Below are 144,179 nucleotides of genomic sequence, written 5' to 3'. Positions count from 1 at the left end.
AATTTACTTGGTCACAATTCAGTATAAAAATACATAAATAATGTTCCTAGTGTTAATTATGGCTTCATTTTCTGGGTGAGTATGGTAGATTCTGCTTATTAGCAACCCCTCTCTTGCTAGTAAAAAGTTGCCATTATCCAGCAGTTACTAATAAGAAGAAGGCAGGTTTGCAGCACTGCAGCCAGATGCTGGGGCTTTCTACAGGGAGCTGAAGTACTGGGGACCAATGGAACTGCACAGGACCTCTCCCTGGGAGGTGGAAGGGTCCCAGAGCTCAGGCTGCAGCCCAAGTCAAAACATCTATACTGCAATTAAACTGCTCTGCAGCCCAAGCCTGAATCAACTGGCACAGGCCAGCCACGAGTGTCTAATTGCACTGTAGACATACCATGACAGGCTCAGCTGCACTTGCCCTGGAACTGCCTGATTAATTACTGTACCTGATTGGCTGCAGGACCAGCAGCCTGATTTATAAGCCCAGCAGCAACAGCAGAACAGGGCTGGACTTGGGGTGGCTGAGGCTGGCAGTTAGGGGCTGGGCAAGGCAAGGCAGAATTTTCTGATCTCAAATGAAACTGAAGAGTCTATTAGAGAGAATCTATGGATACAAATGGAGGGGGAGTAGAATCAGATGATGATGATATCAGCAAAAAAGCAAAGCCGAGGAAGGAAATAAACCAAAAGGTTATAATTGTAAGATTCCTAACCAAAGAAATAAGATCCGGCGATATTAGCCCTGTGGAAGTAGTTAACTGCACTGATAAATGTAGAGGGGCTATTGTAAGAGTTAGGCTGTGGTCTTTTAGTTGAACATGAAAACAAAGAGTAGGCTGATAAACTGCCAAAACCTAGAATGCCAGGGAAAGTTAAAATACTTTGCTAAACTATTTGACTGAAATAAAGGGGCAATATATGAAGTGCCATTAGAGCGGACCAGTGATGAGACAACAAAACATGTGTTGGAAGATGGAAGTAGCAAAGAAATATGAGGATTGTTGGGAATTCAATAGGCAAACTGTAGCACATGATGTTAGAACTCCGTGTGCCGTTCATGTTAAAATGTGGGTGCAGGAGTTGAAAGACAAGGAAAAGATGAATGAAGTCAAAAAATTAGTTATGGATGGAAAGTAACATGTCCAAATGTGGATTTAGATTTATTTTATAAACTTAGGGGTAAAAGAGACAGTGGGTATGAAAAATGAAGTGTACCAGCATATAGATGAAAAATGGAGTTGGTTTTGTTAAATATATACCAATGGATCCAAATAAGAAAAAACAGGAAGAATAGGGACAGCATACTGTATTCCAAAATTGGGAATTAGTATATCTAAAATAATATCTGATTATTTAGCTGTCATGACAGTCGAACTAGTAGCAATAACACTAGCATTAAATTGGATCTGGGATGTGTGCCCAGCAGCAGCAGTCATTTTTTTTCAGATTCAATCTCATGCCTTATGGTGATAAAAAAAAAAGTGTCTCAGAATACAGAACTAATTTAATCAATGACATTATAGCTAGCAGATGGGGATACATATAGCATTAGCTTGGATCCCAGTGCATATTGGGATAACAGAGAATGGACTGGTGGATAAAGCAGATAAAAAACACTAAGAAATGGAAGGGTTGATAAAGAAATACCCTTGAACAAACAGGAATTCAAAAGTCTATTATAGAAAAATTTAAAAGAATGGCAAAAAAATGGATTAATGAAAAAAGAAGAGGAAGATTTTTTGAACTGTGCTCTAGAGTTGACAATAATTATATACATCAAGGCCCGAAGAGGATTAATGTGCTTTTCTTTAGAGTACTAACTGGCCAGTGTGGCTTAAACAAACATCTTTTTTGACTAAATAGACACAAAGATGGACTATGTATTCTCTGTAAGGTGGAAGAAACAACTGATCACCTTTTATGAGTATTTGAGGGCTTTGAAAAAAGGGGAATTCAAACATCTTAAGGTTTTTTTTTTAAAAGTTACATTATGTTGTTTAGTAACGATCCTGGGGAAATGGAATCTTCTTTAAAAGGCATTGTTGTGTTACCTGAAAGACACTGGGCAGAGCTATGTACTGAGGAATTCTAGTTGGTAGCGGTTGTAGTTTATGCAGTCAAGTCTGTTTTGCCATAAAAAGAGAGAAAATAAGAGAGAGAAAACCAAGAGCATAGGCTGCTCACTGCACATGCCTGTGGAGTCTGTCATTCTGTAGAAGCAGCAAAGAATCCTGTGGCACCTTATAGACTAACAGAAGTTTTGTCATTCTGTGCTTGCCTCACTTCTAGCCCTGCTGCAGCCTAAACCCTGCCTTGCACCCGGCCTTATTCCTGCCTTGCTTGACTCCAGGTAACCCAGTTCTGACCCTCAGCTCTGATCTCTGGCTTTGGCTTCACCCTTGGCTCTGGCATTTGGACTCCTGCTCCAACCACTAGGCCAGCCTCCTGCTCTGACTAGCCAGCCTGCCTACGGCCCCCTGATGGCTTCAGGCTATTAACTGGAAGTTGTCAACACCCAGGTTGCTATTAAGCAGAATCTACTGTAATTCAATTTTGACTTCAGTTCAGATCTTGGCTCCTGGTAAGACCCAATGACATTTTCGGTAGGCCCAAAATAAACAAACAATATGTTAGCCATATGATCATTTTTTGTACAAAGTCACTTGTCTCCTTTCAGAATAATGTAGTTTGAGAACTATTTTGTGTCTGTTGTATCAGGATCATGCCACTCAACAGTAAGACCCAGTTATCAAACCTCTACAGAATGGTTTATATATAAAACAGGTAATTAAAGGAAAGTAGCATCAGGACTACAAATATGCATGCGAAGATGGTTCAGAATATCCCCAGTTAAAATGCAAAAATTATAGGACATATTAATTAATGAAAGCTGTATTACATGTTATGAAAATGTTCAATAGCCAAGAAATTCTAGGGAAGGAGAGGATGATTGCATGTTCCATTTCTCCTCCATAAGATATGAATTCATGGTGAATGCTATCATTTAAGAGAGCAATTATTTCGAGCTATAGAACTTTTTGAATGAGTCTAGTGAGATGCCAGTATCAATGAAAATTTAATGGCTTTCCACCTGCAGCAGCTGTGCAGCTGAAGAGCCTCAGACAGCTGTAAATATAATAGTTGATCCAGTCATGTCCATTTGCAGAATGGCTTCCATCATGCTTATTAGAGCCATAAGGGTGTGTGTTTAGTTTTCTGCAAGAAACTGGTATTAACTATATAAACGTATTGGGAATGTTTGTTCTCCTAACTGTTGTAAATGATGGAAAAGAAAAGCAACTTCTCATAATCATGTCTGATATCCTATGCTGTATGCGCATCCACGGGGAGTGACAGCTTTCTGAAATGACACAGCAACTGTCTTTAACTGCTAGCTGGAAATGTTGAACAAGAGGTGGCATGGAACCAAACTAATTTAACCACCACCACTATGCTCTGAATAAAATGAACCCACTGGCTGTCCAGGATATATTTTGATTTTTCTCTGCTAATAGGTTCCAGTACGTGTACTCTTTTATGCCATGAGAAATTGATTATTGTACTTTGTACAAACACGATTGACTGAGGTATTATTCTAAAATCACAAAATAAGAATATATGGCTGGGGGGGACCCAGAAAAAGTATCCTGTAGTGTGAGAGGCTGAATGTTAAAGAATCCCAATGGAGTACCAAAAAAAGTCAAGGGCTGTGGCTTTTTTTTTTTTTATATATTACCTGAGTTCGTTTTGAGCAGCTCGCTTAATTCAGTATGGTTCTAGTTTAGATGCATCCTAAATACCACACTAAATTCCACTGAAGATGCTTTTAAATACTTTCAGTTTCTAATAACACCTGTCCTTTTGTTTTTTAAACAATTGCCATTGCCTCTGCACTGCTTCACAAGATTTTAACATTCTTAAATATTTTTAACAGAGTTGCAGATTATGTGAGATAAGTGGCCAGTCTCATCCTGTGCAATGTCTTCATCCTTTGACATGCACTCTGTAATCATAAAAATGTATTTCATTATATTATCATTAGGGCTGTCAAGCGATTAAAAAAATTAATCACGATTAATCGCACTGTTAAATATTTATTTAAATATTTTTGGATGTTTTCTAAATTTTCAAATAGATTGATTTCAGTTACAACACAGAATACGTGTACGGTGCTCACTTTATATTTATATTTGATTACAAATATTTGCACTGTTAAAAACAAAAGAAATAGTACTTTTCAATTCACCTAATACAAGTACTGTAGTGCAATCTCTTCATTGTGAGAGTTTAACTTACAAATGTAGAATTATATACAAAAAACCTGCATTCAAAAATTAAAAAACAAAAAATTTTAGAGCCTGCAAGTCAAATCTGCAGTGAAAATGTTCTTAAAATGAACAACCTGCTGGGTCATCATCATCCGAGACTGCTATAACATGAAATATATAGCAGAATGCATGTAAAACAGAGCAGGGGACATACAATTCTCCCCCAAGGAGTTCAGTCACAAATTTAATTAACAGCTTATTTTTTTAACTAACATCATCAGCATGGAATGGTGGCCAAAGCATGAAGGGGCATACAAATGTTTAGCATGTCTGGCATGTAAATACCTTGCAATGCCGGTGACAAAAGCGCCATGCAAATGCCTGCTCTCACTTTCTGGTGACATTGTAAATAAGAAGTGGGCAGCATTATCTCCTGCAAATGTAAACAAACTTGTTTGTCTTAGCGATTGGCTGAACAAGAAGTAGGACCGAGTGGGCTTGTAGGCTCTGAAGTTTTACGTTGTCTTGTTTTTGAGTGCAGGTATGTAACAAAAAATAAAATAAAAAAAAATTGCACTTTCACAACAGATTGCACTACAGTACTTGTATGAGGTGAACTGAAAAATACTATTTCTTGTATCATTTTTACAGTGCAAATATTTGTAATGGAAAATACACTTTGATTTCAGTAATAACAGACTACAATATATATGAACATGAAGAAAATTATCCAAAATATTTAATAAATTTAAATTGGTATTCTATGGTTTAACAGTGCAATTAAAACTGCAATTAATTGTGATTAATTTTTTTGAGTTAATCGCGTGAGTTAACTGCAATTAATCAACAGCCCTAATTATCATTTAACATTTATGTTGTGATAGAGCCTAAATTGTTCCAGCACCCCTTGACTTCTCCATAGTTAGGCATGTATTGGTGGATCACCAGGAATGTTTCACTGAAATTAACATTGGCTGGTCAGAGGTACATGATGGTCCCCTCAGAAATATTGGACTTGTCCAAAAAAGACACTGTGGAATGTTTTTCCTAGACTGGCACATTCACATTGATGGCATTGAAATGCCAATAAAGATTCTGGGGGTCTCAGCCTTCCCTTTGTTTTCCTGGTTCATGAAGCCATACAGGAAAGATTTTACTACAGCCTGAGTAGGTGCAGGATGACTGCTGTGTGCATTTGGTAGATTGAAAGGATGCTGGCAGTGCTTCAGGACTAGGCTGGATCTCAGTAAGGTAAATATTCCTGTTGCTACTGTGTTTTCATAATATTTGTGAGACAAAGGAGAAAATGTTCCTGGCAGAGTGAAGAGGTCAGACTGTCTGCTGCTTTCGAACAGCCAGACACAAAGGCAATTACAGGAGCCCATCAAGAAGCTAAGAAAGGCTTAAAAGGACTACTTGAACACTGTGCCATAATAGTGCAGTATCTTGCTTTTGTGTACTTCTTTGGGAATTTGACTTGAATATGGATTTTAGCTCCTTTTATGAATTTGGTGGGAGGAGTGATGATTTGGGCTGCGACATTTCTGTTTTGTTAGACCCAGTAAATATATCTTGATTTTTTTGAAAACATAATTTTGAGTGGTAATGAAAAACAAACTAATGAACCACAAACAGACTTATCAGCGTTTATTAAACCTTACCAAAAAAAACAACAACAAAGAGCAATGTACTTGCTGATTGATCCTGCATAAATCACAGGTCAGTGAATGCTTAGTCATAACAGTTCTTGTTTTTCACTGGCATGGGGTGGTAAGGATAAGACTGAAGACTATACTTACCCCTTGAGGGAGAGAGGAGTGCTGTACGTTCCTGTGAACACTGAATAGTCAATGAAGCGCAATGGCTGCTGGGAGGAGGTTTGGGGCACTTTGCTCCATAATACTATGCAAAATCTATTTGTATTGCTTGAAGAGCTGCATAATGTCTTCGTGCACATCTCAGTGCACTTGCGTCCTTCTGCCTTTCCATCAGCATGTGGTCCTTCCAATCCTGGTCACTCAACCTTGTCTCCAGCATGAGGTCCCTCCATGCTGGCCTATTCTCCAGGTCAGCAGTCTCTGAGGACTGGAGAAGCTCTGAAAATGTGCCTTTCTTCTCCTGATGAAGGTTAGTCTTTCAGCGGGTGTTGAGGGGGCACCTCTCTAGGATCGCCCACCTAAGGACACGGATAAACAAAAGGACAGAGATATTGGAAAGGAAAATGAAAATATAAGTCTCAAAACTCTCTAAATTTTTTCTCATAAAGATCTTTCTAAAAATATGCACAGAGTCAGACTTACTTTGGGACAGCTTGCTTTGGGACCACTCTACAGCTCCAGATATGGTGAATAGCGTGGGGGTGCTGCTGAAATCGTTTAGCCATGGGGGTAGGGTTGCCAACTTTCAACCCTGGGTTTGCCAACTCACACAAAACCGAACACCCTTGCCCTGCCCCTTGCCCCTTCTCTGAGGCCTCTCCCCCTGCTCACTCCATCCCCCCGTTCCTCTGTCACTCACTCTCCCCCTTCTCACCCACTGGGCCGGTTCAGGGGGCTGGAATGTGGGAGGGCAGGAGGGCTTTGGGTGCGGGGGCAGGCTCCAGGGTGGGGCCAGAAATTAGGAGTTCAGGGTGCGGGAGGGGGCTCTGGGCTGGGGCAGGGAGTTGGGGTGCAGACTCTGATGTGGGGCCAGGGATGAGGGATTTGGGGTGCAGAAGGGAGCTCCGGGATAGAGCTGAGGTGTTTGGAGTGTGGGAAGGGGCTGGGGAAAGGGCTGGGGCAGAGGCATGGGGAAGTGTGATGGCTCTGTCTGGGGGTGCAGACTCTGGGGTGGGGCTGGGGATGAGGGGGTTGCGGTGCAAGAGGGTGCTCTGGGGGGGACTGAGGGGTTTGGAGGGCAGGAGGGGTATTAGGGATGGGGGAGGGGATTGGAGCACTGGGGGGAGTGAGGGATCTGGCTGGGATTACAGGGCTTGGGGTGCAGAAGGGTGCTCTGTGCTGGGATCAAGGGGTTCAGAGGGCAGGACAGGGATCAGTGCTGGGGCAGAAGGTTGGGGCACAGGAGGGGGTCAGGAGTACAGGCTTCAGGTGGCACTTATCTCAAGCAGCTCCCAGAAGCAGCGGCATGTCCCCACTCTGGCTTCTACACAGACAGGGGCGGCTCCAGGCCCCAGCACGCCAAGCGCGTGCTTGAGGCGGCATGCTGCAGGGGGCACTCTGCCGGTCGCCGGGAGGGCGGCAGGCGGCTCCGGTGGACCTCCCGCAGGCGTGCCTGCGGAGGGACCGCTGGTCCCGCGGCTCCGGTGGACCTCCCGCAGGTGTCCCTGCGGAGGGTCCGCTGGTCCCGCGGCTCCGGTGGACCTCCCGCAGGCACGCTTGCGGGAGGTCCACCAGAGCCGCGGGACCAGCGGACCCTCCGCAGGCACGTCTGTGGGAGGTTCACCAGCACCGTGGGACCGGCAACCGCCAGAGCACCCGCCGCGGTGTGCCGCTGTGCTTGGGGCGGCGAAATGGCTAGAGGCGTGGCCAGACAGCTCTGCATGCTGTCCCATCCACAGGCATTGACCCCGCAGCTCCCATTGGCTGCGATTCCGGGCCAATGGAAGCTGTGGGGGTGGCACTTGGGGCAGGGGAAGTGTGTGGAGCCCCGACTGCTCCTATGTGTAGGAGCTGGAGGGGGAACATGCCGGCTGCTTCCCAGGAGCCATGCAGCACAGAGGCTAGCAGGGAGCCTGCCAGCCCCGCAGCGTCGCCAACTGGACAGTCAACAGCCAGGTCAGTGGTGCTGACTGGAGCCCACCAGGGTCCCTTTTTGACCGAGTATTCTGGTCGAAAAGCGGACACCGGTCACCCTACGTGGGGGGCTGGTGGGTGTGCCGGTGAGTAAGGACAATGCAGTAAATAGTGCTAGAATTGTTACAGACAGTGGTGATCATGGCTGATAATGGCTCTTGAGGGTGACAAAGGCCCAGAGAGAACAGCTGCTCCAGGCAGCTTGAGGTCTCCCTGATCCATATGATGCCAGACTGTTCACAGTGATGGTGCCAACGGAGCTCATCGCAGAGTGAGGTATCATGGGGGAAGAAACTGGCCATGCTTCCTAGAAATGTCTGGGAAAGGATCAAAAAGTATCTACTAGAAAATGTTATGAAGGTCATTCCAGAGGACAAAAAGGGACAACCATAAAAAAATTCACAAATGAAGAAGGTTTGTCACTGCTGCCTAGCACAAGTCCAGAAAAATGAACCTGCTGAGCTAATGTCACCGCCTCTACCTCAACTATACATGCAAAGTAATGAGTATGACAACTGGACTTGACAATCAAAGCACTGTCTCTTGTAATGTTTACATTATATGGTTACTTTACAAGTTTAATCTTAAAAATCAGAAAAACTTTGATTAGCCAGTCCCTGGATTGCTTGCAAGGAATATCTTAAATTTCTTGTGTACTTTATTTTTATACTCTGGTATCAGTGTCAACACATTATCTTTCTGTTTCTTTGAAATGAATTGAATCGCTAGTACGTTAGTGTCGTGTGAGAGCAGGAATTCTATCTGGATGCCAAAATATGTTGGCTGCTAAATGAACTCAATATTTTGTTTATTGGCAGTTCATAGTTTTAAAATAAACTGGCTACTTTGAAAGTCAATTCCTTTGTTCTCTTATCACATGTGAATGGTCACCATTTGGAAAAGGGACAGGGAGAGGGACAGAGTGGGAGAAGGTTTTAAGCACTGCAAAGATAAACTAATCATGCAGCCAAAAATAATGCTGTAATATGCCTACCTGAACTTCCTTCCCTTTCCTCAGTGGGACTGTTGCCAACCCTCCAGGATTGGGCTGGTGTCTCCAGGAATTAAAGATTAATCTTGTGATGAAATCTCCAGGAATACATCGAACCAAAATTGGCAACCCTACTCAATTAGCTTGTCTCTAGGCTCATCTGGGTCTTGGTTAGGTACATCCAGTATTGAAGAGCTCCTGGCTCTCCAGGGTCTATATCCCCCTCCTTAATAAGCTCATTGTTGCTGCAGCATGCGAGTTTCTTTCCATCCATCCTGTGAGTCTTGATGGGGGACACCACTGCCACCTCAAATGTGACAGTGGGCACATCACAAGTATGGTATGGAACTCACCATAAAAACAACAGGTCTGTGGGGTGGTCAGATTTTCTGTCAATGTCCCTCACCTTCTGTAATGACTACTGCAGCTCCTCCCCCTTCGCCCAGTATTGCTTCTAGTCCCCGTCATAGCCCAGCTCTTACACCCTCCTCTATACGGACACTTTTGTTCCTATGGTTGTCTCACAGGCAGGCTTGCCCTGCCCTTCTCCCCGACAGGCCAAAAAATCCAGGACTTTTTTTCCTGGTCCAGACAAACACACGAGGTTTAGCTGCAGCTTTATTTTGCATTGAGCCATTCCTCTCAGCTCACAATGGAAGGTTAATAGGTGTGCTCGCCAAGTCAGGCTCCCAGGAGAAAGGACATTTTCAAAACATTGGGGATTTTACAGTGGGGCAAGCTTCCAGTCATGGTTATCCCTGTAGTGGAGTTTAAAATTGTAACCTGAGTGGATGCTGTTGTCGGCACAGGGTATTGTGGGCCTGATGCTGGAGGAGTGTTTTTCCCAGCACAGATAATGCAGCACCTACACTTGCATTTTGCTAGCAGAAATATGTTGGCCCAGGACTTACAGCATTCAGGGAGGTGGTTTTATTTTGGTGACAGACATTCTGGATTTTACCTGCTGGAATCAAATTTGGATGTGAACACATGCAAATCTGTGCCACTCAGAGGCAAATTTTGCTGGCAAAACCTAGTCACATAGACAGGGGCGGCTCTAGGATTTCCGCTGCCCCAAGGAGGGCGGCACGCCGCGGGGGGTGCTCTGGAGGTCGCTGGTCCCGCGGCGCCGGTGGACCTCTCGCAGACGTGCTGCGGAGGGTCCGCTGGTCCTGCAGCTCTGGTGGACCTCCCGCAGGCGTGCCTGCGGATGCTCCACCGGCGCCGCGGGACCAGCGGACCTTCCGCAGGCATGCCTGCGGGAGGTCAGCCGCAGCCGCCTGCCACCCTCCCGCGGGACGCCACCCCAAGCGCGCGCTTGGCGCGCTAGGGTCTGGAGCCAGCCCTGCACATAGACCAGGCCTAAGACATTTCTCAAGACCTACAGCAAAGCAGCAAGCTCTGAAGAAATAAGCACAGGCTTGGAAAGAAGGAAGTCCTGAGTTCTACTTCAAGCCCTGCAACTATCTCTGGGTGACCTTGAGCAAAGCCACTTTACTACTTTGCCTCAGTTTACTCTTCTGCTACCTCACAAGGATTGTATGGTTTAATTAGCTAATATTTGTACATAAACTATAAAATGCTTATTATTACTGCTGCTACATGAAACACTAATTATTTCCACCTCATGAGAAGATAATTACTTGTTTTAGTACAAAGCAAATTGGCACATACACACAATGCATTCATATTCTGAGATGATCTTATTACATAGCTCCAATCTACAATTAGACTGACTTTGTGTGAATAACATTTGTACTGCCAACTCTTAAACAGAGATAAGAGACTACAGGATTGCCACTATATTCTTTAGTGACGTGGACCAATCTGAATAATATTCAATAGGCATAATTAATAAAATGACCAATGCTGGACTAGGTGTTATGCTTGACCTGCATGCTCTAAATGATTTAAGTTATAGTTACGTGTTCCAGAGTATTATGCCAGAGCTAACTGTTTTTCCCCATCACTGCTTAATCATATTTCACTGTTATACCTCCATAAGACTCAAATCAGTGGCAGTGATGGTGGAATGCTTTTCTACCACTGATTTTTAACAACTGCTATTTTCATCTCTATTTCATCACTATTCAAATCTATTAATAGATTTTTTTAAGACCAGAAGGGACCATTGTGATCATCTAAGTTGACCTCTAGTGTAACAAAGGCTGGAAACAATGGGTCATTCCAGCCAGTGAATGAGTCAGCAGAAAACAAGTCCATCAGCAAAGGTTTCTTCCTCAACTGTTCATATTTCATAGGAAAATAAAGGATGTTACTGTGACCTTACAGGCCCGCTGCCTTTGTGGGTGGATTCTAATTTCCCTAAGTCATTTTCACCCTTCTACTTCCCAAATAGCCACCTGTGCACTGGGAGCTAACCCTTTGTTTACCAGGGACCAGACCGTAGCCCTTTACTGTGTCACAGACAGGTTTACTTGGTCCTGTCTCAGCGCGGGGAACTGGATTTGATGACCTCTTGAAGTCCCTTTCAGTCCTACATTTCTATGATTCCATTATTTTTCAAACAAATAAATGACATCACTATGGTACGTTAATACTGAAGTTGTGATTTCTGTGCTGAAACAGGAGCAGAGAAATATTGGCTACTTCACAACACTTGCAGAGGTGGGTCTACACACCTCTGAATGGTCAGACTCCGCAAATAAAGCTTGCAAATCTTGTCATCTCTGCATTGGTATGCACAGAAGAATGTCTATATGGTTTACAGAGTCATTTTGTAAGTTTGGTAGACAATGCTTGTAGACTAAGATTCATAGCATTCAGCACAGAAAAAACAATATCTATAAATATAAAATTACAGAATATTAACATGGAATTTAGAAGCTCTAAAACAGTTAACACAAAGCTTACGAAGGTCCAGCAAATATCAAGTGGTTATTAAATTCATAGGGAACATACTAAGAATTGTGGCAAAAAAGGTTAAACAAGGCAGATGCACCAGCTTTCATTTGGAATCAGTGTGTGAAACAAGTCTGAAGTATTTATCCCAAGTCATATTTGAGATAGGTGTGAGCAAAAACCTTTCCAACTATGGAGCTGCTCCATAACAGCATGGTAACATTAGGAGAGAGATATTAAGACGTAGAGATGGAAGAAAAGATATATCTTCAGATTAGATTTAAGCACATTGTTGATGCAGTGGAGAGATATAGGAAAGCTGTTGGGAAAGCTGTTCTGTCAGGCACTACAGAGGAAAAGAGGGTGGTTACAAAAATGTTAAGACTTGGAGAAGGGACAGAGAAGAGGACAATCTCTGTGATGGAGGATCATAGAGAGACAAAGTCCATGAGGTAGACTGGTTTTAAAACAAAGGGCAGTTTTGCAGTGGATCCTGAAATAAATGGCCTAAATGAAAGCACAAAGCAAATATCAGGTATAGAATGTTCTAACAGGCCTCTCACCTCACCAAATGCCATTGGAAATCAGCCTCCATCAGATGAGGTCATCATGGTTCAGGGCTTCCTCTCACTTTGCAGAGAGAATTACACATTAAAAGGTGAAGTGAATGGATGCGTGTAAAATACTGTGTTTTTTCTTATCTGAATTTAATTACACTATCCATAGACCCATGGGCCCAGAGAATTTAATAAAACTGAAGGAGGAAGGAAAGCTTGCTGAGCAGAGAGGCTTACATTGCCCTGTTTGGCACACTGATGGCCAAGAACTTCATTTTGCCTCACTTCTGATTTCCATTGGGATTAAAAACACTAATCTGGTTTTAAAATATTATCCTGTGACTAAAAAGATAATGCACTTTTGCTGTTTTTGATTTTCTCTTTTATATAAAAGGAATGTAAATACATTAATAAAGTGCTAACAGAGTAGTTGACAATCCAAACCTATATGCAAATCAGATTCATAACCAAGATTAACATGACAAAGAAAGATGCGGCCCTAGTGGTTTCTAAAATATTCACTTGAAATGAGGCAGGGACATGAAAAATAACTGCATTGCCTTCTGAAATGATTCAGCTTCTTTCAGGATTTGGATGCAGTGCTTTATTAGAAAAAAAATCCCTTGGTTGAGTATGAAAAGGCTGCCACACAAAAGTTATAAAAAGAATATATCAAACTGTAAAAAATCTGTGCCTATCTGATAAATTTATTGTTACTATTGTGCATGAAAATGCTTTGTAACTACCTTCAAAAGACAGATGGCAAAACTTAACTGTTTGTTTTATCCCCCAATTCTGCTATATGATTAGCTATGGAAATTGTAGTCTTCTTAGTAACAGTGATTATAGCAAAAGAGAAGTAGATAACTGTACAATATTTTAAACTACTTTTGACTGTTTCGATTTGCTCAGTTTCCTCAGTTAATTAAAAGTGTGTAACAGTAGCTGCAGTAACCAGTGACTATTAACTTTGTCACATGATAGGACAGGATTATAAAACACAGATACCCTCTGTGTCATGACTGTGCCAGAAAATAAAGATCATTCTTGCCACCGTTCATGTGCATCGTACCATTATTAAAGTATGTTTTAAGTATACGATCCCTATGATTTTTTCATCTTTTTCATTTAAATGTAAATTTTGGCTACCAAAATAAGATGTAACACATGTGAGATTAAAGATGCTTATTCCAGACTTTTGGAGGCAATGCACTTTCAATGACTTTAAAAGCAGTTGTGTATTTCTTGGATTTTGCTCCTTATCATGATTAGAGGGAAAAAATGCATCAAAATGCATCAAGGAGATAGGTCATTATTTAAAAGGTTGCATCCAGCTTCACAGCTGATCCAAGACTAACACACACAGACTTTGAGCTGAAAATACTCCAGCACATCAAAATGGTGCATCATTAGCTCCTACTAGCCAAAGAAAGAAATGTTTTTAAAGGGCAATGTTAAATGCTCACATCACTCCTTCAGAGGTTACTGGCCTAGCGCCTTTGAAACAAGTAAAGAATGGGAATGCAATATTTGCAGTGTTCAATTTAGGAGTGGTGAAATGAGTACTTATGCCATACACCCTTTTTTCACTGCTCCTGCTTCAAAAATACAGAAAAAAGGGAGATAAAGCTCAAACATACTCTGGAGATTAGAGGTTGATGGGAGATAGTCCGACATACCTATAATTAGATATTTCTTATACCTTAATATCAAGGAGTTTTGTTCAAAACAAAGACAGAGATCGAATATTTGGGCAAAACTCTTTCAACACAAGCTTTTCATTCCGTTGAGGAACATGGTTTATTCATGCCTTAGAACAGCTTTTTCCTCACTTCCACTCATAGTGCAACAACTCACTGCTATCTCTACAGGATGGTTATTTTCCAAAAGACTTTCCCTTTTGGAGAGAAAAAACCCTACACTGAATGATATTAACTAGGTGAGAAAGGGGCCTTGAATGGAGGGAATGAAAACTCTGCTGCCTCTAAGATAAGTTTTACCTACAAGTTCTCCCTTTCATTTTATGTTTAAAAGAAAATGGGGGGGCACCTACACGCTGACACTGTATCCAGGCTACAAAAAGAGAGAAATAATAGCACTTCCGTATTTTTTTTTTCAATCTTACACTTAGGAATTTCTTGTCAAAAGGACTGACCTATAGATCAGTTGAATTCAATGGGAGCTGTGGGTGCCCAACATTTTACTATGTAAGAGATCGTATGGGACTTCACTTCTAAGTGAGGCAAATGAATGCTGAGAATTGTCTAGCGCGGTTAGTATAAGGTATCCTGTAATGCATTTTTGCAACTTGGTCTACCATATAATATTTTTGCTAATTGTTTACACTGATATGATCAAACCTCTTATGATGTTAAACGATAGTGAAATAAATATTGGGCTCTTTAAAGCCACCAACAAAATAGAAATTATCTTTATTTTCTAAATAAATACTAGAGTATAAGTAGGCAATTTAGCACCTAATATTTAGACAAAATTCATAGGTAAGTAGTAATATGAAAAAAAAATGTCAGTGAGATTTCACTAGGGTTGCCAGGCATCTGGATTTTGACCGGAATGCCTGGTCGAAAAGGGACCTTGGCACCTCTGGTCATCACTGCCAACCAGGCCATTAAAAGTACAGTTGGTAGCGCAGCAGGGCTAAGGCAGGCTGCCTGCCTGCCCTGGCTCTGTGCGACTTCCAGTGGCTGCCGGGTCCCTGTGGTCCTTAGTGCATGGGTGGCCAGAGAGGTTCCACACACAGCCCCTGCCCCAAGAGCCGGCTCCACAGCTCCCATTGGCCAGGAACCGTAACCAACGGGAGCTGCGGAGGCAGCACCTGTGGGCACGAGGGCAGCGTGCAGAGCCTCCCTGATTGCCCATGCGCCTATGGGCTTCAGGGACCTGGTGGACACTTCCTGGGAGCTGTGGTAAGCGCCGCTGGGACCCTGCACCCCTTCCCGCACCCCAACCCCCTGTCCCAGCCTGAAGTTCCCCCCCATTCCCATACTCCCTCCTGGACCCCGCACCCTCACACACACACAAAACCCCTGCTCCTGCCCTGAGCCCTCTCTTGCACCCCAAACCCCTCATCCCCAGCCCCACCCAGAGCCCAAACCCCCAGCCCAGAGCCTATACGCCCCCCGCACCTTAACACCCTGCCATGGCCCGGAGCCCTCTCCCACACCCCAAACGCCTCCTTTCTGGCCCCACACCCCCATCCACAGCCCTAATCCCCTGCCCCAGCCCAGTGAAAGTGAGAGAGTGGAGGAGAGTGAACAACAGAGGGAGGGGGGATGGAGTGAGCGGGGGGCGGGGCCTCGGAGAAGGGGCAGGGCGGGCAATCCTAGATTTCCCATGTCTATTTCTGAATGCTCTTTGCCACTGTTAATTCTTTTCTGATATATAAGGCTGTTTTTTAAAAGATGTGTGTATGCAGAAGGGCTGTTCTCAGCATGCTGGAAAAACAGTTACAATATTTGAGCAAGCTTGATTGTAGAATAAATTCATGGAGGTTAAGTCCATTAATGGCTATTAGCCAGGATGGGTAAGGAATGGTGTCCCTAGCCTCTGTTGTCAGAGGGTGGAGACGGATGGCAAGCCAGCCCAAATCCCCAGAGCCACCCACCATTGAACTTTCAAAAGGTAGGAATCCACATTGAGTTCTGATTTTTGCATGGTCAGTTTCTTACTCTCCAAAGGGGAAGGATGTCCAATGGTTAGGGCAATAGTCTAGGACTTGGGAGACCTAGTCCAATTCCCTTCTCCACCAGACTTCACATGTGACCTTGGATAAGTCACATAGTCTCTCTGTGCCTCAGTTCTCCATCTGTAAAATGGGAATAATAATCCTTCTCTAAATGTGATGATAAATATATTAAAGATTGCAAAGTGTTCAGATATTATGATAATGGGAACCACATAAAAGTTAGCTTTCTATCTACATTAAGACTTATTCAAAGAATGAATTAGCTGTAAAGTAGCAGCATTTTCAAATTACAAGGAAGAAATGCCCACAGTTGGTGAGTGTTATTGTGAGAAATTATCACCACCTGTTGGTGAAATCATAGAACTAAAAATGACTTGCTAATTTAAACAGTACCAAAAAAGAGCATGATGGGAGTGACTAAATAATGTTCTCTTTTTAATCATTCCAAGCTAAGGTGTGTGTACTTGTGAATTTTTGGTTAAATTTTCTTATTTTTTGCTGGGTTTTTAAATTTAAAAAAATAGTATGTAAAATACTGGGAAAAGCTAGGTGTTTTCATATATGGACCAGGTTATGCTCCAGGAGACAGTGATTCTGCTATGGTATTAATCTTAACCTTCTGAAGTGATCATGGTGAATCAATCTGTGGTTCTGCTTGATTATTTCACTATTTGATTCTGTCTGAATTTTTAGTTCAATAAAAACTTTGAAGACGCTCATGATCAGGGCTCCATGAAATGACTAGTGAGGATTACTTCAGTTATTTTGTAACAGTACTGGAGATCAAGGAAAGTAATTGCATTCATAACAGAATACCCAGACAGAAAAAAAACAAGATTTGATGAACAAAGGTCACACCTTTAAAAATGTTTCGTTTCCCTTGTAGCTAAATAATATTGCTAAAGCATTCTATCTTAGTGATTTGTACTGCTGCCTATGCCTATATCTGAACATTTTCCATATTAATTAGATTGGCAGTCTAGTAGGTTTCTAGGAGCTTCACAAGTCTGTGGGTCCGCTCTCATTTTGGATTCTAAAATGCTGTTTGTGATAAGGTTTTTTGGGGAAATAAGGGGAATAGTTAGTGAGAATGTAGGTTTTTATTAACAGGGTGATGAACTGGGGCTCTGTCTGTACACCTTTTGAACTGTGGTAGACATTGTGAAGTTGTATATAAAAAACTGCTGTATCATGAATTCCTAAGTGTATGTGGCTCCACCATTGCTGACAGGTCCTGTAGCAAGGACACATCAGAGAGAGACAATGGAGAATATTTAAAGTTAACGACAATACTTTAACCACAATAAAGTTATGCTAAAAAACATTTGCACCCTTGGAAACTAATATTATCTTACCCCTGTGGAGAAAGGTGGGAGCAGTGGAAAGTCACCCAAAGGAGAGAACAAAGGAAGCCAGGGAGCCACACAGGAAGAGAGGGAGAGGGAGACAGAAAGAGAGAGCATGGGGCAGAAAGATAAAGGTCACAGAAGCTGGGAAAGGAGCTCCATGAGGGAGAAACCACACAACATGTAACAACCCATAGAAGGCAGGGGACACCATGCCTGCCTGCCATCCATGACACAGATGGACCCTAGGGACTGTCAGGGAAGGTGAACTAGAGAGGTGAATTCTATGTAGTATTTATTGTTTTATATGATCTGTATTCTCCTCTGCTTTACATGATTAAGTAAAAGAGCAAATTGTGTTGGACTCTGGGCAAAGTCTCTCACTCTATATGTATTAATTGCTTCCCAGCTACTGCAAGAGAGAGTTAAACAATTAAACCAGAAGCTTCATACCTTTGGTACAGAGGTCCAGGACAAGGTCTGTTTAACTAACCAGGGTATCTTGGGGGTAAGTGCTGGTTGTGGGTATCTAAGGAAATTAGGTTGAGAAGCTACATTTCTGATTCAGTGCCCAGAAAATGTGCCAAAGACGCAAAGGGAAGAAAACAGTGCTACAGCTTGGTGAGGCTTCAGAAACGTCCCCTCACAGCAGTCTGGTAAGTGGCTAAAAAGAGAGACCCTGGCCAAATCTGAGAGGCAGAGCAAATTGGCATGCCCTATGCACTCTTTACATTAAGTACAGGGTAGCATAGGACCATGGTTCCCAAATTTTTTAGTACTGAAGCTCCCTTAAAGATTTTAAAACTGTGTGGCTTCCCACAACCAAATATTTACTGACTCAGAACATTGGTAGTTTCAAGAGTTCAGGCCCTAGTGTTTGCATGGTATCACAACTTTATTCAATTACATACATTTTTAAAAGTATATAATCTGATCTAATCTGGGTTTTTAAAACTATAATATGAAAATATGGAATTTTTGGGGGGTGTTCAGCCAGATTTTGGTGAGAAGAATAAGCCTGTTTTGAACTGCATAGGTACACAATGTTTGGCTGAATGTGCGATAGGGCCAGTTGTAAGTTATTTTCCATGATTAAATCATTTCTATGTGGTGTTTTTACAGAAATCATTCCTGAAAACTGCACTCTCAGAGATAAGTGGAAGCAAATGGAAGCAGCACTTTCATAGCTTCATCCATGAGTGCTTCATACTCTCCTTTCACAATAATTCAAAATTCCTAGTTTATTAGAAACCTGGTTTTCAGCATGTGATCACATCTGAGGCGAGATACGTATAGTTGGAACGAAGTCAGCTGTTACCAAGAATAGGCTTTGAATCCAATCGATTGGATTCATTAATGTTCAACTCCAGGAAAATACTAAGAAAAATGGAAATACAATCCAGACAAATGAGTTAATATTTGCTTTTTAATAGTATTTTGATTGCTTTAACTCTGTTTTTAAAAAGTCTGATAACACTGGAAACAACTCGGTAACTCCCTTTTCAATGTATTATCTCCAAAGACAAAGTTTCTTCATGAATTCCCCCCGTTTCTCTTTTATATCTAGCATATTTGTATTCCTACCTTAAAGTGTTCAGTGCATTCAATTTGCCAAATATATTTACCAGGTAGCTAATGTAGTGAAGATTTAAATTTCAGAAAGTGATTATATACTGTATTGTATTAAGATATATTTTCATATTAAAGATTATAAAGATTAGCCCTAGGGATTCTGATTTTTTATTTTAAACAATAAGCACTTGGAAAACACCTCTGGATAAAAAAAAATCAGTATTTATCCAATAAACACCAGAAATAGTTAGTTGTATATATGGTTATGTTTACACAGGGATTAAAAAAAAAAAAAAAGTTAGCCCAGGTCAGTTGACTCAGGCTTCGGGACTGAAAAATTGCTATGTAGACATTCAGGCATGGCCTGGAACCTGACCCCCTGGGACCCTCCAAGGGTGCGCTGGAACCTAAGCCAGAACATCTACTGAGCAATTTTTAGCCTTACAGCCCAAGCCCCATGAGTCCAAGTCAGTTGACTCAGGGCAGCTGCGGTTGTGCCGCAGGGCTTTTATCCCCATGTAGACGTACTCTGAGCTTATCTGCACAGAGCACACTACGGGAGTGGGATTTCTAAAGCTCAGTAACATGTTGCAAATTAATTGGTCCATGTAGACCCTGAGGGTGTGCACTAAGGTTCCCTAGTGCACTGTAACATAGTTCTATTTGAAACAGTACACATTAAAGCACACTAGGGAACATTACAAAGAGAGTGCTCATTAAATCTTGATTTTGGGGCATCTACATAGAACTCAAAAATTGCTAAGAATAATACTCTCCTCCCGCAGACACACAAAATGAAATTAATAACCCTGGAAAACAGAAGACCTAGTTATACTCAGTTTCCTGGATACCACTTGTCATTTATAGATCCCCAAACTTACATTTTTTCTTTTTAAATATGTAATGATATATTCACTTCCATTCCACACACGGGGAAATCTGAGGAAGCAAGAGGTAAAATAAGTTATCCAGAGTCTCACAAGTCAGTGACTGAGCCAGGAATAGAACCCTGGGTACCTGATCCTACCCACTGGGCTAGCTTCCCTACCACAGCCAGATATTTATCAGGGATTAGCTCCCATACTGCTACATGGAAGAGCTGGGGTTATTTAATTTGACTGTCTCACCAGCACACCATTCTCTCAGACTATCACATCTCTTTGTGTAAATGTGTATGCCGTTTCCTCTCCATTAATCATCGAAGGAGGAATCTACAGTCTCAAGGCATACAGTATGCACAAAGTTAATTTAGTGTTTAATTAATTCCTCTTTACATAACAATGCTTGTTAATCTAGTTAGAATTTCAAACTATGTATATATTTGCATATTTATTCATGATCAAAAAGAAACAATATAATAGGAGGTTTTTAGGTACATCATTTCTTGGACTCAATTAAAAAGTGAAGATACAGTTGTTGTAATGCTGAACATACTGAACCTTATTTATCACACTGAATATATTAATTACTGATCATTTTCATGTCCCATCTTTATGTGAGTAGAATTTAACTACAAACTAGTTACCTTGTAGTATAAACTCTAAACATCTTCACATTTCTTATTTTAACAGTTCTCAAACAGCGGTCTGTAGAGCACTGATGAGTTCATACAGCTGGCTGGTCTCACGGCATTGCCTCTCCTTCTGGTCTCCAGATGGTAAATCATCTTAAAAGAAGCTAAAAATACATTAACTTTACTCATTTTATTTTTCCATATAAGCAAGTATTGTGGTTTCCCCAGGGAATCATTTATCTTCTTGGAGATTCCACATGCAACAGAAGTCAGAAAATATTGGAAGTGAACCCAGGCGTATGTGGCTGGTGTGAAGCTGAAGGTTTTGGTTTTGTAGAACATTGAGCCATATTCCAGTAGGAGAAGGGGCTGTACAAATGGGATGACCTGCATCTCATATGGAGGTGGACTTATCTTCTTGGATGAAGACTATCTAGAATCATAGAACCATAGGGGTGGGAAGGGTCATCTAGCCTGACCCCCTGCCAAGATGCAGGATTTTTTGTGTCTAAACCATCCAAGATAGATGGCTATCCAGCCTCCTTTTGAAAACCTCCGTTTTTTTGCACATGGGTGGTGGCAGCATCTACCCATCCAAGGTCAGAGAGAGAAGCTGTAACCTTGGGAGCTTAATACAAGCCTGTAGTGGCCAGTATTAGTATTTAGAATCCTTGGGGGCCCCCACCTTCTGCACTCGGAGTGCCAGAGTGGGGAATCAGCCTTGATAGATGCCAATTGTGGAGACTTTTGCAACCTGCACACAATTCTAATAAGAACTGAATTGAAAGTATTAGGTAAAATGTGAAGCAGTTATCCACATGTCGCCCATATCAAATACCCTGAATAACCCATTTCCTGTTATCATAAAATCATACTTAAATGCCAGTATAAAGATGAATACAAGAGAGGACAGTTTAGGGCTTGTAGCAATATTAGATCACCCATGAGAAATTCTGAAAATAGACTAGTTTGTAGGGTATGGGAGTAATTAGTAATTCATAACAGATTGTTACTCAAAATACACAAACAGAAAGAAACAATGTGATAAATTCTACAAAACTCATCCTACTGAGGCTGAAGAGATCAAGATAGAAAATTAATGAATTTATCAGTAAGGAGGAGATAAAGGCTTTCACAAGATTGGAATATCAACTACAATGCTAAATACAGCCTGGTCACTCCATGAATCATTTAGAAATGAAAGGCCATGATGTAGGCAGCTCTTTTGGCTATTTATCTGTCAATCAATCACCATAAGTGTGACACAAAGTGCTTCATTAAATATGCATGTTAAAAAAAGATGGAGCCCAGGGACTAATAAGATGTTTAAGGCCACATTCTGCCTTCATGATGGCAATAATCATGCAACAGAGCAGAATTTGCCCTAGCACACCCAGGAACTCTCTAACACATCAAGCTCTAATGTCACTTTCATTTTTCTATGCCAGTTATGTTACTGCCAAGGTGTATTCATAATGCTAATCCTGAAATGAATTGCTTGGTAATGCCAAACTCAATAGCCATGGAGTCAGATACTTCACTGTCTTCCATTTGTTTTTAATAAATCCCAAAGCTGGATAATTTCATGCCAAAATGAATAGATTATTTAATCTTAGTCTAACTCCAAAGACTTCAAAACAGTCTCAAAAGCTTCTTCAAGACCTTGATTCATCAAGGAGTAGCTCACTTATCTGAGCACACTTTTATAACTGGTGGCATAGCACACTATTCTTTCAAAGCTTCCCAAACAGAAAGAAGCTCTGGAAATCTAGCTATAAATTTTATTAGAACATTCTGATTCTGAAGCAATCTGATGGCACACTGCTTTACGATGGCTATTAAGTGTCAGCTGAGTTGTACCTTTACAACCATTAAAAAAATTGCGCTAAATTTTGTTGTCTTTCCAACCTTCACTAAAAGGTATTCCTTGGAATATTTTGAGCACTGCACTATTAAGAATCTTGGAGCCTAACTTGCTAAAAATGTTTGTACTGACACTGACTAGGAATTCCCGTAAATTACATTGAAAATTCTTGTAATAATCTCAGCCATGGTTGAGAAACATCAGAACACCAGAATCTGACCACTGTGTTCATAATTAATTAGGCACTTACCAAAGGACACCAGAACTTTCAATGCAGGTTAAATGACCAATCACCTTAGCTGCTTTCGGAAACCAATGTAGAAAATTAAATAAAAATATTTGGGGTTTTAAATTGACAAGAGCTAGGATTAAAATAATAAGCAATGTTGCATTGAAATATGGGACTGGAAGTTGGTGGGACCATGCAGACTCAGCTGGATGTGTTGGCAGGCTACCACAGCTTCCTAGAAAGTGCCATGGGATGGACACTCAAGTTTTCCCAAAGTGCACCACAAATAAAGGGCTAGAGCATCTACAGCTAGGAAGGGTGCTCGGAAGCCTGAAATAGGTTAGTTTGACTTGGGTCTGCATAGTGCAGTGCCAACACCTGAGTGGGAGTGTGATACCTGGGTCCATAAATTCTAAATCTAGGGTCAATATTCAGTGTGGAGGCTCAAGCATGGGCATCCGAACATTAAGCCTGTGGGACTCAAGTCCCACAGTCCCAAGCTTACAGTGCAGTGTAGACATACTCTGAGACCAATACTCTTATTTTGGAAATAATGTAAACTTTAATGGCCACAAGTGGACAGGGGCTTGAGTTTACATCTCAGCATTCCTCAGCAGTGTTTCTATCAAATTGGGGTTTGATCCAGTGCTAACTGAGAAGACTACCACCCTCTAAATTATTAGCACAATTTCTGACAGCAACTAGGTACTCTTTGAAGGTCTTCCTTCCAAATAGTGATGCAGGCTGGTCCTGCTTAGTTTGAGTGATCTGATAGGGTCACATAACAAGGCAAAGCTACACCAGGCAAATCTTTCTTCTTGTTCTGAAATGTATTTTTGTTTGAAACAAATGGGAAACAATTCACACAATGGTCATCTGATTCTTAGAGGTTTTTCTTTTCTTTTCTAGTTTTATAAATCTTTCTCCTCTGCCCCAGATACATGAAAAATGACACTCAGAGCTGAAGTAGTAATAAATTCATTTTGACTCTGATTCGAGTTGGGAGGTTTATATTCTCTCTGACACAGCATCCAGGTGGCCTAATTTCATGTTAAAAAAAACCCCACATTGCATTCAACTCTTCTTAAACTCTGCCACCTTTTATCATCAGTTTCTAACAGTATTACTGCAGCGCTCAGCACTACAGCCTTCACTGACTGATTAGGTTACAGTAGACATTCACAACTGCACTGGTCAATGTTCCTACAAATCAAATTGCACTACATGCAACCAAAAGTGCATTGTGCAGAACATAGAGCAATTTAGACCCAAAAAAAGGAGGAAAGGGAGATTGTGGGGAACACAAAGATCATGGTACTTTAACACATAAGCCTCACGCACTTCATCTAGTGAAAACAAAATGCTGGGAAGAAATCATAATATCCAGAACAGAGGAGGGAGGGATAGCTCAGTGGTTTGAGCATTGGCCTGCTAAACCCAGGGTTGTAAGTTCAATCCTTGAGGGGGCCACTTAGGGATCTAGGGCAAAATCAGTACTTGGTCCTGCTAGTGAAGGCAGGGGGCTGGACTCGATGACCTTTCATGGCCCCTTCCAGTTGTATGAGATAGGTATATCTTAAACATAAAAGGAAATACTTGTGTGCAGTTTTGAGATTAAACTTACTCAGAAACACTGAGTGACAGCAGCAGCAATTAAATGACTACATCACACAATACCAAGTTTAAACCAGCTTGGTGTGCCCCACCACAGACAAGTTGCTGCCTGCAGTAGCATTCAGGAAATGCTAAGGAAATTGTAGACCCAGGTGTAAAATAAAACACTCGTGTCACTTCAAAGCCTGGGTGAACCTTTTTGAATAAAATAAAAACAAACCCAAGTTCATCTATTTACTGACACTGTTTTTTAAGCATTAGGCTCATCTGTGATTCCTCATTGGGGCTGAGAGTAGAAACACAGTACCACAGGAAGAGCCTCTCACTGTATTTCTGACTCAGTCCAAAACTGGGAATCCCACAAGCAAGATCTGGCAATATTTCTATCACCACCCATGGTTCAGAGAAGTCTGAATGACGTTTAGAGGAAACATTTCAATGCTTATTCCAACCAAACCTACAGGTCTTCCAAAGTCCCCCTGCCATCACTAGTCTAACATGTGAATATACCTTCATCTGAGGAGACCTGACACAAACTCAGATTAATCCAGATCAACTTTATATATGTTTGAAAAATTTGGTTCAATGTATCAGAGTATTATGCAGAATTTTATCATCCCTCTTCCTTAGAACTCACACAATCTCCCCTTTTGATTATTTAGGACTTTGTAGCAGTGTTAATGCTGATCAATAAAAAGCCCATCAACTTTCTACCATCATGATGCTTGTAGTTTGGAAAAATGTGGGAGTGGGAATATTGTAAAGTGCCTTGTGCTCAATCAATGTCATACAATTTAGAAATCTTTTCTACACGTTGTCCCACCTTGTTTGGTTATGCTTTTCATAGATGTGGGGCCTCAAAGCATTTGATTAAGCATTCAATCTATTGGTTTTGAGACAGAACTGAACCACACTGAAAAAGAGCCACCAACTACAGAACACAGAAAAGAACCTTCAGAATAGCTACTTACTCAAGCATGCCAAACTGCTTCACTGCACCAATTTCTGCATATGTGAAACACCTAGGAGTGTGCCTAGTATATAGACAGGGAGTTAGACATGCATAATCATATTCATCCCAAAACAACAGTGCTTTCAGTGTTGACAGAGCATACTGATAGGGTTACCAGGTGTCCGGTTTTCGATTGGAAAGTCTGCTCAAAAGGGGGCACCTGACAGTGTCTGGTCAGAAACACTGATTGGACACTGAAAGTCCAGTTAGGCACTCCATCAGGGGTGGGGAGGCATGTGGGGTTATGCTGCCCCTCCTCCCGCCAGCAGCTGGCCCAGGCGGGAAGTGGACAGGGCAGGACCAGAGCCTCTTCAGACCACTAGGACAGCTGCCTGGGAGAGAGCCTGGCTTAGGAGAGGTGGCAGCAGCGGGTTTCCCCCGTCCCATCCCCCAGGCTCGGCTTTCAGTGACAGCAACTGAGTGAGTTGGAGCTCCCCCTTCCCCCCAGCATGCTCGGCCCCCTGTCCCCGGAAGCTGAGCCCAGATAGGGAGCGGGCTGCTGCTGCCCCCTACCCCACCAGGCTCTCTCCCAGGCAGCTGCACAGAACAGCAACTGGGAGCAACTGCATCCCACTCCCTGCCCAGGCCTGGCTGCCAGGGAGGGCAGCTGAAAGTGTCAGGGGGGAGCCGGTGCACCTCCTTGCAGGTAACATGGGGTGGTGAGGAGGGGCAGGGAGAGCACGGGGGCCCTGGGCTGGGAGGGAGGGAGAGGTTCCGACACTCCTGCTGGAGTGCCCGGTTTTTAAATATTACGAAGTTGGCAACCCTAGCATACTGAAGGGACTGGGTATTCACATGGGGAGAAGGAATGTGTCAACAGAAGGAGGAGGAGTCAAGGACATTGCAAGAATGTCAAGATTTAATGGTGTACCAACCATTCCTTCCTCTTACCCTTCCCAAGATCATGATCAGAAAAGATTGCTTCACCAGCACTTACCCCTTTCTCTGTATGGGTCCTTATTCACTCCACAAGAAGTTAACCTTGTGGGTCCCTGTGAGCAGTCCAGGCCCTACGTCCTTCTTTCAGAGCAGGTGATCCCAACTGAGCCAATTAAAAGAAGGACTACCTTCTCCCTCACAACAGAGGAGACACTGACAGGAGAAGGAAGCCAGAAAGAGCGGAGACTGGTGGCTTTGGGTGGAGCAGACCAAACAGAGGAAGAGCGCCATGTGGGACAATGAATCAAGGCTGAGTGTGAACTTGTATGTCATTGCTAGAGACTTTAATTTTGGAGATTCTGAGGTTGGTTTCAACCTTTACTGTTATTAAACCGGTCCTCGGTGTGTGCGCTTCTAGCCACAAGAGAGATTGCGGTATGCTTAAGGAGCCCACAAGAGGAGCTCAACGGAGCAGGGTGCCTGCAATGTAACCTTTGGCCACAAGGGGATGCTCAGGTGCTGACCACTATATTACAGGGAGAATTAGGTATATTTAAGTAAGTCAGTTCCTCCAAGGCATGATATTTCAGACTTTTTTTTAAAAATGATCCCTTATTTAAAAAAACACCATGTCTAAAATTAGGTCATTGAAATTTTAAATGCTGTTTCTGGGCTTGTCTACAAAGGGATACTCAGGAAAATTAATCCAAATTAACTAACGGTGTGAATTTAAAGTGGATTAGTAAAATTGAATTTAATCCCTGTGTGCATTCAGAATTTAAGTGACCTTAATTGGGTTTAGTTTAAGAGTCTTGACTGACAGATGGCATTTTTGTTTCTTCTACAGGAAGCATGGCATGATGGCTTGGCCTATAAAAAAATTTGAGAAAAGGAGAGCAGGGTAGATTTTATTTGGGGGTTTAAATTCCCCTTTTATTCTGAGGTTGCCACTTTTCAAATTGGTAGGCTTTACGTCTCATTCTTTTTTACCTCGTTAATTTTAAAGCAATTCTGACTATGAATGCACTTGTCAACATCTAAGTGCAGTTATCACTAACTCCTGATGATAACTGGTAAATGTAGTGAAATGCTCTGGAATAACCTAATTAAGAACAATTCCAGTGATTTGAGGCATAACAATCAGCACAGGGCCAAACTGAGGCTAGTACACCACAAAATCCTGCATGGTCTTATTCTCATTTCACATCCATTTCCCCCTGTTTTATTTAAAGGTCATTTAAAAGGTGACAAGAGAATGCAAATCTGCAGGATTTCTATTTGTTTTCTGGAAAGTGAGATGAATTGCAAACCGGAAATAAGACCACGATGCAAGAAGCAGGAAAAGGCAAAATAAAATGTAAACAGCTCAGATAGAGAGCATGCAGATTTTAATCTGACATGTTCAACACAGATTCAAGTACTCCTTAAAGAGAACAACTGAATTGCCATCTACAGACCATGTTAGATCACTATTTATATGGGGATTACTTACTTCTGCCATCTCCCCATCCCAATCATGGGTCTAAAAAAGCAAGTACATTAGCAGCTATACACACAGTGAGCAGTATGCAATAATTTGTGCTTTTGCCTATACATCACCTTCCAATTTACATAGTTGAAGCGTTCTAAAAGTACCATACAATAAATAAACCAGACAGGAAATTTCACACTCACTCAAGCAAACTCACACTCACATTCACTGGTGGTTGACAGGCCATCATGAAAAAGTTTCCAACAAGCATGATTTTTAAACCTGTTTCACTCATATCATGGAAATTCCAGCAGTACTAGTCAAAAGAAAATTGAAATGCTTCATTGCTAGTGGACAAGATGGTTGTGTACTTCAGGGCAATGCCACACAGGGCTAGCAAAGAATGAAGTGATCAGCGGAGAAACTGCCTTGGAGGGAAAAGCTGCTTAAGGAGACTAGCTGTAATATATCCCCTCCTTCCCTAGATGGATGCTACAAGACACTGGTAGATGTTAGTGCTGAATGCCCAGAAGGGATGTAAAAAGCCAGCCTAGATGAAAGAGTGAACAGAAAGATGTGAAACATGACATCTCACCATAGACTAATATTTTTTTCTGAATAGAAGAATAAGAATCATTTTCCCCACCAGCATTGGAGCCTACACAAACAAAAACAAAATAACCCCATGTCCAAGGATTATTCTAAATGTCTTTTCTTTACGATATTTTGTTGTATTTAACAAACTTAAAGTCATAAAACTGATAGTCTTAACAAAAACCTCTGTGAGGTATTACCTTCATCATCACACAGAAGAAAATACATCACTATAGCTTTATATTTGATGTGTCAAAATATTACTTTCAGAAATAGCAGGGCATACAACACACGTAACAAAATGAGAATGAAGGAAAATTGACGGTGTTATAGTCAAAAACATATTTAAAGTAGCTTAACCCTCCTGGACTACAAAAAGATACAAACGTTAAAAATAGACATATTCTACCCCAGAAATGCAGTCATGAATAGCTCCCATCGATATCACAACAACAGTTTTCCTTCATGTAACCTGCCTGTAACACTATGGCAGACTATGAATCTATATAGGGATGCAGGGTTTTTCTGTGGGGGCATTTGGTTACCAGGTGCTTCTACCTAGCATGAAAGTACAGTAGATTTACTGCTGAGTCATACTAACAGGTGGATTCAGTTAGCCTCAATCAAGATATAAAAGGAGGAGCAATGGGAACTAGCCAACGGGACAAAGTTTTTGCCTGCAGAACCTAGGAACAAACGAAGCAGGAGGAGAAAGCTAAAAATGAGGCTTATGTCAGGATTTTGTTTCAGATGTCAATAAAGCTGAACCCCAGGACAGGAGTTAACTATAAACAGTGTGTGTTTATTAAGAGCAGTGTGGGAAATCCAACCACTTATGCAGTTTGAATTTTGAAGTTCATTTGAGAAGAATTTAGCCCAAAATAACTAGAACAGCCCATGATGCCAGCCTCCATTGCCCACTTGTTAAATTTTCAAATAAGCTCTTTCATATTTTCTCCCAGGCCACTCCTCATACCTGGAGAAGCTCCCTGTAAACATCCACAAAACAAACTCATTATCCACTGCCTATCATGTTTACCAATAGTGTCTGTCTCACTGTTCCTTTGTACTACCCCATTTGTCTATATCTATCTCACCTCTTTTCATATCCTAAGATGGAGTCTGGAATCATTTTTGTTCAATGTTTGTGCGGCACCTAGCACAACAGGGTTGTGGTCCATGACAAGGCTCCTAGGGGCTATGATAATACAAATAATAAACATTTAGAGGTTTATACAGTGATGTAAACATTAAGTTCTACATAAAATACATAGCCTACTGAATGCCCATTTACTTTGACTATACCAGCTATTCTTTACCTATAAGCCTGCCTATCTTCTTGAGTGCCTTGAAAATATCCATGGGAGGTATTTTAATGAATTTGGGGAAGTGAATTTTAATATAGATAGTACATTTGGCCATTGGCAAACACCTACTTTAGAATATACCTGGGTATGGCTGTGTACCTGCATATAGGCGTTGCATAATGGACCTTGTTATGCACAGGAGAAATCTTACTATTTTTCCAAAACTAATAATATGGCTAGTTTGTTAATGTAAGAGAGACCCTGCAGTATTTGCCATGAAGACCACTTGTAAAAAGAAGCTGTGCAGTATTTTTAGAGCTTCAGCCCTAATGATATCTGGCAATTATTTAGCTGGAGAAAAGGTCATATAGAGTGCTTTAAGGGCACACTTTTCACTCATCAGCATTAGATGGTCTTCTTAGTACGTCTGACAGTATACTTGTTCTCCTATTTTCCATCTATTCACTGCGTTGGCATATTTCAGCTCTCTCAATGGCTAGTAGAAACCAGCCCTTAGATATAGCTGAACCCAGGTAAGACTGGAGTATTGCTGCTCAGAAGAGAGGAACACTTAGAAGCATGCGATTCCTCTGTAATATTCCCCATAACAGAGGGCATCTACTCTCAGATTGTTAAACTGGTCTACAGCTTTGGATCACCTTTGAACTCCTTAATGCTATGGTCTGCTTAAATAGCCACAGCAGCAAAATATCCCCATTTCTATCTGTGGCTGGCCAGAACTTTGCAACCCATCCTGTAGGACACAGCAAATCTCACACACACACACTCATGATTATGATGGTTCAAATCTAGGAATCAAGCCTCATATGCTGAAAAAACTAAACAGGTACAAAACATAGCAGCCCATCTGCTTAGCAATGTAGGTCACTGGGAAGAGATTACCACAGTTTCTCTCTCCCTGCATTGCTCCCTCGCGCACACACTGAAGAGACCCCAGTTCAAGGTGTTTGTCCCTATAATGAAAGCTGTCCATTAAACTGGCAGATCCTCTCACAACAGCTGCACTGGAACAATTACATTGTAGACCATTAGACAGGGCTCATGAGTACAGAACTTTCAAAGGCACTTGACTTACACTATTGAACTCACTTCACAAAGATACAAGATTGACCATGGACCTTACTCATAGGCACCGGCTCTTTGGGTGCTCCAGGGCCCAAGCGCCCACCAAAGAAAATAGGGAGTGCTCAGGACCCACAAGCCACAGTCATAGGCAGCACATGACTCTTGCGTTTGGGGAGGCTGGGCGTGAGTGCTGGAAGCTCCCTAGAAGTGTGGGGGGGATGCACCAGAGCTCAGACCACGACCTTGCCCCACACTCAGCCCCACCGCCCCACCCCTGCCCGGTCTCCTCCCAAGGCCCCAACCCCACTCCACCTCTTCCCCTGAGCAGAGCCGTCCCTTGGGTACAGCGAATTGGGGTGACTGCCCCCGGCCTCACAGGCAGCAAAGTGAGGGAGGAGGGGTGAGAAGGCGAACGGGGAGGTGAGCGGCAGGCAGACAGGGGGGAGGCGAGGAATCCCCCTACCAGAACCTCCCCCTCCCTCTCAGCGCCTACTGCCTGCCACAGATCAGATGTTTCGCAGCATCAGGAGGTACTGGGGGGAGAGGGATGGAGCTAGGTGCAGCATGCTCAGGGGCGGAACTGGGTGGGGGACAGGCAGGGCAGGGGCAGAAGAAGCAGGGTGGGGATGGGGCAGATAGGCACTGAATTTCTAATGTCCCGGGCCCCACACCTCCCTAGGGAAAGTCCTGCCCGAGACCCCCATGGTACCCCCCACCCGCTCCTCTTCACCCCCTAAGACAGACACATATTCAATAACTAGAATAAGTGTTTAAATATGCTGAAAATAGCCTCCCCCCCCCAAACACACGCCTCTTCAAAGCACCCACTTGCCAAAAAAAAAAAAAAAGTCAGTGCCTGTGACCTCACTCCTAAGAAGCTAAATACAAAATTAAATTCTTCAACTTCTTTCCCCCTCAGTAGGCACATAAGCACAACACAAAGGATATATCCAATACCTATAATAAGAACCAATGGCTGGAAGTTGAAGCTAGACAAATTCAGTCTGAAAATATGGTGTAAATTAACTACTGGAATAGTTTACCAAGGCTGACAATTTTAAAATCAAGGTTGGATGTTTTTCTAAAAGACATGCTTTAGTTCAATCAGGAATTAACTCAGGGAAGTTGTATAGCCTCTATTTTGCAGCTCAGACTAGATAATCACAGTGGTTCCTTCTAGCCGTAAAAACTATAAAATCTATAACTAGAGAAAAATCAATGTGTTGTGTGTGTCTAACAGTTTAAATACACACCAACTGAGCATTCTAGACCAAAGGTTTATCATACAGCAGACAAAGACGCATCCTTTGCAATCAATATTTAGGTACATTATTAAATATATCATTTTCTTGTATACACTTTCATCCCTTTGTGACATGTTTGCCTCACTATTTGTACAATAATTACTAGCACTCAATACTTTGATATGTTCTCTGGTTATTTTATCTCTGAAGTAGTTTGAGACCTTTTTATGAAAGATGCTGGAGAACAATGATCGTTCTAAATGTCTCACTGAGTGTGATTTGTACTATGCAACAAAAAACCACTGATAGTACTAAGCCATTTATACACAGACAGTGTCATGTACAGGAAACAAATATAAGCAACTGATAGATTTTACCTCATTTAGTACAGATTTCACTGTTTCATCTGTTGATGTATGGACTTATATTGGCTTCTCCTGTTATTTCCTAGTTTTAAGCCTTTCGGGTATATGATGCCCTTTCTCAAGTCATGAAGGGATCTGTCCTCTTTACATAAGAAAGCTAGCTGAAATTTCTGTATTATAAGCTTAAATTGGAATTGGGATATTTGATATTTTGTGTATTAACATCCTTTGAAATGTGCTTGAACAAGTTTTTTTGAGATTATAATCTGTATGTTTGTGCTTTTTAGTACAGATCAGATGCCAAGGATAAGGTACAAATACACATCGCAAAGACTTTAATGTAGTTTGTGATCACAAGAATTTTATGCTCCTTGAAAAATAAGCATTCAAAACAAAGGCATCAGTTTTAAAACTCAAATGGAAATGGACTTGACATTCAAAGTTGGGGGAGGGGAATCAGCATTAGCATAAACTGGCTAAGAGCTTTGCAGACTTCCACATCCCAGTGCACTGTTAATGACTTGCATGCACCATCTCTGCTCTTCATTCCTGAGTGGCTGTGGAGCAGAGGCTGCTCTCATTATGTCTAGCTCAAGCCAATGTCACTTAAAAAGAATCCAAATCTGAACTGCCTCATGGACACTACATAGCTGCCCTTAGGATAGGTTCTAAAGAATATTAGCATGTATAATTAACTGCTATACACAAACCATTGTACCCCAGCAGCCATTCTCTAATATGAGGGGTTTCAGTTTCTGACACTGAGAAAATCATATCATTAATTCAGCCAAAGTTGCTTAACTAATGCTAAATAGAAGACAACCTTGTAAAACAAAATGTCAGCCTCAGACATCTTCAGCAATTTGACTATGGTCCATGCACCTGTCTTCTTCTGCCCCCATCTTTGCTGCAATAGTAACTGTGGATTAAGGAAGGGAAAAAAAAACACTTCCCACATAATGATTCAAGAGTCTTACGGTATATAAGGGAGCAAAAAATACTTCCTGGGAAAAATTTTTTCATCTGTTTATTGCAATGAGAAAGGTCAATCATTGTATAATTAAAGCTGCGGCCTAATCGGAAAGAATCCTCTCTATTTTCATCCAGTGATGCCACTGTAATACAAAAGAAGAGCCTACAAACGTAGCAGGTAGGTTGGCCGACTCTCGCAATATTTTTGTACGTTTGGTGTTCCTGAACCAGACTACTGAATTGAATGTGACATACTAGCTGAGACCATCTCTCTCAAGTTAGAAATATGGATCAGGAACACTTTAGATTTCTTATTTGTGGGTGTGTTTGTCTATAAAATGGACAAACACAGATTCCCCTCCATCCCCATCCTAAGTTATTAATGTTATGGAATACTCTGAGTCTCTTTCTTTCTTTCCCCACCCTTGCTGCTCTTTCTGCTACTGGTTCTCTTTCCTCTATGATGCCTTCCTATCATGGTATTTTACTGTACTTCATTCACAGCACAGAGGATAACTAGTTTCCTGTTAATTTCACTGTTTTATTGATTAGGTTGGGAAAAGATAGTCTAAGTATTGTATCTGGCACCTCCACAGCAACTCCAGATTGTTCTTCTGGATTCATCTCTATCCCATTTTGTAATATACCTAGCTTTCAGCAGAAAGCAGGAACTTCTCACTTAGCAACTACTTCTTGTTCTACCATTATGCTGGCCCTCAAAAGAATGATTTCACAAAGGGGAGGTTGACTACTGTGAAGCCTTTGGTGTTGTGAGATAGACATTTTCAGCACTCAACTCATGCAGCATTAATTATAACCATGTAGCTTCATCTGACCCAATCAGCAGATTGCTGCAGCTACTGAGCAAAAGTCATTGCAGAGTTGGAGAGGGAACGCAAAAGACTAAACATTTAACTTTGATTTGTAAAGTGACTCAAAGCAAATGATATATAAAGAAATTCCAAATCAATGTGAAATACAGGGCTCTCATTTCCTCTACCTAATGGCAAGCTCTTGTAGCAGCAGGTGTTAGTGGTATTGACAACAGTACAGAAGCATGCCTACATACTATTTAAATATGAGACACATGTCCCTGTGGTACAAGGTAACTCACTTAACCCCTTGATTTCTACCTTTTATTGTAAAAGCAGTTGCTGAGAGGAAGGCATTATCCTCCTTATGTGTTATGATTACTATACGGTTGCAAGTCTTGACTTAACTTGCAAAGCAAGTTAATAAAAGTAATCTTTCAAGAACACCAAGGAAATTAAACAGTTGATCAACTTTCTTTCTTGCAATGCCCTTCCTGGTTCAGGACTTGAACCAGGTCTTTTTCCAACACTGCATATTTAAACATTCTGTTATCTTTAACACATCTATAAACCTTTCAAACCCGCAGCATGAACACCACCTAATTAATATAATAAATGGCCTGTACTGAAAGACACTGAGAATTTGCATTTAATTGGCACAATGGTAATTAATAGTAAATTTCTCTAAATGGCAGACAACCTGAATGTGGTGATGTGCTGCAAAGTTCAAAGAGCTTTCTTGGCTACAAAAGATATGCAGACTATATGTAATAAATAAAACCGACTTCAGGTTAACTGCTTCTTTAAGACATTTACAGGAGGCCATAATAAACCACCAAATACACCAATTGCAAAAACAAAACCTTCAGATTCTTCTGCATTTTAAACATCAGACTTAAGCAGTATGAAAGGATTACAGACAATGGAAAACAATGATGCAGGAAGGAGGTATCAAAGCATTTTAATGATTTAATTTTCTTTATAACTGATATAGAAATATGTATTTTGTAAGAACTATGCAAGTTTTATTTAAATGAAGTTACAATATGAGAAAATTATGATTCAAACTTTTACTGAGGAACAGAGAAAATGAGTGTGTTAAACAGATTTATATCAGGTTTTTGTATCTGCAACAATCAAGGAAACATATTAGCAATAAAGTGAATCAGAACATAGACAACAAGAAATGTGCATAAAGATTCAAGGCCCGTTTCTGAAATGACAGCCATTCCTGTTCTTCTTAGGGGACTATTGAAGTGGGCCATCTAGCAGTTCAGAGTTTGGCATAGTCTTTAAGAATCATCTCCAGCTTCTGGCTCAGCATGATGTTACCTTTCACTTTTAGTTTACCAGAAAAAAATGCCTATAGGAAGCAGAGGGGGAAAAAAAAAATAATTTTCTTCAATTGTTTGCCTACTTCTCAAAGGTCTGTTTTTAAAAAAAATGAACTACAGTAGTAGAGTGAAGTTTACTTTAGACAAGTCTTACAGGACAAACCTCACCAGGAATGTCCATTAGCTATGAACAGAAGACATTTTAAACCTCATTGTATAACACCACGAATCACAAACACCAAGCTTCTTGAAGCGTACAGGGATGGAGAAGGGTAGTGGTAAATGGAGAAGTGGCGGTGGTTGAGCCATTTCTGAGGGCTCAGCAACATGGGGAGCATGCTGGTAAAAGCTGAGCTTCTCCAGTCTCCAATGTCAAAAGTTAACAACTACACAGAGGCAAGGCCCCAATCCCGTCTTACCAGACCCTCTTGAGTTCAGTGAGTGCTATCACCACCCCACTGCTGCAGGTGAGGAGGATAGGAAAAGGAGGACTGAACCCTACTCAAATTTACACACGGTCAGCCAGGGTCTCCATTTTTAAATGGGTTAAAAAAAATCAGTTGGTTGACTTTTTTCTTAACACATTCACAATATGCAGTATGCAGAGGAGCACTCACTCGTGCAACCAGAATATCAGTCTTCGAGCGTTTTCACTGAAATTCCAATATTGCATATTTTTAGTTCTGCTCCTGATTTGAGACTCTTCATAGCCAGTTTAAATGTGGTTCATAATTTTTATGACATTTTAAAATGTGTTTATTTAATCAATATTGCTGTATTTTGGTTTTGCAATTTGAAGGTTATATGAAAGCAAACAAAATTCTGGAATAGCACACTTCTCCATATTCCCATTAACGTACAGATGAATTCAAATAAGAAATTGATGGAGCCAGTAGTCCAAAATATAAATTGGTATTGTGAACGTCTTCAGGTGGAAAGCCCCTTCTCTCCACAGAAACTCACAGGTGATACTGATGTCTAACAGCAAATATTGTGCATGAAATGCAATCACTTTAATCCTTAGAATACAGAAATGCATAGATTGTCATAATCTTGTTTGTTTAGACCTTGTGCCTGCTATATATAAAGGTCACAAAATATTTGTACTGTATATTCCTACTGCTCATGCAGTATATAGGAATTATATACTAGTCAACATTGTTAGCTCCAAATTTTAAATTCAAAATCCTTGTTAATTTCAGTCCTGTTGACTGGGATCAAAGGAGAGCTCTCAATATATTATGATGAGCTAATTAAGAATATCCATTTATCTAGGCTATAAACTGAATTATGTTAAATTCGAGACACTTAACTTGTATAACATTTGTTTTTAATAACAAATGAGTAGTTTTAAGCACTTAAGGAGGAACATTTGCAGATGCTCAAATACAGACTCCTTATTATGTCCCTTTTTTAATCTCCTCCCCTAAGTGATTTGCCTTATTTAGGAAGATTTATGCCTAATTTTAATAGATTTGTGTCTCATTATAATGCAACAGAAATCCACAGGCCCATGACAACAGTAATAGGCCTTTCTTCTTTATTACAGTCTTAATGTACAAACCGTGGGTATTAATCTTGCAAGTCAGAATATTATTACATGCACAAGGTTGATACAAGTTGCTCAGCTAAGATTTGCACATTGGTATGTGAGATCTCTCTCTTCACTTGCAATAGAGAGGCGTAGCATCTCATACACCAGTGTGTGCCATTTTACGAGTGAGCACTGTACTCTATACAGCAGCACCTTTCACAGACACACAGTATTTCAGTCAAGACTGGTTTGTAGGTCAGTAATCTTTCTTCTACATTAGCTGCACACTAGAAATTGTGCTACTTCAAGAATGTCTCCGAGTTAAATGAGTAACATTTCACCATGAGACTGAACATCTCTACTTCACAATGCCTTTACCTTTTGTGGATTAATCTTGCCTAGGACCACCTCCATGAAGTCTTGATCCGAAAGGGTGAAAGTGGTGTCAGCAGAACCCTGTGCTGGCCCCTGATACACCTCACCAGAACCATTCTTTAAGTCAATAGCTGAGGAAAGGAAGTAAAGTTAGTTTTGTTTTTAAAAAAAGGCAATAGAAAGAGCCATGTACTGTAATTGATTCAGATTCCAAGACCAAAAGAAACCACTGTAATCATCTAGTCTGACCTCCTTTAGAACATGGGCCATGGAACTTCCCCCAAATGAAGTAGAGTATATCTTTTCAGAAAAAAATCCAATCTTGATTTAAATATAGCCACCTTATTTCCAGTCTCAATTTGTCTAGCTTCATCTTCCAGCCATTGGATCATGTTATATCTTTCTCTGCTAGACTGAAGAGCCCATTTTCAAATATTAGTTCCCCATGTATGTACTTTTAGACTGGGATCAAGTTATCCCTTGATGTGCTCTTTGTTAAGCTAAATAGATTGAGCAATTGGAGTCTATCACTAAAAGGCATGTTTTCTACTCCTTTAAGCATTCTCCTAGCTCTTCTCTGAACCCTCTCCAGTTTATCAATATCCTTCTTGAATTGTGGGCACCAGAACTGGATCCAGTATTCAAGGTTACGCTCAGCTTACCAGGTGATCCAGATGGCTCTGAATCAGTGACCTGTTCTACCGTTTACCAATCCTTTAATTTTTTTGTCATCTGCAAACTTTATCAGTGATGATTTTGTTTACTTGCAGGTAATTGATAAAAATGTTAAATAGCTTAGGGCCAAGAACCAACCCCCGAGAGACCCCACTGGAAACACACACACACTGAATGATGATTTCCTGTTTCCATTTTGAGATACATCAGTTAGCCAGGTTTTAATCCATTTAATTTTTAATAAAAATGATTAATTACTATTACATGCCTATGTCTGTGTCTAACTTTTGTGTTACCAGCCTTTTGGGAAATCTGTTTCTTTAAAACCAAACAGAATATAAAGGAAACTCAAATGACATGCCCTTCCGGTAAAAATATCTTACAATGAAAGATTGTGTTAGATGTGTGCTAAACTTGGTATTATAAACACTCAGGAGTAAGACTAGCAATGAATTTTAAACTGCACTTTGCAAAAACTAATAATTTTTTAACAATTTTTGGAAGGTGGGGAAAGGATGAGAGGGGGACTTGAAAGATACATTTCCTGATAAATACATACCTGGATTACCAGCTACAAAGCGGAGTGATTTTATTCTGATGAATTAATAAGAACATAAGAAAGGCCGTACCGGGTCAGACCAAGGTCCATCTAGCCCAGTATCTGTCTACCGACAGTGGCCAATGCCAGGTGCCCCAGAGGGAGTGAACCTAACCGGCAATGATCAAGTGATCTCTCTCCTGCCATCCATCTCCATCCTCTGACGAACAGAGACTAGGGACACCATTCTTACCCATCCTGGCTAATAGCCATTTATGGACTTAGCCACCATGAATTTATCCAGTCCCCTTTTAAACATTGTTATAGTCCTAGCCTTCACAACCTCCTCAGGTAAGGAGTTCCACAAGTTGACTGTGCGCTGTGTGAAGAAGAACTTCCTTTTATTTGTTTTAAACCTGCTGCCTATTAATTTCATTTGGTGACCCCTAGTTCTTGTATTATGGGAATAAGTAAATAACTTTTCCTTATCCACTTTCTCATCATCACTCATGATTTTATATACCTCTATCATGTCCCCCCTTAGTCTTCTCTTTTCCAAGCTGAAGAGTCCTAGCCTCTTTAATCTTTCCTCGTATGGGACCCTCTCTAAACCCCTAATCATTTTAGTTCCCCTTTTCTGAACCTTTTCTAGTGCTAGAATATCTTTTTTGAGGTGAGGAGACCACATCTGTACACAGTATTCGAGATGTGGGCGTACCATGGATTTATATAAGGGCAATAATATATTCTCAGTCTTATTCTCTATCCCCTTTTTAATGATTCCTAACATCCTGTTTGCTTTTTTGACCGCCTCTGCACACTGCGTGGACATCTTCAGAGAACTAGCCACGATGACGCCAAGATCTTTTTCCTGACTTGTTGTAGCTAAATTAGCCCCCACCATGTTGTATGTATAGTTGGGGTTATTTTTTCAAATGTGCATTACTTTACATTTATCCACATTAAATTTCATTTGCCATTTTGTTGCCCAATCACTTAGTTTTGTGAGATCTTTTTGAAGTTCTTCACAATCTGCTTTGGTCTTAACTATCTTGAGCAGTTTAGTATCATCTGCAAACTTTGCCACCTCACTGTTTACCCCTTTCTCCAGATCATTTATGAATAAATTGAATAGGATTGGTCCGAGGACTGACCCTTGGGGAACACCACTAGTGGCCCCCTCTCCATTCTGAGAATTTACCATTAATTCCTATCCTTTGTTCCCTGTCCTTTAACCAGTTCTCAGTCCATGAAAGGACCTTCCCTTTTATCCCATGACAGCTTAATTTACGTAAGAGCCTTTGGTGAGGGACCTTGTCAAAGGCTTTCTGGAAATCTAAGTACACTATGTCCACCGGATCCCCCTTGTCCATGTTTGTTGACCCCTTCAAAGAACTCTAATAGATTAGTAAGACACGATTTCCCTTTACAGAAACCATGTTGACTATTGCTCAAGAGTTTATGTTTTTCTATGTGTCTGACAATTTTATTCTTTACTATTGTTTCAACTAATTTGCCCGCTACCAACGTTAGACTTACTGGTCTGTAATTGCCGGGATCACCCCTAGAGCCCTTTTTAAATATTGGCGTTACATTAGCTAACTTCCAGTCATTGGGTACCGAAGCCGATTTAAAGGACAGGTTACAAACCTTAGTTAATAGTTCCGCAACTTCACATTTGAGTTCTTTCAGAACTCTTGGGTGAATGCCATCTGGTCCCGGTGACTTGTTAATGTTGAGTTTATCAATTAATTCCAAAACCTCCTCTAGTGACACTTCAATCTGTGACAGTTCCTCAGATTTGTCACCTACAAAAGCCAGCTCAGGTTTGGGAATCTCCCTAACATCCTCAGCCGTGAAGACTGAAGCAAAGAATCCATTTAGTTTCTCCGCAATGACTTTATCGTCTTTAAGCGCTCCTTTTGTATTTTGATCATCAAGGGGCCCCACTGGTTGTTTAGCAGGCTTCCTGCTTCTGATGTACTTAAAAAACATTTTGTTATTACCTTTGGAGTTTTTGGCTAGCCGTTCTTCAAACTCCTCTTTGGCTTTTCTTATTACACTCTTGCACTTAAGTTGGCAGTGTTTGTGCTCCTTTCTATTTGCCTCTCTAGGATTTGACTTCCACTTTTTAAAGGAAGTCTTTATCTCTCACTGCTTCTTTTACATGGTTGTTAAGCCACGGTGGCTCTTTTTTAGTTCTTTTACTGTTTTTCTTAATTGGGGTATACATTGAAGTTGGGCCTCTATTATGGTGTCTTTAAAAAGGGCCCATGCAACTTGCAGGGATTTCACTTTAGTCACTGTACCTTTTAACTTTTGTCTAACTAACCCCCTCATTTTTGTATAGTTCCCCCTTTTGAAATTAAATGCCACAGTGTTGGGCAGTTGAGGTGTTCTTCCCACCACAGGGATGTTGAATGCTATTGTATTATGGTCACTATTTCCAAGCGGTCCTGCTATAGTTACCTCTTGGACCAGCTCCTGCGCTCCACTCAGGATTAAATCTAGAGTTGCCTCTCCCCTTGTGTGTTCCCGTACCAGCTGCTCCACGAAGCAGTCATTTAAAGTATCGAGAAATTTTATCTCTGCATTTCGTCCTGAAGTGAAATGTTCCCAGTCAATATGGGGATAATTGAAATCCCCCACTATTATTGGGTTCTTAATTTTGATAGCCTCTCTAATTTCCCTTAGCATTTCATCATCACTATTACTGTCCTGGTCAGGTGGTCGATAATAGATCCCTAATGTTATATTTTTACTAGAGCATGAAATTTCTATCCATAGAGACTCTATGGAACATGTGGATTCGCTTAAGATTTTTACTTCATTTGAATCTACACTTCCTTTCACATATAGTGCCACTCCTCCCCCTGCACGACCTGTTCTGTCCTTCCGATATATTTTGTACCCTGGAATGATTGTGTCCCATTGGTTGCTCTCAGTCCACCAGGTTTCTGTGATGCCTATTATATCTATATCCTCCTTTATCACAAGGCACTCTAGTTCACCCATCTTATTATTTAGACTTCTGGCATTTGTGTACAAGCACTTTAAAAACTTGTCCCTGTTTATTAGCCTGCCTTTTTCTGATGTGCCAGATTCTTTTTTATGTGACTGTTTATCATCTGATCTGGCCCTTACATTATACTTTTCAGTCCTCTGCTCCTGACTATAACCTGGAGATTCTCTATCATCAGACTCTCCCCTAAGAGAAGTCTGTGTCCGATCCACACGCCCCTCTGCAGCAGTCGGCTTTCCCCCATCTCCTAGTTTAAAAACTGCTCTACAACCTTTTTAATGTTTAGTGCCAGCAGTCTGGTTCCACTTTGGTTTAGGTGGAGCCCATCTCTCCTGTATAGGCTCCTTCCATCCCAAAAGTTTCCCCAGTTCCTAATGAACGTGAACCCCTCCTCTCTACACCATCGTCTCATCCACGCACTGAGACTCTGAAGCTCTGCCTGCCTACCTGGCCCTGCGCGTGGAACTGGGAGCATTCCTGAAAATGCCACCATAGAGGTCCTGGATTTCAGTCTCTTCCCTAGCAGCCTAAATCTGGCTTCCAGGACATCTCTCCTACCCTTCCCTATGTCATTGGTACCTACATGTACCACGACCACCGGCTCCTCCCCAGCACTACACATAAGTCTATCTAGATGCCTCGAGAGATCCGCAACCTTCGCACCAGGCAGGCAAGTCACCATACGGTTCTTCCGGTCATCACAGACCCAGCTATCTACATTTCTAATAATCGAATCTCCCATTACTAACACCTGCCTTTTCCTAATAAAAAGCTAATCATAAAACCTCCATAATTATGCTATTCTTCTCTAATAACTACTGTTACCTGCCATGATAAACAAAGATCTACCAAGCATGAGTTGATAGGTTTGAGGCAAATAAATTATTCTGCCTGATTAATCAGTGTTTTCCTACTGTGGGCATTGAGATTTTTTGATCTTCAGGTAACAGTCTAATTTCATAGTTTGACAAAGCTTTTCAGATTTCTGCAGAATTCTGTGATCTTCACTTGGTTAAATGTCTAAGCCAGCAGACTGTATGTTTAATATTCAGATAGCAAATGACATACAGCTGTTCTCATAAAAATCTACAGTTTAGATGAGTTTAGCAACTGTGGTCCAGAAAGATTAAATGTGATGTACATGTACAATACAATAAATCCTATTACTGATTAGCCACTACTCTTTTCTAGAACTTTTTGTTCTGGCCAGCCCCATCCACCCAAAAGATGACAGTGAGATCATGATCATGCACAAGTACATGTACAGTATAGTTAGTACTGGAAATCCTTATTACAATTTTGAAAGGGAAATAATCTTTAGCAAGGGAAGAGATTAAACTGCTCCATGCCAAGAAAGCAAAACACATCTGTTTATGGAGGAGCAGGTGGGCAGACTTTGCTAAAGACTGAGCTATCTCATGTTGGAAAAAACAAAACCACAGTTTTCAGAAAGTTTCCAATTCAAGTCTCAAGTTTCTGTTCTAAGTGCTTCAAAAAAAGTCTAGATTCAATTTTTTTTAATACATGGTTTTTAAGGAAAAGGAATCGCCAATAGTTTAAAAAAGCTTCATATTAATTTTCTTACACAACAATTGCAAAAAATAAATGTAAACAATAACAAAGGCAATATCCACACAACATTTTTTTAAGGTTTTGCAAGGTACTGTATATTACAACTGCAGCAACTCATATTTTTGTAATAAAGTTCTACATATTTTTAGCACATGGGCTTGTGCCCTTTTCATTAACGACAGCATTATTAAATCTGTGTTTGCTAATTTTGACCACTTTATAGAAAGTTTTCCTTGATTTAAAGAGTATATTAAACTTTGCAAAATCTCTCTCCTTCTGTTACAGAAAGCCAGAAATTCCTCAAAGTGTCTGTAGCTTGAGAGGCCTACTTCCCCAGACAAAATGCCCTGCCAAAATAATCTACTAGAAGACACAAAGGTACTATTTTGCTTGGTTAGAACATTATGACGACAGGATGTGCTTTGCCAATTCATTTTCACAGTTTGCAAATTCCCATCCAATCCCCTTGCATCCCCAGCAGTGTAAAAATAAAATAATTGTCAAGTTGAAGTTTGACATTTTTAATTACAGAGTCCCAGCAGTTTCACTCTTGTGAAGACTTTGACAGTTTTCATTATTGACCTGATGTTAACCCCCTACTAAGTTTCTGGAAACTGCTTTCTGAATAAACCGGATCATGTGTAGCCTCACCCCAAAGGAGAGCTGCTTTAAAAGTTTGAGGCAAATCCAACAGACTGTTTGAGGGATGATAATATTTTTAGAAAGTGATGATTTTTTCATTTTTTGGAAACTGTTCTAACATCTGTATGTCCACTCATAACTACAAGCAAAATAAAAATATCAAGTTTGTCATTTACATTAATGCTGAGTGGGAAACGGGCACATGGGACAATTACTACCCACTTGGAACATACAATTTAGTTATCCATGCATGTTACGACTTAAACAGATCTGGTGAATATCACCAATTCTGCAGGGTAAAAAAAAAGGGGGGGGGAGAGAGGAGAAGGCTCATGCATCACAAATGGAAAAAATCAGAGACTCCTTGATTAAGCATCAAGATAAAACTTATTTCCCTGTATGTCTCCAAACAGTAGGGAACAAAACTAAAAAGAGGAGTACTAGTATCCGCAGTAAATCTTAGGCAGCTGGGTGCCAATTTGCTTCAAATTAGATGAGCAGAGTGGTCAGATTTTGTTGCCTTGGGTCAACCCTTCGCAATCGTTTGTAGACCTGCAGACAGTGGTCAGATACACTTAGATCTAATATGAACATAATAGGCCAGGTTAAAACCAAGTTTCATCACCATGTTACAAATATATCTGATTAACAAAAAGTGTTTATTTTTTCATTTTCATTATTTGTTCTATTTGTTTGCTTTTTGCATTTAACTCCATTTGGATAACAAAACTAGAGGGGAAACTAAGCTAGACTAGCTTCACTTTTTCTATGTCTATCTATGTCAATTTTACCTTTGGGTTTTTCATGAACTAGCAAAAATGCTGCAATGTTTTGGTTACAAATGCAGCAAGGGAATGTTTCTTAAAAGACTATTGACATTAGAATACAAGTGTAAGAAACATTAACATTGTTTTGTTGGGCTGTAGAAGCTTCCCTCACATCTCTTTGGATCTTGGCTTCAAACACTGCAAAGGCCTTTTTGATCCACAACCTCTGCTGAAAAATTATAAGCACCATAAGGAAGCCAACTACTGACCGCATAGGCTGTGTAGGTGGAACATACAAAATTCCAGTGAGCCAGGAAATGTGGATTTCACAGGTGTTACAAACTCCTCAGGTTATGCTGACAAAGCTTAACTTTCATGCATTCTTGAATACGGTTCTGCTCATGCCCCAGAGAAGTTAAGGAAATTATGAACATTACCAAAATAGCAAAACTAATGGAGTTTGTAAGACACAAGGCTTTTTTCTCTTAAGTCTCAAAACTTGGGGGGAAAAAGATATGACAACTAAAAATTCTTAACTTTCTAATGTTTTTCTTTACCTTCTCAATTAAATTATGAAGGGCCAGCTTATTTGTCAATAGATTTTTTCTGAACAGATCTAATGTCTTCTGCTGAGACTGGAAGTTACTTAACTGATTAGGTAATAAACGTCTCTCTTTTTTGTCAATTCTATGTCTTGAATAACCCATGTTTATGTGTGTGTTTTAGTATGATCTTATTTTTAAAAGAAAAAAAAAACCTGAACTTCCATGGCCTGAATTTAAGACCATCTATTCCACACAGCTTTGGGATTTATAGTCTACATGCTGAATTAAAATGAATGAAGTTGTAAAGGTTATTGCTAGTTAAATAGACTGGTGCGACTAACATTGGAGTTGCCACTGAGAATTCCTGCTGCAATGAGAAATACTAGTGTCCACATGCTCCATCCACTTAATGAGTGATGCCCAAACAGAAACCTTGCCCTGATGTGTAGTGATAAAATGCACAGGTCATTTAAATACAGAAATAAAAATAAGTAAATTGGTGCTTATAAGTTTAAGGAAGAATAAAATTATTGGCTGTGTCAGAACAGAATTTCAGATAATTCTTCCCAAAGCCACTGATTTCTTTCATTTTCCCCGACACTAGGCTCAAGGACATTCGCTGGAGATGCTGGAGCCATAGTATCACCCAAGACAGCAATAAGCTGCAGGGCCCAGATTGTTTCTTGCGCTGTCAACTGCTGCAGATTGCACAACAGCACAAAGCAATGCAAAAGTGACAAGTCAAAAGATTAAAAGACAAGGCAGCACAGCTGAGTAACAAACTTAATAATGGAAGGAAGCCCAGCGGCAGGCCAGGAGAATAGTAAACGCTGTCAGTAAAGGCCCGGGAGACTTAATTTGATTGTGGGCTTTGGCAACAGAAGCCTGAAGAAAAGCTAATGAAACAATCAGGACCCCCAACATCATCGGTGTAAACTAAAGGCTTGTGACAAAGATGAGACTATTTCTGTTGTCTCAGTGAAAATATGTCAACAATTTTAAATGTAATTGAGACAAAAAGTATGCAATATTAATTCATAAGAACCAACTTCTAAATCAAGTTATTTCCCTGACAATTTCCTATCTCCTCATTTCATAGCCAAGTTACTGTAGCCACTTATTAAAAAGGCAATTATAGGATGATGCTAAAGGGGAGGCAAAGAGGATTCTTACCAACTTATATTAAATTAGCACATTATAATTGCAAAATCTTAAGATTAGTTAAATGCAGCAGGTCGTCATTAAATATTTATTGTGAAAAACACTGGGCCAAATTCAGACCTAAGGTAGTGTGCAAATGCACTGACTTCAATGGTCTTGTGCACTTTTATAGGAGGTCTGAATTTGGTCAACAGTATTGAGATACAACAATTAAATCAAGTTACGCCAAGGGCATTGGGATAGAAGTTGAACATTATGCTCTTCATTACATACAAAAAAACCTCTGTTACAGGAACATTAGGTTGCAGGAAATGCCAGAATTAAGATTACTTATGCAACTATACTTTGGCCTCTTTGCTCATATGTATTATAACAGTCTTGCCTGTCATCATAAGGAATGCCACAAACAGGAACAGAACCAAGCTTTCCTGGCTCCCAGTCCAGTTCTTAATCATGAGAACATTCTCTCTCTCTTTTAAAAAAAAAGGAAAGAAAACAACAAACTCTCTGCCTGCTTCACTTTCACTTTGTGAAATGAATTAGGCAAGGATCCTGTAGAACAACTGGCATATGATAATGTACTTGCAGACTATATCAATGAATATGAACAAGCAGGCAGAAGATGGCATGGGCTATGTAACTTTTGAGCGCTTGACTTTGTTACCTTGAGCCTCTTAATTTTTAACCAATGTAATATACCATTTAAAAAAAACCCTCAACAAAGAAACCCCACCATGCATACCCATACTGCCCCGGTCATCAATTTTAAATATTATATTATAAACAAAAAGGATGACCTCCAGAGGTTCCTTCCAATCCTGACATGTTTCTATGATCCTGACAATGGTATTGATCCATTACTAGATGGAAATGGTAACATGATCAATAATAATGCAGAAAAGGCAGAAGCATTCAATAAATATTTCTGCTCTGTATTATGGGGAAAAACAGATGATATAGTCTCATCATATGGTGACAACACACTTTCCATTCCACTAGTATCCCTGGAGCGTGTTAAACAGAAGCTACTAAAACTAGACATTTTTAAGTCAGCAGGATGTATGCAAGAGTTTTAAAAGAGCTGGGTGAGGAGTTTGCTGGACCATTAATGTTGATTATTGATAACTCTTGGAACACTGGGGAAGTTCCAGACAACTGGAAGAAAGCTAATGTTATGCCAATTTCTAAAAAGGGTAAACAGGATGACCCGGGTAATTATATGTCTATCAGCCTGACATTAATCCCAGGCAACATAAAGCACCAGCTGATAAGGGACTCAATTAACGAAAAATTAGAGAAGGTTAATGCAATTAATACAAAATCAGCATGGGTTTATGGAAAATAGATCCTGTCAAACTCACTTGAGATCTTACTTTATTCAGATTATAAATTTGGCCAATAAAGGTTTTAGCATTGATGTAATATATTTAGATTTCTGTAAGGCATTTGACTTGGTGCCACACAACATTTTGATTAAACTAGAACAAAATAAAATGAACATGGCACACATTAAATGGATTAAAAACTCCCTCGCTGATAGATCTTGTTCAGCCCTCTCAGTTACTCCCTTTTGGGGAATGTTACTTCTCATCCTCCAAAAAATAGGGGCAACATAAAATCTATGAAGTACACAGAATTATTAATACCAGTAATGGAGGAAGTGGGATTAGAATTAATGCTCTCCTGGTTCCCAGGCCAACATTCCTTTTCCTAGCCCAAAAGGATAGTAGTGGCTGCTGCTCCTGCAATGCCTGTTGCTCTCTGGAGTTCACAACCTGTGGATCTTGGAAGCACGTTCAGCACAGATTAAAATTTCAGAGATTTTAGCAACAAACCCCTAACAAGCTCTACTAAGAATGACTAAATAGCAATTTTTAGAGACGTACTACTTAGTCAAAATTGAGTGGATTTTCATGGGGTTAGCAAAAGGCACATCTTGACTTCAGAATTAGCTCCTTGCCAAATGTTAAGTTCCTGTTGCAACCCATGGAAGCACTAGTGCTCTTCAAAGAAGTGGTTAGAAAATGTTTACATTATCAAAATGGCTGATTTTCTTTATTCTTCTCAGAAACAGCTGAACTGTTTGCACTGAAATTATTAAAAAATAAAAGTCAATGTGAGGCACAGACCATGCATGGAAAGTTACAGCTCAAATGGTGGAGGGGGTTTATAATGGAAAATTGTCAGCAAAGTTTATTTTATGCGTTTACCCCAGTTCTGCCTACAATGAGTCCTGGTATTTGTGGGGTAATAAATATTTTTAAAAAAAAACAGAGTCCCTCACACAGAGTCCAGGCTGTTTTGATATCACTGCTTCTAAGGCCTGATCCAAACCTCTAACTGAAGTTAGAGACAGTCTTTACATTGACTTCAGTGGGCTCCGAATCAAGCCCCTAATCCTGGTCAGCACCACGAATTAAGTGAAAATTAAAAACAGCAGCAAAACCTGCTAAAACATTTTCAAACCCTAAAGAAATGGCCAGATTCTCTCTGGTGGCTGGGATCACCTGGTGCAGAAGAGGTGGAGGTGATCGTTAAAGGCCCAGTTATGTTCCCTTGTTGGGGACACCCCTTACTAACAGAGGATACAAGAACAAATTACATCCTCTCCCCACTGGCCAGGGATGGAGCAGAGCGAACAAGGCCAGACCAAAATTCTTGAAATGAGGGAAAAGGTTCAGATTGGGTCTTAATTTATACAAAGCAGTGTCCCTCTTTCTGGATAGCCTATTCATATCATCATACATTGGCATTTCACACACATCAATCAGGGTGAGTTCCTCCAACACAACAGGCTGGTATGGGAGGTAAAGCCCTTGGGTAAAACGAGGTCTTCAGCTGTTTCTAGTCCTATTACTGCCTGCCTTCAATGTATGTTTGTGAGAGAGCAGGGTTGGAAAGGCCACTCGCCACAAGAACACAAAGCATGGTGGTTCAGAAATTAAAAAGGGATTATAATAAATTGGTGACTTTGAATAAACTTTAAAATCATCTTCTGTCTGAGTAAGAGGGCAAAGGCCACTTAATTTTTCATCTAGGGTAATAACAGTGAAGAATCACTAACTGTGATAGTTAACATTCTATCACTCAGCTGTACTAATTTAGCCTCAGTTTCTTATGCTCCTAGTGTCCTCTGTAGTAAGACCATACATTACGGATGCCACATTCTCAATGCAGCCAAGACCTCTATTCTTCTTAGCACATGCGCGATGTGCCTCAGGTGACATGTGACCAGGATTCATCACTGAAGGTCCACTGGTTGGATCATTAGCTTCCCCAACCCAGGCCAGGTACTGACAGGTGAATGCCACCCAGGAGCCCTAATACACGGCATGATACAGAGGCTTCCACGTGAAGTGATTTGCTGTTTGACACTGGCATTTTTAATAGGTATCCTTAAAGAACGAGTGTCAATACAGTAAAGCAGGGCTTTTAAATCTTACATTGCTATTCTGAACACATCCATGATTTCATTAACTTGAATTAATATAAAAGAGTGCAAAAGTAGAAAATTGTTGGAGTGATCAAGAGTGACAAATACAGAATCATTAAAATGTAGCACTGGAAGGGACCTCAATAGGTCATCTAGTCTGGTCCCTTGCACTAAGGCAGAGCTAAGTATTATCTAGACAATCCCTGACAGGTGTTTGTCTAACCTGTTCTTTAAAACCTCCAGTGACGGAGATTCTACATCCTCCCTAGGCAATTTGTTCCAGTACTTAAGCACCCTTACAGTTAAGAAATTTTTCATAATGTCTAACCTAAATCTCCCTTGCTAAATTTAAGCCCACTACTTCTTGTCCTGTCCTCAGCGGATAAGAAGAACAATTTATCATCTTCCTTTTTATAGGAACCTTTTACATACTTGAAGACTTATTTCCCCTGTCAGTCTTCTCTTCTCCAGATTAAACATACACAGTTTTTCCAATCTTTCCTCATAGGTCATTTAATCATTTTTGTTACTGTCCTCTGGACTTTCTCCAATTTGTCCCTGAAGTGTGGTGCCCAGAACTTTTACCTGAGGCCTTATCAGTGCTGAGTAGGTTGATTCATATTTAGTTTGTGATCCACTACAATCCCAAGATCCTTTTCTGAAATTCTCCTTCCTAGGCAGTCACTTCCCATTTTGTATTTGTGCATTTGATTATTCCTTTCTAAGTGTAGTACTTGGCATTTGTCCTTATTGAATTGCATCCTATTTATTTCAGATCATTTCTCCAATTTGATTGTCTGTAGGCAGGAGGTCCTCAAGGTTGAATGTTGTAAAATCTGCCTTCCTCCTATTCTGATTTAAAGAAAGATATTTGGCTTCTGGAGAACTTAATCTAATCTATTTAGGTACAGTAGAACCCCATTTATCCGAGCCTCCATTCATTTGGCTCTCCATATTAATTGAATCAAGGCTGATGGGCTGAGCCCCACTGACGGGCTGAAGCTCTTTGTCCATTCTCTAGATTATCTGAATTTTTGATTATCTGATCTTGGCCTGGTCCCAATTAGATTGGATAAATGGTGTTCCACTGTATTTTTAATGCATTTATCACTACTGTTATCTCAATGCATCTTATTCATCTTCTACAAGGACAGCTCACTATACCAGAAAGGTAAAATACAGCTGCCAAGCCACACTGGTTCAATATTCCGCATGATGTCGTGCCCATTAGCAGTAGCCTTGTTAGTCAGAATCTCAATTGTGAAGAACTGGTAAGAGGGAAAGGGAAATTACAAAAGTGACTACACCTTTCTCCCTGTAAATCAGAGAGAAGTAACAGTTTCTTAAATAATGTAGAGAAAGAGCTGATTTATGGAAGGCTCTTAAAGCCTCCCAGAATTACTGTTGGATTAAAATGGTGATATGTGATCAAAATGCAGCCCAATGACCAAACATAACCCATAAAACTCCACCAGCCTCCCTCAACTTGAGGAGGTATAGCACATAGAGACTACAGTTCCCACTGTGCAAGCTTTCATCTTGCTCCAAGTGCCCAGGCCAATTAAGATGAAGCATTACAAGCTGAGGATTGTAAACTCAGAGTTGCACATCCACATAAAGTGAGGGAGACTACAATCTACTTAATTTTATGTAAATGATGTGCAACTGCGAGGCTTCTGGTAAACTGCCAGTGTGGCCTTGGGACAAAATTTTGTATCCCTCTAGCAAACCATTCCAGAGCAGGAGGCAAAATAAACAGTAATTCCACAGATTCCTGACATTCATTCATCTAAGAAAGAAAAAGATTTTACGTTTTACAGAAATATGTATCCTTGAAAAAACATCAGAGAGAGACCTCAAAACAAAATTTTAAAAAGTGAGAAATTTATTTTAAAACCCTGTAGAAACACAGATTTTCCTTATCTAACTACCCAAATTAAAGATCTCAAGGCACAAAGTTGTTGCAATTAAATGCTTTGGCTTCCATACAATCTAGACATTTTCTTGAGAAGAGGTAATAATGCATAAGCCTTTAGCAAACTTTGATCTGACAGATTCTGAATAGGAAAGACTTGGTTAAAGTAGTACATTGTTCTAAAGAAAATACATAAGTGGAAACATCTTAAGAACAAATTTTTAGAGGACAACTTGTCTGTGCGTACACCCAAATAGGCAAAGTATATAGCTAAGTTTTTAGAAAGATTATTAACTATTATTATGGAACATTATCCCAACCATTTGCAAAAACTGTCACTTGTGCAATACACATTCAAATGAGCACTCCCATCTATTACTTCTGCTTACCTTTAAAATAGCAGGTCTTAACTGGTGGGAGTATAACTCACCTCACTACATTAAAAAATGCATCAGGGCATTATATAAAAAAAGCCTATGACTTACTCCACTGTGCTGCTGTCTCTCCATCTTTAGTGATGTCCCACTGGAATATGGCATTTACTTTTTTTACCAGCTGATTTCCAACCTCTTTGATGCGGCGACCAATTTCTTCAAACACAAGGTTACTCTGCAGCCCTGAAGCCTATAAAATAAAGTACATACAATTTTAAATGGAAAGCTACATTAAAAGGTAATAAAAGTATAACTGTTGTTCAAACACAGCACCCAGAGGAATCTATTCTGAAAAGTGATTAAATACAGTAACTCCTCACTTAACGTCCTCCCGGTTAATGTCGTTTCGCTATTAGGTTACTGACCTATTAGAGAACATACTCCTTTAAAGTCCTGCAGTGTTCCCTTATAACTAGGGCCCTGCGCAGACACACAAACGTGTATCCGCATCCCATGCGCTATCTGCAAAAATTATCTGCAGATATCGGCGGATTTGCAGGCTCTAAACTGGGGGCCGGGCTGAGGTTCTGAGGCACCGAGGCACCCCCCCCCTGGAGCCCGGCTGAGGAGAGCCGCGTGCACAGTCGCGGACCCTCCACCTCCCCTCGGCCAGGCGGGAAGCCTGCAGGGCGGGGACACAGCAGGGGGCTGCTCTCAGCCACCACCACCCCCGGCACGGCAGGTAGGTGGAGGGTCCGCTGCAGTCCCCCACGGCTCCCCGGCTGGGATCCATGCTGGCCTGGCCAAGGGGACGGGAAAGACCTGTGGAGCTGCCCAGGGGTTGCTCGGGCCTCATGCCCAGAGACCTGTGGAGCTGCCCAGGGGTTGCTCGGGCCCCATGCCCAGGGCAGGTGGAGGATCCACCGCAGCTCCCCATAGCTGCCTGCTCAGCTCTTACCATGGCCAGGCTGCGGCTCCAAATTGCCCACCTCCCCAACCGGAGCCAGACTAGGGAGAACCGCGTTGGCAGCTGTGGGGAGCCACGGCAGACCCTCCACCTGCCCTGGGCAGGGGGTGTGAGCAGCCCCTGTCCCTGCCCCCGCCCCCCACCCAAGGCAGGTGGAGAGACCCAGGCTCCCTGCAGCTGCCAGTATGGCTCTCCCAGACCCAGCTCCGGTCGGGGGATGAGGGGAGGGAGGGGGAGTAGCTTGGAACTGCTTCTTGGCCACAATAAGAGCAAGGCAGGCAGCTGTGGGAGCCATGGCAGAGACCCTCCACCTGCCCTGGGCATGGGGCCCAAGCCCCCTGGCCTCCCGCTGCAGTTCCTCACAGCTGCCCACCCAACTCTTAGCATCAGAGCCCTGTGTGGATACAAAATTTGTATCTGCATCTGCGCTGCTATCCACAGAAATGGTCCATGGATAGCCGTAGATATAAAGAGGATACCCGCGGATTAACTTATAACCTTGCTTGGCACAGGAGCTTGCCTGCACCCCGGCTGGAATTTCGGGTGGGTGGAGCAGGGCAAGTCCCCGTGCCTTGACCCCGCTCCCCAGCATAAGCCAGGGCAGAACAGGGCAAGCCCCCGCGCCTGCACCTCGCTCCCTGGATGGAATTCCCAGTGGGCGGCATGGGGCAAGCCCCCGTGCCCTGACCCCGCTACGCCCCTGCCTCAACCAAACTTCACAATCATCATTGGTGAATAAAGTATTAAATTATTTTTTTAATTATTTAAAAAAAACTTTTACTGTATACGTATATAATGTCTTTTGTCTGGTGAAAAAAATTTCCCTGGAACCTAACCCCTCCAATTTACAGTAATTCTTATGGGGAAATTGGATTCGCTTAACATCATTTTGCTTAAAGTTGCATTTTTCAAGAACATAACTAGGATGTTATGTGAGGAGTTACTGTAAAATAGGGATGTCTCCCTCCACACGCAATAATCACATCCAGCATGTCTACATTAGACAGTAAATTCTACCTGAAACAAAAAAATGTGTGGAACCATTCCTGAGAACTATTTCACAAGTTACCTTTATAGTTCTTGTAATTTATCTTCGTAATTTAAATAATCCTGAGGGGAAAGCATATCTTAAAGCCTTATAAATTACCTTTTAATTTATCTGAAGTGTAATCATGGCTTCCGCCCCACAAGGGATTGTATACACGAGTTATAGAATAAGGCATCATCTAAAAAATTGATTGCTTTTATTTTCAACATATTAACTTTCAAAAAATAGATTGCCTGTCCAAGGCAAAATGAATACACTGAAACTTTATAAATCACAGAGATAGCATATACAGAGTGTTTTTGGTGTTACACTGTTTGACTAATGTTAAATTTAAGCTATTATGTAACTAAACTTAAATATTTACATTTTGCATCCAGTTAGTCTTTTGTAAGTCTTTGACACTTTTTAAAAGATACATGGTTTAATGGATAAGTTTTTACATTTTAGCAAGCTGCTCCAATATTAACATTTTTATCTACTACATTTCATCCTACAGTCCAGTTGTCGGACTCAGGCAGAGTTAAAGGTGCCATGATATCTTTTATTCACCTTACTGTACGTAGGTGTATATAGCACACAGGATATTGGAAGAGTTGCAATGAGCATTACCTAACATTAAGATTGCCTGACCCATTCCATTATAACACATCATTTTCAATTGCTTATAACTTTTTCAAATTTCAACCATTCAGGACAAAGTTTTCCATGATGGCTGTCTACCTCAGGCTGAAATATTTTGGAAAATTTGAGCAAAAATGCTTCAGCCATTTCTCAGAACAAGGTCAGAGAAATGTAAGCTGTTTTGCCTATATTAAAAAATTCTTACAACCACTTCACTGAGAAGCTCTAGCACCTCCACACTCTGGAGCAGGGACTAGAAATTTGTCACAGGAATCCCTCTGGCCTAAGAGCTGTGCCTTTTGTCATCCTCTTGAAAATTTGTCAAAATGTAGTCAAGTTACAAGCCTCTGAAACCCAGTTTGCAGACACTGCTTAGAGACGTGTTAGAGTTTGACAGCTAAATTCTCTGAACATTCCATCTGTACTGGGCATGATCTAGCCCTGGACTGCAGGGAATATGCAGGATTTTCCCTGCAATTGCTCCCCATAACAATGGGGGTGCCACTGTAGTACTGGGCACCAGAATTGAGAGCAGGGAGGTGGCACAGGCAAGCTTAATTCTGACATTTCCTAACTTTTGAGGGCTTGATTTTGTAGCCTTAACATTCTTTTCATGTCATTCTTGTACGTAATATAGGATATATGCTATAATGGAACTTTAGCAATACTTTGGCATGAAATACAAGGTAGAATGTCATTGCTATGAACTTCAAATTCTAAGCCTAACAGTTTATTGTACTTGTTTCTACATTTTGGGATAGGCGTTATTGTCTGATGAAAGACAAATCTGATAAGGAGTAGAAATATTGTACTTTTAAGAGACAACTATACAAAAAAACAACCCTTACCAACCTTAAAGAAAAACTAAGATGGTCTACAATGGGTTGCATCCAAAAAGGATTTTTGCTGACAGTATACAATTGCCAAAGGTATGCACATTGCAAATGTGGACTGGAATAGGGATGATGTGGTATGATTAGATGTGAATGTGAGGCAGACAAATGGAAACAAACTATTTAGCCACAGTAGTGCTGAATACAATCTGGATGAATCTGGGAACAGAACCACGGGACACCACTATGAGGAACAAGACTGTCTATGCCTGGCTTATTATCATGGCATCAAAGAAATCTAAAACAGGAAGGATGAGACTCTCCAATATGCCACATGACTGAAAGGCTGAGAAGGTGTAAGGAGAAAGAGTTTTCTAGGAACCTGTCTTACATATTATATAATTCCATTTCCATAGTATCTGAGCACCTCACAATCTTTAATGCATTTGTCCTCAGAACCCCCCTATGAGGTAGTGAAGTATTATCCCCAGGTCTTCAGAGGCCCTGACAAGCACCCCAACTCTCCCATTCACAATCTAGTCTGTGCCCCACCCTGACAATCATATCATCTAGGTACATCAAAGCAAATGCCTATACACACACACCCACACCCAGGAGCTATATTGTGAACCCCTTACTCACCTTGGTGAGAGTTATTCACTTGAGCAGCCTCCAACCCTTTCCTACAAAATAAAGGTTTCTCACTCCTTTTTATTTGCATTTTTTTTTAATTTGTCCCTTCCTTCTTTCTTCTCCTGTATTGTGGATCTTGACTTTAACTCTTCCTCTGTCTTTCTGTCCATTCTCCCTTCAATCTATAAAAGGATACTCATTTCTAAATGTACACAGTATTTTTTCTCCAAAGTCTAGTATTTCGTACATTCTTTCAAAAGTAAAACATAAGTGCGCTTCTCCACAAGTTGATCCGAGTGTCTTTTTCCCCTACCTTAATGGGCTCTTTAGCTGAAGGTTTATCGAGGGTTGATATCAGATCTACATATGCTCCTGCAATAGCAACTTCTCCAGTTTCTTTGACCTATTAAACGAAAATTCATATTCTGAGTGGAACATGCCAAGTAAAGGAAGAAGAGTTATACTGACCAAAACAGCTACATTTTAAAGTGACCAAGCGATCTCTCTCATGTCTTACGTCACAGATTAAAAAACAAAACTTAAAAAGCTCCAGCAAAGGAAAAAAAACAAAGGAAAATAATGTTTGAAGTAAATTTGAAAGTATTGCTTTTACAAACAGTCCTAAAAAGAAAAATTATGCTTGCTTTGATGCATAAAGAAAGCCCAAATATTATTATTATGATGTTTTTCTATTAAAATTACCACCACAGATTTTCTGGATCAGGCCATAATAGCAGGACACAAATAAAATAGCTTTTATATAACGCTTTTCTTCAGTAGATCTCAGAGTGCTTTAAAAAGGTTAGTATTATCTCCATTTTACAAACTGAGGCACAGCAGTGATGTGACTTCCCCAGGTTCAATGAACAGGCCAATGGCAGAGCTGGGAATGGAACCCAGACAGTTCTTTTGAGTGCCGGTCCAGTGCTCTATCCACTACAGAACACTACAGCTTCAAATGTCAGTTCAAATTATTTCAAGGACATAGCTTCAATGCTGGGACATGTACCTACAAATAGACTATTTGTTCAAATGAGCACTATTTAACAAGAATGGCTAGAGCAATTTAATTATATTTCTTTTCTAAGGAATTTTTAAGCTTTAATTTTTTGGATAAGGAAAAATATTTCCCCTTGGCCTAAAAAGACACCAACTTAACCATGAACTTAAAAATCATGCTTTTATTTGAAAATGTACTTCTGTTGTTACAAACGACAGGTAAGGTTACTTGTTTACATAAATAATAAGTTCACAGCAAGCTGGGACATGAATCTACCCTGCACTAGCCTACCATTAACTACCTGTCTCTGAGGACACCACTGATGCACATTAAAGCTTTATTGATGCACTTTGATTTAGTCCTGTTTCAAAGAAGACTAGATCAAAGCGCATTATCAAATTGTTAATACATGTCAGCAGGGTCCACAGGGACAGGCTAGATTACCATGAACCAAATGTGTGTGTAAACAAGCCCCGAAATAGTTCAAAGAGAAATGATCTAGCTCTATTTTTCTGTTTATTTACTTTATGCACATATGCTTTTGACAGCATTTTGTGTGTAGTCAGTTTCACTACCTTTGTGGGTCTTTAAGGCAGCAACAGGGAAGAATTCAAATATTTTAAGAGATAGGAAAATGGATTCTTTGCTGTGAAATGATAAAAATGACAGAACTCATTTTTTCTAAGAATTGGATTTCAACTTGACATTGCCTCTTTAAAAAGAGACTACAGATTCATTTAAATAGAATTTGTTAAAAAATGTTGTGCACAAGCCTGTTGTTGAATAACTGCAGAAACTTACTGACAAGACTCCATCCTTCCCTCTTGTTTTGTTGTTGTTTCCTTCACTGCATTCTATGTGAAAGCATAAGCTCCTTGGGGCAGGGACTATGTGTAATTTATACTGTCAGGTATCTAAGCTACCTCTTGCTATAAAATAAAATAGATAAGGGAAACTAAGCAGAGATCACAAATATCCAAACAGAGGCCTCCAATTGGCCTAGTAATCACATATCCTGACCTGGAACCTTTCCACACAGCTAACTTAATAAATCCAATATTAAGTAACTGACGGTTAAGGTTAAGATTTTGTCAGTTATTTTTAGTAAAAATCATGGACACCCGTCACAGAAATTAACGGGAGCCCAGGACCTGTCTGTGACTTTATTAAAAATAACTGGGGGGCAGCTGCAGCCTTGGTGGAAGCCGAGCGGGTATGGGGGCCCACCCAGTCCTGGCTCCAGTCCCAGGTGTGGGGCAGGGGAGCATAGCCCCCCTGGCTCCAGCCATGCCAGGGGAGGAGGGGCAGAGGGGCACGGTCCCAGCTGAAGCAGAAGACGACACGGAGGTATGGTAAAGTCATGGAATCAGTGACTGCTGTGACCTCTGTGACTAAACTGTATCATTACTGATGGTTCATAAAACCTATAATAGGATGGCCTATATACAATGTTTTAGAATACATCAATATTTGCATTGGTGCTTCGCTGAAGTTTAGGACTAATGTATAAGTATTCTTTGTTGAAACTTTTGAAAATAATTAAAGGTGAGGTAATGCAAGGCTGGGATGCCAACTGCTGCTTGTTCCTGAAAGTCTGTGAACTTTAATCCCGCAATCTACATGTGAGAACAAAATGTATGCCTGGTTCCTTTTCCCTTCCCCAGGAGTTTTGTATCTCTTTGAAATAAGCTCATCTGCTGATCAGAACATAAGATCCTTGAAAGAGTTGGTAGGGTCTTTTTCCCTAATACGTGCACAGTGGTGAGCACACCCTGGCCATCATGAACATTATAGTATTTTATTAAGGCATCCAAAGACTTCCAGCCTAAGCACCAAAAACCTAACTGTACGATACTTAACAGCTTAGCCTTTTAAAATAATATATGAAATACAGAGAAACTACAAGAAACCTTCAGGAGACATGCACAACACACACACATTTGAGTTGATGAATTCACTTAATATTACGGCACTGCTTCCCCTTGCAAGATGCTCAAGCAGTAGAGAAAGAAAAGCAAATCTACACTGCCTGATAAGATGAGATGGAGAGGAGGGAGAAGGGAATTGACTCAGACACAACAGGTTTGATAAGAGAGATAAAAAGCTTGAAGATGTAAGTGGCAAGAATATCCAAGAAATCGGCAGTTTCATTTATTGTGTTGATGAAATCAGCCAAGGAAAAAACTGTAAACTCAAAATGATTCATATGTCTAGGGGCTTGTCTATGCACACACAGGTACCAATTTAACTTATGGCATGATTTTAAACTGATTTAGTTAAACCAGTACACAAGATTGTGGGGACACACTCATTTTGGTTTAAACCAGGCTTATTAAGGCTTAGTTTAAGTTAGTTTAAGTTAACTTGGTGCAGCTCTTCTGGTAGAAAAGACCTTCAGTACAGGTTTAAGCTAAACCATAACAAAATAGCATCTACCCATAGGTTTGCACCAATTCAGCTAAAGTGGTTCAGCTAAACAGGTAAAAATGTGTGCGTTGACAAGGCCTAAGATATAGGCATTGAAGATAACCACTTGCAGTTTTCACATTTTTCCCATCATTAAATATATATAAACCTCAAAAGCTAGATTTACAAAAGCAGTACAATGCACTTAATTTGGAATCTTAATGCTATAAAAATCCCTAAATTAATGAGTTCTTATAGACAATGTTATTTCCAGCAACTGCATATGCAATCTTGATGACAACAGAAAACTATTATTAAATGGAGAAATGAGGTGAAGTGATAAAGACTTCTTTTCTTCAGAGCTATGATTGAAGAACCATTTTGTCCCCGCAACAGAAAAAAAAAACAAAAAACTTTTAACATCCTTTGCTAAAGCCCACAGCCTGAGTCTCACTCTTCTGACCTTGGTTTGAATGTGAATTCTGTTTCCCTCCTTCCACATCTCTGTTTGCAGAGTTTGTCCTGGAAAGACTGGTTTTACAAAACGAACCTGCAAAAAGAAAGGGTTCAGATAGCCTTATTTATTTCTAAATAAAATATACATTTCTAAATAAAAACATTCAGCAGTAGTACTGATTTGCATGTAACCAAATATGCAATCTAGAGCATAAAATCAATTGAAATAGAAAAAACAGTTCAGAAAACATGTAATTATCAAAGCAGATTATCTAGTAATTAGAGCCGTCAAAGGATTAAAAAAATTAATTGCAATTAATCGTGCTGTTAAACAACAACAGAATACTATTATAAAAATATTTTTGGATATTTTCCACATTTTCAAATATATTGATTTCAATTACAACACAGAACACAAAGTGTACAGCGCTCACTTTATATTTATTTTTATTAGAAATATTTGCACTGTAAAAATAAAAAATCGTGTTTTTCAATTCACTTAAGTACTGTAGCGCAATCTCTTTATCATGAAAGTTAAACTTACAAACGGAGAATTATGTACAAAAATAACTGCATTCAAAAATAAAACAACGTAAAACTTTAGCGCCTACAAGTCCACTCAGTCCTATTTCTTGTTCAGCCAATCGCTCGAACAAGTTTGTTTACATTTGCAGGAGATAATGCTGCCCACTTCTTGTTTATAATGTCACCTGACAGTGAGAATGCGTTCGCATGGCACTGTTGTAGCCGGCATTGCAAGATATTTACGTGCCAGATGCACTGAAGATTCGTATGTCCCTTCATGCTTCAACCCACCACTCCAGGGGACATGTGTCCATGCTGACGATGGGTTCTGCTCAATAACAATCCAAAGCAGTGCAGACCAACAAATGTTCATTTTCATCGTCTGAGACAGATGCCACCAGCAGAAGCTGATTTTCTTTTTTGGTGGTTCGAGTTCTGTAGTTTCTGCATTGGAGTATTGCTTTTTTAAGGACTTCTGAAAGCATGCTCCACACCCCATCCCTCTCAGATTTTGGAAGGCACTTTAGATTCTGAAACCTTGGGTCGAGTGCTGTAGCTATCTTCAGAAATCTCAAATTGGTTCCTTCTTTGTGCTTTGTCAAATCTGCAGTGAAAGTGTTCTTAAAACGAACAACATGCTGGGTCATCATCTGAGACTGCTATAATATGAAATATATGGCAGAATGTGGGTAAAACACAAAGCAGGAGACATACAATTCTCCCCCAAGGAGATCAGTCACAAGTTTAATTAACACATTTTTTTTAACGAGTGTCATCAACATGGAAGCATGTCCTCTGGAATGGTGGCCAAAGCATGAAGGGACATACGAATGTTTAGCATACCTGGCACGTAAATACCTCGCAATGCTGGCTACAAAAGTGCCATGTGAATGTCTGTTCTCACTTTCAGATGACATTGTAAATAAGAAGCGGACAGCATTATCTCCCGTAAATGTAAACAAACTAGTTTCTCTTAGTGATTGGCTGAACAAGACATAGGACCGAGTGGACTTATAAGCTCTAAAGTTTTACATTGTTTTATTTTTTGAGTGCAGTTATGTAAAAAAACAAATCTACACTTGTAAGTTGTGCTTTCACAATAAAGAGATTGCACTATGGTACTTGTATGAGGTGAACTGAAAAATACTATTTCTTTTGTCATTTTTACAGTGCAAATATTGTAAAAATCATATAAAATGAGCACTTGTATTCTGTGTTGTAATTGAAAACAATATATTTGAAAAGGTAGAAAAACATCCAAAATATTTAATACATTTCAATTGATATTCTATTTAATAGTGCGATTAAAACTGCCATTAATTTTTTAATCACAATTAATTTTTTTGAATTAATTGCGTGAGTTAACTGCGATTAATTGACAGCCCTACTAGTAATATTTATAGAAACTAGCTACAGCCATGAAAATACATAGAGTATTAAGTAAAAGCAAAATTAGTACTGTCATTGTGGCAGGCTGATTTAAAGTAAGTTTGCATGGACAAACCTAAAGTCTGTTTCCACCTTAGGAAATGTAATTAACAGGAACTACTCCTTAATAGCAGAATAATCAAGGAAGAGAAATTAACTGTCAAGAACAGACCTTAATTGCCTTGAATCTGGTCACATCATTATTTGCAAAGTGCTTCAAAACATGCCTGGCAGCAAAACCAAATGAACATAATCCATGCAGTATGGGTTTCTGAAATCCTGTTTAAAAAACAAACAAAAACAATTTTTTGTTTTAATGTACATGTTTTGCTCTCCTTTTTCAAGGGCCTACATTGTTATATAGAAATGTAGGGCTGGAAGGGGCTTCAAAGGGTTATCAAGTCCAGTCCTCTATGCTGAGGCAGGACCAAGTAAACCTAGACCATCCCTGCCAGGTGTTTGTCCAACCTGTTTTTAAAAACCTCCAATGATGGGGATTCCACAACCTCACTTGGAAGCCTTTTCCAGAGCTTAACTACCCTTACAGCTAGAAAGGTTTTCCTAATATCTAACCTAAATCTGCCTAGCTGCAGATTAAAACCATTAATTCTTGTCATACTTTAGTGGACATGGAGAACAACTGTTCACAGTCCTCGTTATAACAGCCCTTACCATACTGGAAGACTGCTTATGTCTTCTTTTCTCAAGACTAAACATACCCCGTTTTTAAAACCTTTCCTCATAGCTCAGATTTTCTAAACCTGTCACCATTTTTATTACTCTCCTCTGGACTCTCTCCAATTTGTCCATATCTTTCCTAAAGTGTGGCACACAGAATTGGACACAGTACTCCAGCTGAGGCCTCACCAGTGCCATGAAGAGTACGACAATTACTTCCGCAGTCTAACATTCAATGCTCCTGTTAATACAGCCCAGAATGGTATTAACCTTTTTCGCAACTGCATCACATTGTTGACTCATATTCAATTTGTAATCCACTATAACCCCCAGGTGCTTTTCAGCAGTACTACCTAGCCACTTATTCCCCATTTTGCAGTTTTGCATTTGCATAGTTATCCTTCCTAAGTGAAATACTTTGCATTTGTCTTTACTCAATTTCAACATGTTAATTTCAGATTCTCCAATTTGTCACGACTGTTTTGAATTCTAATCCTGTCCCCCAAAGTGCTTGCGACCCCTCCCAGCTTGGGGTCATTCACAGGTTTTATAAGCAAACTGTGTATTCCATTATCCAAGTCATTAATGAAAATATTGACTAGTACCTGACCCAGGATTGAGCCCTGTGGAACACTGATTGATACACCCTCTGAGTTCAATGTGAACCATTGATAACTACTCTTTGAGTAAGATCTCTCTAGCAGTTGTGCACCCACCTTATAGTAATTTCATCTAAACTGCATTTCCCTAGTTTGCTTATGAGAATGTCCTGTGGGACTGTGTCAAAAGCCTTACTAAAAATCAAGATTTATCACATCTACTGCTTCCCCACTCTCCACTAGGCAAGTAACTCTGTCAAAGTAGTAAATTAGGTTGTTTGCCATGATTTGTTCTTGACAAATCCATGCTGGCTTTTCATTATAATCCTGTTATCCCCTAGGTGCCTACCAATTGATATTTAATAATTTGTTCCAGTATTTTTCCAGGTAGTGAAGTTAGGCTGACTGCTCTATAATTTCCTGCGTCCTCTTTGTTCCCCTTTTCATAGATCTGTTCTACATTTGCCCTTCTCCAGACCTCTGGGACCTCACGCATCTTCCATGAGTTCTTGAAGTTAATTGCTAGACTGCATCAGCTAATTCCCTATGTATCCCAGGATGAATTTCATGGGGCCTTGGCAACTTGAATACAACTTTATCTCAACAGGTTAAATAATATTTATATATTTCCCTATTTTGTTTGCATTCCTTCCACTTGTTCTTAATATTAGTTCACATTAAATGAGACACATAAATAGAGAACTGGGGAGTATCCCATTGAAATAGCCTTTGTTATCATTTATTATTTATATTATAGTAACACAAGTTCCAATCAGAACTGCGACCTATTATGATATATGCAACGCAAGACACAGAAGTAGACACGATTCCTGTCCTGAAGAGCTGATAATCTATGGAAACAAGGAGACATTCAAATAGAGAATATTTTTCTTAACGACTATATAGCTTCTATAATTATATACATATATTTAAATATGAATGGAGACTACAGGTAGGGCTAGTTACGCTACCTATTGAGGTTTGCCTGGCACGTCCCATTATAAGTTGCTGTTTTCAGGTGCTTACAGTTTTACCAACTTTAACTGTTTGGGCTGAAATTCTCTGCTGGATGTTCACCTCAAAATTAATTTTTAGGAAAATTTCAGCCAAAACAGTTCAGCCATTTCTGAGAACAAGGCTAGGGAAAAATACGATTTTTATCTACATTAAAAAAAATACTGGCAAACTTTTTTGGAAAAGCACTAGTGGCTCTACGCGCTAGGGTTGCCAACTTTCTAACTGCACAAAACCGAACACCCTAGCCCCGCCCCTGCCCCTTCCCTGAGGCCATGCCCCCCGCTCACTACATTCCCCCTCCCTCAGTGGCTTGCTCTACCCCACCCTCACTCACTTTCACTGGGCTGAGGCAGGGGCCTGGGATGCAGGAAGGGGTATGGGTTCCGGGCTGGGGTTGGGGATGGGATGAGGGGTTTGGGGTGTAGGAAGGTGCTCCAGGCTGGGGCTGGGGCGGGTCTGAGGGATTTATCGTGTGGCAGAGGGCTGTGGGTTAAGACAGGGAGTTGGGGTATGGGAGGGGATGAGGGCTCTGGGCCAGGGGTGCAGGCTCTATGGTGGGGCTGGGGATGAGGGGTTTGGGGCACGGAAGGGGGCTCCAGGCTGGGGCCAAGGGATTCGGAATGCAGGAGGGTTGAGGCAGGGAATTGGGATGCAGGAGGGGGTGAGGGCTCTGGGGTAGGGCCAGGGATATGGGGTTCTGGTTTGGGAGGGGGCTCTGGGCTGGGGCTGGGGATGAGGGGTTTAGAGGGGGAAGAGGGGGCTCCAGGTTTGGGGGGGGCTCAGGGCTGGGGCAGTTGGTTGGGGTGCCGGGGGAGTGAGGGCTCTGGACTGGGGCCAGGAATATGGGGTTTAGGGTGCAAGAGGGGGCTCCAGGTTTGGGGGAGGCTCAGGGCTGGGGGTTGGGGTGACTGAAGGCTCTGGGCTGAGGGTGGGCTCAGGGATGAGGGCTGGGGCTCGAGCTTGGGGCACGGCCTTACCTCATGCGGCTCCAAGTCAGTGGCGCAGAAGGGGGGCAACTAAGGCAGGCTGCTTGCCTGTCCTGACACCGTGTTGCACGCGCACTGGATGTGGACAGCAGGTCCACCGCTTGGTGGGTGGAGAGAGAGGGGCTCTGTGCATGCTGCTCTTGCAGCAGCCACCGCTCTCCCCAGCTCCCATTGGCCTAGGAGCTGGACCTGCTGGCTGCTTCCAGGCCGCAGCGCAGTGCCCCAGGACAGGTAGGTATTAGCCTGCCTTAGTGCCACACCACTGCTGTCCAGACTTTTAATGGCCCAGTCGGCGGTGCTGACTGGAGCCATCAGGGTCCCTTTTCGACCTGGTATTCCAGTCAAAAACTGGACACTAAGTCACCCTACTAGGCGCTGGAACAAGGATCTGAAAATTGGCAGAGGATAGTCTTTGTGTCAGCAATGTGACTTTTGCCATTTCTCTGAAAATCCACCCAAATGTGGCCAAGTTATAAGTCTTTGAAAAAATGGCAGTTCGTGAATACTTGGTACTGACTAGCTAGAGTGTAACAGCTAAAATCTCTGAAGACTGTTCCCGCTGAGCATGCTCGAGACACTCACAGCAACAGGACTGTGCATGAATGAAGACCACAACTGAGCATGCTCCCTTCTAGGTCAGGAGCTCAGGGGCAAAGCTGGATTTTCCCTGTAATGGCTGCTCCTGGCCATGCGAGTAGAGGCATGCACCAGGTACTGAACTTAAGAGCAGGGAGCTTGTCTCTCCTGCCTCTCAATGTACTCCTGCTGGCATCCAGGGAGTGTCGAGGAGGAAGCCATATGATTCATCTGAAGAGGGGACAATAGCTGGACATGGGAGGAGACAAAAAAGTAAACTGGAACAAGGAGTCTGGTGAGACTAAGACTGGAGGTTTTATGGGAGAAGAGACTGGGACTGGTTGGACAAGGACACCAGGGCTGGGAACTGGGGGGGCAGAGAAATGGAGACACATTTGACAAGGAGCTGAGGTGCAAGTGAGGAAGTGGGACTGGCTGGGCAAAGACACTGAGATGTAAAGAGCCAGGGAAAGAGTGGGGGGGAAACTGAGATTGGACGAGGAGCCTGGAGAAGGAGACTAGGACTGTGAGCCAGTGGCCAGGAGGGAGGAGAGAAAGATCAGATGAGGAGTTTGGGATGGAGACTAGGACTGGCAGGGCAAGGAGGCTGGGAATGAGATGAGAAGCCTGAAGAATGGACACTGGGAATAGGCAAGAAGAATGGAACTGAGACAAGAAGCCCAGGCAACCTTTATTCTGGCATTTACTAACTTGATTTTATTGCTTGACTTTGCAACCTTAATAATGTTCTTTTAATGTAATTGTGTGTGTGATATACACCATACACGTACCCACCCCTCAGCTTAGTTACTCTACATTGGCACATATTTAGGCATCACAGCAGAAATGGGAACAATACCAATATGAAGAGAAAAATCAAGTCTGCGTACGTGCGTCCTTTACACCAAACATAAATAGCACTATCTTCTAGCTCTCTTACTGCCTACCCAAAATTGGCCTGGATGAAATGCAATTGTTTAAAGCTGAATCCAAGCAAGACAAAGGTGATACTGGTAGGATGAGAGATGCACTTCAAAGAACCTGCCTCCTTCAAAACATTGAGTGCCTTAGACTGTTGTCAGTTTGAAGCCTTGGGGTCTCTTTTGGATTTCTCAGTGCTAGCAGCTACACAAATAGCCATGTAGCAAAGAGACGCCAGTTTCATCTACCTGGTCAGAAGAAGCAGCCTAGCCTATCGAACACTGATTTTGACCTTTAGGCTTGATCATCACAATTCATACATGCAAGGACACTGGGAATGGGAGCCAGTGAGGCAAACAGAGGAGGGAGGAATGAAGTTCCATGTGCTGAAAACATTCCAGCTGGTACAAAATGCAGAAGCCTCTTTGCTTAGGAATATAGGTTAGTGTGAACATCACCTTGATGCTTCTCTCTCTTAACTGACTCCCCACTCAAGTGTCCAATTTGAGGTCTTGGTCCTGCAATTCATAATCATAACCTCCCATGCCAGCAATGTTGTACTGGAACAGTGAATCAGTCATTCAATATGAGGCAGCTCATGGGTGTAGGAGACAGAACTTTCACAAGAGCTGCACTTAAACTATGGAACTAATTTATACAAGAGAGAAACCACTTTCAGGGCTAAACGCAAAACCCATTTCTTCAGTTTTACTTCCCTTCATTGCTTTCCTCAAAAAAACACCAATACTAACAAGCACTCAACCTACAAACCAATCAAGCTATTTCTCCTACAGACTAGGATAAAAGTGAGGAAGCATGGGAGAGAGCAGTATTATTTCTATTTTTGAATACTTGGGACGTGCCCAGATGGCACAGTTATGGGGACCACACAAGTGCATAGATATTATATAAAAATACCCCTTCTGTGACAATATTTGTGAGTTTCAAATTCATTATCCTCAAATGCCTAAGCACATAAGCTTAACATTTGCTTTCTGTATGCATTTGTGAAAGAAAAACTTGATCATTTAAAGTGCTCATGGAAATCTAAAACAAAAAGGACGTGAGCTTGTCCAACGCAAATTCACTGTAAAATTTAAGAGAACACTTATTGAAAATCTTTTCAGGTATTTGTTCAATATGTTTCTATTTAATTTACACACATGGGTAAGGAACTGAGCAAATCCTTGTCTCAAATGCAATGTGGCTGTTCTTTAAGTTCTGTCAAATGAACAGATATTCTCAGCTACCACGTTCATTTGGCTTTTCAAAAGACTACTTGCACTATGCACAAGTCTAGGTTTGTGGCAGCAAAGGAGTAGCGCAATCTGTGTTTTCTTTTCTTTTGTAAGGATGTTTTCTTAATATTGGGCCTCAACATGTAAACACAGGCTCTTACTCACAGAGAAAAGAGTCTCTCCCCAAGGCCATTCTGAGTGGAACTGTAGGATTCTATTTAAATATCCAACCTGCATCATCGTCATCATCAGCTGAGCAACACAAATCCCACAATTAAGTGGATCAGTAGAATCTCCTCAAGGACTGTAGTGAAATTTAATAACAAATAATAAATAACCAATAAAGGTAAACTACCAACAATTAGTGCAGTGCTGTACAAAAACACAATAATAAAAGCCTCTGGCCCCTGAGACGCTTATTGTCTAAAAGAGAGACCCGGCTATAGCAAGATGCACTGGGAGATTAAGAGTTAATTTAAGTGTTTCCTTTTTTCGTTGTTGAGGTAGAGAGAATACTAGTGTTTTTGAAAGCACATGCACTAGTGGTTTTGAAAGCAGCGAGTCTTTAGGAGGGATCTGAATGAGGAGAGGATGGGAATCTGGTGTATTAACACACGGTGAGGGAATTACAGGACTCTCATGCTAATATGTCTCAATATCCATGCAATTATTATTTTATAGAGAGACAGAAGGGGGGGGGCAGGAGCTTGTACACACTACCACTTATCTCTTAGTACAGAAGTGCCTTTGCTCAATCAGTAAGGTGTTTGTAAAAACTCACAGTTTTTAGGTGATTAGATTACATTCCACCCCAGGCAATATCATCGACAAATAACTCCTGGTGTTACTTAGTTTGGCATGTGAAATTATCAAGATGACCAACTCTATGGGCTAATGGCAGTTCTCCAAACAGTTTTGTAGAAGTGCCTTCAAAAGGGTATTACATCAACTTTTTGAACTAAGACAGTAAACCGCAGATTATAGACTTTAAGTTAAGAGAAAACTAGGGAGAGTGGCAGAATGGGATGCAAGGGAACTCCAACAGAAAGATGGAAGACCAGCTTTCCTTTAGGGGGGAAAAAAGATTGTACATAAACTGTAACCAAAAAAAAGTGTAATGTTGCACATTATTTTGACTGACAAAGGGAACATTTAATGTTTTAAACATTTAAAGTTTTAAGAAGAGGCATTAAAAGGTCATGTGGTATGTTTGTTTTTTTACAAAATCCCTCAAATGTGTTGACTAAATGACAAACTTAAAAGTATTATTTTTACCTAATACTAAATCATTCCCAACCCTAGCACTATTAAAAAAAAAAAGGGTAGTGTTCCTCGAAGCTCACCTCCAAGAGCAGCAAAACCAGGATCAATGTGTAAAGGATTCCAATCCCCACTGAGCCGATACAAGGCAGCCTGTGGAAACAGAAAAACAAAAATGGAAAATTAGTCTGGGTTGGTAAAAACATCTAGCACAAGCCACATGCAACCTGTGATTGTGGGAGAAATTCATCACAATCTACTTAGCTGGTGTTCTGATACTGCAATCTATAACAAGGACAAATATAAATTACATATTATTTTCAACACCTGCCACAGTAGAGAAACAATTGCCAAAGATGCAGGGAAGAGTGCCAAGAATTGCATCTGGACTTGGTATGTCAATGAACAGTATTAGCTAAGAAAGTACACAACTCTTCCTTGAGATTAAATATAGGGGGAAGCATTCTGCCTCGAGATAGCCATCTCACCTCTGTATACAGATGCCGTATGACCAAGTGGGTATTCACCCACAAAAGTTTATGCTCCCATACGTCTGTTAGTCTATAGGGTGCCACAGAACATAGACAAGTAAATGGGACAGTTGTGAAATGTCTGTGGATTCAGCTAATTGTATAGCAAAATCATTGACATGCAGCCGATCAATACACTGTGAAACTATGTCTTCTGACACAGAAGTGATCCGTCATTTGACATTGGTATTTTTGTCAGTACCTTGGCCTTCTTCTCCCCAAACACTTCCTTTGTTATTTCAATAACACATGGCATTATCAAAGTCCCAGCAATCGTATGGGATTTTTTTGTTTGAGCAATTTTATGCGCCACTACGTAGGATGACCTTAAAAGCTTTTATTTCAAAGTAGTGCTGAATTTCATTACTCCATTAGTATCAAGCAGTTCCTTGGCCTTTCGCTCAAAAAATGAACGATGCTTATCCTTATACATGACATGCTTTGTAATTAAGTGTCCCTGTAATTTGGAGGGTTTCAAACATTCATCGGTCAGTACTTGTGCACAAATTACACACTGTGGTTGAGGTATATCTCCACTTCCAGAGCAAATAAAACTGAAATTCAAATAGTTGTCTTCATATTTCCTAAATTTTGCAAGGTTAATAACAGCTTTATGTTTCTTACTCTCATCACCTCCTTGGTGTTCTTCACCCCTTACGGTGGTTGAACTTGTTGAAGGAAGTTCGGTATCATCACTCTGTGCGTTTTGTTGTTTTGAAGCTGATGGTCGAATTCAAAATGTATCCATATCTGATATTTATTTTTTATGCTTACAACAATTTCCCCTGTGCTGTGTAACTTATCCTACTCCCACTGAAATAGTGGAAAAGGAAAGGGGTGGGTGGGTGGGTAGATCCCTTTTATGGACACCCAGCCAAACAAACAGTTAGCTATAAAATCCCTCTTAGTAGCTGTTCTTTACTTGCTTTACCTGTAAGGGGTTAAAAGTCTCACTGCTTGCATAGGTAAAAGGAAGGGAGTGGGCACCTGACCAAAAGAACCAATGGGAGGGCTAGAACTTTTTAAAATTGAGAAAAAAACTTGCCCTTTGTCTGTCTGTGGTTGTTCTCCCGGGGAGAAGGAGACAGGGCAGCAGTTATGATGTAAGAAGCTTGGGCCAGGTATGAAAACCCATCAGTATCATACCTAGAAACTACTCATTTGATACCCCAGATATGTATGTAGATCAGGAAATGTCTAGGAAGACGTGATTAGGTTTCTCTCTTTTATTTCTTCATGGCTTGGGGCTTCCTCTGTGCTAATGCCAGGTGCTTTTTGTTTTGCTTGTAACCTTTAAGCTGGACTTCAAGAAAGGTATTCTTGATACTTAATTCTTGTACGTTTGTTTTTTAAATCTAGCAAATGCTCAAGTTCCCAGATGTATTTTCTTTCTTTTTTTTTTAATTAATAAAATTTACCTTTTTTAAAAAAAGAATTGGATTTCTGTGTCTTAAGAGGTTTGTGCACAAGTTGTTTAAGTAGCTGGTAATAACAGCTGATTTCTTTCTTTCCTTTTTTTTCTTTTCTTAGCTGTGTGTGAGTGTGAGAGAGAGAGAGAGCGCGAGCGCGCATGCTTGAGGGTACCCCACAGAAAGGAATTCCTAAGTTAGCCTTTCTAGGTTTTCAAAGAGGTTCTGCACTTGGGTGGTGACAGCATCTACCCATCCAAGGTCAGAGAGAAGCTGTAACCTTGGGAGTTTAACACAAGCCTGGAGTGGCCAGTATTAATTTTTAGAATCCTTGCGAGCCCCCAATTCCTACACTTGAAGTGCCAGAGTGGGGAATCAGCCTTGACACACCCAGTAAATGGAGCTACATAACCTGCAAGGGTGGCATCAGACTCAGAAACCAAGGAGTGAGCCCTCGCATGCCAGGGCTCTGAAAGCAGAGCCAGTGTTGGGCCAGAAGGCATTGAGGCTGACCTACAGGCTGCATGGCCCCCACCCCAGGTGCTGACCCAGAAGCCTGAGCCCCACCTCCTGGGGATAAGGGCTTGGGCTACAGCCCCGCTGGGGAGCAGGGTTCAGGCCATGCGGGGTGCCTGGGCTCAGAGCTTCAGCCCCAGCTCCCGCATGGTGGCTCTCTGCTTCAGCCTTGTAGGGGAACCAGGGCTTGGGGCTCCAGGATTCAGCCCTGCAGCTCCCAGCTTTAGCCCCATGGGGGCAACCAGGTTCATGGCTCCAGGATTCAGTCCCATAGCAGGTTCTTGCATCAAGCTCCCATCCGGAAGTGGGGAGGCAGAAGCATGGGGCTTCTCATCTCCAGCGGGGAGACCCACACCTGGAGTCCAGTCAGCTGCCATGCTTGCAGCAGGAAGCCGGAACCCTGTGGGACAGTGGCAGCCCCGCTTGGAGTGAAGACCCAGCAGCAATGACAGCCAGCAGCCAATGTAAGGAATGCAGTGTCTACATAGATACTGTGTGGCCCTAACTACATCAACATAAACCTTACACCTCTCATTGAAGGGGATTTATTATGTCAGCATAGCAAGGGAGTTAGACTGATGGGAGGGGCATTTCAGTGAGTACACTGCCACTATTTTATCTATGACAGCTGACTTTTGTCAAACTGTGTAGTGTAGACAAGGCCTAATAGTCTACGGTACAAACACACAACTGACAAGTCTTAACTACTGCACTAAGATCTACAAATGAGAGCTCTGCAAATGGGAAGGCAGGACTTACTTGCTGCAGGGACAGGAGAGGAGAATTTTGACCACACTATCCATAAGAAGCTGGTATATTTGGTCCTGTGAGATGAGTAAAGTCAAGCTGCATGGGAAGTTGATGTCACCCCTTACTGCCAGGAAGCAGAGAGGAGCAATGTGAAAAGCAGATTAGCTAAAACAGTGGGTGTCTTTGTTAGGAGTAATCTGTTGCCTTGATGCCATTGCAATCAAAGGTAGATGGCAGTCATTTTGAAAGCAAGCAGCACATGGCCTCGGTCCCATTAACAACAGTAGGAGATTACAGCCATTTTGAAAAAGAGCAGTGCTTCATGGAATTCTCTAAAGTAGAAATTATTCTCCATTACAAAAGAGGCTGAAGAATAGCAGCAAAAAATTACCCTTAATCCAAAAATGTTCATGTGTGGCCTGTGTGAAAGAATTCAGTGAGTTATAACTAAATGGGAAGTTTCAGTATCTTTGCTATTCTTCTACTTTGCTACTAAATTTCTCAAAGGACCTATTTTAATTACTTTTAAATCAAACTAATTAACAGTTTTACTTGTAAATTGTTGGAAAATTCATTATATACTCAAAAAATTTTGGGGAGCATATATTTTATTTTTCGTACATAACAAGGACATTAAATGCCTGCTTTAAGTGCAAAACTTGACTCAAACCTAGCTATGTAGATGCAACCATTATCTCTATGTGAAGTAGTGCTTGAGTTGAGGAGAAAAGTAAAAGAGAATTTTTATAATCCACACTTAAAAAAAAATGTAACTAAAGACAAAACATGACATGTTTACTTCTTATAAAAACTACCACATAGTGTTTAGAAATAACTAGGTTCAGAACATTAAATGCAATCAATACATTTGATCAAAAATCAAAAGTATTAAAGTGTTTTACCTTTCTTCAACATTCATCTTAATAGAAATGTTCTCAGTTACAAAAGCATAAGACATAACTGGATAAAACACAGTTCAGGTTTAATGCAGCCAAGCTAGACCTGTCAACAGTTTCTTTTCACTGAAAGCAGTCTTTTGTATTATTTCATTATATGAATAGTATTCCAAAACAAAGGCAGATTTAAAAAAAACCAAAAAACCCAAACCTTGTTATCTTCGCTTTCTACGTCCCGACAATGATGACAGCATTTCCTGAAGTCTTCAGTGATAACATAAAAAAAGTGATCCATCCTTGGAGTTTGACAAGAGTCAATTGATTAGGGGTATTAGACTGAAGTCAGTCATAACATGGTTAGATTGTTCTTCAATTAATAATAAACTGTCAAGTCTCATTTCCTAACAATTTAGGAGTTCTGCCAGATCACAAAAGGAAAGGCAATATTCAACCTGTCCGTGCCAATTTTTCAATCTTGCCTGCATACTACAATAAAGGTCACTGGTAAAGCTAACAGAAAAGGAAGCCAGCTATCCATTTATACATTCTCCCTTCTGTCTGGAAAGAAGAGTTTTGTGAGAGAGGGTGTAACTTTTTCTTTGCCTCAAAGATACACATGCCAAAAATCACAGTTTGGCTAATCAATAGCAGCAGTCAAACATCCTCATGCAGGAAAAAAGCTGATTGCTAGAACAAGCTCTGGATCTACATATTTCCAAGTGTTGTGTTCCGCCATAAGGGTACTACAGAGCTCTCTCTTACCCATGCCACCAAATGTTTCTAGTTCAACTAATAGATCTGATATAGGCTCTGATCTAGAGAAATCCTTAAGTACATGCTTAAGTGCCTAGCTGAATAGGGATGGGCTTAAGCAAATCAATTTAAGTACTTTGCTGAACCAGGGCCTTAAGCATTCAAAGTTATGTCAATCATCTATTTTTGCAAGGTAGGTAATGGGAGGGAGGAATGGGTAGATGATACAAACCAGTACAAATATACTGTACTTTGCAGATAATAAATCTTTCTATTCACCTTAGAGGAGGAGATATATGTGAAACAAGTAGCTTATAACTGGTTTCCAATAGCCAGAATATTTTTGTGAAAATCCAGTGCACATATTATTCAGTTCTTTGAAGAGATACTCATTATAGGAAATCGCAATCTATACTTAGCCAGGTAACATTTATTTGTAAACCCTTTGGGACCAGCACCAAGTCTGTGAGCTGTGTGGTTTCAGAAACTTTTTGGTCACTTAAAAACACTAACACCACCACCACCACCACAAGCAACATACAAAAATTCTTCTCTACTAGAACCTCAGTTAATCAGAAAAGCTAACTCAAGTTTATGAACCTTTACTAAAAGTGGTATAAATATTTGTACATACTTTGATAATACACACTGAATACATGAAGGGGGGGATGGGTGGAGATGAAAGAGCTCTGTATGTAAATAAAATGGCCAGTAGCACAATATATTCTTCCCCCATTCACCATCTTATAATACAGAACAAATGCTAATGTACTCCAAATTCACAATCATCTTTATGCCTCCGAACTCAGAAAATTATATTTCTAGTTGCCCAGCAGGGATAAATTCAGGAAATGTAAAAATCTCACATCTTGAAAATGGCATTATAAAATTTAATAAACTTTCTAAGTAATTTGCTATTATTAGGTGCTCGCTTACTTCACAATTTCAGGGAATTAACAGTGCAACATTCTCTGACTACTAAAGCCTCCAGACAAATTAAGAAAACATCACATCCTTGCAATGGCCTCACTCCTCTCTGCTCTGCCTGTAATGTCTTTTGTTTTTAAGCAAATCATCTTGGCATGCTCTCAGAATTTGTGAGCCAACAGCAGCATTTCATTCTCTCCATCATGAAACAAATTATTCATGCTACAAACAACAAGAGTCACCTGCGGCTTCCAGGAGGCTCTCTTATGCTGTCCTCTGAAGTTAGTGTAAAATTACATGTTTTCAGGGAATGTTGCACAAGGCAGAGAGTCAACATTCGTCTTTTAACCATTTTCCCTTCTCCAAGCACTCTGCTCTTTTCAGAACCTTCTCTTTTATATGGCTCTATCTTCACAACCTCCCAAATGGCGCTACCAACTGTTACATGCCAGCCTCTGAAAAATTCCTTCCGTTTTTGTATAAAACTTATTGATTAGTTTTCTCTAAAATAAAGGAAGGGCTATCAAAGGAATGAAGCGCCATGCAGAAATAATTACTACATATTCTAATTTAAGAAAACACCTTTATTTTTGCTTTTTCTTTGGGGACCTAATCACTATTTCATACAAAGAAAGGAGGTCAGAGGAGAGAACAAGAAAACTATTGGTCAGCCTCACAAAGTGCTGCAGAATATCACTTCAAGAGGGGGAGAAATAAGAGGGTATGAAGTTCCCTAGGGTGAGGAAGCAAATATCCCCATTCCCCAAATCCATGGTGGCAGACAGACTCAGCCCTAGTGTCCCAGCTACCTTTGGCTGATCAAAGGGAACCCAGAGAAAGCAGAATTATTTCCTGAAGGACTATCCGCTACCTTATCAGGAGATAAGACCAGTCCCTTTATCAGCGAAGCTGTATAGAGAGTTATTGGTGGGGATCCACGAATGGAAGAGCAGGAAGTAAGAGAGGCAATATTACAGACACACACCCTATTCTTCACAGGCAACAGGAGATCTGTCTGGAGGGAAATACTCAGGCCCCAATCCCACCACTACATTTACAGGTCTTGTCAGTTTCATACCTTGAATAAGGCAGGTATAGGTACCAAAAGCAAGAAGGTTACTCTTTAGGCTCCCAACAGGCTTTATCTTGAGCTGCTAATCTAAGCTAAAAGCTGAGGTGCCATGTCTTCACTTCACATTTTAACCGGAGTCAGTCAACAGTTAGTTTAACCAAAGTAAGAAGAAACCTTTTTTGTTTTTTTACAATATAAGATATACCCTCTCACCTCAAATTTGCAATTCAGAGTTCCCTGAGCCTCATCTTTTTACAGAAACAATCATAGCAGCAACAGTAGCATTTTGAGTCAGAAATCATCACTCTGACACAGCTGTTAAAAATGGGATGAAGTTGGGGGGAAGAGAGACAAATGGATTAAGAGGCAGAGTTTTGTTCTTTTTTTTTTTTTTTAAATGTACTAGATGTTGGCTTAATATATTATACTTTCTCAATATTTAGAACGCACTTATTTTTCACAGTATATAAAGCAAAAAATGTTTCATTTCCAAGTTCACTGGTGTGTAACAAAACTAGTATTGCACACACATTTTTATCTATCCTGAACTCCACTGTGTTCCTATTTAGATTTAGCACCACCATACTAACCGGGTTTGAAAAATTAACCAGTCACCTACTAGCAAGATGTACAGCAGTACCAATGACAAAGGAATCAGAGGGGGAACGGGGCCTACAGTGAGGTCCAGGGGAAATGCTCTGTTGATAACTCTTCCCAGCACCACATGAGCCCACAGAATTCCGAATATAAAATACTGAAACTGTCACACCAGCTAAGGCTGCTGGTCCATCTAGACCAGTATCTGTTGGTATCAGAGAAAGCCACAATAAGTCCCATTTCAGACAATTCTAGAATAACCCACTCAGAGGGCAAAATTCTTTATAACCTCTTTCGGTATTTGGTTGCGACTCCCCTACTGCAGTGGTTCTCAACCAGGGGCATGTGTACCCATGGGGTTATGCAGAGCCCTTCCAGTGGGTACATCAACTCATCTAGATATTTGCCTAGTTTAACAGGCTACATAAAAGCACTAACAAACTCAGTATAAACTAAAATTTCATACAGATGACTAGTTTATACATTTCATTGTATAGTATATACAGCAGAAAGTACAATATTTATATTTCAATTGATTTATTTTATAATTATACGGTAAATATGAGAACATAAGCAATTTTTCATTAGTAGTGTGCCATGACAGTCTGTATTTTTATGTCTGATTTTAAGCAAGTAGTTTTTAATTGGGGTGTAACTTGGGGGTAACGCAAGACAAATCAGACTCCTGAAAGGGGTACAGTAGTCTGGAAAGGTTGAGAACCATGGCCCTACTGTGTCCATCCTACAGTGGGATTAGTCCAGCACAGGATGGACAGGCTTTGAAGCCCAAAAGTTTCAAGTCTACCATGATAAAGAGCCCTGTGCAGAGAGATTTAGACAGATGAGTCAAAACAGTAGAATTTGGTCCAGATGGGTTGGATAATTCACAACTGTTGAATACAGCAGATGGCTCCGAGCTGGTTCTGGAGACTTTGAGAGGTCTTGAAGACGACAGTCAGAGCTAAAAACTAGCAGATTCGATACTTGCCAGGTTCTCTCTCACCGTTATGAGTGGTAAGAGGGAGGGTCGTGACCACCCGGCCCTTTATGCCCTTGTTCAGGAGCATGAGGCAGCACAGGGCACATGCACGGCCCTGAAAAATATACAGTAACTCCTCATTTAATGTTGTAATTATGTTCCTGAACAATGTGACTTTAAGCAAAACGATGTTAAGCGAATCCGATTTCCCCATAAGAATACACACAAACACACACACACACACACACAGTGTAAGTTTTAAACAAACAATTCAATACTGAACACAGCAATGATGATTGTGAAGTTTGGTTGAGGTGGTGAAGTTGGAGAGTGGAAGAGGGTGGGATATTTCCCAGGAAATGCCTTACTGCTAAATGATGAACTAGCATTCGGCTGAGCCCTCAAGGGTTAACACATTGTCATTAATGTAGCCTCACACTCTACAAGGCAGCACGAATGGAGGGAGGGGAGACAGCATGGCAGACAGACAGAGACAGAGACACACACCCTGTGTGTGGGGGACAGAGAGAGAGAGAGAGAGAGAGAGAGATGTGCATTGCTCCTTTAAGGATGCTGACCGCACTCTAAGTACATTGCCTTTAAAAAAAATCAGGACATTGAGACAGCAGCTGCAGCCAGCAAGCTCTCTTCATCCTGAGCCCTGTCCTGCCCCCACCCTGCTGTATATGGAGAAGGGGCAAGCAGGGGTCAGGAGTAGGGGGGGGGGACACCCTGACATTAGACTCCCTCTTCCCCCGTCCCCTGCACAACAAGCAGGAGACTCCCGGGAGCAGCTCCAAGGCAGAGGGCAGGAGCAGCACATGGTAGTGGGGGGAGGGACAGCTGAACTGCCGGCAATTGATAGCCTGGGTGACTGCTGCACTGGGAACTTAGGGGAGCGGGGAGCTGATAGGGGGGCTGCCAGTCCACCCTGGTACCAAGCCCCGACCAGCCAGCTCCAATGGGCAGCTCTTCCTGCAAGCAGTGGACAAAGCAGGCGGCTGCCAAACAACGTTATAAGGGAGCATTGCACAACTTTAAATGAGCATGTTCCCTAATTGATCAGCAACGTAACAATGTTAACCAGGACGACTTTAAGTGAGGAGTTACTGAACTGATATTAAAAAAACCCTTCAGTTCTCACACATTGAGGACCTACAGTGGGGTCCACACTGACACATGCTAAAAAAAAGAACCTGTTATCCTCTGTACGAGCCTGCCCCTAGAGTAGAGGTTCTCAAACTTCAGTGCACCACGACCTCCTTCTGACAACAAAAATTACGACATGACCCCCGGAGGTGGGATTGAAGCCTGAACCCACTCAAGTCCCGCTGCCCAGTTGGAGGGGCTCAGGCTTCAAACCCGGGCCCCAGACAGTCTAATGCCAGCCCAGGCTACTCCATTAAAAGAGGGTGAAGACCCACTTTGGGGGCTGAACCCCAGTTTGAGAACCGCTGCACTAGAAGGTAACATGACATATCCTGTGCCAGTGGGTTTCATAGTCACTAGCTAGACGGCAAACAAATGCTGAGTCTCAGGAACAACCATTTCAAATCTAGATGCTGGATTTCAAAACCGTTTTGCTCTATTCCCCTCATATGACCTCTCCCCCTAGTCTGTATCCCCTGCTGCTATACCCATTTCCCACCCATGTCTGTCCCCCTAGCCTGTCACAACTCAAAATGCTCTTGTTGCTGTGCCCCTCTGCCTCTACCTCCATCCTTCCCCAGCCCCTCACTGCTATCGATTCAGGATGCTTGCTCCTCCTTCCCCATGCTGCCTGGGTATGAGAAGGGGGACAGTCTCCCTGTCCACGGTCACTGTGGTCCCTAGCTGCAGAAATTGCATACAAAGTTGTGCTCCGCCCCTGGAAGGAGTTTCTGGAGAATTTAGCTGCCAAATTAGCAAGCTTTGACTGAGCATGCACGAACTATGATTTTTGGAGAAATTAGCTGCCAAATTTGGGTCAAATTTCATAAGTAGAGCAACAGACACGTACCTCACCCCAGAGCAATCCCCTGTCAAATTACAAGTTCCCGTTTAAAAGCACAGAGGCGCTAAAGCGTCTCAAGAAAACAGCTGTATGATTTTTTTTAATATAGTCCAAACAAATTTGTTTGTCCCGAATCTTATTCTGAGAAACAGCTTAACTGTTTTTGCTGAAGCTTTCCAAAATTAATTCAGTCTGAAGCAGACACTCATCTTGGAAAATTTCAACACAAATGACTAAAGTTTGGCATAATTATGTGAAAACACGGTCTTACAATGGGAAGTCAGGCAACTTTTAGGCATGCTGAAGCATAAAAATTAGCATGAAAATCTCAATACCCCTGTGACATAAGTATTATCATTTTACAGATAGATAAAGTGAAGCACAGAAGAGGTTAAGGGCTTGTCCTCACTAGCTTCAGTGTAGATTCTAATGCCCACCAGCGTGTTATGTGCTAGCTGGCCCATGTGGACCCTGCTGTAGGCACTAAAATTTCCATAGTGCATGTTAATGTAGTACTATATGAAAAAAGATTACAGTAATGTGCCGTAGGGGACTTTTTGCATGCACCAACAAGGTCCACATGACCCAATGAGTGCACAATAGACTGGTGTGCACTAGAATTTACACCCCAGGCAGCAAGGACTAAGACATTCTGTAAACAAGCCCTTAGTGACTTGCCCAAGTTCTCATAGTGAGTTGGTGGTAGGGCTGAGACTAGAATCAAGGTCTGACACTCAGTCCTGTGCTTTAACCATAAGACCTTTCCATTGCATAGTTAATGGTGTGATATATGATCTTGATAGGCTGCAAAGTTAGTGATACATTTTACATTCTGTAATTTAACTAAAATAGCTCACCCTACTCATACAGAGCCACCACCAAAATCCAGGAGAATTCCACGGAGAGAGAGAGCACCCATAGAATATTCATAGTCAAAACCCACCATAAAGAACTACAGAGCTCATGCCCAATGTATCTAATACTACTATTAAAAATAGAAAAGAATTCTGCAGCTGATTGATATATCAGATATTTTATTGAAGAAATACAAGTGGTTATTTGACACCATATAGTACTTCTACCTCTGCTTGCAGTTAGGTAGGTTTCTCACTTAAGTGTGCACCATCAATGACAGTGGAGGAAAAGAGAACAAGTCGCATATAAAGGAGAGAGAAAGTTACAGCTGCTGAAGATGTGTTCTTGAAAAATCTTTCCCATCGACCAGCCTCACCTCCAGCATTGTAAATTCGGAACATTATATCCACCACCAAAGTTAATTAAAAACTCATTTCACTCCACCTGTTTCCCCAGGAGAAAAAGAATCATAGATCATATCTGAAGCAGACACACGACACATATCACACATGGTGGTGTTACAAACATCATCTTATTGCGTTACTTAGAAAGCTATGAAGATCATCTGACCAAGTCCATTTTTCTGCATAATTTTCTACTCATTGCTACTTATTTTGTGTAAGTATCTCACCAATGAAAGAGGTTTCTAGGAAGCTAAAAATATGGGCTGGAGAAGGGTAAAAAGGAGCAAGTCTAATGAGATATGTATCACAGGTTGTGTATTTTAACTGCTTGATTAATCATTTAGTGGAATCTATTTCCATTCACTCATTTAAATTATCAGGTTGACAAGTGACAGGACAAGAGTAACTAGATAATACTGCAGGCTCTATAACTACATTATGTGTCCCCTTTGGGGCTGAAATTGAATGATTCATCTCTTGTTAAACTACTAATAGTCAAACGCTTTCTAGACTTTTTTGATCTTCTGTCAAAAATTCCATTTTATTCAAAGATTTACAGCAGTGAATGCAGTAAACCATTGCTCAGATTACAGATGGAAAGCAGGCCAGAAAACTGCTCCAGTACGTCTATGTTTGTACATATTAATGCAATAGGACAGAAAGCAAAATACTGATACAAAAGCAATGAGCTCTTTGTGGAATGATTCCCCTGTATAGGGTTCCGTTCTGTTCAAAATGCACACAAAAAGAGAAAGAGTAAGGTGACTGGGCTGGAGTGGTATTAGCACTCTAACAGCACTGCGTTCCAAGGCTCTCTTTCACTGGTTCAGAGAGCAAAGTACCCTTTTATCTGCATATAGGTAAAATTTACAACCTCTCTCCCTCTTGGATACGGACTTTGCCAAAGTTATTGCCTCTTTGTTGTCTCGATGTAGAACAACCCTTGAAGGCTTCTCAATGCTCAGTACAGAGTGTAATTTAGGACCTAATACAACTCCCACTGAAGATATTCAGAGTCGATTGACTTCAATAAAAGTTCAAACGGGTCCTTGTGAGAGATGTGCATCTGTTCTGTAATAATTTATGAATACTGTATATCAACTCAGTTATTACAGTGTTTACTGTATGACTATAGTAGACTAAATCAGCAAGCTTATTGGGAAACAAACGGGAAAGCTAAACAATGACTTCAACAAACACTTGAGGGCTGTTACATGACAATGGGAGAGCCGCTGACCCTGAAGAGACTGACTCAACTTTGTACTGGGCCCACCGAGCTGGTTTTTAATTAGCAGGGCCAAAACATCTGGTAACTGAGAAGAGAAAGGAACTCTGCTGGATAAAAAGCAAAACACTCTGTCTAGCGGAAAGGATGTTGTCTGGGAGCTGGACCGACTGTCACACTGGCTGCAGATTTCTGAAGAAGCTAGGTCCGTCTGCATCACCATCACAGGATGGTGGGGATTTATGTCAGACAGACATGTATGAACTATTTATTGTTTTCAAAACCCTTTTCTCTTATGTCATGCTGTTTCAGTGAAACCATGCTTTGGTTTATGAAGGCTGTTGGGTCACTCTATTCACCACTAGTGTCAGGGTTCCCTCCCCATTTCTACTCTCAGGTCAGCTAGGCAAGCAGGAGCTAGGATGGCGAAATGCAATGTCCAACATAAACTAGAATTAGCTAATTTTGAAGCTGAAAAGAGACCAAAAAAAAAAAAAAGGCTTGTGAATTCCCTTGTAGGCAGTAAACTACCCTTCCCTCAGGCAGAGACAAAAATCTTCAGCTGCTCACAGCCTAAAAAAAAAATTTCTTTTGTTACAAGAACCTGACACCTTTGTCTCAGGCCAAGAGAGATAAGATCGCTATCTGCCCTCAGCTTCTGCTTTCCCCAAGCAGCTTCTTTTAAGAAAAAAAATTCCTAAGGTTTGTGCTTCTGATTCAAAATTATCTCTGATTCAAAATGATCCCACCGCTCTGCGACCATGTCAGGGTTCCCTCCCCACTCTGAACTTTAGGGTACAGACGTGAGGACCCGCATGAAGACCACCTAAGCTTAGTTTTACCAGCTCCAACATGAGGGCTGAGTAATAAGATCAGCTGGGGTCTTTTTACTAACAGTCCCTAACTTTAAACATTTAAGAAAAAACAGATACAATTTTCAAAAGCACTGAAGTCACTTAAGAGCTTGCTCCCATTTTCAAAAGTTAAGTTAAGCACTTAGGAGCCAAAGTTCCATTGGCAGTCAGTGGAACTTCAGCTCCAAAAGGGACTAAAAGTTGCATTTGAAAATGGTACTTTGACACTTTTGGTAATTTCACCCAGAGCTCTTTTGATGGACTACTGTTAGCTTCTGAATTTGTTTTATCATCTGTTGACCTTCAAAAAATGATGCAAGACTCATCTATTTATTCAGGCTTTTTCTGTGGGGGAAGCGATTGTACTTGAAGTATTAAGAGTGTGGATCTTGTCAGTCCAATTACACTTCACTCTGCCATTTGTCAAAAGGTTTCACTGCTTTTGTTTTTAATTTCTATATATGCAACCAGAGGTTAAGACTAGTGTATGCTTTATAAAAAATTAACAACATTTTGACTGCGTCATTCAGCACCACTGTGTTCTGAACCACCACTGTTGCTTTGTTCCATATCTTGTCATGCACAGGCATTGGTACAAGTTTTCAAAAGTTCCTATTCTAATGAAAATTATTTTTCATAAATACAACATGACATGCTAATCATTTTAGCCTCTTTCCCATTATATAGCATTTACATTAGAAAAACCTGATAAGATTATAAGCCTTACAAAAGCAAAGAACATCATACATAAAAGTTTAAATACACACAGTTATGATATTCCAAAGCAGAACACTTTATAACTTTATTTTAGTGAAAATAGAGAATGTATTAAAACAAGGAGGGATGGGGGTAGGAGATTTCCCCAAGTAAATCTAATAAAGAAACTTTCCTTCCTTAAAAAAAGTAAAACTTTACCTGATCAGCTGTAGTGACATCAGAAAGTACAGCATCAGGTGTTCTATTAGGCGGGTTCACTGTTACCTGAATGGAAAAAGTTAGAATATTTAAATGCAAAAAGATCACTCTCCTTTACCCACCCTAAAATCATTATCAGATATGTTTAAAGAGAACTAAGAACAATGATTTCCCAGGGATGGGGGTTAAAACGTATTTAAGGATAAGGAGAAAAAATTTCCAACATGCTCAAAAAAGTTTGCATCAAGATTCTCTTTAAACATACATCAATACATTTTTGACACAAATTTGTCACTGCAGAATAACACTGCTCTTTTAACATTGTACATTACAGGGTCTTGCGTCATTTTACGAAAGCCAATAAGAATAACTGACCATCACTCCATTAGGTTTACAAACATCTGCTCTAACAACAATTTTAAGGCAACACCCACCAAGCTATAAAGTGATTATTGATCCTAAAGCATTAAATCTGGTTTACACACTTATACAGCAGACCATTTTAAAAACATTTTTTCCAAACTAACTTAAAAAAAATAAAGCTCAAGAAAGAAGGCTATTAGTTTCCTCTACAAACTAACACTTTCACGGTTTGATCCAACTTTGAAACCTATCAAAACCAAGGTTAACATTTTGGACCATAAATTGAAGGGGTGCAGGGGAAAAAAAACTATTTAAATACTGCCTTATAACAAGAGCTTAACCAACTTTTTTAAAAGTTCACTACATGAATGACTCTGGACCTTATCTTAGTCTTTTAAAGCCTCTGGCGTTTTATTCTTTATCCTCCCAATTACATGCTGCATTTTGAACCCTATCACTTGAAACAAGGTCCTCTATGGCTTTGTTTTTTTGATTATGTAAATTGTAAACTCAACATGACAGTCTGTCAGACTCCATCTTAAAGGGCTGATTTGTATGGAGCGAAAATATCGCAACCGGTTGAAAACTATTCAAGCAGCTGAATTTTTTCTTTAAAACCCACAAACTATTTACAATGTTAGATATATTTCTGATTTTTACCAATAGCAAGTCAGTTCTACAGTATATCATTGCCTTTATGAGAGGTGCACTAAAGAGAATCAATGCTAGTTTAACCCATTAGACGGTATGAAGCTACTGGCTCACTTTCCACAGCAGACACCCTAATTAGTGGTAGTTGGTGTAAATTATCCCAGGAAGGAGTGGGAGATGCACTGAATTAAAGTGCTGGCACAGTAGCATATTATGCAATGTGTTGCCTTGCCTCTAGTCAGAAGTCTAGATAATAAAGTGAGAATCCCACCACTAGGCTAATGGAGAATTAATTGGCAAAGACATGGAACATTTGGTGTGGGAAAGAGCAAGACATGGAAGCACTATGGCTGGATGGATTCTGGCCTTGATCCTAAGTCTGCTCATCCCCCGACAGAAGCAGAATATAAGGAAATGCTTTAATATAAATTGCAAAATACTGAAAAAAAAAATCACATTTGAAGTTTGATCTGATGTTCAAATTCTAGTAATACTAGCTTCAGTGTACTGAGCTTTGTACATGAAGCAATTAGGACAGAGGATTCTTTGCCACCAAAACATAGCAAAGAGTCTGTGATGTGGACAGACTGCTTTATCTGTGCTCTCTTCTCCCATGAACTGATTCAAGTGCCCCTTCACCCCTGGGGAAGAAACAGTGTGATTATGGAGGGGGAAATTCCTCCAATTCATAAAGAGCTTTCCACTTCCATGGAAGAGCAAGATCTTGGGACGTAACTTCTGTGCTCCCTTTTGTTTGAGTTCAGGCTGGCCCTGTTCCCTAAGGATCTGGGTGTGCTAGAAGAACTTCTCCTGGCTAAAGACTACTTACCCTAACAACATTAGAACCATTAGCTTCTAACTGAATAAATAGTAATGCCACCATCTAGCGCTTACATGGTCCTTTTCATCTGCAGATCCCAAAGTGCTTTACAGGATCTTAGCATCCTTTTCCCCATTTCACATATGGGGAAACTGAAGCACAGAGATTAAAGTGATTTGTTTAAGATCACCAGCAGGCTAGTGGCAGAGCCGGGAATATAATCCAGGTCTCCTGACTCCCAGCCAATTGTGCTGTCCACTAGGCTACAGAGAAGTAGTAGTAATACCGAACACATCACCGGACACCGCCAATACCACACCGAGTAACTGAGACTGCTGACCAGGGAAATAACCCACTCCCTTCCCTGACGGACCAAGGGACACACCCCACCCATGTACTTATCCACTCCACCGATACTGACCTGGACTCCTTATTCATTCCATGGGTGGCATACCCAAGCCCACTTATCCACTGCCACTTTAAAATCCCTTGCACCCCAATCTGGGTCTATGCCGGTTATGTGATATGTATGTATCTTTTCATCCTTACAAATGATATCTGTAACCCCCCATAACCCAAGCCTGACCCCAGATGTACAGTACCTTCCCTCTCAACCTGTGTATATTTCATTTCAAAATTCACTTTAATAAAATTTTTACTTGCTTTCAGACCTAAGAGGAAAGAGATAAGGTAGAGGATAGTTTTGGGTAATTGCTTTTTTGCCCCAAGAGCTGGCTTCTCTGTTAATGTGCACATAGGGTCAATGCAGGGTTCCATGAGGTGGCATGGGATTAAGTGTTTTCAGTATGCTGTAACACTTATATGTTGCATGAGCCATAGCAAGAGGCTGAGTGTCTCAGTACAGGGTAGTGATTGGGGCATGAGAGCTAGCTGTTTGAGGCTGTTAGTAAGTCAGTAAGGGTAACTGGAGGAAATGGCAAAAATCATCTCAGCCCCATTTCACAGAGGAAACTCAGCTGTGTGTCATAAAAGTTCATAATTCAGGGGTCTTATATTCCCAGCTGCTGTTAATCATATAACAATGAACTGGGTGACTTTTCTCAGTCTGTGTTTGCTCAAAAGTTTGTGATCCCATCTCTTGAGCACAAGCCTTACAAGAATCATCCACTCCTTTGCCACTTCAGAACACTACAATGGAGCTACTCCTTAAATTAACTCAGAAACTGAAGATGGCACAGGAAGTGGTGGCCAACTTGATAAACACAGTGCATTTTGCCATGAATACATGATAGCAGTGCTCCAGAATTTGCACAGCCTGTCTGAGGATTTCCATCTCATTCTGTCTTATTAAGCCCTAACTGGCTTGACACATATGAAAGACCCCACCACTCCCACCATTTAACACTGCTTTAGATTAAAGGAGGTGTTCAAGCTCCAGCTCTTTTAATACATGACAGAGGGAGCTGCTCACAATGTGTTCTGTATGAGGACCCCTAACTTAGAAATTCACTAGCATCTCTGGTCTGAAACTGCCTGAAAATTTGTGGGCAACCTAAGGGATACACTGCCACACCCTTCTATTTGGACAAGGCCAGTGTTGAGGAGATTAAGTTGTAGATTTTAATTTGGGAGGGATTCATATTTTTTAGGAAATGAAGTGGGAAAGTATATGATTTGGGACTAGATTCTTGTGTGTGGAGAAAGGCTGTTTGATTTGCTATTTCTGTTTGTGTCTTAACACAAAAATACAATTAACTATCACAAGGGTACCTAGAGTCTGGAATAGGCATTCTTTTCATCTTTTATATATGTTAAAAATTAAATAAAATCACTTATCACACTCTAGGTCTAACCACACACCACACATTACAATCAAAAACTCTGTGCTAGATATTATAATACTGATTTTAGAGTACTGAGGTACAGCGATTGAAAGAGTTGACAAAAATTACAGTAAATCCAGAGGCAGAGTTTAGAACAGAACTATTGAGTCAGTCTCTCAGTACTCTGCTATAATCTTGCACATCCTACCTTTATATCTAGATCACCAACAGCTGAGACAAAGTTTAACATTATTGCATTATCAGACATTTTCCTACAATTTTCATATTTGGCAACTTCCCCATATCTTGTAGGACACGGTGTTTGTAGCAAATACATAGCCCTATAAGGAATTATATAAAAAATTAAAAACCATCCAGGCAATCCAAGTTATATTCTATCCTCATCTGGATTTCCCTATATGTTAAAAAGCCTCAAGGATAAAGGATTTATTTGTTCATTTAGTGAAACTAAGGACAACAATTTATTCATTTGTTGTGATGTAGGAGGATCACATACAGACAACACTACATCAGTGTGATATTAACAGAGAATAATTTTTCTCAATGTTAACGTAAGAAAACTAACCACCACCACTACTTCCTAAACAAGAATTAGTACTATATAATTTTAGTCTAATTTTTGGCCCAGAAGGTTTTTAATTTATTATCTAATTTCTAGTGGGCCTGTGTTTTTCTTACAAGCACCATGTTAGACAAAAAAGGTCCATGAATGTTGAGCTGGGCCACTAATACCACCACTACTGACTTTAGTAACAGCTCATTTGGGCTGCTATGTTTACAAAGATGACCTCACTGAAATCGGGTTTATGATGATAAAGTGTTCTGTTAAATTTGTCAAGGAGACATTGAAGAGTTGTGCCCCTATGTAAAACAAGCATGATTCATCAATTTTCTGTTTATAAGTATATGATATATTTAGAGACAGCCTCACCCCACACCTTCTGTGGTTGGGTGAACCTCAAGATTTGAGCTTGAGATTAAGAAATCTGAACACAGTGGATAGAGATCTAAAATCTAAAAATCAAAAAGATTTTTTAGCTGGTCAATTTACTGCTTTGGAAGTTGAACTAATATCTCAGAAAGCAGCCCACATGGGACTATGGATGTACTATCACAGGCCCTCAATTACAAACTGAAAATAAATTATCTTCTATGGTGCAGTGCCTACAACATGGCAAAGTCCACATGATTATTATGTATTATTACTTGTCTTACAGTGCTGCCTATAGGCCCAGATCTGGAGAAGAGTCCTATTGTGCTAACTGTCCTCCTTACCATTTCCTGTTTACATGCCGTGTTTTTCCTCTCATTTAGATGAATAGCTGCTTTACCCATTTGGACTTCTGTTTAGGGCACATACACAGTAAACCTCACTGTGCCATTGTATGTCACTTGCCAACTACCTCTCAAGATGCTAGCGTTTCACTCTAGATAATAATCCAGAGAGAGCAGAGAAAGCCAATATTATTTCTTTTTCTGCTTCTGAAATCACACACAACTGCATCAGTTTAGAAACAGAGCTACATCTAGAGGTTTTTTCAATGAACAGCATGTTCCGCAAGCCATTTTAAACAAACAGGAGGAACACCAGTTGTTTGAAAGCTCCTTCGCTGGGAATTTCATGTTTAACTAAACATGCAAACATTAAAAACATTCATAATATAATTACATAAGAAATCAAATACTATGGGGCAAAGATCATAGGAAGTCAAGATTACATTAATCAAAATCAACATTTATTGTTTTGTATTCCCCTCACCCACAACTGATTCTGTGTGCATGCTCATAGGTGCATAACTACACTGAAGGCCATTAAAGTCTAGATTTCAGTCATTACAGTTTAGAAGAAGAAAGATTCAAAATACTTCCTTTAGCTCAATAGTTCTCAAACTTTTGTACTGGTGACCCCTTTCATATTGCAAACCTCTGAGTGCGACCCCCGCTTTATAAATAAAAACACATTTACACCATTATAAATGCTGGATGCAAAGCAGGGTTTGGGGTGGAGGCTGATAGCTCACAACCCCCCGTGTCATAACCTCACGACCCCCTGAGGGGTCCCAACCCCCAGTTTGAGAACCCCTCCTTGAACTAAAGAATGTGTGTGGTATATGGTACAAAGTATCGACTAAAGGGATAAATCTGTAAAGTCTTAAGCACGAGTAACAATCCCTGGTATAAACCAACAATAAAAGGAAAGAACAGTGAAAAAGCCTCTGGAGGGGTCTAAATCTCTGTGCTACTTGTAAAAAGAGAAAAAAATAGTAGCCAGAAATCCTGCTCTTCAAGTTAGTCTACAGGAGAGGTTGCACTCTCAGAATCTAATACAAAGAGACTCAAAAAAAAAAAAAAAGTTCTTTACACTGGATTGACTTTAGATGTTCTGCAAGGCTTTTGCTGCCCTAGATATTAATACAGAGACTTCAGAGATTTCCGAAGAGTTGACAGATCAAAAGGAAAGTGAGTAAACAAATAAAGCATTTTCTTTCAGCTTCTAGCAAAGAACTCTGCACCCCTCCTTCTAGTTATGGAGGACGTAATCAAGTCACATTGGGGGCAACCACACAAAAGATGTGAGGCAATCACAAAAGTGCTATACAATGCCTAAATTAAGATTGGCCTACATCAGAGGCTCTCAAACTAGGGGGGGGGTCGGTGTGAGAAGCTTTAGGGAGAAGAGAAAAAAAATCTACTGCACACATTTTATACATAGCAACGCTGATTCCTTCAGACATATCAGTGGAGGGGGTCTACTTAAATTATGGACAAATCACACATTTTTCAGGGGTTGGTCAGGGTATAAAGAGCAAACTTTGCAGATGTGTTCATACAGTTGCATACTCCATGCCACCCTTACCTCTGCATCGCTGCTGGCAGCAGCGCTGCCTTCAGAGCTAGGCGCCAGAGCTATCCAGCCGCTCGGCACTGAAAGCAGCGCAGAGGTAAGGGTGGCAATACCTTGAGCCCCCTACAATCGACTTCTAACCCCCTTTTTGGTGGGACCCCCCCAGTAGAGAAATGTTGTGCACTTCTGTATAATTTTACCCTATATACTTAAATGGCTCTGTTTGAATCAATGCCTTACTGTTTTTAATATTTAGTGAGAGTTGCATGTTGATTTTTTATTATTGGTATATGAACTTGTGTGGCAGGAGGCAGGGGAGCATAAACTACTACAGACACAGAGAAGGCGGCACAATCAAATATGTTTGAGAACCACTAGCCTACATCATACTTTGAGATCAACATAACTGTTGCCAGCTTGGCTAGTGAACAGATGATTCCCTCAGAAGATGACCTGCAGCCTAAGTTCACAGACCTCAAAAGTAAAGACCAGCTTAGACTGCAACTATGAAACAGCTTCTCCCACTTTAATCAGCCACCTCAACCTGTACCGCACAGGCAATTCAGTCCTGAAAGATTGTTCAGAATCTGCTTGTGTCTGTCTTCTGCTGTGTCATTCCCAAGCTAACTGATCATCCCTAATCAATATACTAATTATTTTTCTTATATTACATTCAGAGAAAGATAATAGTTATTTCATCTGAAATACATTTCAAGTTTACCTTTGCCTTTTCTGATGTTCGTTTTCCACCAAATCCTCCAGCTCCAACAATAAACAGAGAGAACTGATTATAGCACAACAGATCCTTTCCACAGTAGGTGCGAACTGGAAGACAATACAAAATGAGAGGTTATAGTCTCTTTTTTGAATACTCCTAACACTTACCCCTCTCAGAGCCAATGGATATTGAATAGCTGTTTTATATATGCCAGTATTCATCTTCACAAGTTAGGGGACAATGTCCTCACTTTTGAATGGCACTGTCATAAATCATTTCCTAACAAGTGAAGATTAATGTCCTGTTTAAAACTACGCTATTATAGATGCTCTTTAAACAAAAGTATTAAAATGAAAAAATGAGCTATCAAAATGCTGATGACATAAAAGTGCTAAAAAATGGTTGACAACACACAAAGTGCTGAAATTAATGTTTATTTCAACATTTCACACATCATTAGCCACTTATTTAAATACTATAGAACTATGCCATAAAAAGTGATTTATTAGAAGCCATTAACAATCCCTGGTGAAAAAACACATTCACAACCTCATACACAACAAAGCAGCACTAATACTGTATGTGGAAAAAGCAACCCCAAAGGAAGATTTAATTTAAGGTTACTTGGTTTTCTTTTTGTTAAAGTCACTTTTGATTTTGCTGAACTTGAAGTATTTATAGTTACTGAGGTGAAATTGAAATCTCTCTATTTCCAATTTATTCTCACTTATTCCATTAGGACACAGACCAGCATTCATACTTAAACTTATTGCCAGTTGTGCACCTCTCCCACTTATACTGAGTGCCTAGTTTCTCCCATAAGCAGCTAACCTTTAACGACCCAGACCAGAACCTTTAGGTCTGTTACAGAAATAGACAGACTCATTTGAATAAACTTCTAATGGGCCCAAACCTTGGCTTTTCAATCGTTCCTATGCGGAAGTAAAGCATAACTAGAAGGATTTGATTGGAAAGCAGTTAGCTTTTTGCCAGACTGAGTCATTAACTGGTAAGAAACAGGAAGGGCAGAGGTCAGGAATAAGTAGTATTATTTGGAGGTTTTGAGGAAACAGTAGGGGAAAATTTGTAAAGGGTTCATGTAGAAATCTAAACAGTACATTACCTCAAAAAAATCTGGTGGTTCATTCCCTATTAGTCTCATTCTAAAACCTGAACTTCCCAACAGTCATGTTATACCATAACCATGTCCCCAGAAATTAAGACACATATTTTGTGAAAGAAAAATACAAGTTATGGACTTCTTGGGCCCACTAAATTAATGCATGAGCAGAAAAAAAAATTAAGAGAATAAAAATATCTCAGGATGTCCTTTCATAAAATTCAAGTTGACAGTCAATTTAATTAGACGTTGAATTTTACAAACACACACATCTTTTTAAGAGAAACAGTTCAGGCTAGCCAACTTCAGACAAGACTATTTATTAGAAGTAATAGCTTTTTTCTGTTTGTGTATTCAGCACCATCTTTCTGCTCAGGGGGTAGGAACACTACTGAATCTTCTGTCAATGTTCTCTCAAAAAGGAGACTTCTTAATTTCAGAATTTATCTATTCCAAAGAATAAGGCAACATGCACATGACTGCAAATTAGTTCATTTCTCAGCAGTCACTGGGCCATGTGGCACAGAACCTAAGAATTTAAACTGATTTTAGGCTGAAAGTTATTGTTAGCACAGGTTAAATTTTGAGACTGTCAGCTTTGATTGTGTCTCTTTAATAAATTACAATATGGTTACCATCTAAGAGAATAACTGCTCCTGAGCCTTTGTCAAGAATATCAGCAATAGTTGATTCTGAAGTTAATGGTCCTGAAAGGAGAGAGAATAGGAAAACACGTATGTTGAAGTACAAAGGTCTTAAATTACAATACAACATGAATTTTTTGCAGGAGTATTTTAGCAAAGCTAATTACAAATATTCCCAGGTTTGTAATCTACACAAGCCAAGTTTTAGAACATATAAATTAGAAGTAGTTTATTTGTAATACATTAATACAATGTAGGTGAGGTTTTTGTTTAAAATGTCAGTTAACAGGAACTGGTATGTGTTTAGACTCCAATCCTGTAACTGACTCCTGTGTCCACTCAGAGCCCCAACGAGTTTGAGAGGCATCTACCTGGGTGAAGATAGTTGCCAGATTGAGGCTTTAAGGCTTACCTAAATGGTGAGTTAGCTCGTGGCAAACCAGGATGTGAATCTACAGTGTACTAATTTGCCATATAAACCATGCTACCACGCACTAAAAGTTCCATAGTGCACTTTGACATACTCCTATTTCAAGCAGCAATACATCAAAGTGCAGTATGAAACTTTTAGTGCGCAGTAACAGAGTCCACATGGCAACGCTAGCACACTGTACAGTCACATCCTGGCTTGCTGTGCACTAACACATCATGTATACAAGCCATTAGTGTCTACCAGAAGTTGAGGTGCACTCACGTCTGGAATGTTTATGGTTTAGACTGGCTCATTAATTTAGTAACAATAACTGTTTGAGTGTTGAAGCTTATTCATACGTCTTTTCCCAGTAGAACCCTTAGACACATCCTACCAAAAAACAAGATAACTGGCTAGGTGTGCCAAGGAAGAAAAACAGGCATATACTGCAAAGGACTATTGTGAGGCTTAATATGCCCCACTGAAAATCATGCTTCGGTCTGAAACTATTTCACCTCTTATTTTTAACAGTAACGGCTAAAATTATAATTGATAGAAACAATTTAACTGCTTTTTTCTATTTGTCTTCTTGATGCATTTTGTGTAAAATTAATTCAATTGTTTCTCCACATTACAAATACTTTCCTTTCCTCTGAGTTTCACACAAACAGAAAGGGAGGGAAAACAAATTATGTTTTGTGAAAGATAAGAAAATTTAATTATAAAACCACAGAAACTGTCAGGTCACTGAGAAGCAAAAGTAGCACCTGAAACCACTGCCAATACCTGTCTCAAAATGAAATAGGTTGCAAGTTGATTGCCTGTCTTTTAAAGCAAAGCATGCTGATGAAGCGCATATAGATTGTAGGTGCCATATAAGTGCAAAACATAGTGGATCAAAAGTAGATATTTCTGAATACACACAAAATATACTGTTTATCTCAGCCCTTACAGCAGGTCCACTTCCCAGAAGCAACTATTTAGAAAACTTGAAAAATTAATGGATCTCTGTAGTCTTAAAGTTTTGTACTTCACATTAAATCTCCCACTACTTCTCTTTTATTTGCAAGGAGTCTTCTCCTAGAGAACGTAGACAAGTTGTATCACATATACTAATTATTTGGTGCAGGAAGTGCAGAGCATTAATTTAGCCATTTCTTATGTCCTCTTTATCCAGAATGCTAACGCTACAAGTGGACCAATATTACCTATCATATTCCACTACAACTAGTATTGCTGAATGTCAAATAGCAGGAAAGTGTTCGGTTTACTGTCTTCTCGTGTCACTGGTACATAAAAATATAATTAAAAGAGCTTCAGAATCAGTGACAACACCTTAACTATCAAGTACTGCAAAAAGCTCTAGTTAAAATGTTTAGCCTTTATCAGGCTAGGGGCTTCCCCCCCTCAATAAACCCTTTTAACACAACCCATTTTCAATTATTAAGCCTAAAATGTTCAAAGAATCGGGCTCTTACCCATCACAAGTTTTCTTATCGCTCAAAGTTATAAAACACAAGATTTTAAGCATGACTTGAACATTGAAGCCAAGCTTCTCTCAAACAAGTGTCTCTGGTGTTCTTATCCTGAATATTTTACAATTTTAGACCTCTAGGGAGGCAAATGAAAATTCTTGCATTTCAACAATTAAAAAACCAAACCATTTTTACACACAGGTCTATGCCATAATATGCAGTGTGTGTGTGTATAATATCTATTTTTTGGTGTGTGTACCAGGAAATAGAGCAAATAGGGCAAATACATTTTTAAAATAGATGTATTTAAGGTCAGAAATGAGGTATTAGGAATTGCCTGCTGAAAGTTCTTAAGAAGTTTTCAAACCAACAGCAACTCATGGAGACAATCCAAGAGAAGAATTGGTGGCCAGTATCCTATGCAATATGATATTCTACTTTTTGAGATGTTATTGTTTGAAATTGGTTGACAGATCTGCAAACAACTTAAATATGAGCCTGAACAATATGATCTTAATCACAGAGTCCTGTCAATTAATGGAGAGCATGCCATCTTCCTGCAAGCAATAAAGAGCTCAGGTGCTTCCTTTTGCTCTCAGAAGCAAAGAACTAGTTTATCTGTGGTTTATTTGGTTTCTTCCCCACTTGCTCTCATCTCTTTCACTGAAGAACTTCTCAATACCACTTTACAAATAAACTCACATATATCCGGCAACCAGTACTGGAATTGAAAAAGATACAGTGAAGGGCAACAAAAATGATTAGGGGTATGGAACAGCTTCCATATGGAGAGAGATTAAAAAGACTGGGAATATGATAGAGGGCTATAAAACCATGAATAGTGTGGAGGAAGTGAATAAGGAAGTGTTATTTACTCCTTCACATAAACACAAGTACTACGGGTCACCCAAATAAATGAATAGACAGAATGTTTAAAACAAAAAAAAAAAAGGAAGTACTTCTTCACACAACACACAGTCAACCTGTGGAACTCTTTGCCAGCGATGTTGTGAAGGCCAAAATCATAACAGGGTTAAAAAAAAGAGCTAGGTAAGTTCATGGAGGATAGTTATATCAATGACTATTAGGCAGAATGGGCAGTGATGCAAAACCATGCTCTGAACGTCCCTAGCCTCTGTTTGCCAGAAGCTCTGAGTGGACGACAAGGGGTGGATCACTTGATGATTGCCTGTTCTGTCACTTCCTCTGAAGCACCTGGCATTGGCCACTGTCAGAAAACAGGATATTGGGCTAAATGGACCAGTGGTCTAACCCAATATGGTTGGTCTTATCTTTGTAATTAGTGAAGTTTTATAAAACAGAAATATAGACTCTCTTTGGACATAGACCCTGATTATCCATTAATACATTTTTCAATGAAAATTTTGACGGCAAGGGATAAGTGTGTCTTTGTTCACATCTCTATAAAGTCAAAAGCTTCTCGCTCTTACCGACAGAATTTGGTCCAATAAAATATATTACCTCACTCAGCTTGTCTTTCTAAAATTAAAACATACTTAGTTCATTTCATTCTTTAAGTCTCACAGGCACAAGGATGTAAACAATGTAACAAAGTACAGTTTCTGGAAACATATTCTGACAATTTGTGATATCAACTCCCAGATGTAATTAAGTCTAGTTAATAAGTTGATCATGAGCTATATATATATAAACAAACACATTGTGAAGGCACACTAATTTATGTTTAGTAAGCAACTAAATATTCTTTTTCAGGCAGCTCAGCAGAAAGCCAATTGTTACCTTGTTTTTACTAAGTACGTCACAACAAATATAAACTATAGTTGTTAGACAAAATAAAAATAAAAAAGCACCATCTGATCAGATTTTTTTTTTTTTTTTTAACAGGACATCTGAATGGAAAGTTCCAAAACCGGTATGATAAAGCCATACACACAAAATACAGACTAAATTTGTAACAGAAACCAGTTCAAAACAATGTATCCGTATTTCCATATATAATGCTGATACAAAAGAAAAGTGAAGTGCTGTCATGGTGAATATGAAACCATCAGAGTAAAGGACTGACCTGAAGTTGGAAGTGGTTTATACAACTCCAGATATTGCTCACCATGCAGTAGCTGTGTAAAGATAAGCAGCACTATAATGACAATCAGTATCATTTGCCACCACTTCCCCCATCCCTGTCATAAGCAAATATGTAGATACAGATATTTTGGAAATGTGTTTAGAATGAAAACATATTGCTACAAAATAAAGAGAAGTGATAAATTATATCAAGTTCTTTCCACACTTGGATACTTTTAGCTGCACCAAGGCTATAAAAATAGCAGTCAAAATTGATGAGTTCATTATTTCAGAATATTTTGTTATGTTACTTTGAGTGTAGGAATTATTTTGACACACTTATCTTTGGAAGTTGTTGGTAACAGCCTAAAATCAAGCAGCCCTCCACAATCAGTCCTGACTTACAATCACACAGTATTTTTGTGGAACATACTGAGCATGGGGAGATCCAGGTTGGATATTAAGGAAAACTTGCTAACTACAAGGATAGTTCAATATCATAACAGGTTTCCTAAGGGAGGTGGTGAATCTCCATCCTTGGAGTTTTTAAGAACAGGTTAGCAAACACCAGTCAAGGATTGTCTATGTATACTTAATCCTGCTTCAGCCAAGGCGGATGGACTTGATCTTTTAGGTCCCTTACAGCCCTACAATTCTATTTTCTAAGATTCTAATTAGGAAGAAGCCACCAAAAAGATAAATATGGGCAATTTTATTGCCAGGTTAATCTCTGTCGCCTACCCCATCATGTGTCAATAACTCAAAACAGAATAAATAAGTTAGCACGCGCCTACACAGACATCAGTTTATAAGCATTTCCCATTACTAAAAATTTGAACACTCCAAGCTGCAGAACTTCTTTTCTAACCTCAGAAATCATCTTAAAAGAAAGTGCATTCAAAACAGAATGCCAATGAGATGCATAGCAGTCAAAATTTCAGATTTCCTAAATTTTAAGTAAATGTTAAAATATTTCCAGCATACTTATGCTATCCTTTTAATCCCTGACAAAATTTCTGAAGTGGAATCCAGTTTTCATAACGTCCAGCACCAAACAGTTCTGATTATCTGTTCATTCACTCCTCTTGAGCATCTATTATAGATTCTCAATTAGCAGCAGATTTCATGCTAAGCAATGTGATTTCACTGAATAATACCAAGTTCCTAGGTTTAAAATTACTTTAAAAAATAGTTCAGGTATAAAAGTAGACATTTTTAAAAAATGCATTAACAAATATCCCAGCTATAATTCAGTGCTTTGAATGTTCAGTGTTACTAGATGGGGTTTGAAGACAGACAACACTGCAGGGGAGATGACCAAAGAGCCTTTTGACTGTAATTTACTTTAATGTATGGGACCAAGGAGAGAGGGAGGATAACATATGGCTCTATACCACCATTCCCAGGATGCGGATAATGGTATGTTGCTCTTCTTCCCATAGCCTATGTGTAGAACATGGCAAGAATTATAGACACTACAACCTTTTGAGGGGGCCTCCCTCTGTTTTGTGGAGCACTATGTTTTTTCCTTAGCTTCTCACAAACACAACAGGACATCCCATGTGCAGTCAACAAAGGCCAGCAGCAGTGATTCTGGTTCAATACATATATAATGTTAGGGGTTTGGCCATCTGGTGTTTGGATTTTGTTAGTTTGCTTTTTACAGGAAACTTCAGAGTTTGAAGTCAAGACAGCTATGAAAAAAAACTCATGGGGTGGCAGGATTGTGACAAAAACAGCAGCCATTTATACAGCTTTCTTTAGTTTTTATGCAGACCACAGTCCCAGTACAGAAAATGCTGTAAATCTTACATTTTTAAGCTTCTTAAAAATCATATTTCAGCTATGAAATACTAAATTTCTTATGACATCACATTCTTGAAGAATGCAGCTTTATATAATTTATACTTGTTTAATATACGTGTGTGTGCGCGTGTGTACACACACACACACAGTTTGAAGAGTGTGTGCACCCCTGTACATTGTCAACTAAATAAAAAAAGCAAAGATTACACCTACTGTACTTGCTTTCTAGATTATCTATGGTAGAGAGCTTCATCCCTGGAAAGAGCAAAAGAAATTGCTAAAAAATAAAATCCCTCCATTAATACACAAAAAAGTCAGAGCTAGATAAAGGTTTTTGGGTTTTAATAAAGAGGATGCTGCTCTTCAAGCAAGATTCCCACTTAAAAAAAAAGAGCGATACACATGTGATTCATAAGCAGCTTAAGGGAAAAAAAACAAAAAAACCTACGAACTTTACATCAGAGAGGTAGGTAACTCACTTCAATACAAGTTTTGTCCGGGGAGTTGCTAGAAATCAGAGCCTGTTACTTTTCTCTTTCTAGAACAGCGATCTCTGAAGTTTTGGTGTATATACTGAGCCATTTCAATTACAGTCAATTTATATAGCATGCAACACAAAATAAATTGCAATGTCTAAATCATACATACCTTTGTGAAGTCAATATTGAGTCCTGGAACACTAGAAAGTCCACCATCCCACAGAGATGCCTGAGCTGGGATGACTCCAAACGTAGGTAAACAACAGAACTCTTCACTGCCTTCGAAAACAAATTTTAGATGGTCTGGATCCTTGGTTGACATTCCAACACCAAGAGCGTACAAAATTGGTTGTAAGTGAGTATAATTATACACCACTGTGGGCAACTTTTGGCCAACACATTTGCTCTGTGGATTAAAAATATATAGTATAATTTAAAGTTAAATGCTATGTAGTATTTGATTTCAATTTACTTTCTTCAGGCACAATCATCATATAGCTGCAACGTAATATATTAACAGTCTTGCTATGATTACTTACATGTAGGACTGTCAAGTGATCCAAAAAATTGATCATGCGATCCAAAAAATTAATTGTGCGATTGACTGAACAAGTAGGAGGACTGAGTGGACTTATAAGCACTGAAGTTTTACATTGTTTTGTTTTTGAGTGCAGTTATGTAACAAAAAAACCCTACATTTGTAAGTTGCACTTTCATGATAAAGAGAGATTGCACTACAGTACTTGTATGAGGTGAACTGAAAAATACTATTTGTTTTATCATTTTTACAGTGCAAATATTTATAATAAAAAATATAAACTTTGATTCCAATTGCAAACAGAAAACTATATGAAAATGTAGAAAAATATTCAAAATATTTAATAAATTTTAATTTGTATTCTATTTAACAGTGTGATTAATAGCAATTAATCTTTTTTAAATCGCGATTAATTTTTTTAGTTTATCACGTGAGTTAACTGCGATTTATCAACAGCCCTACTTACATGCCATGTCACAGGGAAGATATTTCTGGAACTGAAATGGTATTTGTTTTTTTTCCTTTAAATATATTCCATAACAATAAATATATTGTAAGGATGCCTGTATATATCATCGTAGAATATATGGCAATAAAGAACCGCATCCTGCAAATTACACTACGCAGTATTTCAAAGAAAAACCACATTACAGTGGACAGTTCAATAAACAATCATGATTAAAGACCAACACTAATGAAATAGTTAGCACCATAATAGACAGCTCATTCCACCTAGAACTTGTGGGTGGGGAAGTCAGCCATGTGAAAGATAAGCACTTCACAAAGAGCCTTGTCTGTCAGGTAAAAAACAGCAATGTGGTGTCTTCACCATCATTCTAAACAATATCCTATTTAGGCTGTCTGAATGCTCCAAAGTGCAAGAGGTGGTAAGTATTTTTATATTTTTATATATATATAAATAAACAAACAAACTTCAAAAGTTCTACCGCTAATTAGAGAAAATAAGAGAAGAATAGGGCGCGAGTTTATTATTTCTGCTCTAGTTCACATCTAAAAAGCGACCTTACAGAAAGCAAGCCAAAGCTTCTGATCACACGCCGTGAGCAAGCTTGTCCTTGCTTTGGATCTTTTGATAGCTACAAGATTAGTACCTTGCAGAAGCATTTTTACTTACTGGGTAAAAGCCTGAAGAAGCGGATCTAGTATAGCTTGTGGGATTCATGGAAACTCCTTCAGATTCTATTTGACTTAGCACATCATTCAGTATGCTTACCGACTCTGGAACAAACAAAAGGGAACAAATGATTTAAAAATAGCCAAAGAACCCTGCAAAAATCTGCAAAAGTAGATCCTTCTTTCAATGACATATGGGAAAAATAAAAAATGAGGGCAGGGGTGATTCAATATATACAGATTTCTCTAAACAGATTTTAGTTCTGTACCTTACTGATGCCTACAAACCATGTGTGGCAATTATATCCTACAGGTGTTCTACTGGCTCTGCACTAAGTAAGGAGTTGTGCTTGAAATAAATATTGTTTCCTTCATCATATGAATCACATGTCTGGAACAAATAACTGGTGCTATACAACATTATCTTGGTCAGGCAACCAAGTCCATAACTGTATATTAAATTCAACTTCCCCAGCACTAACATGTTAAGAGAAGACATCTTGCACACTGTTTACTAATTTTGTCAAAAAACAGAATTTGATAATTAGTGTACATTTTCTCCTCTGTATACTTATTTATTTTGGGTATTCTAAAATCATGTTTTCTATCAATCATCCTCCTGTGCAAGCTGGGGTAAACAGCAAGAGCAAGTTGAAGCTAGAGCAATGTCATGATTTCAAGAGGCAGATTACTGCACAACAAAGTGGGTTAGCACAAAGTATATGTTGTATATGTTCAGTATGCTGAAAGCATGACCATCTCTCTGCCTCTCTCACCTGACCCAGCAAGGGCTGCTCAATGCCAGGCCCCATGCCTGGGTGAGATTCAGGCATTGATGAGCGTTTGTTGGCAGAAATTCAAACTGGATAAAATCAGTAATCCCAATACCAAACATTCAAAAACCAGTCTCCAAAAGATTATGAGATTGACTTAAAAAGTTTTTTAAAAATCACTATTTTCCTCCTTCCTGCTGATTTTTTCCACTCTTAGAGGAAGCTATTGTCCTCCTATTTGTGCATGATCCCCGCAGGTACAAAATTCAACCTTAGAGAGTAGCTTAGCCTCAACCCACTTGGAAACAATGCGACGTGGTGGCCATATTTGCTGGAGGCAGACTGTAGCTTCAGATCCAATGGGAAATGGTGGCTAGTTTGGGTAAAGGCAACCCTAAAGTTATCAAAAGGATTGTTTGTGCCACTCTTAGGAAGGGTGTGTCTCTCTCAAATGTTACTAGAATTTGCAAATCTGGGGGTGGTTTTGTTTCCCCAGCAGCTGCTAGCCAACCACAGAATGCCCCTCCCATTTGCCTCTAGCTAGAAGACCAAATCAGTTTTTCAGATGAGAACCTTGCTACCATGATTCATGCTGATGTTCTCTTAAAATGAGATTCCTGATATGTATTTTATATGGAACTATGCATTAAGCATCCGGAGACTTATGCTGGTACAGAATGCTGAAGCCCAACTTTTAAGTGGTGCATCTTGGCTGGAGCACATGATACCTGTACTTTGGGAATCATTGCTTATTGGTATCTGGATGAAATTTAAGGTTAGCGATTTGGGGACCACCCCCCCCACCATAAAGCCCTAATTCAGCAGTGTAACACTAATGGGGAAAAAAAGTGAACATCATTCTGGGATGTATCAGCAGGAATGTTGTAAGCAACACACACGAAGTAATTCTTCCACTCTGTACTGATAAGACCTCAACTGATTATTGCGCCCAGTTCTGGGTGCCACATTTCAGGAAAGATGTGGACAAATTGGAGAAACTCCAAAGGAAGCAACAAACATGATTAACGGTCTAGAAAACATGACCTATGAGAGAAGATTGAAAAAACTGGGTTTGTTTAGTCTAGAGAAGAGAAGACTGAGGGTGTCCATGATAACAGTTTTCAAGTACATAAAAAGTTGTTACAAGAAGGGTGAAAAATTGTTCTCCTAAACGTCCAAGGATAGGACAAGAAGCAATGGGCTTAAATTGCAGCAAAGCAGGTTTAGATTGGACATTAGGAAAAACCTCTTAACTGTCAGGGTAGCTAAGCACTGGAACAAATTGCTTAGGGAGGTTGTGGAGGTTTTTACGAACAGGTTAGACAAACACCTGTCAGGAATAGTCTAGTTATTACTTAGTCCTGCCTTGAGTGTAGGGATCTGGATTAGATGACCTACTGCAGTACCTTCCAGCCCTACACTTCTACGATTCTAAATGGCCTGTGATCAGCCTATTTGAGATACTTGTGTCTTTCCATGCATTACTGCCACAACTGTGGTCAGCAGCAGCATTTGACCTGGATCCACTTTGAAAGGGCAATTGGTAGAGCATTCTCAATGAGGGGCCCTCAGCTTTGGAACTACATCCTCTATTGGGTACTCTCCGATCAGATTTGTTCATCTTCAGAGCACACTGCAAGGCAAATCTATTTATTCAAGCTTTTGGGGGTGAGTGGGGGAGAAAGAGGGCTTGATGGAGGTTGACTTTTGTGGGAGGACTTTTGTAGGGGGTTGCTGGGTTTGTAATTTGATTAACTGTTCTTTAAATTCACAGTGAAGACATCTAGAGTATGAGATATGCCTGATACCTCAGGAAGTTCAGTGCCAGACTATTTATTTCGCAGTACCAAGTGTAAATTAATATATATTTTTAAGTATGTTTTTCATGACTGTTTAAAAACAAGATTGCTTTTAAAACATGCTCTTCAGATGTCTGAAAGGCTTTAAGTAAGCCATTAAAATATTATCACTCCAATCAGATGTGAGAATGGAGAGTGCTTTTGCTTTCTTTTTAAAAGAACACTATATTAAATAAAGGATCAATTTCCATGTTACGAGCAGAGTTTGTTCACTAAACTTATAGTCAAGAACCCCACAACTGACCAATATTCCTCCCATTTTCTAAAATTACAGCTACAGCAGTGTGCAACTGCTGTGTCTCAACACATTAATTCACTTTAATCTCCACTGACCTGCTGCTGCCTGGCATAGGAAACAGCAGTCCCACCTACAGCATTAGATTTACAATGATATTTTAGCAATTGACTAGACATGACTCATTCCTGTTATGCAAGGTTACATTTTCAATACATCCAACCAAGACTCCGAGGAAATTAGATTACATTAAATGTCTGATATTTTATATTTAAGTGTCTTGTGAATGTTATTATCATGTGAATTAACAGATTGTCCAATTGAAAGAGACATTACTACATCAAAAACATTAAAATTAACACACATATCAAAGTAAACTACTTTGTATTATACAGTAATTAATTCTTACTTCAGAAGAATAACTTTTTCTTTCTAGCTGTATTCTTAGCATATGGCTGGCACTCCATAAATTAATTTTATATGTGTATACACACACACACACACACATATATATAAAGGTTTAAAGCATATTATTTAGGTTGCAAAATCAAGCTCTTGAAAGTTTGGAGATGCCAGATTTATAGTTGCTCATGCAACCTTATGTCTGCCTTGCCCAACTCTCTCCCCACCCCCATCCAGAAACTTTGGAGCTCCTGCACCATCTGGTGTCTCCAGAGAATGGGGACAGGCCAGTAGGGTCATGTGCTAGGCCACAGGATAATCAGCCCAGTTCTACCACATATACACAAAGCTGAGAGTTAACTAACATGCTTAAAAAAAAATATGTCATCTGTATTTAGTAAAAGGTGTTTTGTAAAAATGTTTAGCTGTGCTGTGAACACACCTTTGCAGACCAATTGTGTAATCTTATTGCCTTTCCTCTCACAATCTCTTCCCAGAGTGTGATTACCCACTTTGTTGTGTCATGCATGGAAGTAGACAATAAGCTCTTTGAGGCTCAGACATGTGCCAGTTTGCTATTTGGTGAGGCCACTACCTTACTTTTGGGTGCTGTAAAAAACTTAAGTTTAAAAAAAAACGATTGCCATGTAATGACCTTTAGAAGGAAAATATTTCTGCCCATGCAGTAGCTCAAAGACATAAATTAATCCAGAATTTGAGTGTGTTGCCTGAACGGCAATAAAATTTTTCATGTTGAAAGTATGTCATCATCCTTTTGTTCCTCATAAATTGTGTATGGGAGGAGATTTTAATGCAACAGAACAGAACACTCAACTTCATCGAGGTTACGTGGGGTGTAAGTTAGCGCATATGAGCTGTTTCAAACTTGGTGCTTTTTTTTTAAAAAAGGGAAATACTGTTTAGTGTATAAATAACCAGTAAACAGGATATCTGAAATCTAAACTGGTAGGAGGAGAACTCATGGTCCTTGCCCCATACACCAAAGACAACCAGGCAGCCCCAAACCCAGAACCATGCAGGGGAGACCCCCAACCCTCTCCAGAAGCATAAAGGCCCATGCAGCACCCTCGAATATGTGGGTTGGAAAAAAATCTTCAGGGTGAAGCCAGAGAAACAAGCTGATAGGATCAAACAAACAGAGGCAGCATTTGTAGCAGAGGCCATTGGACGCCAGACATTACTGGTATCAGATGGCTTTCTGCGGTTTTTGCTGATCACGTACTTTCTTGTCTGCTCATCAGCTGCCAGCTCCAGTTACAACCCACCCTCTCCCTCCCAGTCTCTACATCAGGAATCGGCAACCTTTGGCATGCAGCCTGCCAGGGTAAGCCCCCGGGCAGGCCGGGCCGGTTTGTTTACCTGCCGCATCTGCAGGTTCGGCCGATCGCTGCTCCCACTGGCTGAGGCCGAACCTGCGGATGCGAGGAACATTCTGGCCACTGCTTCCCGCCGCCCACATTGGCCTGGAGCAGCGAACCGCAGCCAGTGGGAGCAGCGATCGGCCGAACCTGAAGATGCAGCAGGTAAACAAACTGGCCTGGCCCGGCAGGGTACTTATCCTGGTGGGCCATGTGACAAAGGTTGTCAATCCTTGCTCTATACCTTGGTCTCATTCAACAGCCCTCCACATTCCTCTCTTATGTCACCTTCCTCCTCTGACTATTTCTTTCCTACACTCATTTACCCTGCCCCATAATACATTTCAATAAATAAAATTAAAAGTCCCAGCAATTATTTAATTCAAAAAATCCAAAAAAGGGGGAAAAAAGCACAGAACAACATCATGCTGGCGCACCATCAGGCTGTTCACTCTGCTTGTATGTTATATCCCCTTCCCCACTTGTTATCTTGTCTAGTAAGACTAAACTCTTTGAGGCAAGGACCATCACGTTTCTACAGAGCCTAGCATAACCTTTGGTCCTCTAAGTAGTAGTGCAACACAAACAAAAAGAAGGTAGGGGGAAAAGAATTAGTAAGATAGACAAAAGTGATTGGCCACTCCCTGATAATGGTCTGGCTGTTTAAAAACCATTACCAACAATTTAAAAAAAACAAAAACAGCAAAACCTAGATAACCACATCCAGAAACAACTAGACTGCTCTTTTCCTTCGGTGACTTGATTTACCCATCAAGTATTCCGAGTCAAATAAAAACTGGAAAAAACTTTCTAAACACATTACAGAATGGTGGAAGGCAAATTGGGAACTTTTTACTTAGAATGATTTTAGAAAACCCAGTCAGATTTGCTTTGCCTTATGAGATTATCTCTAGCATGTGAAGCTCATCTGAGATAGCACTCCCTGCATCCGACGAAGTGGGTATTCACCCACAAAAGCTCATGCTCCAATACGTCTGTTAGTCTATAAGGTGCCATAGGACTCTTTGCTGCTTTTACAGATCCAGACTAACACAGCTACCCCTCTGATACACTACGCTCCCTGCAGTTATTCACAGAATTCAGTGCGTATGCTGGACATTGATCCAGCAAACCACTTAAACGTGCTTAACTTTAGCATATGCTTAAGTGTTTTGCTAGATTAGGGCCTAAATGAGTTACCATCCAAGTAATAGGTACTGAATATTTAATTTGTTTATATTAAAAATTAATGAGTTCCACTAAGAGTTTATCTTTGTAAAATAATGTTGTTCTAAGAAGTCTACAAAAAACATTTTAATGTGTAATAGCTATATAGAAATCACAGCTAACTCATGGCAAAATTGTAGGTCCAGTCCTAAAGATTATTACAAATGTAAAGAAAGTTACCTTTCAAATGACGTTACACAAACTTCAACCCCTTATAATCTAGAAGGAATTCAAGTCAGATCACTCATTCAGAATTCCCCAATTATTTTTGTGCTGAGTCAAGCGTCACATCTCTGATTATGGGATATTCTTGCAAATTAAAAGGTAAATGCTTTAGCTAATTGGTATTTTTTGTAATTGCATATAAATTTTAGTACATAATTGCTTTTTCACAGCATCCAATTACTTAAATTTATACTGGTAATAGTTTTTAATGAAATCTTTTGGGAGTGCTTGAACTTGCAGATATACAAGGTACTGTTTTAATGCAAATATTCTAATTAGTTTCGCTTATTTAACAGTTGAATGCCTTTAGGCACTAAAGAGGGGACTTTCATACTAGGGAAAAACTTTCTAAGAAAAAATTTCTAATGTACCAGACTGAAAAATTAAATGTATTGACCTATCAAATTTCTTCAGAGTTTTCTTTAACTCTTTTGCTAATTCTCACGGATCTGAGAGATTAAACAAGGGCTTGTTCTCTCATTCAAAGACCGGCTACACCTCTATCTTGATGCTACTGAATTTTTTACATAAAACAGTCCTTTTCATAACACCACACTAAAGCAGATGACACTGGGGGGTATGAGAGAAAAATTTTACTGAGACATCTTCAACTTTAGCAAATGCAATATAGTTAAGTACTAATAGGGTACACTATACTGCTTTTTGTATCCGTTTCTCTTATTTCATATTTGTACAAGTGAAATACCCTGAAAAATATATTGTATGCATTATGCTGATTTGCAGGAGAATTGAAGATCATACAACTTTTTTGGAACACCAATGAATAAATGGTTTTCTGCTCATCCAGGAATTTCTAGGTTTAATAAATTTACTTGTGTTAAACAATAGTCCTTTGGGTTAATACTTTTTTCCAGCAATATAAAATATTAAATTCTGTCTGGTTTAGACTGCAAGCTCCTTGGGGGGTAGAAGTTGTGATTTTCTGTGTTTTGTACAGTGCTGAGCAAATGTATGGTACGTAAGAACACAAGAATGGCTGTACTGGGTCAGACCAAAGGTCCATCTAGCCCAGTATCCGGTCTACCGACAGTGGCCAATGCCAGGTTCACTCCTTCTGGGGCATCTAACAGGTAATGATCAAGCGATCTCTCTCCTGCCGTCCATCTCCACTCTCTGACGAACAGAGGCTAGGGACACCATTCCTTACCCATCCTGGCTAACAGCCATTAATGGACTTAACTGGATAAATTCATGGAGGTTCTCTTTTAAACCCTGTTATAGTCCTAGCCTTCACAACCTCTTCAGGCAAGGAGTTCCACAAGTTTACTGTGCGCTGTGTGAAGAACTTTCTTTTATTTGTTTTAAACCCACTGCCCATTCATTTCATTTGGTGGCCCCTAGTTCTTGTATTATGGGAACAAGACGGGTACTAAATAAATAGCTGTATCAATCTGAAGGGAAGTTATAAAAAACAGTGTGGCAGCAGAAGTTATAAAATCAATGTATAAGCATGTTAAAATGTAGGCATTACCAACTCAAGGAGGGAGATTTGACAGGGCTGGGACTGAACAAAAAAACCAATCTCACGTGGCTCTCAATAGCTCCTGCCTGCTTTGTATTTCTGAAGAAGGTAAGAGAAGTGATCTCAAGAAGGAAGTGACATGAGATCAGTTGGGGAAAAAATGTTACATAGACTAGTGTGGTGCCCAAGATAAGCTGTGACAAGTCCAGAGAGTAAGTCGCTGCAGTAGCTGAAGCAAGAGATGACTAAGGCATAGATGTGGGCTTCTATGGTAGGAGTTATGAGGAAGACACAGATTCTGGAGATAGCATAGGGGAAAAGAACAAAACGATTTGGTGAGAGCTTGTATATTGGACAGAACAAGAGTAGTCAAGAGCGACTGACTCTGCTAAAAGTAGTTCCAGGAAGAGAGCACAGAAAAAGTTCTTGGACAAGGACAGGGGAAGGTCATTAGCCATTAGTAAGAGATTTCACTGGAGTGGATGGGGAGAAGCTAGGGATCCAATAGAGTTTTTGTCACAGGGTGACACGGGTCATTTAAGAGGAAAGAGGCCAGTGACTAGTCAGCTGACTCCTGACTGAGGCTTAAAGTCGGCACTTGGGCTGCCTCTCTAGAGAGGAGAGAGAAATGGTGACTCAGAGCTGCCTTTGAGGACAGATGGAGTCAGTCAGAAAAGGGGCAGACGAGAGCTGCCTGAGACGCAGAGGAAAGTGCAGCAGAAAAGAAGAGCTGACAGGCGTTGCTGGGAGAGAGTTGAGTTTGTAAAGAGAGTGTCAACCGTGAGCTGCTAGTGAAGAGCTTGGAGGAAAGTTTGGAAAGGAGCTGAGTTCAGAAAAGGGAAAGATCCAGTTTGACAGGGGAAACCAAGCCCATGAGCAAAAAGGTTGCTGTAGGAGGGTGCATCACCCAAACAGAGACAGGACTAACAGGGAGTGAGGCCTTGAGGAGTAGAACACAGCAGCCATGGGAGTCCTTGGGGCAAAGACGTGAGTGAAGGATTGTAGAAATTGAAGTCACCCTCAGGTAGGGAGGCCTGGAGAGTGGTCCCTAGATCAGGGGCCAAAGGAACTTAGAACAAAGCGCTGCTAATGACTCTTGAGCCGATGACTTGCTGATCTCTCTCTGGAAAGGGGAAAATGGGAAAAACCTGCTATATGCATTTATTTATTGTAGAAAATGGTTTTCCTGACAGGTTTTGGGGGAAGTACTGCACTGATGTATATGAATGTGTTGTGCCCAGAGATAAGCTTTATATCAGACACTAAAACTATTTTCCTTTCATGGACAGAAGGAGGGAAATGCACCTGTCGTGCCACAGAGGCCACTCTATAATAGTGTTATTTTATTTCAATTAGATGTTTGTAAGACCATTATGAAGCACCCAACCCTGCCCAAGGTGCTTTAACAAAATTCACACTGTCAGAACAACATTCAATACTAAGAGAAGAAGAAAACAAAGCAACAGATATACATACCACATTTAGGAAACTTGGAAGTAATGGAAAGAAGGAACATGATTGTTGGATAGGCAGATGGGGGGGGTGAGTGTCAAAAGAAATTTCATTTTGGAAAAGATATACAATAGGCATCTGTAGGATGAGAGAAAAAGCCATCCAAGAGAGAGAGTAAGACAGACAGAAGGATGAGAGTATGGGGGAGGAGAAAAGTCAGAAGATGGAAGGGGAGATGGAACAGAATGAGGGATTGATTAGAGGTAGGCAGCAGGAAAGATACCAGAGTCACACTGGAGTGAAATAGCAGAGGCAATAGGTAGAATGAAGGTTAGGCAGAGGGACGAGAGCTCTTGCTGCATAGTGCCAATTCTGTACCTGAAGAAATTAGTACGCTCTTTGCCAGAAAGGGAGGAGGAGGGGGGACAGGAAGCAATACTGGAGAAGGATAACGTGGTCATCATAGAGAAGAGCTTTGTAAAGACCAGGGTTGAGACAGTAACTAACATGGTGCGTAGGGTCTAGAGCTGCTGGTCAAATCAGGAAGCAAAGGAGATGAAGCAAGAGGCTGTGGAGTCAGGTTGATCAAAGGGAAGCTGAAATTGTGACAGATATGGCAATCTCTTGCAATATCTTTAGGATATATTACTGTATCATTGTGGGTTAGGGATTGTATGTAATTCCATGGTGGAAGATGACCACAGTTCCTTCAGTAAGAACAATGGGGAGTGATTAGGCATATTCACTCAGGTTGCAACACCTCCAGAGAACCACCACCACCAGTAGAAGCTCAGATATGCTAGTTTAAACAGGATTCTGCAGAGATCATCAGACAAAGAAAGGACTGTGTTTAAATTGATTCATGCCCTTCTTTCTGATCCAGCAAACGGCCAGGACCAGCTGTCCAATGGGGGCCCAATCCTTCTTGGGATTTTGGAAGGACATTGGCCTACGGAAGCCCCATAAAGACCGATGGGTGACCTCTAATAAGCTGTTAGCACACAGAGAAACTTTTATTGTTTTTAATATGTCTTCTCTGTAATGTTTTCATCTTAAGAATAAATGTGCTTGCTTATTAAGGGCTGCTTGGTAAGTTATAACTGCCAGCAATGACATTCATAGCCTCTGAGGAGAAAGCAAACTGCAGATGCTGGCCTGTTTAGGCAGTCTGGCTTTCTGGAAATAAAGTGCAGTGCAGGGAACTGCGCAGCCTAGAAAAGCCCATTAGGAGAGAAGAGAGACGCAGGTCTCTATCCAAGAGAGGAGTTGGGAGCCTAGAGTGGATGCCCTTGGTGAACCATGAAGCGGGAATACAGGTGTAGTTGCAGAATTTTGACAGAAGTCATCTAGGATAAGGAGGCTGGGGAAATTGCAGCCCCAGTATCATGCCAGAGGGTCCCTAACCCAAAAGCTTTTCCTTATTTAAACTTTCAACAGTCACCCAAGATTCCAGTAGTGAAGGGAATACATTCCTTATTAACACATTGCTCCTACATGCACTGGTGTACAACCAAATATACATTATCTTCAATCTGATTGTAAAACACGGAATTCATAGCAAAATTGAGCACCTTAGCTAGGAAACCCCTGAGGAAGAGGACAAACATTCAAAGGCACAGCAATAGCGTTAAAAAGGCCTGACTCTACTAGAAGTGTGTAATGATTTATGGGACAAAGCTGAAGGGGAAGTTCACCTGATTCAGTGGACTTTTTTTTTTCCTTCTAAAAAGCATAAAATAAAAACCTGATGTTTCTATAAAACTCCCTCTTACAGCTTTCATTTCCCCAGACTGTTGTATTATACCAAACACCTTCTTTACCGTGGATAGTTCGGGGCTTGCTGGCATTATCAAAGTCACAGATCTTCTCCCATTTATCTTGCACAGCCTCCGGTGTCATCGGATGATTCTTCTCCCTGACAATGGAACCCAGGGATCGCTCCCAGCGCACTAATTAAACAGCGAAAATGGAAGACATTGATCATAGAGTTCAAGGTGGTGGTCAACAAGACAAACTGCAGAACCCTTCAATTTCTTAGTGTGCTTTCTGAGAGATAATTAAAACTCATTCCAACCCTCCCAAAAGAGAGAGAAAACTAGGTCAGAACCTCTCTGATCTAACTCACAAGTGCCAGGTAGTTGAATTTAAAACGGTTTTTGCCATTAGTTAACATTTAAAGAATTACACCATGACATTTTAAATTCCAATAAAACATGACAGAAATGTTTGTAAATGTGATTTCAGTTTTTGAACATTCTTTTTCACTAGGCAAGGAACACCTGTACCATAAACCAATTTAAAGAGTCTATTCAAGTTCTGCTTTCATGGGATTTTGACCACTGCTACTCTCTGAGGCTGTCAAAGGGCTTGGGAAGCTGTAAGTGAATCACGAGGGGACAACACTGTTGATGGAGAATGTCAGTGACAGAGAGGGCCAGAGATCAGTGTCTCAAAGCAAGTGATCTTTAGCACCCTGACTCAAGGAGATACTTTCTGGCACAGACAATCTTACCAATAATCATCATGTTTCCAATCTTCCTTTTTAGAGAAAATTTTGAAAAAAAGGTTAAAATGAAGCCAGTGCTGGCAGGAGCGGCGCCAGAGTTTCTGGAGCCCTAGGCAGAATTCGGGGGGCAGCATTTTGTGCACTCCCCATGGGGCGCGCGGGAGCTTCCAGTTCCGCTCCCATCGCGCCACTGAAGAAGGACCCTCCGCCGAAATGCCACAGACAACAGCGAAGTCATTGAGCTGCTCATTGCCTGCCACTGTTTTCCGCGGCACGTCAGCAGAAGGTGTAGCCCTGAGGATTAATCTGTTGGTCTGTATAAAATGTCTTTTTGATAAAAGTGTGTAGGCTGCATAGATTATAGAATCTTTACAATAAGCTGTAATGCAAGATACCTATAGACATCCAGGCCAGACACCCTGGTCAATTTCCTGCGTGACGCTGAAAGCAACCTTTAAGACCCTTACTCAGAAAAGTAATAATAGAATACAAACCTACGCAAATGTCTAGGGACCTTTTGAATGTCTGCTAACCTTTCACCTAGATAGGGTGAAGAGTGGGGGATTTCTGCCCACAAATCTCACAAGTACACCACAGATGCGTACATATCTGTCATTAATACGCACATAAAAGGTCAGCCTATGAGAATAGGTACCCTAACATTTCCATGGGGGAAAGACAAATTTGGGCATAGGAGGAAGGATTTCTCCCTATAAAAAAGGGTGACAATCCACCATTAGGCAGGCGATACACCCATCTTTCTATTCTCCATCATCTCACCCTACCTACACCTACGAAAGCTGTCAACTACTGATAAGTCGTGGTGTTATTTCTTTTCAAATTTGTAAGTATAAAAGGAATTTAATTTCTGCTTTACCTCTAAGCATCTAGTTTATAGAAGGCTAAAACTCAACCATTTTTCATCACTTCCTCTATCTATCAGAGGTGTGAACAACACCCTAGTGCTACTGCACTAGTGAATTTAGAAATTATCATCATCATAGGTATTTCTCTTAAAGAACTGTGATATTTTGTAACTTTGTAATCTCAAACTGCTTTTAACATTTTTGCATTTACTTCTTGTTTTATTGATTTTAAATAAAAGGTCTTGATTGACTAATTTTGTCTCAGTGTAATTTCCTGTCATATACCCCAATCTCCTTGTATAAATTCTGTGAAGCCTGATTCAAGACAAACTTTATCTTCTGATCACACATATTGGCGAGCCATACCTATATTATTAATATCTATTATTATTATTACTAATTAATTAGAACATTAATTATTAAATAAAACTAAATTAAGTGGATAAATTCCACTGTCCCTACTAACCCACCCCAAATCAGGCTACAAAGGTCCTTTCTTCGGCGGCGCAACGGGAGCGGAACCAGAAGCTCCCGCGCACCCCATGGGGAGCCCACAAAATGCCACCCCCTGAATCCTGGTGTCCTAGGCAACCGCCTAGGGTCGCCTAATCGAAGCGCTAGCCCTGAGCAGTGGGATGCTACAAATTTCCATGACTACTATGAATCCATCTCTCAGCTTGGAAATGGCAAGGAAGTTGATCTCATTAATTGACTCTCTTTTCTTGGTGATGGACAATGATCGAATTTCGATGTTGATATTCTGAGATCTATCAGCACCCACTGCTATCATTTACCACGATTTGTTACTGAAAAGTTTACACATGCTAAAGGAATAGATGGAGCGACTATTGCAAGACTCCATTCTTTTCTCTTTGACAGGAACCAAAGAGTACTTCTGGGTAAGTTACTTCCACCCCTGGCCCCACCCCTTCCATCTGAGGCCCCGCCCCTTCGGGAGGCAAGGGTGAAAGTAAAATACAGCTCTTATCGATACGGGTCTCACTCTGCAACCCCTCCCTCCCGAAGGGGCGGGGCCTCAGATGGAAGGGGTGGGGCCAGGGGTGGAAGTAAGTTACATTTCTTACTCTTACAGTCCAAACACAAGCAACCCACCTCTCCTACCTACTTCATGGATCCCTCCCATTGCATGACTTGCATATAAAAAATAAAGCTACTATTACTACCAGTACTGTCTGTAATAAAACTTTACTATTGGAATAAGCCTGAAAAACTGAAAACTCACTGTCACATTTTTATCCTTGTCCTCCCTCCTCCTCCTCCAGCCAGGCTGCCCGATGGATCTTGCCTCATCCAGGGGACAGAAAAGAACTGCCCGGCTTTCGTCACCGCCTCCACAACAACTGTGAGTGAAATTAACAAGGATGCCAGAAATAGCCCCAAATCCCACAGAGTGAACAGCTAAGTTTAAACTGTTCCTATGCAGGCAGCAGGCTACCTGGGGAGGCTTCTCCCTCAGCCAGTCCCCCTGCTCCCTGCTACAAGCTAGAGGGGAGCCGCTGCAGCCCCTGCTGAATGGGAGGTCGGGGAACGCAGAGCCTAGCCGCGTGGGCAGCCTGGCTGGAGGAGGAGGAGGGAGAGAAACAACAAACAAATGTGACAGTGAGTTTTCCCTTTCCAAGCTTTTACTAGCTTTGAGTTTGAACTTTTTGTTATGCAGCCAAAAGAGGTGAAAGTAAGCCAGTACTGAATGCTGCACTATTTGCCGGTACACTACTGCTCCCTTTTTTTTTTTTTTTTAAACCGGTACCCTGTACCAGCTTACTTTCATCTCCGTGTGGAGGGCACTTCAAGGTTCTACGCTGTCCTTTATCCTGTTCAATGAGTATAACAGGCTGCTAATGAAAAGGAAATGGCTTAGGGTCCATCTCATTAGAATACTGGTCAGAGCTGTTCAAAAAAATTCAAAATATTTCAGCTAAAAACAGGGACAAATTTTTCAGGAAAGTTTTCAAAGGAGAATCTCATTTTTCAACCAGCTCTAATGTGGCTGATTCAGCCACATTAGAGAATCTTTGTACATTTTTAAAAAATAACCATGCATAAGGTGACTAGAGGAAAAGAAAGTTAAAACATGTTTATACACTGAAGTAAATTGTCCTCTTGCTCAGCCACTGAATGTTGAATAGAGGCCCAGGTGTTGTCTTCACCTTTATTATATACACCTTTATGTGTATTCACTTAAAGGTGAATACACATAAAAACAGATTAATAGCCTCCTACATATATGAAGACTAGCCCTTGTGTTCACACATACTATTTAGCTCTTGTAGCTAACATTACTAAGCCTTTTCAGCTAGTGTAAGTCAATGCAGCTCCATTCGAATCAAGGGAGTGGTGCCTATTTATACTAGATGAGGATCTGGCACACATGGATTATGGCACTCATTTTGTGTACTAAAATCTGCCTCATCTATTCAAAATATGCAGCCCACTAGAGACCAACAAAATGAAAAGGCTTTCTTTATCAGTCATTGTAGAAGAGAGAATGTGCAATTATATTAGATTTTGTTTTTATTAAAAAAAAAAAGACTCTAAATCAACCTACAACACAGACTACTTACATTTACCAATCCATCCGGCTCCCACCTGCCAAGTGGGAAAACAAATCATTATCTGATTTTATCACAGGAATCAGAGTTTTAGTGTTGGAAACAAGCAAAACTATTCTCTAGAGGGCATTTGTATAAATGACAACATAGCAACCTGGCATATAATTAATTATAATTAGTGGTATTTTTCCAAAGAACTTTCTACTAAGCCTAGGTGCATTAGCAGTATCAATAAGATTTCAATAGCTGTTTGGGAAACAGACAGCCCTATATCAAGTGAATCCCATCAATGGCCTGTGTACCTAGGATTATAACTCATTTTACTGTAGGTTTCAGAGTAGCAGCCGTGTTAGTCTGTATCCAGAATCACTGTTGGACTCTATGGAACTGCTGCTCACATAAAATGCTCCTCTGTGGCATCATTTTGCCTGACTGGCAGAGTCAACGGGGAACTAACCAACATGGCAAACACCTTCCACATGAAAGTATTAAAGCACAGGAGCAGACTGGATTCCTAGTCATTTTCTCTCATTAGAGACACTGAAAATGAAGTGAGAAAAGAGAGAAAAAGAAAGGAAAAGAAAAGGACTGGCTGGGCAAAGATATTTAAAAGATGGCACTTTGAGAGGAAGAGAAGAAAGAGAAGCAGAAAATTTGCACACTTAATAAGTCAACATATTCTAAAACTAATACCTCACACACATTTTGTTGGAGGGTTTCAGATCTCTCACACTAGCTTGAGGCCTGGCACAGAAACTGCCCTGACCAATGAATTAGCCAACTCTCCTTTATATATCATACATTGCAAGAGAAGGTACAAGGCCATTTATAAGAAATATTTGCAAGATCTTAATTCCAAAAATGTGGTCAGCCTATGTGCTGTTAGATGGGGATTCTAAAATGAGTCTAAGTGATTTAAGAGAATAAATCTCTGACTGTCAATAGAATTTGTGCTTTTAAGTCACTTGCACATCTCTGAAAATGCCATCATTTAAAGAAAAAAAAATAAGCTATTGATGCCAACAAGCAATCTTTAATTAAAAAAAAGAGGCTTGAAGAGCATGCCTCAAAAGTACCCCGGAATCATAAGTCTTTGATCCCATCTGGAAGTTGGGATGTGTGCACCTGTTTCACATATGAATTGTGTAAACTCTCCCCTTCCTTAAAAAAAAAAAAAAAAAAAAAAAAAAGGACTGATGCAACTACATCAGCCATGACAATAAAACTAGTTCTTTTCTAGGATTTTGATTTTTGGTAGAGATGCAAACCCACACTTACATGCACCTATCCTACACAAAAAAAATATAATCACATCAACTTTAGGCTGGTGAAGTAGTAGGAGAATAATTACAGATAGAAGTCAGTCACAAACATACGAGACATAGAGCTGTGCTGGAAAATAACTGTGCTCTTGTTTCTAAAGGGATAGTATAAAACTTGAACTATATTCCTTTTTACAAATGGAGTTAGAACTAGCTTCAGGTTCTAGAGCTGCTGCTCAATTCCTAAAATAAAGCCAGTTAACTGTGTCTGCACATTGAGAGAACATAAAAGGGATCCTGTGTATAGTCCAGGGGAAGGCAACCTGTGGCACGTTTGCCGAAGGCGGCAGGCAAACTAATTTTCAGTGGCACTCACACTGCCTAGGTCCTGGCCTGGGTCCGGGGGGCTTGCCATTTTAATTTAATTTTAAATGAAACTACTTAAAATATTTAAAAAAACCTTATTTACTTTACATACAATCGTTTAGTTATATATTATAGACTTACAGAAAAAGACCTTCTAAAAACGTTAAAATGTATTACTGACACGCAAAACCTTAAATTAGAGTGAATAAATGAAGACTCGGCACACCACTTCTGAAAGGTTGCTGACCCCTCGTATAGTCTGTGAATAACTTTTACTTCCAGCATTTATTTTTGGGAAGAGAAATCAAATGTTCTCTACATTTCACCTATCTGTTATCATAATAAGAGAAAGTAAAGGGTAGGAATATGGCCTGGTGCACCATAAGGGAGAGGGAGGAGGAGCAGCCGGCCCGTGCTATATGCAGACAGATATATTCTGTAAGCTACCAGCACTGGACCTTTTGTCCACATGAGATGGAGCAATATAAAGATTCCCCTCACAGTACAACTACACAAACAAAATTTAATGCCACAAAAGAGTATTTTACTACTAATATTAACATTTAACTACTTCACTATTGCCCAGCATATCTGGCACATGTAATAAAATAAACTTTTGGTGTTACCCTTTTTACTGGGTACATAGTATGCCACTGTTTCATTGTTATCACAGCAGAATGCCACCACTTCAAAGAACACTGCAGCTCCAGAAAAAAGTGACTACAACTGCATTGGGTTACAAAAGAACAAACCTATTGCATGTTAAAATGCAAAAAAGTATCACCTCAAACAGACTGCCATTCTCCTGACACTTCTCATGGCAAAGCCAAAGAACTAAGGGAGCCACATATTCGGGTTTGAAAGCATCCACCATATCTGGAATAAATTGAAAAGAAACCAAACACGTCAGTATGAATACATCATCATTCAAATACTTTATTCACCAAACCTATCTCCATAATCATTCATTTCTACCCACTTTCTGGAAGGAATGATCAAATTCACTGTAATCTGAATGAGTTGTGCTGCATATCCTTTCCATTTTTGTCTTCGTAAATCTTACTTTGTTTCACTAGCACTAAAACAGATCTCTAGCTGTTCTATAAATAAAAGTTAACTGATAATTTCAATACAAACTCCCAGGAGAAGGGCTTATTCATTTCCCTTTTATTTTTATCTGGTATTTATTCAGTTGTGTTACAAGCCACTGTCACTTTCCATATTTTTTCTCCCAATAAAAACTCACAATGTACACAGCTCTTGTATATGGGGATTGCCTACCCTGCACATCACAAAATGTGTTCTTGATTACAAACTAAATAAATGTAGACTATTTAAAGCACTGGTCTCCAACCTTTTTACGCCCAAGATCACTTTTTTAATTGAAGGGCAACCCAGGATCTACCCCACCCCTTCCCCATCCCACCCACTCCATTTCCCCCCACCCACCGCATGGATTGCTCTCCCGCAACCTCATTCACTTTCACCAGGCTGGGGTAGGGTATTGGGGTTTGGGAGGGGTGTGGGCTCTAGGTTGGGGCCGAGGGGTTTGCAGTGTGGGAGGGGGCTCTAGGCTGAGCCTGGGGGAGGGTCAAGAGGCGATGAGGGGTACAAGCTCTAGGAGGGAGTCTGGGTGCAGGAGGGGGTACAGGGTGCTGGCTCTGGGAGGGGGGTCAGGGCTGGGGTACAGCCTTCCACCGGGCAGCACTTACCTCCGGCGGCTCCCAGTCGGTGGCGCAGCATGGCTGCCACTAAGGCAGGCTCCCTGCCTACCCCAGCCCCACGCCGCTCCTGAAAGGGGCCAATGCGCCCCTGTGGCCCAGCAGGGGGCACATGGCTCCGCACACTGCCCCTCCCTGCAAGCACAGTGCATGCTGCTCCCCTGGGCCATAGCTCCCTGTTCCCGGCCAATGGGAGCTGCGGAGGCGGTGCCTGCCGGCAGGAGCAGTGCGCGGAGAGAGACTCCTGCCCCAGCACTCCCAGGGCGCGCTTGGCCACTTCCAGGAGCAGCATGGGGCCAGAGCAAGCAGGGAGCCTGCCTTAGCGGCAGCCTCACTACACTACCAGAGATCATGATCAGCTGGGAGATCCTCTAACATCAACCAGTCGATCACAATTGACCGGTTGGCGATTTAAAGGATTACTAGAACAACACACAACTGAAAAATTGTGCAGTTGACAATCAATCATCTCCCTCTCCATTCAGTGCGACGTATATGGATGAGAAAAATCAACAATAGGTTTCATACATTTTACAAAACACACATCCTTCTGCTTAGTATTCATAGGCCATCTTATTAAAAATGCAATACTCTATTAACTTTCCACACACAATGAATGGGCAAATGAATTAAACAAAACTGGTCTTGCAATCCTTTGGAGACAGCAAATATTTCAGGCAGTCCACTATAAAACGAACAACAGAATCTATCTTTGATACATCAAGAGGAATCTAAGATACGAACTATAATTAAGGCTGCGAGTTTGTCATGGAGGTCATGGGTTCTGTGATCTCGGTGACCAGTGCGGCTGGCCTGGGGGCTGCCTGAGCAGCACAAGCAGCCCCTGGGCCAGCCACACCAGCTGCTACTGGGGCAGTCTTGGCCACTGCACCCCACCCCCAGAAGCTGGAGGACTCTGGCTGTGGGACAAGGCTCAGGGCAAGGGGTTGGGGCACGGAAGGGGGTGAGGGCTCTGGTTGGTGCTTGGCTCTGGGGGCTCCCTGGAAGCAACGCTGCCTACACCTGCAAGCACACTGCCTATGCCTGCAGGCACTGCCCCCCCAGCTCCCATTGGCCACGGGCAGAGCCGGTGCTCGGGGTGGAGGTAGTGCACTGAGCCAGGTAGGGAGCCTGCCAGCCTTGCCCCCCTCCCCCAGCACCAGCAGGGGTCCCGGGCTGCCGGCTGCCGCCGGCCACCCCCCTCCAACAACAGCAGGTGTCCCGGGCCGCTCCCCCCCTCCACCACCACCAAGATTTAGTCAGGGGTATACAGTACAAGTCATGGACATGTCACAGGCCGTGAATTTCTGTTTACTGCCCGTGACCTGTCCATGAGTTTTACTAAAAATACCTGACTAAAATGAAGCCTTAACTATAATCAGCACTGGTTCACATCTTATTTGTTTGTTAGTTACAACCTAACAATGCCCATGATGTGGTACTAGTGGAGGTCTGTTACAGACCACTGAATTAAATCAGAGAACATGAAGAATTATTCCTTAAGCACCTATCTGTAATGTGTGGAAGAAAGGTTGTTATGGGAGATTTCAATCTGGAAGACATTACATTGTTACAGTTTCTAAAAATTATAGATGATAAATTTCTAAACACAAAAGTATTGCACCCCACATGAGGTAATGATTTTGGACCTCACTGTGAGAAATAAAGATGAAATAATCACGGGACTGGAAGTTGGTGGTTGCCTAAGGACCAGTGATCCTGATCCGATTACGTTCATTATGGGCAAACAAAGGAGAGTCCTTATCAGTAATAAATAAATAAATTATATATAAAATAAAAGCCCACACACTGCTTCAAAAGAAAAAAATTTCCCAAGGCTAAGGAAAATTATGACTAAAGTTAATTGGAGAAAACTTAACCAGAAAAATGTGAATTCCAATGGGGAGTTCTTTTAGAAGAGTTTGTTAGATTGCCTAAAATCTTTAATTCCACAATCTGAAAAATGGCTACTCTGGCTAAAAGTCCAATGAAGAAATAAATGCAGCAACTAGAAATAAAAACGCAATATATAACAATGAAAAAAAGGAGAAACAGATAACAATATAAATTAGAAGCTATTGAGTACACAAAATGGATAAAGGAAATGAACGACATCAAGGAAAACTTCATAGCTGTCAGAGCAAAGGTTGGTAAGAAGGAGTTTTTAAGTACATCAGGAACAAATGAAATCCTAGCAATATCATAGGCCAATTACTAGATGATGATGGTAAAATTGTTAATAATGATGCAAAAAAGGCAGAACTGTTCGATACATATTTCTGTTCAGTATTTGGAAAGAAGAAGGATTATGTATTTGTATCACATGTGGATGATGAAGGACTTTCCAGTAATGAAGGAGAACGTTAGACCGATTTTAAATCGGGAAGCCTGGATAACTTGCGCCCAAACGGTGCTAAAAGACTTGGCTAATGAGATCTCTGCCCGCTGATATTTATTTAGAATACCCGGGAAATTCCAGAAGACTAGAAGAGGACTAATGTTGTTCCAATATTCCAAGAGATGCAAGTATAAACTGGTTAGCTTGACATTAATCCCATGCAAATAATGGAAAACCTGATGTAGGATTCAATCAATAAAGAATAGGATTATAAAGAATGCCAGTCAACATGGAAAATATGTCTTTTCAAACTAACCTGATTTCATTCTTTGATAAAGTCTGGTTGATAAAGATAAGTACGCAGATGTAATATATTTAGACTTTGGTAAAGCATTTGACTGAGTACTGCACAACATTCTGATTAAAAAATTAGCACTATGCAATATCAATAAAAGCACACATTACATGGATTAAGAACTGGTTAACTAAGAGCAAATGAATATAAGCCATACTTACAGAATGCAGGACTGTGTCCTGGAAAGAAATGACTCTGAAAAGTATTTAGGGTTCATAGTGAACAAACAACTCAATGTGAGCTCCAGATCACTGAGCAGTAGTACGGACATGATTTTTACTTCTCTACAGACAGACAGTATACTACTGCGTACAGTTCTGGTGTCCAAATTTTAAAAAGAATGTTGAAAAACTAAAGGGGGTGCAAAAAAGAGCCACAAAAATTATTTGAGGGTTGAAGAAATTGTCTTACAGTGAGCTCTTTAGGTCTTTCAACCTGTTTAACATATCAAAAAGAAGACTGAGGAGTGATGACTGCAGTGTGCAAGTATCTTCACAGCAAGGAAAAACCAGATATTAAATGGCTCTTTAATTAAGTGAAGAAAGGTATAACAAGAACCAATAGTTAAAAGCTGAAGCCAGACAAATTCAAATTTGAAATAAGGCACACGTTCTTAACAGTGAAGGTGATTAACCATTGGAAGCAGCATACCTAGGGAAGCAGTGGGCCCTCTTTCTTTCAGTGTCTTCAAATCAAGACTAGAAGCCTTCCTGGAAGGTATGCTTTAACCAAACACAATACAGGCTCAATATAGGGTAAGGTGGGTGAAATTTCATAGTTTATAATATACAGGAAGTCAGACTAGATGATCTAATAGTCCCTTCTCGTCTTAAAATCTATGATCATCATCATAGGAAGGCACAGCAAATAAGTTTAGTTCTGCAAAAGAATTATGAGAGACAATAAAGGCAATTCAACTTTCAAGAGACTAACACTGTCAGAAGAGATACCACAGGATCTTCTGGAAGGATTCAGAGTCTATATATGCCAAATTTTAAAAGCCTTGCATTGGTTTCATACAGTTCCATCCTCAAACAGTATGTACTGCTGGGTTTGGCACACTGTTAGTTCCTAAAGAGAATGGGATGATGATTCCTTCTGAATGCTTTGAGGGAAAAAGCTAGATATTACTGGGGGGGGGAAATACTTCCAAAGGAATAAAGAAAACTCTGCACTTAAAAAAATAAAATAAAACAAAACATTAGTACTTGAGCATTGTGATGGGGCAGCTACACCTCACTGGCAGAAAAGGGGTAAAAAGCAGCCCCAGGGAGGCAGCCAATTAGAAAGGGGATAAGAGGGGCAGCCAATCATGGGCCAGCAGGCTCATATAAGGAGGACTGGAGGGCAGAGCAGAGATCAGTAGCTGACTGGAGCTTGAGGGGAGAAGATCAGGCTCCTAGCAAGAGGAAGGAGTGCCAGCACCTGGGACAGAGCAGTGCTGAAAGCAGAGACTGGAGAGCTAGAGAGCTCCTGGCTGGCTGCTAGGGCCTGCAGGCGGAGGCCTTGAGGTAAGGGCAGAAGAGGGTGCTGGAGCCACATGGGAAGTGGCCTTTGAACAATGGACTGCAGTTGCCACTGAGGGAGTGGCTGGACAGAGATTGCAGATCCCCCAGAAAGTGTGGCACAGCCAGAGGGCAGCGTCACTGAAGAGGACGCACGGGTCCCAGAACAAAAGTGACAGCGGCGAGGCACCACAAGAGGAGGGTGCCGTAGAGAACAGAGCTAATTCCCATGACAGCCGGCAGGAGGCTCCACAGTGGTCAGTCGTACCCCATCACAGGCATCAAAAACTGATATAAATAGCCAATTTCTGAAATGTTTAAAAACTGGGCTTGCAGTTCCTTATATTACTACAAAGTAGTACATTTTCCAGAGACAGTTCCATGGCCTGTGTTTTGCAGACTAAACCAACATAATGGTTCCTTCTGGCCTTAAAAATCTATAACTCTTAGTGCTCCAAGTTTTGCCTACTTTACGCTTATGTGGAGACTAACAAGGCCAGTCTAAGTAACTGAACTGCATCAGAAAAACTTACATAAGAACATAAGAACATAAGAAAGGCCGTACTGGGTCAGACCAAAGGTCCATCTAGCCCAGTATCTGTCTACCGACAGTGGCCAATGCCAGGTGCCCCTGAGGGAGTGAACCTAAAAGGCAACGATCAAGTGATCTCTCTCCTGCCATCCATCTCCATCCTCTCCATCCATCTCCATCCTCTGCCATCCATCTCCATCCTGGCTAATAGCCATTTATGGACTTAGCCACCATGAATTCATCCAGTCCCCTTTTAAACATTGTTATAGTCCTAGCCTTCACAACCTCCTCAGGTAAGGAGTTCCACAAGTTGACTGTGCGCTGTGTGAAGAAGAACTTCCTTTTATTTGTTTTAAACCTGCTGCCTATTAATTTCATTTGGTGACCCCTAGTTCTTGTATTATGGGTATAAGTAAATAACTTTTCCTTATCCAGTTTCTCAACATCACTCATGATTTTATATACCTCTATCATGTCCCCCCTTAGTCTTCTCTTTTCCAAACTGAAGAGTCCTAGCCTCTTTAATCTTTCCTCATATGGGACCCTCTCTAAACCCCTAATCATTTTAGTTGCTCTTTTCTGAACCTTTTCTAGTGCTAGAATATCTTTTTTGAGGTGAGGAGACCACATCTGTACACAGTATTCGAGATGTGGGCGTACCATGGATTTATATAAGGGCAATAATATATTCTCAGTCTTATTCTCTATCCCCTTTTTAATGATTCCTAACATCCTGTTTGCTTTTTTGACCGCCTCTGCACACTGCGTGGACATCTTCAGAGAACTATCCACGATAACTCCAAGATCTTTTTCCTGACTCGTTGTAGCTAAATTAGCCCCCATCATGTTGTATGTATAGTTGGGGTTATTTTTTCCAATGTGCATTACTTTACATTTATCCACATTAAATTTCATTTGCCATTTTGTTGCCCAATCACTTAGTTTTGTGAGATCTTTTTGAAGTTCTTCACAATCTGCTTTGGTCTTAACTATCTTGAGCAGTTTAGTATCATCTGCAAACTTTGCCACCTCACTGTTTACCCCTTTCTCCAGATCATTTATGAATAAATTGAATAGGATTGGTCCTAGGACTGACCCTTGGGGAACACCACTAGTTACCCCTCTCCATTCTGAGAATTTACCATTAATTCCTACCCTTTGTTCCCTGTCCATTAACCAGTTCTCAATCCATGAAAGGACCTTTCCTTTTATCCCATGACAGCTTAATTTACGTAAGAGCCTTTGGTGAGGGACCTTGTCAAAGGCTTTCTGGAAATCTAAGTACACTATGTCCACTGGATCCCCCTTGTCCACATGTTTGTTGACCCCTTCAAAGAACTCTAATAGATTAGTAAGACACGATTTCCCTTTACAGAAACCATGTTGACTATTGCTCAAGAGTTTATGTTTTTCTATGTGTCTGACAATTTTATTCTTTACTATTGTTTCAACTAATTTGCCCGGTACCGACGTTAGACTTACCGGTCTGTAATTGCCGGGATCACCCCTAGAGCCCTTTTTAAATATTGGCGTTACATTAGCTAACTTCCAGTCATTGGGTACCGAAGCCGATTTAAAGGACAGGTTACAAACCTTAGTTAATAGTTCCGCAACTTCACATTTGAGTTCTTTCAGAACTCTTGGGTGAATGCCATCTGGTCCCGGTGACTTGTTAATGTTGAGTTTATCAATTAACTTCAACCAACCCAAACATTTGACCTCATCTTTTCATTTATTTATTCACCATCTTTTTCAAAACCCTTCTCAAAACATTTTCCTGTGTAGTCTTTCAGACAGTCTATTATAATATTAGTATAATCCAGTCCAAGTTTACTAAGTATATGGTATGTAAAGGGTGGATTCCGCTAGTTGCCCAGTATGTTATGTCAGACTTATCTACCTTCTCATCTCCTGTTTTAATTTACTCAGGTCAACTTTGTCTACTCCATATTTTGTGAAACATATACCACATTGCAAACAAACAGTAATATTACAATAAATGCAAACACCACAAATACAGCCCTGATCCAATACCTACTGAAGAAAATGGGGAAATGAATAAAGCTACAGTGACAAAGTTTCAGGGCATAAAATAATTCTAGTGAATTATAAAGGCTGCTAGAGCTCTCTTCTGATGTCTTACTTCCTTACAGCACATGAAACTGGAAAGATCATTTATCATAAATAGACAAGAAAAGAGTTTCTGAAGTGTAAAGGAATGGAATGTTTCAATTGGTGAGAAAACTGGTTGTGCTCCAACTCGCAAAGACTCAATTCTCACAGAGCTCAAGTTACTTACCCTGTGGCATGACAGTCTGAGTCAGCCTCGACCCAGCAGTAGGTGCAATTGTGTTACTGTGGATGTTGTATTTTCTGCCTTCAATTGCAAGTGTATTTGAAAGACCCAAAAGACCAATTTTGGCAGCACTGTAGTTTGCCTGACCAAAGTTGCCATATATTCCAGCAGCTGAAGAAGTCATAATTATTCTTAAAGAGAAGGAAAAACAAAAAATTAATAGTTTCTAGAGGATACCATGTTATGTGTTGCAGCCATTTTTGGCTTCTGACAATTACACATCCTAAAACCATGGGGATGGTAATTCTGTAACATCTCAACATGTCAAAATGAATGCTTGAGTAATTATGAAGCAACTTTTTCTAATGTGTTGGGGTGATGCCAAAAATGGCACAAATACTGAAGAGTAATGCAAGGGGAGTTAGAGGTGCTCAGCACCTCTCAGGATTTGGTCTCATATTAGAACAGAAATAGCAGCTTGCAACCACTGGCATAATGGCACAACTATTTTGTAAAAAGTGGGGATGGCACTAATGGAATGTATGTTTGCACTTAACCATATACTTCATATGAAGATATTTTTACATTTTAAAAAGAGCTTTGACAAACAGAAAATTTTGGTAAGTTGAAAACTGTTTTCACCCACCCCCTACATAATCAACAGCACTACTCACTTGCTTAAAGTTAGACACAAGTTTAAGTACTTGCCTGAATCAGCGCCTAATGCATGTCACATATATGTCTCCTTTTTGAGCAGTTAAAAAAGTCTCGCCATAACCAGTTCTGATTCTGATCTGAATTACACGGAGTGTGCATCTACAGTAGCTGCACTGACTTAATGAGAGTCACTCCAAGTTAACACAAGCGTAACTGAGATAAGAATCTGTCTCAATGTCATTCCCAATCGCTACATCAACACGGTTTCACCATCTTCAGTCCAAATAAAGATGCTTTGGTTATGTTAAGAGAGTCAAGGTGAGAAAAAGCTAAAAAGTGTACAGAAGCAGACATTCTGCAAGTAACACATTTCTATACATTATGTGAAGATACATTTGGTATAACACTAACATAATTTGGCAATAAACAAAGTGATTTACAAAACAGAGCGAGAGAAGAATTGTGTCATATATACAGGGATGCAATCGCCAAAATTATGCCCAATAAGTGATCAAATGGCCACTATATGCCATTTTGGTCACAGAATGAAGCACAAACTAATTTAATCTTCAACTTGTAGGTGGATAGGACTAAACAGCCAGACTGCCAAAACACCAGGACAATCACTACAAAGAATAGATATAAAGGTGAAAAACATAAATCTGGATATAAGGTGAACTGAGAGCAGCACATCAGCTTTGGGAACACACCAGGCAGCGTGCGCACACAAATCTTCACAGTAAATCTGGAGATGTTTATTGAAAGACAAAAATAACTTCCAAAAAAAAGTTGTTAGGATGTTATCCACAGAGTGTGTGTAGGAGAAGGCAAGAAACAAATGGATGTCAGCCTCACACATTTGGGCACGAAGTGATTATTTCCTTCCCATTGACTAAACTGGAATGAGACTCATCAAGTAATCCATTGCAGCATCAGAAAGCTTGTGTCAATCTACCGTTTACTGATGAAAAAATTAACCTTATACAGTTTTACCTTCCAAACTTCTGATTTTTCATATGATTCCATGCAGCTCTGGTTACCAGGAATGATCCCTTCAAATGAACTCTATGAATTATATCTACAATCAAATTAGTTGAACAAACATTTGATTCTTTTCCCTTTTGTGGCAAAATAAATATGCAGTTACTACTTTCTCCAAGGAAAAAAAAAAAAGCCTATTTAGCTTCCTCTCACTTCATTCACACTCAACTAATTTAATCACAGTCTGGACATCTGCACTGCATTTTTTAAATCATTTTGAAATGCTGTGGGATGGGCATTTGAACTGACTAGGCTGGTCTTCTCCCTGCTCCCCTTCTTGTCCTGTGTGCAGCTCTAGCACATAGAGCTCATGGTATCACAGACCCCTTGTGCTTAAGCATAGCCATGGGCTGTCGTTCTGCAGTTCCTGCTTCTTACTGGCAGCCTTTTGGGGACTTATTGGATGCTCATTCCCCATCACTTCACTGAGGGGTATTTGCTTGCTGTCCTGTTCTGACTGCCATTGGGCACCGCAGCTTCACACCACGTTTCCCTTGTTATAGGTTTTGGGTGCTGTCTGTCTTTCTGGACTGCTGAGGGTTTCAGGGGGTTCTCTGGGTCACAAATGCATTTTTCCTACATGGAAAAATTGGTGCATGTTTCCCATGTGGGTTTTTCCTGACAGCCTTAATCAGGTGGCCTGTTTTTTATGAGTGCTTTCCCCCTCACCCCCTCCCTGGAGATGGGGGTGACATTTGCAGGAGTCCAGTGTGGATTGCAACACTGACCCAATATGAAAGCTGATAATGAATTAAGCTTCTTGGGGCTGAGATTTGCAGGCCAAGTGTGAATCTCTAAGGTCAGGTACAAACACACACACCCCCAATCTGTGCCCCTCACACTCTCATGAGGATGGGGTGGCATTTACTTAGCGTCTAGAAACCTTCACTAATTAAGTCAACTTCAAAGTTAATCAACTTACCCCAGTCTTCATCACTTATCCTAGCAAATGAACGGTCCCTCAGAATCCTAAAATACATTGTCAGGAAAACAAAAAAAGGTGAACATGTATTTACACAAAAGGATTAGAATATGGTACAACAATGGGGAAAAGCTACCTTCATATTTACTTACCCAGCATTGTTTATAACAATATCTGCAAAGAACACAAAAACAAAACATTTTAAGTATGAATGAGTATGAATCTGCTTTAACTCTGCTCCTGCCTTCAAAATCTAGGTTATAAGCACACACATACACTTTGTTATAATTGTTAAACAGTCGCTCACTCATACTGACTAGGGCTTTCCTTATGTTTCAAAAGTATTTTTGGACATGTAGTCCCAGTCTGCCACAGGCTGCAGTGAAGCCTCATAAGTAGACGCAGGTGTTGAGATGAGAACACTAAGCACTGATGGGAAGGTGCCATAAACCGGCCCCCTTCCTCAGTGACATCATGCTCAAGTTTGTAGTGATGAAACCACCCAGATCAATGATGCTACTTGCTACAAATTCTGAACTACATGATTTATGGAAACATAAAAGCTGGAATGCTCCCAAACTCAAAGTGAGTGGCACTATGGACAAAGAGTCAGAAAGCCTGTAATGTAACTCAGGCCACACAACCAACAATAAGGCAAGAAAGGGAGCTTCAGAACCACCCACTCAGTTTTGCATCTCTCACTGCCTAGGTTTCCGTTCTGCACATGCTACCCTGAGCATAAGGGAATGTGGACATCAGAGCAGGAGAGAGAAATATACAGAAGGGGAAAACTGTATAGTTTAAGGGGGAAATGAAACAGAGAAAACAGAGGGAGACGATGGAAAATAATAAGAGGATTGAAGAAAACAATAGAAAAGAAAATGGCTGGAAATGAAAGGAGAGAATGAAAACAGAAGACAGAAGTGGGAAGAGAAGGCAAGAGATAAGTGAAGAAATGGAAGAAAAATTAACACACAGCTTAATGCTTTGTAGAGTTTTATTTGCTTTTGTTCTTATCCATTGCTCAGCTCTGACCAAATACCATTTCCAGGTACTTAGCCAAAGTAAAAGGTTAGATAATGATTATGCCTTTAATACTTGCAAGCATTTGCAAAACAAAAACGTTATTAAAACGTTTGTGACCTTTTACTCTCTGTAGCACCACAACAGTCTATTCTTCACTAAGGTAAGGCAAAAGTAAAGAGAATTACTCAAATGTTACTGAGCATCTTTAACTCTTCATGAATCTCTTCAACATTCTTTCAATTCTGTTCATCAGGGATTAAATGACTAGCAACATAATGTCACACCAATAAGAAAACAAACAGCATGATAAAAGAAAACAGATCAAAGTTTGCTCTCTATTTATGGGTATCAATAATTCTGTCTTTTAGATGTACCAGAGCAAGTCAGAACTATGCTTCCTTGCACTAACTTCAGCAAAAGGGCAAGACAGACATTGTGGAGTAGACTATGTTATTAAAAGCAAACATAAAACAGAGCCAAGAAAAATGTGAAATGATATCCACTTCCTTTAAGACTGCATATATGGTTTTAAGGGAGAACACTGAAAAAATCAAGATTTCAGGAACAAGTCACCACGCTTTAGAAGTGTATTTTCTTTCTCTTGGAATGCAAGTTCTCTTTTATCCTGGAATAATGATAAACTGAAATGACAGTCCAGCCCAGAATATGGGTTATCATAGATTCAGTACCGCTAAGATGTCTGGGTTGCTCTGTTCATTTTCCAAAGTGTAGGTCTAATCTTTTGGGTATTGTTCTACGATGACAGTTGGCAAGTGTCTGGAGTAATCTTTGAGAGAAGGACAACTTGGTGATAAAGTAGAGGGGACTGATCTTCACATAAATGGAGATCTACTGTGGAACCATAAATAATGGCAAACCATTATTTGCCAACTAACTTTAGAGAAGACCTGTAAGGAAGGTCCAAAAATTGGGTAATAACTTGAAAGACCTATTACCTGATATATGCTTATTTTTAAGTGGAGCGGCCCACTGGAGAGAGTTGAATTCTCATTTGTTGGCTTCTGTTTTGTTTGTGTGTTTGTTTTGGAAGGGGAAGATGCAGAGTGATGTGTATAAATAAATTCACCTTCTGCTTTTTTTTAAATCACATTCAGTGTTTATATTAAAAGAACAACAATCACCTTCAAAGCCAGTCAGTTTCAAAAAACTAAATCATACAAGTTCCAGGTTGTAAAACTTCTCCCAAGTTTCCCTGACAAATGTTGTGATTCTTAAAATTACTTTAAAAAAAAAAAAAAAAAGTATTTCACCTCCTGTTTCTCTGTGAAAGAACCATATTAGCAAGGGAAACTGTGAAATTGATTATACACAAAGTAATGCACAAATTTTTACATTATAATTAGGTGTTGCTAGAAATAATAGTAAGCGAAAAATTTTCGCAAGGAAATGTTATTTCTAAATCATTGGTCTCCCTTTAATAAAGAGTGTAAGAGCGGCAACATGCTACCTTAAAGCAGAGGGATAAGGGGAATCAGAGTTCCTTTCTACCCTATATAAAAAGAGAGATGATGCCAACGTTATAATAAACTTTTATATATTCCTGACAGATTCAGCCCCTACAGAAGTCATCCATAATGACCACAGTGCACATTATGGAATGGATACCATTGTCTGTCTTGTAGGAAAAGGTGTGTGGCCTCTAACAGCCAGAGAGCTAGAATGACTGGCTGAGGCAGCTTCAGATCAGGTTTCTGTGGGGATGCTGACCAACCCCCACAGGTGAACGGAAGAGAGAGGGGCACTATTTAGGTCCACAGCAGTGCAGGAAAAGCCCTCTTACCTGGACCAGGTGGAATAGCATCCACCCTCCCATCTTTGGAAGTAGCTAAATAACAGTTTTGTCATGATCCACTGTGGGCATTACACTAGTCGCTCCTTTCTCAGGGGGCTGGGAAGGACTTCTTCCCTCACTGTCAGATTAGCCAAGGCAAAGTGTGAGGGGTTTTTGCCTTTCCCACAGGGGGTTGGGAGCTTAGCTAGGATGAACACGAAACGGGGATTGGGCTATGATGTCATAACTCATTACGTAATCATGAGGCCAATGTTTGGTGCAGGTACCCCACAGGGAAAGGCGATGGTGAGCAGATCAAATGAATTGGTAAAGGATTTCAAGGGGTTATTATTTAAAGGAGCAGAAACAGGGAAAGATTCAGGCCTCCTCTAACTGGTACAGCAGGGAATCAACCCCCCCACACACTCCTTTATAGCCCCCCTTAACCTTCCATCAGGGTGGCAGGGTTCCAGCAGTGGTTTGGCTGGGGAGCAGGATGGGTAAAAGAGGGAGAGCTGACAGCAGCTTGTCCTAGTATGTGTAAATGATTACGGAATTACCTGCACTGTACACTTATCTGCTGGGCACTCCCAGACATGTATGAATAAAGTTGCGTCCTAATTATACCACATCCAGTGTGTCCTATCCACCTTCCAGCATATCCGGACAACACTTATTTACAGAAAAAGATGTACTGTCATTTATACATATTCAAGGAATAGTGTTTCTTCCATAAACACTCTAAATGCTCAAAATAATTACTTAGATAAATCTTGCAATTTTCTTTTATATTAGCAACTGCTAACCTCTAGTTACCGGGAAGCGGCTTTTTCATTTGTTTAGGACTACAGAGAATAGAACACCACAATCTTGAATTTAATTACACTGAATTTCCTGTACATGCTATCACTAACTCTCAATTATTAACTGCACTGCTTAAGATGACTTAGCATTCACAAACAAGTTATAAGTTAATAATTGTACCTATCCTCCCAAAAGCTTCAAGGGCTGTCTGCACAAGCTTCTCACCAGCCTCCACTGAATCTGTAAACAAAAACAGGCAGTGGTGTGATCTCCAAATAAAATCATTTATTAGTTACACAGCCACATATTACTGTATACAACGGAATGTGATGTATTTAAAAAGAAAAAGTAAACTGCTCATGTGAAATCCCTATGGGGTAAAATGAAATTTTAGCCACTGCAGGCAATTAGTCCACCGCAATTCCTGCACAAGCCAAACAGTGCAGCATTTTATCATTACATGAAAACCAAGAAGCTAAACTCACTAGAAACAGGCAGTCTAGTTTCTGTGTTAGCTAAATGATAAGCTTGCTAAGTCACAGAAAACACTACCTTTTGCGAGGGAGGAGGGGGATGCCAAGAGTTCAAGTGAATAAAGGGATCAGAGATTTCATTTTAAGATGCTTTATGTCTCCATTTCCTCCAGCCTCCGAACAATGTTTTATCTCATTGAATGAACTAAATTACTAATAGTATTCGAGCAGTCCTTTGTCACAAACTGTTACCTTTCCATTTGGTAACAGCTCAATGTACTATTTCCATAAATGAAGTGGCCTTATTAAATCTATTATGGAAAATAACATACCATAGTTAGCTACTGCTTTTCCTCCTTTTGCTCTTATTTCTTCAACAACTTTGTCAGCCGCTGAGGAGCTTTTGCCATGTCCTTTGAAGTCACCTCCCAGATCATTCACTGAGTAACACAAAAAATAAATTCTTGACCAATCGATGCTCATATGTTTCAGTCTCTTCTCATCCTGCAGCCACTAAGGTTTCTGGCGGATGTTATTAACGAGATTCACTGCAGCTGATTTCTACTGGTAATCTAAGTTATTTGGACAAGAGCAAACAGCCTGACACTCTACTGCAGGGATGGGCAAACTTTTTGGGGAACAGAAATTGTATGGCAGGCCATGAATGCTCTCAAAATTGGGGATGGGGTACAGGAGGGGGTGAGGGCTCTGGTTGGGGGTGCAGGCTCTGAGGTGGGGCTAGGGCTGAGTTTGAGGTGTAGGAGGGTGTTCTGGACTGGACCAAGGGGGTCGGAGGGGGATCAGGGCTGTGGCAAGGGTGCAGAAAGGGGTGCAGGCTCTGGGCTGGGGATGAGAGGTTTGGGGCACAGGAGGCTGCTCTGTGCTGGGGTTGAAAGGTTTGGAGAGCAGGAGGGGGATCAGGGTTGGGGCAGGGGGGTTGGGCATGAGAACAATAAGTGTTCATGTAGACATGCCCTGAGGTAACAATTTGTGAGGTAGAGAAGAGATGTTTCATCGCTATTTGTGATTTACTTTCCCAGCCAAGCTTGATCTCTCCAATGGTATTGTTATTGTTCAACACGATTAAAAATCTAGATATCATACAGTCACACTGATTAGAACTAGTCTAGTCCTCCAGTAGCATTTGCTTTTGCTAATGAATGATCACTGAGACTGTGCCTTGAGTACATTTCATTTCTTATCCTTCTTCAAACCAATAGTCAATAGCTAAAAACAATCTCTGAATTGGGCTGCATTCATGTGCTTGGAGCTTCTTTCATAAAGTTAATCAAAGAAAACCTACATTTTGACAGTGCAGTGCTATACAACAATGAGAAGACTGTTTCAACTCAACCAATATATACTCTGAGGAAGGTACTTGAAAGTTCTTAAACATCTATATACAGTGGAACTGGTTCTGGACTTGAATAGTATTTAAGTGTGATTTTAAGGATAACTTTTGAAGGAGGTCACGCTCCTTTTCCTCCTCACTCAATACAGTGTAAAGTAGTCTACCAGCTTATCTATTTGTTCATTCTCATTATGGGTCTTTTTCTGTAAAAGAACTGGGCCTAAATCCAAAGTCAGGATACTGACACTGTTAATAGTAGTTACGATTGCCTAGTGATTCTGGGATTCATACAGTCAATGACTGCTTCAAGCACCAGGATCTACTTCTTTTCTATGTACGCTCCTTCAGATTTGTCATTTTTAAGGGCTTGTCTATATGGCAAGTTACTGTGCTGGAAGCCAGTGTGTGAATCCACATGCATATCTTGCCGGGACTTTCATTGCACTGTAGTGATGTCCACATAAGACGTTACTGCGCAGCAAGATGGTGCTCTACAGACTAACATCCTGGCTTTCCGTGCAGCAGCAACTTGCCATGTACACAAGCCATAAAGTTACATTTTCAGGCAGAAGGGCCAAGATAGTCCTTTACTACTGTGAGTTCCAGCACTGCTCTTTCTAACTTTTGCAAGACCTCAAACAATGAGTATTCAATAACATGACAATTAAGTCCAAAATGAAATACAATGCACCCACAAGTCTACCTGTTTTCATCATAATTTACAAATTCAAGTTAATTGTGGTTTGGCAAAATAGAATAAAGTTACAACGTGAAAAAGGCCTTGTTTATACGAGAAACAAACTGACCAAATATTTAACCAGATCAGTTACTGCCCTGGTTTAAACCAGTGCAACTCTCTAACTGACATACGGTTAAACTAGTTTAACCCTTTGTTTAAATCAGTTTAGCTTTTGCCAGTACATTTACCAATTTAAAATAAATCAATGTAAGCAAGAATTAAACCAGTTTAAGTGTGTCTATACTGGGGGGGTTCCACTAATTTAACTAGACTGATTATTAAACTGATCTAGATCATTTATTTCACTCAAGGCTGTGTTAATACATTAATAGAAGAATAGAATTAATCTAATAACCAACTGAAAAAATCATCTATTTACAAAACTAAAGAAGATTAAAACGATCTAAATATGGCTCTATTCCAAAAGGCCACTTTATAAAGATGGTACCTCCTTACCCAATAAATCTGCTGGTTTGTGTATACAAAGTCGTATTTCCATACTTCAGTCAGCAATATTTTTTTCCTTATTTTTTCTTATTGTCCTGCACAGCTAACACTGAGTAAGCTATATTACATAGTCTTGAGATCATTAACAGAATGTTACTAAGCAAGCATCAATTACATCTATAGAACTCCAGGGAAAACAGTGGGCTTGCATACTCACCATTACCAGCATAAGTGGAAGAGCAACAAGTGTATCTAATTTTACCTACAGAACCTTACAGTGTGACGTGCAAGATGGAAAGAAGCCAGCTTGACTCTCAGACCCAAGGGCTGGCAGTTAGAAAAAAAGAACTTTTTACTTTTGAATTCTATCACATTAAATATAGAAGATATGAAAACACAATGAACATGGAATCCCACAATGCTAGTTTTAGCATCTTTTTCAGGGATACTGTAAAGAATCTCCTCTCTTGACCACATTTCTCTGTTCACAGCTGCATGAATGCTACTGTAAAGTCTGAGTATTGGCTACAGGAGACAAGGTCATCTTACAGTATATAAAAAAATACATTTGTCTTTACCATTTTTATTTTCTCATTGCATTAAATATTCAATTGATTCAAATAGTCAAATACTGAAAGAGATATAGGAGACAATATCAGAGTTCAAAAATACATATTTAACATAGCCCTATATTTGCCATTTAAATCAAGAGGAAAATTTACATTGTTTCACAATAGAAGTGACTGCCACATGAGAGGGGAATTCTGTGAAGATTCAGTGAAAAAGGGATTTGGTTTTCTGGGATATAGCATTATCCCTAAGAAGTTAGATGAGAGACATTTGGCTCTGCTGCTCTATGAAATAATTCATCTGGATTGATGAAATACATTAAAATGGTATCGCAAAAGACTTGTTCTATAAAACACCCCTGAATTAAAGGGCAGCATGAAATTAACTTTCACATACAGTAACTCAATGATTAGTACAAAGAAGTCATGTTGCTGAGTGCTGTGTTGAATCAGTTAACTAAAAAAAAAAAATCTACTTAGCAAAGTAGCTTAATCACATGCTTTTTCAGGCTAGAAAAACAGGTTATTCACTGCTGCAGATTTCTCCTTTCATGAATTCAAATTGCAATGTTATCTAGAAATGAGACTGCCATATAAAAATCAACTTCACAGCTACTGCTACTAGATTATGTTATGGATGGCTAGGGTTGGGAATCTGAGCAGCACATAGATTAAAAGTATCCACCTTAATCCACTCAAACTGTACAAACACAAATCAAGCAATATTCTGCAGAAAATTTAAGACTTAATAAACAGAGGCTCAACAAATAGTTAGATGCTGGATCAGAGAAACCGCATAGAGAATTAAATACCATTCCATGGTAAAAACTTATAACCCTTGTATCATCATACCATGAGTGATCAAGTGTATATTGGAGGCCACTTTTGACAATGTTGCAACAGGAAGTCTTGACATACGTGGTCAAATAGGTGTTGATAGGACAAAGTCACAACAGTATGTGCAAGCACTATCAGTTCTTTATGTGGTTAAATTACCAATTCTGTCTTTTTCTACTCTCAGTTTCATTAAACTTTCTCAGGTCATTTGATGTAATTTGCCTGTAACAGCATATGTAAGTTGACAGTTTCTCCTTATTCAGGACTAACTATGCAGAGCTGGACAGTATTTGAATGGAAAGCTTTTAATGCAAAAGTTCTCAAAATCTGAAACCCCAGTGGCCCAACAGTATTTGCTGGTGCTCTTTGAAAAGCTGCATGGTCACATGTGACAGCTATTACAGACACATGGAGTGCCTTTGTGATAGATGAAGGGAGCAGTAGCTCCCTTTGATGGACACCCAGACAGCCAATTAGCTGTAAAATCCCTCTTGGTAGCTGTTCTCTACTTGTTTTACCTGTAAAGGGTTAACAAGCCACAGGTAAAAGAAAAAGAGTGGGCTGCTACAATGAGAAGGCTACAACTTTTTCAAATGGGAAAGAAACCTTCCCTTTGTCTGTTGCTCTCTGGGCTGAAGAGACAGGGCAGCAGGAATGCCATGTAAAGTTTGAACCAGATATAAAAATCATCAGATCATACCTAGCACTACTTTTAACAACCCAAAGGTGTAAGTAGATCAGAACGTTTATCTAGACGTGATCAGGTTTATTTTTTAAGGCTTGTGGATCTCCTCTGTGCTAACCCCAGATGCTTTTGTTTGTTTGTAACCTTTAAGCTAAACCCCCAAGAAAGCTATTTTGTGTGCTTAATTTTTGGAATTGCTCTTTTAAAATCTAGCAAAAGCCTAAGTTCCAAATGTATTTTTTCCTTTTTGTTTTTAATAAAATTTACTTTTTTTTAAGAACAGGACTGGATTATTGGTGTCCTAAGAGGTTTGTGCATGTTGTTTGATTAACTGGTAGCCACAGCTAATTTCCTTTTTTTCTTCCAGCTGGGGGGGGTGTGTGTGAAAGGGCTTGAGGGTACCCCACAGGGAGGAATTCTCAAGTGCTCTTCCTGGGTTCAAAGGGGTTTTTTTGCATTTGGGTGGTGGCAGCGTTTACCAAGCCAAGGTCATAGAGAAGCTGTAACCCTGGGAGCGTAATACAAGTCTGGAGTGGCAAGTATTAAATTTTAAAATCCTTGCGGGCCCCCACTTCCTACACTCAAAGTGACAGAGTGAGGATTCAGTCTTGACAGCCTTTGAGACCACTGTACAACTTTATTCACATATCTGTATGAGCAAGGGTTTATATTTTAGATCCAAGAATGAGTTACAAGAGTTTTCTGCAGGAACTATAGCCACAGGGTGACTGTACCAATCAGGGTCCAGACACCCCAAGGGGAGAACAGAAGGTTTAAACCCCCCCAAAAAGCAGCTATATCAACAGATTGCATACAGTGTTATTGTACCCATAAATATAGATCCATTAAGATCTTTTACAAAAGCTCGTTTTTTGAAAGCTTGTTCTTATAATGTTCTAACTTTAATAATCATGAGATATGTATACAAGCTATGGTTATGAAGTTACCTCTTTGCATACATAGAGAACTGTGCTCTTAAACTTCAACTCCACCACACATCAGGGAAGTGAGCAATTGGACAGAAAGAGGTACCTCCCAAGCTTGCTGTTTATACAAAAGTGGACTTGAGTAACAACCCACTGTACAATCCAGAAAAAGACAAATGATTGGCCATTAGGGTTAATGGAAACAGAGTTAAGGGACACCTGGGAATTTTCCTATTTTGAATATCTATAGTGACTTAAAAAAAAAAAAAAGACACCCTGCAAACCCTTTTTAAAAAAGAAGAGGTTGGAAGTGAAATCCATCCAGAAACTGAGGGACAAGACACTAGGTGGGAAGCAGTGGGAACCTGTTGAATTGGAGAGAGTTCACCTCCCAGTGACTTCATAAATATCTGCTTCAATTACCTTTGGTAAATGAAATAACCAAACAATCATTCATTTTCTGATATAGCTGTAAAACTAATCTGTAAAGTTTTCAAAATAAATCACTTGAAAAACGTATAGTGTGTACCTTCTAAAAATGAAACCTACATCTCTCTCTGAGTTGTGAAGAATATGTATTAAGGTTTAACAACCAATAAGAATGCACTTTTATGTAGAAATCCATGGTTAAATAAAGAGTCTTCCTGACTAATGATTTAAATCAATTTGATTTAAATCAAATCCAATCTGGCATCCACACGGCCCACTTGGATTAACGGCTGAGGAGTTGTGCTTAGGAGAGCTTTAGCCCAGCCCCACCGTTTGAGCCAGCCACTTAAATAAAATATCACCACCACACTTGAGTTAAGGGTTTTTGTGAGTGGATGGAAATCAGGTTAGGGTTAAGTTATATATCTAGTATCAGAGGGGTAGCCGTGTTAGTCTGGTTCTGTAGAAGCAGCAAAGAATCCTGTGGCACCTTATAGACTAACAGACGTTTTGCAGCATGAGCTTTCGTGGGTCTTGCATCTGAAGAAGTGGGTATTCACCCACGAAAGCTCATGCTGCAAAACATCTGTTAGTCTATAAGGTGCCACAGGATTCTTTGCTGGTTATATATCTAGATAGCCTTTCAGTGAAGAGAAGCCCTCAGCCAAAGATTGTTACTTGTTTCAAACCCAAAAGCTCAGAAATAAAGTTTGAATCTCAGGAGTTAGGAGGATAACTTATTAAAGAACAAAGGTCATTGGCAAAGAAGTCATGAAGTTTGAATCCCAACATATTAAAAAAAAAAAAAGACAAAGGTTACTGGCAAGAGATCAAAGAAAGAAACAACTTACCAACTACTGAAGCTCCTCTTTCAGCAAAAGCCAGAGCATATGCTCTACCCAATCCTAGTTTTAAAAAGCAAAAACAAAAAAAGTTTCAGTGAGTCAGTGTATTTTCTACCTATACACTTTAAACCAGTTAAAGTCATGTGGAGAAATGGTCACTTGAGCTGAAATCAGCCATAAAAAAATAAAAGCTTGCATATTTAATTAAAAAATAATTCCATTTTAAAGTTGCCACAAAAGCAGTCGCATGTTCTGAAAACTGAAACATAAAAGAAAGCAAAATAGCTCAGAAACTGAAGGCCAAATCCACAATTGAAAACAAGTATTCCCCATGCTCACTTAGTGGTACAGCACCCAAAAGAGTCATCATGGAAGCTGCTTGTTGCTAAAGCTCCAGGAGAGTTTTTTGTGCTTGTGAAGGAGGCATGTGTGACACTTGATGGGGCAGGCTACACAATACAGGAATGTATTCTGATTTTGCAGTGGGAGAAGATGTATCAAGTTAATGAACTACATTCTAAGTTAATAAGACAGCCCCTAGTTTAATTTTGTTTTGTCTACTCGAAAGGCAACATTGTCATATCATGCAAACACAAGTTCAACTCCAATCATAATTAAATTATAGTGCCTTTTACCCATATTGATAAAAATCAGTGCCAATTACTTGGACCTAAACAAGAAGCAAGTCATTTATTTGCATGAGTAAGGAACACAAAGCATAATGCAACATACAGCATATACAACATTTACTATACAGCATAATGCAACCTTTAAATGTTTCATATCTCCCATTAGTCTTTCACCTTTGTCTTTATTTAGAATTAAGGCCTGTTGAATACAACAGTTGTTTTTATGGACAATGATATTATCCAATCATACCAGTCAAAATGTTAACAAAAGTGAATCAAGGGCAGAAGTTGTGTGGAAAAGAATCACAAGTAATTTTGTTATGAACAATTAAACAAATGACTGAATAAAGTGTAAGGGGGAGAAGGATTTTTCAAAGTGCACACAAAGTGCCTTTGTTCTCCATGAGATCAAGTAAAACTGGCTCACAAAGGCTGTTTGGAAACATATCGATCGTGCTAAATCTAGTAAACAAACCAAGGATTTAGAAATTGAAGTTGAGATTATAGGCCCCATTATGTAATACTTTCATTTGGTAATCTCTTTGGTGCCATGCCTACATATTAGAAAATAATATGGCTCCAATATTTGGCTACTAGCAAGTTGTTATGTAGCCCCTTGAGCTGTGCAAAGTTAAGGTGCCCCTTTCTTCATGATGTTTGAACTATCCAAAAGCACAGGCCAGTGAGAATGGTGTCACCCAATGGACCAGACAGGGTGCTTATGATATGGGGATTCCTGTTTATAAACCATTACACACAGAGCAGTCTATGTGGTGTCCACATAAATACCTAATGTAATAATAAAGGATTTTCTCCCAGTCCGTCTCCTTCCAAAGAACTCTTCTATAATCTCATTCTCTAGAGATTACATCTACCACTTAATTGACTAAGCAGAAATCTTGGATTTATTTTACAGCTGAGCCAGAATTGGACTCCTGATAATGTTAAAGATGTCTTTGCATGAAAAAAATAACTGAAGGACAATAAATGAGGAGATTTACTTCATAAAAAATAACAAAAGGTGGGAGGCAAAATAAAATTGGTTTAAGAAAATAGGATAATTGAGAAGAATATAATATTTTTCTTACATCTGCATTTTGTTTATAGGATGTAGCTTTTTTTATATCCCAAATAGTTCAAGGGATGATTTAAAAAACTTGTTACATTGGTTTCAATGACTGGAAAAATCAAATTTCTCATTTAAATGACCCTGCTTTCACTTCCTTGAGAGCTGCTGAGGCACCTCATCAGGAACACCTACAGCAGGGGTAGGCAACCTATGGCACACGTGCCAAAGGCGGCACGCAAGCTGATTCTGATTGGCACTCACACTGCTTGGGTCCTGGCCACCGGTCTGGGGGGCTCTGCATTTTAATTTAATTTTAAATGAAGCTTCTTAAACGTTTTTAAAACCTTATTTACTTGACATACAACAATAATTTAGTTATATATTATAGACTTATAGAAAGAGACCTTCTAAAAACATTTAAATTATTATTGGCACGCGAAGCCTTAAATTAGAGTGAATAAATGAAGACTCGGCACACCACTCCTGAAAGGTTGTTGACCCCTGACCTACAGGAATGGGAAGGAATACTCTTCTGTCTGCAAGTGTTAAGACTCCCTCTCTAGTTCTGATCTTTATAAAAGGATCAACTTCTAAGTCACTGTGTAAAAGTAATGGTATTATAATCAAAACAAGGTAAGCACCTATTGAGAATTAAACAAAGCATTTTGATAGATCTGTAGTTAGATAAACGTATTAAGTACTGATTTTAATTTTAAAAACTGTAGTGAAACCATACTTATCTGTGAAACAACCACTTTCAAGAATCCTCTGGCTTCTACTACAAGTTGTACTTGCTAAATATCCACTGATACCAAGCAACTTTTTGCTTTTTTGTCTTGTATTATTTCCTATTGGCTCAGGTGGTCACTTTTGACAGATTTCACTGAAGAAGAAAGATTTAAAGAACAGCACAGCAAACTAACACGAAGCAAAGGAAAATCTGGGCAAGAGCTGAAAGGCATTCAGAGTAGCTTTAAAGCTCTTACTCTGCTTCATAATGTCAACTTTAAAAAATATTTGTTTGAAAACTTTTCTTGCTGATTCTTGAAAGTATCAGCAAAGCATCTTAAATTAATCTGCTGTACCTACAAAGCTAAAGCACTAGAATAGACAATGTGTTTGCAGTAAAGCAACTCTTAAACAGCCCCAAATCCACACTCCAGCAAAGAGGTCTACATGGTGCGGGTGAGAGAAGAAACGGTTCCTACAGCTGTACCGAGCTCATTGCAGGATCAAGGCTTCACTGGGTATCACTTAAGATTATTATAAATTATGAAATAGAAAACAAAATCTCTACAGCTTACTTTGTGTCTGTCAGCACCTGAACGCTCTGACTGGATTTCAAGCAGCCCGCATGCTTTAATTGCATATAGTTGTGTTTTGGACACAAATCTGACATCAGGAATCATAACATTCAAAAACCAGTGGGAGAACACTTCAACCTCTCTAACCACTCAGTGACAGACTTGAAGGTGACAATTTTGCAACAAAAAAACTTCAAAAACAGACTCCAAAGAGAAACTGCTGAACTCGAATTAATATGCAAACTAGATACAATTAACTGTGGCCTAAACAGAGACTGGGAATGGTTGGGTCATTACACTAATTGAATCTATTTCCCTATGTTACCTTGTCCTCACACCTTCTATGGGCCATCTTAATTATTACTTCAAAAAGTTCTTTTTCCTCCTGCTGATGATAGCTCATCTCAATTGATTAGACTCTTCCTGTTGGTATGCATACTTCCACCTTTTCATGTTCTCTGTATGTATAAATATCTCCTGTCTGTGTGTTCCATTCTATGCATCCGAAGAAGTGAGCTGCAGCTCACGAAAGCTCATGCTAAAATAAATTTGTTAGTCTTTAAGGTGCCACAAGTACTCCTGTTCTTTTTGCAGATACAGACTAACACGGCTGCTACTCTGAAACCTTTTGAAAAGTAGTTTTTCAAAATGCAATTATATTGCAAGTTGAAGCAAAACCACGCAGGATGCCTGTTGTAAACATGAGAGTGATTGATCTCTTTCCTTCAAAGGGGGGGGAGTGGCTTCAACCTTGACACCGCGGAATCAAACTTCCTCCTCGGGGAGCTTAGGAAAACCTTTGCCCCAGTTCTGCACAGCTGAGGCACATCCCACACCCACAGTACCGGACTATACAGAATAAATTGCTGGCCACCGCGCGCACGCCCCCCACCCCCGCCTTTGTATCCTTGCTATTGGCAGGCAGAGTTTTCTTTCCCAAGTAGCAGAGGGGATTTGAAAGGGGCCCTTTCAGCTGCAGCCGGAGCCGCAGGATCCCCCCTTAACTCCCAAATCCTGCACCCAACTCTTCCCCCAAACCCGCGGCCCACATCAGCCAGCACCTACGGGAGCAGCGCAGGCGACCCCTGGCCTGGGCCGCCCCTCCCGGAGCCCAGCGGGCAAGTGCAACGTCGTGCAGTGCAAGTCCACAGGGCCCGAGCGAGCCGCGAGCCGCTTACCTCCCCCGGCGCCAGTCACCAGCACCACGCGCCCGTCGAACCTCAGCGCAGCCGACATGCTGCCCCGGCACGCTCCTGGGGCCAAGCGCAAACGCCAAGTGCAGGGACGGGACCGCCACAGCGGCCAAGCACAGGGCGAGAGCAGCGCGCATGCGTCACACCGCCCCGCGGCTCTCTGGGAAATGTAGTGTATTGGCTCCAGCAGCGCGCATGCGTCACACCGCCCCGCGGCTCTCTGGGAAATGTAGTGTATTGGCTCCAGCAGCGCGCATGCGTCACGCCGCCCCGCGGCTCTCTGGGAAATGTAGTGTATTGGCTCCAGCAGCTCAGCAGCGCGCCTGGGGCCGCAGGCGCTGACTTTCCTTTTCCCTGGTGGGGGCTTTTGAAGAGGGGTGAGTGTGTGAAGAGGAGCGGAGGCGGAAGAATATCTATACGCTTCTTTCAC

The 144,179-nt window shown here is 40.4% G+C and overlaps 1 protein-coding gene and 1 long non-coding RNA gene across 3 annotated transcripts in view; both read right to left on the bottom strand.

Moving 5' to 3' along the window:
* The window catches only part of LOC123372968, a 14,121-nt gene extending 626 nt beyond the window's left edge, over window positions 1-13,495 (bottom strand). Inside the window, exons 1-2 of the long non-coding RNA XR_006580492.1 lie at window positions 12,470-13,495; window positions 6,062-6,438 (exon numbers count right to left, since the gene is read on the bottom strand). This is a non-coding gene — a long non-coding RNA (uncharacterized LOC123372968). The remainder of the gene's footprint in view (window positions 1-6,061; window positions 6,439-12,469) is intronic.
* A 21,490-nt stretch (window positions 13,496-34,985) lies between these two features.
* Window positions 34,986-143,880, bottom strand: HSD17B4 (hydroxysteroid 17-beta dehydrogenase 4). 2 transcript variants are annotated; one of them, XM_045020617.1, is made up of 24 exons: window positions 143,735-143,880; window positions 139,561-139,614; window positions 133,059-133,166; window positions 132,434-132,493; window positions 128,784-128,805; window positions 128,632-128,678; window positions 127,662-127,746; window positions 126,015-126,202; window positions 118,049-118,140; window positions 115,649-115,673; window positions 111,515-111,643; window positions 100,661-100,764; window positions 99,157-99,393; window positions 96,704-96,755; window positions 92,761-92,832; window positions 91,009-91,112; window positions 83,804-83,869; window positions 69,212-69,281; window positions 62,026-62,132; window positions 59,908-59,994; window positions 56,352-56,441; window positions 52,048-52,186; window positions 37,296-37,423; window positions 34,986-35,412 (listed from the first exon to the last, which is right to left on the bottom strand). In XM_045020617.1, exons 1-24 carry the CDS (start codon window positions 143,790-143,792, stop codon window positions 35,323-35,325), a joined length of 2,214 nt encoding a protein of 737 aa, XP_044876552.1. In that variant the 5' UTR covers window positions 143,793-143,880; the 3' UTR covers window positions 34,986-35,322. The 2 variants fall into 2 exon arrangements, with proteins under 2 accessions (XP_044876552.1, XP_044876553.1); XM_045020618.1 differs by lacking the exon at window positions 143,735-143,880 and adding an exon at window positions 139,894-139,960.
* Window positions 143,881-144,179: the final 299 nt, after the last annotated feature.

Source organism: Mauremys mutica, chromosome 6, assembly GCF_020497125.1.
Source record: "Mauremys mutica isolate MM-2020 ecotype Southern chromosome 6, ASM2049712v1, whole genome shotgun sequence".
Classification (NCBI taxonomy): domain Eukaryota; kingdom Metazoa; phylum Chordata; order Testudines; family Geoemydidae; genus Mauremys; species Mauremys mutica.
This window is presented reverse-complemented; position numbering and strand designations above follow the sequence as displayed.

Excerpts from the sequence above, each read along its gene's own strand:
- HSD17B4 (XM_045020617.1), bottom strand. The coding sequence starts at position 143,792 with ATGTCGGCTGCGCTGAGGTTCGACGGGCGCGTGGTGCTGGTGACTGGC. Across the intron at positions 128,679-128,783 it reads ATTGTTATAAACAATGCTGG|GATTCTGAGGGACCGTTCAT; the intron begins GTAAGTAAATAT and ends AATGTATTTTAG. Across the intron at positions 111,644-115,648 it reads AGCCGGATGGATTGGTAAAT|TGCGCTGGGAGCGATCCCTG; the intron begins GTAAGTAGTCTG and ends CTGTTTAATTAG.